Source organism: Erithacus rubecula, assembly GCF_903797595.1.
Source record: "Erithacus rubecula genome assembly, chromosome: 10".
Classification (NCBI taxonomy): domain Eukaryota; kingdom Metazoa; phylum Chordata; class Aves; order Passeriformes; family Muscicapidae; genus Erithacus; species Erithacus rubecula.
In genome coordinates this window covers 11,538,589-11,660,484 of record NC_136662.1, presented here as the reverse complement: position 1 = coordinate 11,660,484, position 121,896 = coordinate 11,538,589, and the positions used below count along the sequence as shown (strand labels likewise).

The window sequence follows — 121,896 nt, the reverse complement described above, 5'->3', positions numbered from 1 at the left end:
GCCTGATCCTGGGCACTTAAATCTATTGCATATGTTGCACTTGGACCATCCTGGCATCAGCAAGGCACAAGTGTAGAATCAGCAAGAAATCTGCAGCTCAGACTTCAGGGCAGACTACCACTCGAGTGTAATGAAGTCCCTTCCTCTCTTGCAGAACACAGGTAACCTTCACTACAACTAATGAAAGTTATTAATCTCAATTTTAGAGGAAAACAATGCTCTTTCTTCCTCAAAGAAGGATCAGTAGAACACATTACAAAGTGGCGAGTAACAGTCAAACAATTACATGTTAAAAGTGTCTTTTTATGCTTTTCATTTTGCATAAATTGAAGGTCAAGATAAGGCACTGACACTAAAAAATAGTGACAATTAGTACCCTTCTGTCATTTCCGTATTCTGATACTACTTTGGGACTATCAAATCATAACGTTCATTCAACAGTTTGACACAACTGCACAACTATTTTCAGAGAATAGCAAAATAACAGGCACTACTACATTCCTTGTGCCCTCAAACTCATCTCTTATTTCAAAGACAATTTATGCTAGCTAGAAGATTAGAACCAAATCAATTTCTTTACCTCCTCTATCTACCTATTATAAACTGACAAGAGTTTTTAACTTTATAAACATATATTTATGGATTATATGTTTATGTATGGAAGGAATGCTGTGTTAATTTCCAATTGGTAAAGTGGTTAGGCTGTGTATACCTCGATATGTATCTATGTGCATAAAGTAATCGCCATTAAAGGTGCACACCCATCTATGTTAGTGCACAAGACCATTCTTTGTCTTAATGTTTGTGTGTGCCTGTATTTGGTATATCAGATCAAAAAATCTCTCCTAAAAGAGCTTTGGCCCATACAACAAGAGAGGGAATGTTAGAGTGTGCTCTTTTCCAATTACCAAAGCAATGAGTATTAGAACAAAAATACCTGGAACAAACCTGAAGCTGCAAACACAACAGGAAAGCAAATGAGATGCTGTAGCTGTAAGCTGAACAAAACAAAGATTATTCAAAAGAGGCTAAACATAGCTGAATAATAAAATGTTATTTACGAAGGAGATCTGACATTGATGCTTTCTTGCACAGACAAAAAGAAATCCTTTGACCTAAGATCATCTTTGTTCTGCTTATCTTATGTAGTGATAGGACAAGGAGAAATGGCTTTAAACTGAAATAGGGCATGTTTAGAATACACACTAGGAAAAAACTCTTAACTGTGAGGGTGGTGAGGCACTGAACAGGTTGCCCAGAGAAGTTGTGGATATCCCATCTCTAGAAGTATTCTAAGGCACATTGGATGGGGCTTGAGCAACCTGGTCTAGTGGAAGGTGTCCCTGCCTATGGCAGAGGGCTGGAACTAGATGATCTTTAAAGTCCCTTCCAACCCAAACCATTCTGTGATTCTATGACTGAATTCCCTTAATGAATACCTTGTGTCAATGAAAAGGTTCAGGGAAAGGAAAACATCATATAGACAAAGCAGCATTTTTCCAAACTGGCATAGATTTCACATTGAGGGCCCACAGACCCCTAGAACAGGTTGCAGTACTGTAAAAGTAGTAGCTTTGTCACATGTAGCATAACATGCTAACAAGATCCAACAGGTTGTGTTCACCCATGCATTGTGTGCTCATATACACACTCACACACACAGTGGCTTCCCCAAAAGAAAATCAGTCTTTTTTTTTTTTTTTTTTTTTTTTTTTTTTTTCCCTTAGAAAAACCCCTCCTCGCTTTTTTCAGACGCAACCGAAGCGATCCTTTTCAGGCTGACGAGGCGCCGCCGTGGCTCCGGTGGCCGTGCCGCGGTCAGGGGGCGCTGCTGCTGGAGCAGGGGGTGCTCTGCGTGCTGCCGATGCTGTGCGCTGCGCTGCTGTTCTCCGAGCCTGGCGGCGACGTGGGCACCTGCTGCCTTCCCGCTGCTTCCCCTGACGGACAGGCAACGGGAAAAGTGGCGTCAGGAGAAGGGAAATTGAACATGTTGCCACAGAAAACAACAACCCATTTCTGCCCGGTCTTTCTCTTCTGGAGGTCTCTTTCCATGTAATTAATATATTGGGTAACAGACCTTAATTGGAGTATCACTGGAAATGTTACTAGACTTTGGCACCTAAGCATTGCTGTGCACATGGGGAAAATAACAGCACTGTTTCCTTAAGCATTTTACAAGCAGCTAATGGAAACTGCCAAGATCAACACTGTCTATCTTCTGTTGTCAGCTGTCACTCAAATTGGGTCCAATTACACAACTCAGACACTTTATAGCTTTGCTGTTTCCAGGAAAAAGGCCAGGAAATGTAGGCTTTAGTTTTAATGCCAGTTTATAGAACAGCATATTTACTAGAAGTATAGCTCAAGACAGTGTCCTTCAATCAGCTGGATACCACATCCTGAGACACAGCCAGTTTTCTACAGGTAAAAAAACATCACGCTATCCTGAAAACTTTACTTTATTTACTCCTAATACAACATACAGGAAGTTTTCCTACAGCTACCACAGTATGTGCAGCACTTACAACCTGTACTGAGAACGTCTCACCATTTCTTGTTAACTGTTTACTGACAATAAATTAAAACCCCTTCACTATTTAGATTGCCAAATCAAGCACTTGGGGTCTCCTCACATATTTCTGCACCTGTGGCTGGGATTGAAGGAAAAAATCCAGCTGTCAACTGAGCACAAAAATAATAATTATGCCATTTAATGCCTAAAAGATCATAATAAGGCCACATAGGAAATCATAACTGTGGCTTTCTTTTGGAAGTTAAGAGTGCTCAAGTCTGTAACCTTAGCAATATCACCAAACATTCTCTTCAAAACAGATGGCAAGACTTAAGTTTATATAATGTGCACTGTAGCTGCCCCCTCCCTTGAGCTCATCTCCAGGATGTGAACCTGTGATCTCAGAGCAGTAAGTCACACTGCTGCTGCCTGAGCTGCAGACCTGCTGTGGCAGCCAGCACCAGCATGGCTGCTTTCCCAGAGAAGGAGCAAGACGGAAATGATTTGCAGGATCATGGGCAGAGCAATTAGGAAAAATCAGAGGCTAGTACATCCCCTGCCTCATGAGCCTATGGTGACGCAGCTCTCCTGCTCCATGTTATCCTATGTTACCCAAAACCTGATGCCACGGGTCAGGTCTGCACACTCCAATTTTCCTTTCATGTTCAGGATTTGGTAGAGATCCCACTCCCCAGTGACTGCTTCAGCAACAGGCTGGAGGCACAGCCTGCATCCAGAGGCTTACAGAGCAAGGACGAGCCAGCTTCCTCCCACAGGAGCTGCTCTGGCACATCCCCATGCCCTGTGTGCTGCTGCCCAGCTGCCAGAGGCCGAGCTTCTCGGAATGCGCCTGCAGAGGAAATGCGCCTTTAACGCTTTGTGTCTCAGGCCACAGAATATCCTTCTGCAGGCTGCTCAGCACTCAGAGGTCTGCTACAAACAAACAAGGGAGGTCTGAGGATTTCTCACAGCAGAGGTTGCAAGTGCTCTGTGTAATGGAGACCAGCAGATTTGCTGCTAGCTCAAGCCACAGCCACAGCTGAAGTGCACTTAAGGCCCCACAACACACAGCTCTTGCCTTACACCCCACTGCTTTAGGAATGGGGAGGAAAGAAGGGACAGGACAGGACAGAAAAAAACAACAAACTAAACCACTAAACCACACTGCCCAGGAGGCCAAATAAACTTTTAAAAACAGGGTGAGGATCTTGTTTTTAAATTCAGCATTCATTCCAGCATTTTACTCTTGTGAGTAGATTTTCAGTCTGCTTTTCCTAGCGTAAGAAGTAACTGTTGTAGCTCATCCATGAGCCATGGATTTCTGCTCATAGGCAGCAGGTCAGAATCTAGCCCCAGCCATCTGTAAATGAATCAAATTTTAGCTTTAACTTGCTTTGGAAAGGGCTTTGTAACCCCCCAGAATAAACAGTATCAAATCAAAGTACATGTCATCGTGCTGTAGAGGCTTTCATAAGCCTTGTTTGGATGTTTCTTCCCCCCCCCGACTTGCTCCCTTCTCCTCCTGTTGTTTGTGTACATCTTCTTTCCTTTTGTACTACAGGATATATTTATAAAGGCAGCGATAAGCAAACTCCCTTTCATTAAACTAAACAAGTGAACACAAACAGCAGCAAGCAGCGAGGGGGGCTGCAGACCCCAGCCCTGCCGCAGCAGCTCGGGCGGCAGAGGAAGCGCGGCCGCTGGGCTCCCCCGGCGGGGCCCCCGCCTCTCCCTGCAGCTCTGCTGTCACCCATTTTACAAACCACATGGTTACACACAGCTCTGGTCAGCCTGAGCACACCAGTACAATCTGTATGCATTTAAGCATAAATTCATTTATAAGCCAAACACATGTTGTTTTTATTTTATGGCAAAGCGAAAGCGCAGTGCGGCAGTCCCGGCAAGCCCAATGGCTTGCACTCCCCTCCCGGCTCCTCTGGAAAGTATCCTGGGAGGCATCCTCCGTGCTGTTTGGGTTGGAAGACCCCTTCCTTCCACTGTAATGGCCTCTGCAGCACCTCATTTCTAAAGCACATCAGCAGCTCTGATGGACCACAATCACTTCTTGAACAATAACAAATTCTCAATGTTCTCAAGAAAAAAGAAAATCAAATCACAGTAATGTTATGAACACACAGCCTAGCAACTACATCTGGACTGGCTGATTTTTTCTGTATTTTATTTTCTCAACACCTAGCTAAACCATAGCAAAGCTTTCTTTAAAGGAATATTCAAGAAAGCAATGTAAAGAAATGTAAACGATCACTGAAGGCATTCTCCATCTGTCTTTTTCATGTAAACAGCTTCATGTATCTCATGTTACCAAACCAAAACTGCTCAGAATGGACACATCTCATCTATTGACAGTAAACAAGCTTTTAGCCATCTGAACGCGACAACACGCACTTTATTATTCACACTTAGGAAAGCTGCCAGTTGTACTCCCTGTCCAGGAAGTCTGAATGTTTGCTTTTCTATCTCCATTTGCCAAATATAATTGGTTGCTATGTCAGTTTACTTTAAATCAGAACCCATAAAAAAGGGAGAAGTGGGGGAGGAGGGACGCTTTTAACTTCTCCGATTTTGGAACACTTTATCCTCTTAACTTGCAACACCGCCTGAAGAAGGGAAGCGCGCTTCCTAAGAGAGCGCAGGGACGGATGTTTTCTTTAACACACTTTACAAGGTTTAACAGTCTCATTAACTCATCAGGCTTGTGCCTGTCTCTCCTAAACATACCCAATGATCCCTGCTAAGATATATATTACATTGATACATATTTATATGGTTAAATTATGAAGAGTTTCTGCACTCATGCACACTGCAAAACTTTTGCTTCTTAACAAGACCCCTAGACAAATGAGGTTAATTGTGGCAAATGTCTGGTATTTCCCTTAGCTCTTGGGTCCTCTCCAGGCAGCATCAACACCTTTCATGCCCTTTAACTGACTAGAGAAAGGATCAGAAGTACTGAGTCTTTTTGCAGACAAGTAAGCTAAAATTTCTCCTCTGTTGTTCTGATATTAGCTTTCCCTCTCTCTTCCTGCCTGTGTATCATAGGACATCTCTACTCCATGTCGAATTGTTTCAGAAAGTCTAGAATTTTCTAAAGCACAGCTGTGATGCTTTGGCAGAAATTTTGCATTACTGAAATTAGCAAAAGCCCTACATGAGAACACAGCAATCTTGCTCAGTATCTGGAGATTAAATTCTACCTATTTTGTAGTTTCTTTCTGCTATCACTAATGGTCTATCAAGAGGAACAAAAGAGCTCATTCAGGTAACACTTTCTTTGGTAGCAGCAGAGACACTGATAAAAGTGTATCAGCAAATCTTACTACTGGCAAAAAGGTGGTCTTTTGCTGCATTGCACACAGCACTAGCACATGGCAACAAAAATAACTTCCTTCACACATCCCAAGCTGCTATTCTCTACCAGCAGTAGCTTTTATCTGTGCTCTGAGTATCAGCAAAACAGAGTTTTAGCATGAACTCATATTTTCCAACCTTTCGTCTAAGTCACGTGTTGGAAACCCACTTTTACTTACAACAAAAGATGAAATTTCAGAAAAGGATTCAGCAATGCATAAATTCTCTAAAGGCAAGTGACAGCCACTCTGTAGATGAAATTTAGATTATCCTTTTTTTCTTCCTCTCCTCAAGTTAATAAAGGCCTGCAGCAAGCTCTAAAATGTTTCCACTGCAGCTGGATTATCTTGTCTGCCACAGCAGCTGTCCTCTAAGAGACTGTGCCTGCCAGAGCCTTCACTGCACTCTGCTGCAAGTTGTGCTTTGTAGATACAAGACACTATGCACATCACATGCACAGGAACATAGGTGCACTTTCACAATCCTTTCTGTGATTCTCTAATCTGATGAGTTACAATGTCTCCTTTCTTTCTTGTATTAATTTTTTATTTTTTGTCTGCCCTCTTTCTCCACTTATTTTCATTTCTTAAACACAAAGCCAGAGCAGCTGCCCTTTCCACTATTTGCATGTGGTCACCATGACTGATGTACTTCACTAATATAATTCTTTTAATGGGATTGGTCCAAGTTCTACTGTTGCTGAAGGATTTATCATCTTGCCTTCTCAGTGTTCCTTGAGTACTGACACACAATGAGTGCTACAGATGGTTCTGTATGTAAATACATATTGAACCTCCATAAATGCAGGACTAAAGGTATTTTTGTTAATAAAGGTAACCAATATGAGAATTATTTAACTTCCCATTTACTCACGGAAACAGCACTTACCTTACTTCCACTTCAGCACTTATATGAGACAAAATTATACAATTTATATATATTATCACAACTTTTAAATTTTCCATGTTCACTTCAATTCCAAACAAGTTTCATAAACAGCTGATGCACTGAGAAGTATTAAATTGCTTATACAAAATTGTTGAACTGCCAACTGGAAAAAACACCATCGTTTTTATTTCCAAATTAACATAAGCTCCTAGGTCATAATATTTACAGAAGCTCTGACCCAACAGGGCTGGATTCTCATTCCTAAATAGCTTCCATGAAGTTTTAGATGCCAGGAAAGAAAACCCCTGCAGTAGGCTACAGGCAAATTTCAGTGCTCCTGAGTTGCACAGGCTTAGAGTAATTGGCCTCACATTTTCCCCACCTCCCAGATCTTGGTAGGGTCTCGTGAGGCCAAAAGTGGAAGTAGTTGGGAGCCCAGAATACTCCAAGGATCCTGAGATGCCCCATAATCCACAAGCAGCCAAGGTCACATGATGGAAATCAAGGCTTCATCAGTGTCTAGTCCTTGTCTGGGGCACGCAACAGAAAGCTACCCAAATGCCCTCTTCTTTCAATTCAGCATTCCATTTTTACTAATTTAGTTTGGCATGGGAAAAACTTCTAAGGAGACACTGGGAAATTATCCTTGCACAAAGGCTACACCAATTCAGACATATTCCTAAGTATTTGGTTGGACATAATTAAGATTACATGTGACTTCTAGTAATTGAAACCAGTAGTTGAAGAATGATGGAATAAATAATTATAGCAAAAATTCTATGTAATCAAGGCCCAAGAAAAATTTTCAAGTCTAGTTATACTCAGAAAGTGTCTGTTTCAATACAGCATTCTCTTAACCATTTGGCCCACTTTTTGTATATATCAGCCTAACGTAGTAACTGCAAAAAAAAAAAAAATTTTAAAGTAGCTGGGAACCAAAAGGGATCCATTAACTGAAGTATGAACTAAATTTGAAATACAGAGATGTTATTAATGATAATATACAAGCCAGGAGTACTCAGTTTTACTCTTATCCCAAGTGAGTTTTCAAGACTTGTGTTTAAATTATTTAATCAAAATTCAAACCATAACACATAACATGTCCCTTTAGGGAAGGGCAGGTATCTGATACTCTATAGATGCTCATGGGAGGAACTGCTGGAAAACTCGTGAGTAAGAAGAGAGAGGGAGAGAATAAGCAAGCCCAGGAGCAGCAGGGTGTCTGCCGCGGCCGCGCTGTGCCGTACCTGTGCGCGAGTAGATGAACCAGAGCGCGCCCGTCAGCAGGGCGCCGATCACGAACGCCGCAAAGGCGATGCCCACCACGGTCAGCGTGTCCAGCCCGTACAGCACAGCTGCCCAGGGAAACACACAACACAGGCACTCTTATCTTCAGAGGCAGGTATCATTTCACAACAATTCACCCTTACTCTGTCATGGAAGAGCTTTTTAAAATTTCATCCTTAACTAAGCACCACTTTGAGAAACAGGCAGATTTGCATCAAGGAAAAGAAAGCGATGCTTCCAGAGTGGCTTCAGTCCAACCAACTGTTCCACATCACAAAATAAAACTCCAGCTCAGCACACCCAAATCTGGAAAGTGTTGCAAAAATTAAGCATTTTCAGTTGGCTGTTAAAAACTTGCTTTCAATTAAGTATTCATTTATCTTTAAAATATGCTTTTAAAAGGCTGAGATGTTTGGCCAAAATGCTTTTCATTTAAATGGCCTAACATTCAAGCAAACTTTCCCCTACATCTCCTCAAATTCAGTCTGAAATCTAGGTGGAGAACGGAACTGCTGTTAAGAGGGAAGAGATGCCAGCAAAAAGTCAGCGAAAACATAAATAGAAACAATTGTTTTTCACATTTGGCAATGCTTTCAATAACTGAAATTAATTCCAGATCACAAAAATAGAAGCACACACACGTAAATCACTTTCTAGGGGAGAGGCCTTTTTGTGGGACCATTTCAAGGGTAACAGCCATTTGTTTCCTGAATGAGGGCACTCCAGTACTAATCATCCAAACAAAAATGTATGGCCTCTGTGTTTTTCTTTCTGGTAATTGAAAATATTTTAAAAATTAATAATAAGCAATCTTTTGGGGAAATTTCTTCTTTAAAAACTGATTTCTAGTTTTAGTACTTTTAATATCTCCCACTGCAGAAAATCGCTTAGGCCAATGAATAACATTTTACTGACTATTCTGGCTAGGAAATGAGCTGACTGGATCTTAGCAGTCCATCCTTCAGTGGAATTTTCAGTTCCAACACCCTTACTTTACACATCCTGCATCCAGAGGATGTCCCTATGGACATCCCTCATCCTCTTTTGACAAAAGTCTTCTCCAGCAACTCCTGTTGGTAAGGGCCTTCAGAAGCCTTTTCTATGTGCTTGTGACCTAGTCTGCATATACAACACCTGACAGATGGTGTCTTAGGAGGTTTTTCTTTCATTTTTTCTATGAGAATATTTCAGCTTCATTTGGCTACTTCTAGTCATTCAAATGCAAACACAAAAGACTGCACTCAACTGATTTTTCCACCAGGCACCAGACAGGATCCTCTCCTCTTAAGAGGAAGCACAGAGGAAAGAAGAAAGTGGCATAAGTCACAGAAGCATAACTGCTCACTGCTTTTGCTATTTTGAACAAATTTAGTCTTGAAGGCACAGGGACAGGAGAAGAAGAAAAACCTTCTATGCACTTCTTAAAATCTCCCTTTTCTCCATTCACTCTTGCTTTTGACTGCACATAATCTGCACATTCCTGTTTATTTTCTTGTAATGCTGCTTCTCTCCTTTTCTGGGTCATTAATCGACTCTGATTAATTCACTACACCAAGATAAATAAAACCTAAGAAATTAATCCATATGAAGGCAGTCATCTCATCTAAGCATGGCCTGTAAGTGCTGGAGCACCTGGGGCTGTGCTGCAGAAAAAGAGTGAGGCTAAAATAGGACACAGGTAGGGCACAGAAGCTCTGAGGGGGGGCACTGCTGCTCTAACACTGGTGTTGGGAAGCAGTGGCCTCAGCAGAGAGGGGAGATAACACACACACCCACATGAACTTGCTAAGTCTGAGACTCTCAGTGGTGTTTCCCCAAAACTGAGTTTCACATACACAAAAGGTCACAGTCCTCTGAACATTGATAGGAATCTCTCAATCAACAATGCAGTCAGAATTCTGTTCTGCCTCTGAATTAAACATGCACACACTCAGAAAGCTTGAAGAGAATTTTCTTAATTTATCTAATGCTTTGTAAACAAACATTTAAAGATTAAAAGAGATTGTTTCAAGAGTTACTTACGTGGCTGTCTCACGTTTGGCTTTGGAAGGGAAGGATCTAATGTAAAACAAAGAAAATGCACAAAACATTAATCAGATAGAGTTCCTACAAACTATACAGGTTCTGATCTGACAGAAAGACATGCACTGTAATTTTTACAAACCATGAATTTTAGGAAAAGTAGACCAAATTTAACAATCTCACTCATCTCAGAAAATTTCTATTAATGCATTAATTATTCCTCAAGGGACTCTATCTAAAGTATATTTCATGCACTGTATATTTTGCTGGCAAATACACTGCGACCTTTCCCAAGTCAGATGTCATCAGGCATAACCCACAGTAACTCTGATTACCCCTATGTGGATCTCCTAAAGTTCCTAGATTGTGAAGAAACAAAGATTCTGTTAAGATGATTACATTCATCTGTCCACTCACTAATCATAAACATGAGGTATCAGTACACTAAATCACACACACACACACAAAAGCAAACACTCACTAAAGAATAGTGAGTTTTACAGCACAGTACATACTGCTTTGTCCAAATTGCATGAATATGTATTTATTCACCCATTTTCCTAAGTCCTACGTAGTATTCTGTCTTGGAAGTTGTGTGGGGCTTTGGTGGGGAGGGAGGGTTTAAAAAATGTATTATTATACATAAGAATGAAAGACCATAGGAATTGTTCAAAGATCAAAGTTATTATTCTAGGCAAGAATATCAAATATCATCATCCTAGTGATGAAGATATCACCCTGTAACAGAAAGAGACAATTAAACAAATGTTTTCAAATGAAGAATTTCCCCTCCTTTTTCTTAATTGGCCTCTCTTATCTTTCTCCAAGAATGCCACCTCCAGCAGAAGAGCAAGAGCTTCTGGCTTCTACCCAGTGACCTGTTTGGTTAGCTGTAGCTTGATTCTGGATTGCCCAGCAACTCAGGGATTTAATTTATATTCTGGCATATATGAGTGTGATCAGTGTAACAGATGTAAAAGGATTTTATAAGACTGTTTCAATACTTGCTTTTGTATCTTTAGCAACTGGGGAAAAATAATTTAATCAATTTCTATGCAAACATAACAGCCCCAAAATACTGAAAATAAATATATTAATTTATTTAAAGTGTTCTTAAATAAGACTATGCTTCTAACTTCTAAAACTCAGATGGCAGCAACAAACTTCCAGCAATATTCTTTAGACCTGAGACACATGTGCCTACCAAATCCAAAAAAGCATTTTATTCTTAAACTGTGTTATTGTGTCTTGTCACAGATCACTTTTGGCAGATGATAGGAAATAGGTGGAACAGCAGCAGGAAACAGGTGAGGACATAGAGGGGCATGTGGGGTGGTGCATGCACAAATAACCTGGAAAGTTATCAATGCACCTAACAGCAACAGTATAACTGAATGTAAGATCTGCCAGGAGGGCTGAACTGAAACCAAGGAGCACTGAGAAGTACAAACATGGGTAAGGGCACTATCAGATTGTCCAAACACTCCACTGGCATATCCCAACTGCCAAGAAAATGTCTTCAGAGCTGAGGGGAAAATTAATTTTCCATGCTGTTTCTATCACTGGCCTCTCTACAGAGAATATGAAATCAGCTAATGATAAGCTGTATAGCTCATTATCAATTCTCTTCAGTCATCCAGTTCTTACATGTATTTTACTGCAATTTGCTCAGAGCAATTCAGAAGCAGTGAGAATCATTGAGGTCTACAAAAAACATCTAATTTAAAAACAAGTGCAGCCAGCCTTTAGAATTATCATAGTTTTCTATACCTTCAGAGGATAGAGGCCTTTAGACCTTTCTATGACCTGTCTTTTTTTCTGGAGAAATAATAAAGTTTCCACATTTAGCAAGAATCTGAACAATACTGGTAGATTATTTCAACAGAACATGTATTTCCTAGTATATAAATGGCCATCCCTGTGCCTTTCATGGGAGTGGGGGAGAGCATGGGGGAAAGCAGGCATGCAGAGGGAATGTATGTGGCATGGAGTTAGGTTGTAAACACTGCCATTGGGATCTACTGCAAAGCCTCATTTAGATACAGTATTGTGATTTCTAATACAGTCAATGACAGCTTTAAGCTTGTCTGAAGAAAAAAACCAGCTTTGCAATGACTAGTTTGTTCTGACTTTTGAAATGCCAAGCACATGGCTTTCACATGTGGCTTGATGAGGAAAACCAGGGGCAGTAACTTACATAGAGTGGTTTGCAATAGTGAAAGCTGGTTGTGTTCACAGCAAAGAAAATGAAGAACACTACCTCTGCGAGGTAAATTCTGCTGCTTAATAACATGATATAATTTCTTCTCCAAATCTTAGGTTCATGTACTGGCCAACAATAGCATTTGGCTTTAAGAAAGGGGTTTTGATTCACTGCAGAACAACTGCACACCAACAAAGCTACATTGTTAATGTGCCACTTTGTATTATGTCTGAAAGCTGGGATATGCTGGGGAGATTTCCACCAAGAGTCCCACAATTATACTAAAATCACCCACAATGCAACAAAATACTCCATCACACTGTTGTCTTGTAACTAATCTTTATAAATTTAGCTTGTCTTTGCACACTGAGACCTTGTGCATCTGACAAAGACAACATTCTGAGTGGAGCCCAAGATGGGAGCTGCACACAATGCTCCACACATCATAAAGACAAGAGAGCTGAACTGCGAGTCTGTTTATTGAAAGCCACATTTCAGTTGCAGGATTTACTCATTCCCAATAGAAAACCTACTGAAATAATATGAGAGCTGAGCAAAATGAAAGTTCAGAATCAGGCCCAAAGCACAGTTTTAATTGTGACAGCAACAGATCAAATACTTGACTTTAATTCAGAGTGGATTTGATCTGTATTAACAGTTTTGTTAAAAACCCTCCAAACTAAATATGAGCTGACTTGCAGAGTTAGACAGAAGCAGCTGTTGCCTATGTCCCCCTAGCAATGCTGTATTTGAACTTCAAATCATTCAAAGACTAACAGCATGCACTGTAAAACAGAGGTTAAAGGATTTCTGATCCCCATCCTTTTGATGCTCCCTGAAAAGCATTCCAGAGGTCAAACTGCCTTTGGACACCACTGGAAAATTTAGATGTGTATGGGAAGCCACTGAAGCTTCTTATGAAACTTCAATGCAAATACAAAAAGAAAAGATAAATGCATGTATTTTCTTCTAGGACTGCATCAAATTGTGACTGATGGTGCTATCAGAGTGATTAATAAGAAAAACTTTCCAATTAAATGAAACTGTGTGAACAATTCTTACTTACTCACAGGGCATATTCTTAAACTAGAATATGGCATTATCTCATAATGCACTTGAGCCTCTCCAACTCCTTCAACCAGTTACCAACCACGCTTTTTTTTCCAAGAAAGATTATGTAATCAAACAAGTCCCACCAAAGTGGAGCCCCTTTGTGCATATTATCCTTTGCTCTTCATAGTTTATGAATCTAGTGAGTCTCCAGGGGCCACCTCTTTGCCTTACAAATTTATCAGGCTTTAAAGTCCTCAATACTTTGAAATTCCATTGTTATTATTCATAAATTTATATTTACAAGCGCAATAAAAAAAGGACACAGCAGGGAGCAAAACGCTGCCTTTAATCTCTGGGCAGCAAGAAACAGCTCCAAGTACTACTGCTACATTCATACTCCTAAAACCCATGTTATTTTGTACTACTTTGAGTATTCCTCTCTCAGTGCTCAGCAAACCACACATCCAGAGAACAATAAGGTGGTTAAAAAATGGCAACGACTTGGCCTGATGACTGCTGCCAGGGAAATGTTCTAACAAGTAATATCTTGCAGACACAGTACAGACCAGATTACACAATGTCACATACTGTAGCACTCCCTCATTTCAAGTGGCTCTATGTTACACAATATTATACACATATATATAGCATTATTAAACATGTCAAGCTCATTTTTATACCTTCTTGTTTTCCTTCATGTAATATTACAACAAGGGGCTTGGTGAAGGTTTTCTTGTTGTGCATCATGGCCAAGATCATATCCACGTTGAGAGAGGTGCAAGCTTCATCAGGAGGAATGCACTGGAGTGCAAAGAGCAGAGTGTGAGGTCAGAGTCACCCATCTGCCAGGACAGCTGTGCCAGTGACACAGTTACCTCATATCCAGTTTTACCCTACACAATTTACCAAAAAATGAGAACCTCCAAACAACCTTCTATTTTCTAGCAATCAGATTACAATATTATCCAATATGGTGCATGTTGTTGGAAATTAAAACTAATGTTGTTTGTGCTTTGGATATGCATAGAAAAGATAAACTTGAACCACTTGTACAATAAAAAGCAATTTCTATTTGCAGACATCCAATGAAATTTAAACAGCAACTGCAAATTAGGTAGTCAAAATGCACAGTATAATAGCTCTTATCCATTAAAATCCTGAGACTGGAGATATCATATTCATTAGACAATTCCATACAAAACTATTTATTACCTTCAGAGTTCAGACAAAAAAATACATTATTTTCATCTGTATCAGAAGTTTTGATAAACTGAATTAATTACTGACCTTTGGCAGTCCTTGAGTATCTTTGTCTTTATTTGTACACAGAGTCAACTCGCAGTGAAGAAAGAGCAGTGAGATGTTGAACACTGGTTTGAACACAAAGCTAAATCTCTTTCTGTCCTTCTGTGCATGTGGTATTAGAAAGTTCTCTTTCTCAATATTGTAGAATTTAACAGATTCATCTTTAGGACAAATGTTTTCTATAATGGTATAGTCAGACATTCTATCTGGATTTGAAAACGGGGAAACAAAGCATGTTTGAATAGCAAAGCCCAAGGATCTGTCAGCTTTAGTCACAGACACCTGCATTAAAGAAAGAGACAGTAATTACGTTTTTAGTTCACATTTCATTAATATTTTCAACTATTTTTTAAGCAGTTCTCCAGTGCCATTTCCAATATGAAATATTTTGAAGGCTAAATGTTAAGGGTAAACTGTCAAACTGAGAGACAGAAAATCTGGTTTCAAAACCAGCAGCTGCTTAATAGCATAAACATGCATAAATACAGCAATCCCTTATCTTTCTGAAAGCAAATGAACCCCTCCCATAAGACTCACAGTTAATGTCTATGTCTGCCACCTGAGATGGCACTGACTCCCTTAGAAACACAGGCTCTAATAGCTGTATGGAAATCAATCACTGACTCCATGGTTATGTATCTGTTCAAAATTATAATGAAAACAGAAAAAAGAGCAACAGACACAACAGAAAATCCACCCCCAGCCAAGACAGGAATGCAAAGGCAGAGAGGAGGTCATGGTCTGACGTGTGGGTGGCATTCCTGGACTGGAGGGGGTGAGAGAGCCTCCTAAAAAGCTGCAATTTCTTGTGAAAGGATCTTTTTAGCTTATTGTAAGTTTGATATTCATATTCCTTTATGAAAAGTAATTAAGATGGAAAGCTTCCAATGCCCTGATGTTGCTCAGCTGGATTGGAATGCAGACAATAAATGCTACAGAATAATTAGAAAAAAAAAAAATGGAATTTGTAACAAATGAGGCATGTTGCTCTTAATAAACAACAGAAGCATTTATCTAACCATTAACACTGCCCAGTGAAATAGTTCCACAAGAAATCTTCTTAGAAGAAATGTGCCTTATATGCATACTTAATCCATATGTGCTGCATGTATCCTTAAGGAAGAGCCTGCCAAATTATGAGGTCTATGCAGTAATTTCTGGATGCTAGAAGTTTTGCAGTGAATAAAAGCATTTCTCCTTTTTTCTCTCCCTTATGTGAACAGCAACCAAATTAGTGATGAAGGGATGTGCTGAAGCATCTTCCAAAATGAACAGAAATAAAGATGGATGAACAAAAGTCAGCCACAGATACTGACAGGAAACATGCTGATGGTGTAAACTAATTAAAAAAGATTATGGAAAGTAGGACAGGCATACTACAGATAATTAAATAAGAGGATGAATGATATCTCAAGGAAAGAAAAGAACCACAGGAGGAAGGTGGAAGACCAAAATATGGTAAGAAACTGACTGCAGAGAAGAAAGAAATAAAATGCCAGAATCCAAAAGATTCAAACACAAAGAAAAAAAAACAAACAAGGAAAAAGTAGATAATTAATTTTTACTAAATATGTATTTATCAAAACCCCAAAAATTTTTCTTAATAAAAAATGCAAAATAGAAACAAAAAGGAAAAAAAAAATCAGTGTCATCTTAAAAAAATGGAGTCACAGAAGTTCAAAACTGATATGTTTTCCATTGTGCAAGGAAAAAAAAAGCAGAAGAAAAAGACTTTTGCCAGGACAGGTGATGAGGAAATCAGAACATCAGTCTGAATAAACAGCTCCAGCGGGCTTAGAGTCAGGGGGGGTTCATCCCAGAACAAGGAAGGCAGTGGATGGCTTTAAGTGTTTGCTATAAAAATATTCTTTATTATTTCTGAGACTATTTTTTGCTTTTGCTGTCTTAAGTACTTTTCACTGGGTAGAGAACAAAGAAACAACAAAGCACACTGAAATAAAGAAGAAAACTGCATCAAATGGGTCACTGTGCTGACCCTGTGCAACACAGGCTCCCAAAGAGGAACTGACCTGGGCAATAGAAACACAGCACTGCTGGTTTTTTCTGGTCTTACAACCCCAGAGCTCAGAAGTACCTTATGATTCACTTGCCTAGAAACTGGGGATGCTTCTTCATTGCCAAAGCTGCATTTATTAAAGTTTACTACTATTCATAAACCCAAAATTCTGTTCACAGAGCTATCTTTAAAAATACTGACTGTATTGGTGTGAAATTCCAGAGATTTCATAAGCAACTCAGCAACACATGGAAATATCACCATGTGCAAAATGCACCTGAAGTTAAGTGTACCTGGCTGCTGATTTTGTTTTAGTATTATTTATCTAAATCTGCTAGATCCCTTATGTGGTAGCATTCAAAAGGATTGTAAATGATGTTTTAAAGCAAACTGGAGAGAGACCAGAATCTGTATTAACTGTTTAACCTCAGAACACAAGCATTTGAAAGACACAAACATTTGTAATAATCTTTTTGCATGTCTACATCTTTCAGATAAGTTTCAGACATACATCAAAATGAACCCATCAGGAAATGCCAGTTGAGAGGATGAGCTCAGAAATCACGGTAAGGTCAGTATGGAAAAGCAGATTTGGCAAGAATCACAAATTTATCTTGCAAGTTAAATTCATCCATTTTGCAAGAATGCTTTGGGTTTTTTACCCAAAATATTGTCCTAATTATCCCACAGTTTCTGCTCTCCACAGCCACCACAGTGGCACGAACCAACTGCCCAACAAAACTTTTCAACTGACAAGAATAGATTTGGCTCAGTCATAAAACCCTTCTGTTAGTTTGAAACCTTTTTCAGTTTGTTACCTCTACATATACTGGTCCATTCTCTGCAACAGAGAAGAGTCCTTGGGAGGGAGTAAGGAACAAATCAGTTTTGTACAGCTCCATGTTGAAGGTCACATTGGTGATGTGTGGTTCAGGAGGCCAGAAAATGCCTCTGTCCTCAGGCTGGTGCAGTGTGCAATTAAACTAAAATGAGAGGAAAAAAAATTAACATCACAAGTCAGGAGTGGTAGGACAAATCTGTTATATACAATATAGGCCCACCCATGTTACAGCTACTTAGTGCAAATCTTCAACAGGGTCATAAGAAAACAACAGTGAGAAGAAATGTGTTAAAAGACAAATGAATTTCTAGACAATTAATGTAATTTATGTGCAATGCCTATTACAAGAGGCATTTCTTCATTGTCAGGTGTAAACCCCAGGGTAACATACCGCTATTTCAGGCCAGCTTGAGAAAGCCACCTCTCCCTCATCAGCATCCCCTGGAAATCCATTATCACCTGATTCCAGGTCATCATCTTCAAAGCCACTGCCTTCAGCTGGTGCTGACAGCTGAATGACAATCTGCACAGAGAGGGATTGCAAACAAATTAGATTAGGTGATAACTGAGCACTCCCATGGTTATTTATTTTCTGCTCTCTTCAGAACAATGCAAAGGCTACAAGAAGAGCACCAGCTAAGCAAATGGTGAAAGCATGTCTTGAACAGCCTTGTGCTGAGCATGTAGGAGATGTAGCTTATATTTAAAGAATGCCTGAGCTCTTTTCCAGAATTCAGAGCCAGTGAAGAAAGACACCAGTCTGGGTGTTGGTGTCTGAATGAGCAGTCCAGTATTTCCGTTCTATTTCTAGCATTTCTATAGCCAACACTGGAAAAAGAAATGGCTTTCTAAAGTGATACTTTGCTACTTGCAGTTCTCCTTAGTACAAAAAATCACTAAAAATGTTAGTGTCACTAAAGGATTTTCTCTTCTATGGTCAGCAATTTTTTTCAGACATGTACACCCAAACCCATAATATTCCTTCTTCATTTCCCCCCATTTTTTCCACTGAATTTCCCCCTCATTTTTTTCATCTTTTTCACACGTCTTCATTTCTTCACCTGAAAATGTATGGTTTTGTCTTCTGGTGTTTTGCCTTCTGCCTCTTTATGCTTGCAGCTTATCAGCTCATTCCCTCCCTCCCAGGACTACAACTTTGTTTTCTTAGACTTAGAGCAACTAAGCTGAAAGAATCACACACACACACACAATTTGACACTTCACTGCAGGGTGTCTGTTTTTTAGGAGAAATGATCCCAAATTCTGAACAATCCCATACATGATTTGGAGTTCAAGTGTATAGCCAAGACTATTAAAAGACATGCTGGAGAAAGAAGAGGCAATAAATATCCACTTTCCTTTGGGCCATAATAGAATACAGGGACCATGAGAGTATTTAGCTCCAAACACATGCTGTTCTGTTGTTTGCCGAAGATTCTATCTTGGTTTGGGACAGTTTCTAAAGTTAGGTGCTACTGACTCCCCAGCATAGAACAGTTTTAACCAGGCAAGGTCAGATCAGATTGCCTGAGCTGTGTTTGGGTTGGACCACAGGCTTTCCATCATTTGCCAAAGTTACTTCTATGTACTGGAAAGCTCAGCAAGGGAAACATGTCATTACTTTTGAACCCAGAATATCTGCATTGTAGCCTGGCTCATAAGATGAGCCAATCTGGAAGCAGTTGCTTACAACCTAACTGGGCTCCTTTGCATCATCACTCAAATACTAGTACTCAAGAGTCCCTTCATTACATACAGTAACTGCTAAAAAATATCAATTCAAATTCTAAAAGAAAAGCATGCAAAAGTTATGTAATTTCCTCATGTTTTAAAAGCCTTTTTTCACACAAAATTTTTGAAGAAAAAAATTAATTTAATTCAGGATATTAATGAAAAGATATTGCTTTGTGAAATTACAAAACTTCATTCCTACTTCTCTTTGCAGCAATGTATTACTGCTTATGTATGGATGATAAAAGCTTCATAGGGAACACCAGTACAACTTCTTCCAGACTGGTACAGATGATCCCAAAGGGCAACCATGTTGTAAAATGTCTTTAACTCCAACTCTTCCACTTTCCTTTGGGATACTATCTGACCACAGGAGGACACTGAATGTGCAGTCTTCATACCTCCTTAAATACAGGGACAGTGGCTGCAGCTAGGTTTGAGCTAGGCAGGAAAGGATCAGGATGCCTCCTTTTTGCTACGACTACAGCTAACTCCTGTACAGCTAACTAATGGCATCCTCGCACTACTACGGTGTGCAGTACAGAAGGTGGATCCTCTTTGTGAAATACTCACAGAGTTAAAATAAACAATCTTGTTCAAGACATATGCTGTCCGAGTGCCACATTTGTTGAGAGAAGATTGCAGGATGAAGTGGGTGCCGTTCATCCTGGCCTTGCAGGAGTGGTCCAGCAGCGAGAGCTCTGTGCGGGCGTAGCCGCCAGCCTGGAACAAAGGAGCTCTGTCAGGGGCTGCAGCACAACTGTGCTCAGCTCCTGCTCAAGTGCAGTTCAGCCACTGATCCTGACTGCTGACAGCAGAAGTGAAGTTCATTGTACTGACATCCAGGGAAGGTCACCCTCAAAAGGCTGTTATACATGGCAAACAAGGAATAAATGTAACATGGAAAAAAAGGAAACAACAGGTTCATTATTAATCTGCTGATTAATAATGCTGACTCTGTTTGGTCTGAAATGAGCTGAAATGCTGTCTGCTTCAGGCTCTTTTCCACAATACAAATGGACACAAGCAACCTGTCAGCTGGTAGATGGTAAAGACAGATCTTTAGATCTATTTAGATTTCACTCTGCTACCAAAAGCAGTTTCATTGTGCTTTGGAAATTAAAAACTCAGACTGATGGCTGAGTACAGTTATTTTTTGACAGAACCAATTGTGCACACCTTCAATCCCTCTTAAAACCAGCAGGTTGTTAAGAAGAGAAAATACAATTCTTAGTTATGGCAAAGAACATCTACAGTACAGTTCCCTCATCAAATTGTTTTTTTGGGGGGTGTGGTGATGGCTATAGGACTTCGAATGTTAATTCTTTTCAATCAAATGCAAATAAAATGGTCTGCCCAAAATAGCCTCCCCAGTTTTGAGAATAAGATATCACACCAACCTGGAGAGAATCTTTTTCTATAGCTACTGTCATAACTTTGTCATCACACTTTATTGACAGGGCCATACCAGCACTGCCCTGAACTTCTTCAGGTTCTTTATGTTTTGAAAGGGAATGTCCAAAGTCATGATTTATTAATGTATCTACTGAATGTCTGGATGGGAAGATTTCTTCTCCCACTGTGTCATGTCTTCCTCTGTTAATGTGAAATGGAAAAGTCAGGCCATCGGTATTCTTTGGAGCTGGCAGTGGGTTAGCACCCAGCAATTCTGTCAGCTCTGGAGGAAGGGAATGGTCTTCTTCATCATTCATCTCTTCTGAAAAAAAAAATCCAAAACCAACAACAAAGTCACATTAGGTCATTAGATATTTTTCATAAAAAGTATCCAGAACCAATAATTTTCACACACCAAAAAAATATTATCCATAAAGGGAGCTCCTGAAGGACAATTAAAAGCATCATCTTTGTACTTTTCAGGTAAGTAGCCACAGCTCCTACAACTGTTCAGTTGTTACTGAGGCATCTAATCTTGGTACACTGAGTCCCTGTCAGAAATCTCTCTCACCACAGGCTGAAAATAAACTTCTGATGAGTGGACCTATTACATATAAAAGATCCACAGAGGTAAGAGAAACATCACATTTATCAAATATACTATTTTGGTACTACTGAAAGAACCTAAGTGCAAATCATTAGGGGAAATTCTTCCACTACCTGACTCATCAGAAATTCAGTCACTACTGTTGTGAAACTACTTATTTAACCAGAATGAAGCTAAGTAAGAGTTAACTTCATAGTGAGTAAATGAGAAAATTTCTCTTGGCTGATACACGTGACTGCTGAGAACAGAAATTCCTCAGCATGAGAGAGCAGTTGATCAAATTAATGTGAGCATAAGCTTTATCAAAACTGGAAAACACTACTTTTAGTGGTTGAAACTCAGAATTAGTTAAAAAAACAGATGCAACACTGCTAGCTTCAATGGACCCAGATAGCTTTACATCAACAATTACTTTTGCCAAATATCCAATTTTTTTCAATAGTTGTATTTATTCTGTTTGCTCAGACTTTTTTGGTAAGCCACTCATGTGTGTAAACAGGCTCAATGTTTATTTAATCATCTCAAGGAAACACTATGCTCATACTTTTGGAAAAAACACACAAAAAAAAAATCAAAGCTGGATTTATTAAATAACAGGATATCCAGTTGCTGACATCTATTCTAGTGAACACTGGATACCATCAACTATGAAGTCTTGTGCATTGGATAAACATTTAATTCCACCAAATTTCAGAAAATAACACAAATTTGTCTGGACTTTTCTAATCAAAAAGCAATAGATTATCATTTGTAACCATCATTCAAAGATATCACCAACATTCGTGATGACAAGCAGTAAAATAATTGCAACAGCCAAAACCCAAGCTTCAAAACCGAGAAAAGACCTTTCAAGTAATTGTATTCCTAGAAATACAAGATATATTTTTTCTACATGCTCAAAGTCCATCTTCAAACTTACCTGTATCTTCAAGTTGCAGATGAAATCTGTTAGCAACGGGTGCTTTTGTGTAGGAAATCACTGGACTATAATGATGCTCATACGCCCACTTGATCAAACTCTCATGCGATGAGGGAAGGTCAGGTATTACTGATTTACTCATAGTCATGGATCGTTCTGTTTCTTTTCCAAAACCAATACTATTTGAGGTCTGGAAATAAACAAAAACTTAGTTTGTGATTTACCACTTAAGGATACTTATGATAGAATAGTGGCACTGATTGAACCCTGTTTTTTATTCTGTTTTAGTCTACTAAATAACAGCAAACTGAGGACACCTGGGAAATAAACCAAACCCTGCCACCTTAGGGACATAACTGCTGCACAGAAGGAAAAGAACCCCCTGCTTCCTCTCAGCCTCTGCCTGGACTACAATAAATCAAGGCAATCAGAAACTGTTAATCCCTAAACAAGAAAAGACATATTTACAGCCTTTTGTATAATGTCATACTTTCTTCAAAACTGCGCTGAAATTACTCCTGAAGTGAGCTCAAGATGACAAATGAATTTTCAAACATCCCCTAACTTCTTGGATTAGAGCACTACTTAAGCTGGATAAAGGAAAACCTTTGTTCAATGAGCATTACTGAAAAAGGCAAAAAGCATGCTTATGAAGTAGAGCTGATAGCAGCTAATGCTGTAAGTCAGCTGGCACCAAGGACAGGCTGTGTCTGAATGAGCTTCACCCTAGAAATGCTGTGTGCCTCCTCCAAAGTGTTGAGTTTCTAAACAGGATTGAACTAAACACTTAATAGAGCAGTAAGTGAGAGCATGCACACTTATGCATGGCCAGACTACTTAAAAAAAACAACATATTCTTTCTGCTCATGAAAAGATTTTAACATTAATTAACAGTACAAGTTCTACACAAATGCATTTATACAGCAAACTCATAGATGCATATGCTGAATGATATTAAACAAATGAGTCACATTTCACTTTCCTGTAAAGGTTTTGTAAAATTTGAAGTTTTCTTGCCCTAATGGGAAGTCAAAGGAACATAAGTATCTATCACTGTCAGAGGGCATTTTGAAAATATGCACTGGTATCATGCAAATTTGCATTCAGCAGCTTGGCATCTTTAACATGTATTCATACACACCAAACTTAAGTACATATATATTTATTCTTACAGTCACAAAATTACTATTATCACTATAACAATCACATCAATGGCTACAGAACAAGCTGAACGAAGATGCTGCAGGAAAGGCACAGTGATCTACTTTTCAATGATTTCTGCAATGTGATTGGAAATGCTCTAATGCAGCTGATACCATGGAATGTTCCACAAACACTTTCATTCCCATGCTCGATTACCTTCTCCATCACAGGCTGCATCTTCTTTTCATGCCCACTGGTTTTTCCTCAATGTGAACAAATCTTAAATCTTTCACTCTAGAACACCAGAAGACTGACTAGAGAGATCTCTCTTAATGCTCATATGGACATGCTACACAGAGAGCTCAGCTGCACTCCTCTACCTGACATGAGAATGAGTTTTTGAACAAATAAGTGAATAATGCGTGTAGAGAGTCCTGATGGAATGGCATAGTGTACCTTTAGCTCCCTCCCTCATTTCTGCCTAAAGATCCAGTTCTGCAGCCTTTAAACACCTGGAGTTTCACAACTGAAGTTCAAGATAAGTACAGAGTGCCTGGTTTGAGGATACTGTTACCAGAACAGTTATCAATGTTCAGCAAAGGCCACTGAAGATAAGCAACAAAAATGGAGCAATAGGTATCCTAATTTTAGTGCCTTCCTACTCTTTGGAGTCAATTAATCTTTGATCTTCAACACATGCAGATCTAGACACAACTGATGATGCATTTCCATATTACCACACAGCTTTGACTGCTAGGAGTTTTTATGCTCCCCCAACTTTGCTGCATCTCTTTACTTTTCTGTCATGAGGAGACAGCTGAACAAATATTATCTCAGAACTTCACTGTCCTAGCTGGCACCCAAGCAATTCCAGGGCATTTTCACCCCCCTACTCCACACTGAGCCTGTAAATGTTCAATCTTGCATTGCCTCACTGAAACAAAAGCAAGAATGAGGGCTTGCAGGAATAGACCTTCCTCTACTTGCCTGCCCTGCCAACACTTTCACACACAGGGATTGAAACCAGGCAATCTGAGCCTCCACCAACCTCCTCAGAACAGACACCATTTCAGAAAGTGGTGGGCAGCTGTTCTCAGGTAAACAACTATCCCTCCAAGCTTCTGAAACCCTCAAAGGTTTGTTTTGTGCATTGCACCTCTCTCACTCCTTGCCCTCAACAAACTTATTTTGTTTCTGGAACTTCACTGCACAGTTCCCAGCTTTGCAGATGGACAGCAGCTGCAAAGGAAGCAATGTGAACAGCAGTGTACAAGCACAGAACCAGACAAGCACTGCATGTAAGGACTGAACACAGGAGTGAAACACAGCCTGGGAGCAAAGCACTGCACATACATCATGTGCAATTAATTTACCTCACCAACTCCCATTTTACTTGGGTTTGTGTCCATCCTCTTGCAGAGTTTGAAAAAACACAGCAAGATGGGAGATGAGCTATATGACCTGAAACATCCTTTTCATTTTTGGTTTGTGAACTTAGACCTCAGTAACTTACAGTCCTGGATTTGAGGCAGCTTAGCACTAACCTTTCCCTCTCAGCTTGCCAATCCCCTCAAGACAATTTTAATTTGTAGTGAGGGCAAGAAGTTAGGAAAATTGAAGTGCATGGAACTGCTTCAACTAATAAAAAGAACATTGTGAAACATTACCTAATTGCTTAGTAATGTTTTTATGCATTGTCTAAATTTGGGCTTGGAAAGGCATTTAGCTTAATAAAGATATGAAAAGATTCTAAATGCTGGATATGCAGGCTTTTTAATGACATGGGGGAGTTTAGTTCCCTCCCTTACCCCCTTAAATAAAGGCAAATCGACATTTATTTAGAAACTGAAGCATCTATATAAATGAAGTAGTGAAATAAATAGTTACTCACAAATCCTAACATGAATACAGTCTTTTAAATACTGTCATTTCTGTGTATATTTAATGTATTACTTTATCTTTTTGTTAATCTAAAGAAATTGTTATTTTCTGCCACCCATTACAGAAACTATTTTTAGTTACATGTTTTACTTATCTTCTGAATAATTAATAAAGAAGAACTTTATTTCTGAAGTTTCTAAAGTGGTCTTTCTTTTCTGTATTCAAGTGCAGCATTTTAGAGATTTAAAAAACTGTAGAAAACATCTTGTGAAAACTGATCATCCATAAAGTGGATCCATGGTTCCATGGACATGAAATACACTACTTGAGCTATCCCCCAGAATGATGTGAACTCTATCCTGTGAGAGTAGATCCATATATGCCCAAATATACAGTGGTGAATTTTATGTAATAACCCAGAATGAAACTTTGTAGTCAAGCATTGTTTTTCATCCTTCTGCTTACAAGAGTGGTAATCCTCAGCAACCAACCTTGACCTTTCTCTTTAAGGACTGATTGTTTCGGACCTACAGAAATGACCAGAACATCCTTTCCTGTCAGTAAGATAAATACATGTCAGGGATCAAGAGTGAACTTCATCATCCACCCTAGATAATTTTTCCATTCAGTTTTCTGAGCAACACCCAAATTAGCTTTCTTTTATCTCCTTTCACTCTCAAAAACCACCATTAAATCTTGCTTACCAATCTATTTTCTTAGGACATTTAGATCAATTAGCCTTTGCATTCTGCCAGAATTTCCTCTACGCAGATTACAAGCAGAAAGCAACTAAGCAAAGTAAAATTCCTATAAATACCAAGAACTGGAGTTTGAAAATGTAACTGAATTGCAGGAAAACTGCTCATCATGAAGCTACTGGCTGGTCCTGAGCAAGCATTCAGCTCAACTGTACAATATGCTCTTAACTGATCACTTAAGACAGAAATAGGCCACAAATTTATAGGCTGCAAGATCAGTTCAATGGTATTTATTTATTTCAGAGCAAGGGAACACACACTTTCTTAGTAGAAATGGTGTTAAGCCACAAAGCCTGTACCAAAAATCAACATGAATCAGCATCTCCAGCAATTTTAGAAGTTTAGAGAGCCTGGTTTTTACTTGAAAAAAAAAGATTTTTTGCTGTCTGAGGAGAGATGAGATCAATTTGACCAAGCACTTACTGAAGACAGAAGTACTGGCAGGGAAGAAGGATAGATAATACTACAACCACAAGCAGAAGTAAAAGTTTCCACTTCTAAAAGGAAGTGTGGTGGGTGCTGCATATCTAGTATTATCTATTCTGCACTTGAAGGCATTATTCCAACTTCTGACAATGAACCTGTTGATCCATTCACCAAAGTAACAGCAAAAACAGAGATGAACATACAGCTCTATGTTTAGGGTGCTTCAGCAGATATCAAAAAGACACAAATTAAATCCTTTTCTAACTACCTGGCTTCTGCAATGTGTTGGTCAGTTTTATAGCCCATATATAGTCCAGCACTATATCACATTTAAATGGATTCTATACTTTACACTATTATAGCTATTAAAAAAAAAAAAAAAAAAAGGTGCCTTAACTTACAATCACTTCCAGCTTTCCATGGACATCATGAGACTTGATAACCCAATTGACAGACTTTCTACACTTGAGGATAAGTACCACATCTCTGACAAGCCTGGCGCCTGGCTGCGATGGTTTAATGTCAACGATGATATCCACCTGGAGAGCACTGTATGTGGAAAATAGAAAGTTAGAACAGAATGCCAGAAATTTTCAGCTATCAACCTTCTTCCAATCCATCATGTTTCCACTGTCTGGCCAGCTGATTAAAATGCTGGATATTATCCCAGGCAACACAGCATGTGCAAAATAGATTGTTATTCCACATACACTTAAGTGATTTTGCATAACAATAGAAACAAGTAGTTTTTAGAAAAAAAAAATCTGTCTCTTATTAACAAGAAGTGTGATACTTAATTAACCTGTTATTTAGTGCAGGTAAGTTATAAGACAACTAGGTTGCTTTCTAAAGTAAACATAATTTTCTTATTTCACTGACAGTGCCTAAATGTAACTATTTCAGTTTCCTCTGGCAATAACTGTAGTAAAACTTAAAATAATACCTTAAAAAAAGTAAAGAAGACAAGCAGGTTAACACAGATGGATAAAAAACCCAACCCAAACCACAAGTACTATACTGGGGGGTGTCTCTGCCTAAACAGTTAAATTGTGGAATGACTTTTCTTAAGATCTTGCGTGCTTTGAGGAATTAAGCAGCGTATTCAGTTTCCACTACTTCTGGATATACACTTACTTTAAAAACAAAAAAACCCCAGATGTCCAGCCTACTGCTTGCTGGAAAATAGATGAAAACTATCCAGATTTTCAAGATCACAGTAAAATAAGTAGAGCAAATGGGTTCTTACCCATCAATAACATCTCATCATGCAAAAAACTAAATCAGTAGAAAAACCTACACTTCCAGACCATCTTACAGGGCCATACATTACAAGAACCTGCTTATCCCCAAGTAATAGGTTTCAACTAATATTCTACACGGAGGCTTAGTGTATCTTGGGACCTTTGATCCATCTCTGGCAGTTTTACAAATGCCCAGCTCAGCTTCTGTATGTTTCTTTGGGGATTTAAACTTTGAAGGATAGCTCTGGATAACACATAAAACTAAGAACAAAGTAACCTACTGCTTTTTTTAAAAACTTTTAATACCAAAATATTTGAACTTTTTGCAGTGTTATCATCTCAAAAACAAATTCCTATTGTACAATCATCCAAAGTCAAAAGCTTGGAACCAGGGCTGTCATTGTGTAGCACTACCAGGGACTCAGAATGATGTTTAGTATCAGCTCTCTTCAGGATGGAGTGGCATCATCATTTGGGGTTATCTATTCCAATTCCACTACACCTCAACACTTTCTTACTCTCCCCAGGTTACTATGCAAGAAAATTATCAGGTTCTGGGTTCAACATCTTGAAATGAGAATAATCCTTTTCACAAAATCACCTCCTCCTACCTCCATCTCCCTGGATGATTTTCTCATTAGGGATAGGATGCATTCACGTGCAGCTGCACGAGGAGCAGAATCAGACAATGTCAGATACCCAGTGAATGCAGTAAGCAGACAGGATTTTAATTCTACCTTGTCTCTGATGAAATTGTAACCATCTAAGTTTCATAGCAAATTGCTGTTCTAGCAATCATACTTGGCACTTAGGAAGAGGTTTCACAAATATGACTATCTGAAGCAAACCCTATTCATGTTCTGCCACTAAGATCTAGGAAAGACCAGCAAAGAATGAGTATTTTAAATGTCTTACCTCCCAAAGGTACCTTTGACAGTTTAGAAAATCCTCATAACATGTACAGAGAGTTACTTTTCCTAACCAGTAGTTAAAAAGTTTTTAGATCAGCACACCACTGTCGACCCTTAACATTTCTCATAATCATCAAACTATCCCTTAAACTAGAAACATGACTGAAAATACTGTTGTGAATTAATAGAGCAACTATGGAACACTTAACTATAGACCACAGATCATCTGCAGCCTCTGAAGACTGCTTGGGGGCCACTGTCCTAGACCTTGTTGCCAGTCATCCCTGCCTGTGACAGGTCAAGATTACTTTCAGCCTCTGTCTCACCTCCTCATACAGTGGTCTAACCTTAAAACCTCTCAGATTACTTACTGATATTCCCTTATTCACATTATCCTTGGAAATATGTGATTGATTGAGCAAGAAGGGGAGCACCACATAGTCCATAAAAGCTGTGCTTTGCAGTCTTGTCCAGAAAAATCCTGTGATTATGAAGCAGAATTCAAAACCTTCACATACTGAAGAACCAATTCCGATTTAAGGCAGAGTACTAAAGCCCAAATTTTGTTCAAAGGATGAAATGGCTACTTTCAGTTGATTTTTATCAGATAAGTGAAGTTTTTAGCAATTATTTCAAACAATTTTAGTCTATTTAGATGATACTTTACCTGTTAGGATTGGAATTTGGAGTGCTTAGTTCAATGATATGAACTTCTCTTTCTTGGATTAAGTGAGACATAAGGCACCCCTCTGCAGGTTTTGGTTGTAGGTATCCCGCAAGGTAATTTAAAGAGAGAAAATTCTTTTTTATGTTGCATGAGGGAGGAAAAACTTGATCTGGAGGGGGAAAAAAAAAAAGAAAGCATATGGAACCTTAAACATAGATGTCAGCTTAGATGCATACATGTACCACATAAACTTCAGTGTGCACAGTATTTATCCACCATCTACTAAAAAAACATATGACACATCATCATATTGAAAGGGAGATTACTCCACAAATATATAACTTTCTAATATAAAATATATACTTCTAAACTTCTAAAACTCTAGGCTACTATTTATGGATTTAAACATTTAATGAAAAAAAAATCCCTGCAAAGAGAAATTTGAAAGCAATTCTGAAGGAAAATATGTGAAAACTTTTCAAAATGAATAAATGACATTTAATTTGTTCCTTGCATCTTTAGAAGAGATTTCTTTCTATTGCAATTTACTCAGAGATAACTTTTGGAATCAACTCCTTCTCCCTGTGGAAAATGTTTTATTCTTGTTACTATAAACTTACAATTTAAAAAATACTACAGAAAGTACTTTCCATTTCCTTCCTCAATATATTTCCTATATATTGTGTAGTCAGAGTCAGTACTGTCTAGAAAACAACAACTATTGCATTTCTCTTACACATGGAAAATCAAAACCATAGAGAAAATTATGGAACCAGTTGCTGATATTAAGAAAGTCTGATCACAATATGCACAGCTGAAATGTTCAAATTCTAGCATAGCTATTCAATCTCTCTTTCGGTTTTAACCAAAAGGCTGAACACGAGCATTACAGAATCACAGAATGTGCTGAGTTGGAAGAGACCCACAAGGGTCATTGAGTCCAACTCCTGGCCCTGCACAGCTTCATCCCCAAGAGTCACACCCTGTGCCTGAGAGCATTGTCCAAACACTTCTTGCACTCTGTCAGGCTGGTGCTGTGATCACTGCCCTGGGGAGCTGTTCCAGTGCCCAAACACCCTTAGGTTAAGAGCTACCAGTCTCCCTAAAATGCAAACCATAAAAAATAGTCACTTCACATTAAATTCTCATGCACAGCTTACATTACTGTACCCCAAGAAACAGTATTTCCACTGAAGATCAGGAGCACTTTGCACTTTTAAGATAGCTTGACATACAAATTATCATAACAGATAGAAGGACTAAGTACCATGTTCAAATACTTGAAGTCCTGTAAGAATACAATTCCACATAGCTGGGTCTTTGACCACTGCCTTACAAGAAAGAGTTTTCCTATTAAGGTCAGCAGCAAAATATAAAAAAACCCTCCCCAAAAACAAATCAATCAACTAGCATGCACTGTGAACACAAAACTTTGAAGAAACTCTTAGGAGCTGTGCTGAGGCCATGCAGTCTCTAAATGAGAACTGAAATGTCACCTCTAAAGTGCATTTGTGTGTGCTACCCAACTTTGCAAGAAGACCAGAGACTCTTGTGACCCTGGTCTCTGCAGAAACAATCAGAGGAGTTTCTTCTCCTGATCTTATACAAAGCAGCCTTTGAATATTAACCCTGTTGTGTCCCCTCCAGAAGCTACTAAAGCTGTATAAGGCTGTAAGTATTCATACAGCCCAAGCACAGCACTTTTCTAACATCTGGTATGTGCCCTGCCAGATTAGCCTTGAATGCAGCTGCAGTTCTGCCAGCTCCTCCCACAACAGCACAGAATGGAAAATGATCCCAAATGGTCTATGCTGAGCTTGAATTTTTAAATACACACACACACACACACACACACACACACACACAGACTAGGTATTTGCTTCTTAACTGCTGCACAACATGATTCAGGCCATAAAATAACAATTCTGGAGTAGTTTGTGGTAATTACCACACGTGCTATCATTTGCCATTGCAAAGAACTCAGTTCTTGCTCCTGGCACTTCCATCAGGCATCTCTGGAGCTCTCCAGAAGTGCTGGTCTTGCAGCCAGAAACACAGAGATTCCCCAGCCTGGGCCTCCACTTGATAGCCTGCTTTTCCTCTGCAGCAAATTTTAACTCTATCACGGGCTACTTGACATTCATACCAGAATGTATTTACCCTCACCCCCACCAGTTACCAAAATTGGGCTGGAGCAGAACAGAAAAGGGAAACCATTTCATCTTTCTTTGCTCACTACACATCTCCTCTTTGTTAGTTTCAGGGCTGTCTACTTACTTTGGAAAGGGACTGCAGGTGTCTGCAATCAATTAAAAACACTACTAAACCAGCCAACAAACAGTCAGTTTATGGATTCTGTGCCTCTCTAATCTCCCCAGGCTCCCAATAAAGAATCAGGCATGAGGTTTGCAGGCAACACCCCGAGCAGAGGGTCTCTGGCCAGCAGGCTGGGGTGCAGAGGGGCCCTGCTGGCCAGAAAGCAGCAGAGCTGTGAGCAGTGGCCAGCAGCTCCTCCTCCTTTGGTGAGTGCCAGGCTGCCTGGATGGAGATGAGGACTGCACACCAGGATCTGTAGTTTGTGTGCAGCACTTTTATTTTACTGATGAGGACAGACACTGTGTGCTCTATTCTGCACAAATTAGGTGTCATCCACAGGTTCTTAGCTAACAGTTGAGTATCCAAGCTTAACATGATCCTGAGGAGGTTTTTGTGCAAATGAGCACTGTTAATCAAATGTCACTCTCCAAGACAGGCACCCTGGGCAGCAGCAATTGAATTCAGCAATAAAAATCCCATCCAAGCAGAGCTTGCCTTTCAACATCTGAGCTGGGCATAAGCAGTATGTTTGGAATTTTCTTTGGGCACTCTGATAGTAGGGCTTATTCATGTGTATTTCAAGTTTTCTAGCCCTTAGCACAGCAGAGATCAGAACCTTGGCTGGCATATAATGGCAGGATAGAAATGGGATCAGGGAAGGGCCTACAGGGGTCTCAGGAGGGAGGATTCAAACTCTAGGCAGTGCTCATCCTGCAGCAGGACACACAGCTAAGCCAGACACAATGTGACCATGTGCAAGCTTTAAACCAAGCAAGCACGGCATGCAGGGTATGAGCACTGAAGTGTACTGGCTATAAATTCAGACAGGACTGGTACTTCAGCTTCTGCCAGGACAGAAGCACAATGTTACTGTCTGTAAACAGACTGTACATTTTCCAGTTTAGCTACTGTTAAAGCTATTTTTTTTCTTATTCAGTTAAGAAATGTGTTGAAATTAAGGTCCCTCCAGGCCAGCACATTTGCCCTGGATTTACTGGTGATACTGGATGCATTAGGTAACATTTAGTTAACTGATAAGACTTCCTGACTTGTTCAATCATGTCTTACTGAACCATGAGGAATTAAACTGACTTCTGCTGAAAAACATATACCAAGACCACTTTCACCATGAACAGTCCTGCTTTCTAGAATCTATAGTGACTATCACAGCAGTCACTCTTCCATCTCCTTCATTAAACAAACTGAGGCAAGAACAAGAACCCCACTTCATGTGTCCCCCTTCTTCCATACCCCCATTCTGGCCTCTTAAAATTCTTGCTGTGATCCCCATCCTGGCAGCATTTGATCAGACACTCTTTAGAATCAACAGGATTCAGATGCATTTGGCCCTAATCCAGTTTGCTAGTGCTTTCAGCTGCCTTTCATTTGCAGTTTCAAGAGTGACTTCAGAGACCCACAGCATCAGAAGCAGCTTTATTCTATGAAAGATCAGCCTTCTTCAGATCTTTCTGTCCTTTGGCTTGCATTTTCTGTTTGCTGTATTCAGCTACAGCCTACACTTCTAAATTGTTACATCTTCCAGTTTCAGATTTGTCTATCTTGAGTGAAGCTGAAATGTAGACAATTATAGGGATACAGCCATCAAATTCTGTCTCAGTCTCACAGCAAGGAACTGATTTGAATGACCACCTATAGATGATTAGCAATACTAGCAGTGATTCACAGACTGTCAGCTGAGGGGACCTTACTAAGTTGCATGAGGAGTGGAATTTTTGTATGAAAAATCTAAACTGTGCATAACTGAATGCTTTGGTTTGTGAAATCCAGTGATTCTATTGTTCACTCTGCAGAGCAGCAGACCAGGACCACATCCCACGTGGTTTTCACAGAACTCCTCACAGGAATGCTGCAGTTCAAGAACTGACCCTGTCCCCACCCCTGAACACATGCACAACCCCCTCACATACACACATATTCACTCCTCTGCCAAGAATTTAAAGCAAAATCAATATGGTTACAGCTGAGCTAGTTTGTAGGAGCCTTCTCAGAAACTGTCTATTTTGGTTGCTTGCCAAGTTCCATTTTGTGTACTTACTCCTAATTTAAATTGTGTTTTAGTGCATTCTGAAGATGATGCAAAACTCTCCTGGTTTGACTGGGGATGTGCAAATCAACAAACAAAATCTCATCTGTTTTTTTTTTCAATGTACCTAATTAAATATTTGTCTCCACAATGCAGAGACCACTACTCCCATGTATGTTTCAAGAGCACTTTAATAAGCTGATAAATATATTACTGAATGATTTTCTGGCATTAGAATCCAAGACTGGTGCCAAGTAGAACACAAAAAAATACCAAACAACCACACAGGGGATTCCTCTACAAATTTGGCAGGATTTGGATAAAACTAACTCAGGCATGTTCTGATTTTGGGGGACAATCCTCATATGTCAGGAAATCAAATGATCAGATACATGTGGTTAGGAAAGAATGCTTTCTCCACAGAAGGCTTTTGGTTGATTTTTTTCCTTTCTGTAACCAACTAGTTCAGCTCTTTGGGGGTCTCTGTAGAGATATTCCTGCAGAGGATCATATAGTTACGTTGTGCCAACACTGCTCAGCTATGGAGCTACAGCCTGAACCCCATCCCAATATGAAACTGTGAAGTTCCCAAGGAGCTGGAGCCCTCTCCCACCTGCACTAGGCCACCTGAAGAATCTGGCACATGGCTCACAGGACAGGAAGTCTCTCTCCCCGGGATGAAAATACACAAGGACAGACTGAAGTAACTTAGTTTGGTGAGGAAAGCAATGTTTCTTTGCCCAGAGAAGCCTGGGTCCTTATACAAGCAAATACTGAAAAAAATAAAAGTAACTCAGGTTTTTCTAGACATTTTTCCCTACTTCAAGGTCTCCAGTTCTTCAGATGAATGCACCCAAACAATCACCATGAGTAGTAGATTCTGTTTAAAAAGGCAAAGTTTGACTTGTAAGATTCTGAGCAATTGCATCCACATTTATGAGCATTAAGTTATTGCACCAGAATCCATTAAAAGTTGCCTAAAAGTTGCCTACATCCAAGGTCTTTAGGCTTGCTTTTATTTCTCTGCCTTTCCCTTTCATATCATATCTCCTGGAAAATTAGAGGTATGTTTAAAAATTAAAGTAAGTGAAATAGAAGCAATACTTATTCCCAGTATTTGACAGTGTCTATGAATTCAGTTGGTTTTGCTTTGGTTTACCTTCTCCTACTTTAATATAGATGTTTCTTGATATTTTAAGTTCAGTGAAAGATGTTACTGCTCCATATTCCTTCTGGGCCCACTGTAGCAGATGTTCATTTTTCTCAGGAAAAAACTTTTCTTCCGTTTCTGCTGACAAGGAGAAGTTTCCCTTCTCAAAGTGAACAACAGATCCTAAAGACACCTGATGGGAATAAAAACATATTTTAATATGGTATGTTTATCCACACTGACATGTAGCATGTTTAAACAATGAAATCTGTCACACCCAAATGCAGTGACTCTAGGTGATTTCCAAAAATATCCAAATGGCACACGTTTTAACATCTGCATAATGATTCATTTTTCAGAGACTTAAAAAAATTAAGTGCCCATCAGCTAAGGTGGGGTGCACAGGGCAGCTGAATAACAGAGGGTTCTGAGCCACTCTCCAAAATTTTACTGCTGCAGAAGTGGAACCACAGTGCCACCATTCCATCTTCTGTTGTCCTCTGAGCATCCCAGGAGGAAATCTGAGTCACCCTGTTGTTTTCCTCCCCCTTAACTTTTCACGACTTTTTACTAACCCAGACTTCTTTGGTGAAACAATCTATTTTTTTTTACCCAATTGAGAAGCCAAAACTACTGATAACTCAAAGAGGGAAAAACAAGTCTTAAAAACACATCAGAATAATTTCTGTCCAGAGCATTATTTACACATAAGTATCTCTCAACCTGATTATTTTAAACAGATTATCTGAAGCCAGGTTCCAATTATCCAAATTGACTAATGGTAACAAACGATTACCTTCCCTGAAGCTATTGCTGCCAGCACTATTTCAGGGTGATACATATCAAATTGTTTGGCACTTGCAAATATTTGTCACAGTAGATACATAAATTACATCCTTTGGCACATGAAAAGAAATCGCAAATTCTTCCCTGTGCCTCCAGCTGTAATGCTAGGATTTATTATGCAAATATCACATATTCTTCTATAAGAGAAGGCACAGGTAATTCAGGGTTCAGTTTGACCAGATCTGTCACAAAAAACACCTTAGGAATCCTTTTGCCAGAGTAATTTTCAAAGTTTATAGTAGTGTCTGTTTATATTCTGAATAACCTTTCTTATTTGTTTTCAACTGACCACCATAAAATGCTTCCATTGAATGAAAAAAAGTCTTTATTATTCAGTGTAACACAAACCACACCACATTCTCTCAATACTCTCATAGCTCTCAAATAAGGAAGCAAAGTCTGCCATTAGAGTTAATCTGGCTCTAGGAAAAGAGAGCACCCAGTTTCCTATAATGTATTTAGCAAAAAGCATTCACTTTGCATTTTCACCACCTAGAAGCAGCTATGCCATGGACTGATTTCATGGAGCACTTTGACAATGCTCCAAACAGCATGGTCAGCATCAGGGTAAAGCAGCACCAGTGTGTCTTTTTAAACATTTGAGGACAGCATGACAGAAAATATTATTCTTTCTAAATAACAACCACATTCATTTATTACATTGCAGTAATACATTTTTGCTGTATTTTTCATTTGAGATAGTTAAATATATGCTAACTCAACAGCTATCTTCTTCAGAATACAGTTGGTTTTACATTTATTACTAATTAAAACTTGAAAACCCTTTTCATCATCCTGCAGCATGACAAATATATTCCTGAGGGACAGATCCTATCAAAGTTACCAAGTGCTACAAGGGAGGAACCAACAGACAGAAAGCAACTAACAAGGCTGGCACAAGCACCCTCACTAAGAGATCATACAGTAAACATCTTTAAATAAACATGAAGCTTATAATATTTATGTTTTTCAATCACATACTCAAGTCCATTTGAAATGCTGGTTCCACTGCCCAGGTTTTAGAAAGGACTGTGGAGTTCTGCTTTGCTTGCCAACATTGGGATTTTTACTACACAGACCTAAGGCAAGGTTAAGTGAGCCAAGCACGTTATTTGTTCTGGAAAGAATTCAACAGACCCTTCCAAAAAAGGCAACCATCACTGTTTCAACACCTGCCTTGAACATTAACTACTTGCTCTTCAGAACAAATCAAAAGCAAATCTAACATGCTTAGGCTAATGCAAAGTATTAAAGTCAAATAATGTTTTAAATGTTTGGGAATTAACCAATTTTTATCTGAACAGTAATAACACATTGATTGAGTGATTAAGAGACACTTTTATCTCCTCCCTTCAACTCCTTTAGTGGTTATTTTCTGAGGTTGCAGAATGGAAAAAGTGCCCCTGCTCTATTTCTTCCAGTTGTTGTGAGGACACGTAAAGGAACTGCACTGGAAACATCCTCTGCTGCCGAGTAAACCTACATGTCCTGTCACTTTTCTGAGGCTAAATGAAGAAGCTGGACATGGCAAATCCATTCACAAGACCAAAAGATATTGGCCATGGCCACTAACCACAGCAAGCACCACAGTTCAAAGGGCTCTCCTCAGAGGAAATGAGGATCAAGTACAGTACAGCAAAAATCTGCTACCAAAACCTGAGCATGCCATCAAAGAACAAAACGTATTTAGGAACATATTTTGGTTGCACACACTACTACCCTGATGGCCATTGGGAAAAATAGGGCCTGAACTATACCAACTATACCAAGGCATGGAAACATACAACCCACATGCTGGGGGAAACAAAACAAAAATAATCTTCATATATCCCTTAAGAAAAGTTTCCAGTCTGAACAAAACTTCCCTTGCAAGAGCGCCGTGGTAGTTCCGGACATCATTTACCTGGCAGAATTGCCACGTCATAAGTTACTATTTCCCAGAGGAACAACTCTCAGAACCAAACTTGAGTCATCTCAAATATATACAGTGGTGAGCGTGAAAACTGCACACACAAAATAGCACATTCTGTTTTTTATTTTACCTATTTCCTTCTCTCCTTTTAAACATTTATTGCCTTTTTTCCCTTTGAATCTGATCCAGGGGGATATTTACTTTGCCTTATAACATTTTAAGTATTTAACATAGTTAAATTCAGAACTCCCAAGTAGGAAGCAAGTTCATAATTTAGCCTTGAGAGAGAGGTAGGCACCTCTGGGACATAACTCAGAATACAAAGTTAAGTGTCCACAGCCCACAGTATGAACCAATCCTTCCCCTCACAACAGCTACACCACTACCCATTGAGGGCCTGCCAGCTCAAGTGATCACCTAATCCACCCCTAAAGCCATGATTTAGGCAAATATAGTAGGGGGAAAAAACCAGCATCCTTCACATTTTTGTCTGAGCTGTACAGTATCAGACCTGTGGTGGAACATGTAGGAGAGCAGTGTATCTGCTCAGAATAAAATTAAAAGACTTGAATCAACTATTGGAGCAGCCTACAGGGGGATCAGTCAGCTGGTGTTTTTTGGTATTGTGCTTCAATGGAATTTCATTCTCTTAGAGAGGAAAGATAAAGCCATGGATGGAGAAATATCGGGTATTCCAAAACTCAAAAATCTATCTTTTGTTATTCATAAACCCATATACAACATACTTTAATCATCAAGAGAACAATTCCCTTCAACAAGTGAGTAGGAAACATGCTGCTTTTGAAATTACATGCCACATTTGGGAATCATCTATCAAATTTTCATAGTCCTTACAGCCACAGAGGTGTGATGTTTCCAGGCAATGACAAAATTTTTCATTTTAGTGTACTCAAGACCACATGCAGTCACTATAAAATTCCACTTCCAGTTCTCACACATAAGAAACATTCTCTTAATTACATTTTAGATTTTAATTTAGCTTCCTAGGAGATATTCAGTGTAGCAGCTACCAAAGATCCTCATACAATTAAGGCTGCTCAATGTTTTCTCAGGGTGAAAGCACAGAGATACTCCTGCACATCTTTATCTATCTAGACAAAAGATCCTGGTATTTTCCATCAAAGCTGAATCTGAGTCAAATCAAGTGCAACTTTCAAAAGCCCTAAGGAACAGTTACTAGAATGATAAAGAAACAAACAAGAAAATCTGTGTAAAGGGGAAATCTGTCCCCAAAGTTTAAGTCTCATCAGGAGTTTATTAATTGCACATAGGCAATTGTCCACTCATCTCACATTAATTTAACAACACCTTAATAGACTCAATGTAACACTTGTTTGATACAAGCAAAATAAGATAGCAGAAACTTTTCCAGAGATTTTGTTTCAAGCTAGAGGCAATTTAGTGGAAGAAGTGAGGGAGAATTAAAGCCTATCTATGCAACTGCAGCTATAGTTTCCACTGGAATCAGTGATTCAGTAACACAACCTGTTGTGATTTATTATCTCCACGTCACTAACACCACTGGTCCGCCAAAATCCACTGCCTGCTTCTGTAAACTTCCACTGGCTAAGCCCCCTGTTTACTGAAGCAAGCAAAGAAAGGAAGGAGCCATGACCATAAAGAAGAGAAAAGACACAGGTACCTGTTCCAGGTCCTTCAGCCTCCTGCAAGATTAATTTGGGAATACACCTCAGCCACTAAATGCCTGAACAGTCTTTGTTTCCTCATTCTTGCAGGCTGGATTACCTTGAAGTCCACATCTTCATGACTACCAGCTGTCTTGTTCTTGGGCTCCTAGAGGGCCCAGGAGAAGGAGGAATGCTTAGGATCAGACAGAGGCAGCAATGAGAAAGACCAGCAGGAGATACAAGAGGCAGCATCATCCAGATCTGGCCTATTCACACTCCTAACACAAGTTCTGTTTGGAGCAATGACCCACAAAGACAGTCCACTCTCAAAGCTGAAACAAACATCACACAACAAAGCTTAAGTTCTGAAAGATGTTTTAAATCACATGGGATCTAGTATGAACTCCATGACACTCTTAGCAAACCAGGCTGCCAAAAAATTGCAGCCCTTTGAAGCCCCATGAAGGAAGAAACCAAGGCACAAGGACCTGCCTAGTTTCCTGTGAAATTTACTGGCAAGTTGGTATTCTTGAAATATTTCTGCCCAAACCAAAGTGATTACAGTGAAAGCAGAGGACAGCTACACATCATAAAATCTCTCTATTTTGGGACATTACACATACAGATTTTTTTTACCATACTCTGAATATTCATTTCATGTGCTATGTCTTGCTTCATAAAACAGAAATAGCACTTGACTTCTGCAATGCCCTCCTGAAGCAAGCTTTGAATGGGAAAAAACCCCTCAACCGCCTAGATATTTAAAGATGCCTTACTAGGGTTATTGTACTCTTTAACCCCTTTTACATAAATTTCAAGCTTGTATTTACTACCCTGTCATTTTCTGCTACTCCTACTACTGATAAAATCTTTCTACTCTTTTGCCAAGAGCATAGGAATCACCACCATATGTAGCCTGAGGTCCCCCATAATACTTCTGGGAGTAACCCATTTATACAGACTTTTAGAAAATTTAGTATTTTGAGAGGGTTGAATCATGCCAGGAGACAAAGTCTACAGGGAAATTTACCATTGTGCAAAGCACAGTAAGAGTTACTGTTTAGTAAACATTGCTTTTAATTTGACATAAAATGTTAATTTTCACATTTTTTCAAAAGGCAAGGAAATGGTGTGGAGAGGGGAAGGGAGAATATGAACTTTTCCAAGTGGAAAAGGGCAACTACAGGATTATTTCCATCTCCTGAGTAGAAGAACGATGAAGATTTACAAAAAAAAAAGCAAACTCAGGATTCTACAGTAACATAAATGTCCTTTTAAATTCCTCTTTACACTGCTACACAACGCTGAAAATCTACTGCTTTTACTTTCAATAGTGAAAGGTCACTATTTATACCAAATTTATCACTGGTCATGCATTTGCTATCCTTCCTCACTCTTCTGCTAGCAGAGCACTCTGTTCACATCTGGGTCTGTTTAACCAGTGATTGGGAATTCAGCCTCCTGATTTCCCGTTAAATACTAGGCACAGGAAAACAAATAGCACTTGTTTTTCAGTGAGTTTTGTCAGTCATCCAAATGCAGTGCAAACCATAGAACAGCCTGTGGTTTGGTGGCAGTGACCCAAAATATGTGAACCATATTTTCATGAAGTGAGAGGAATAAACCAGCAATTGGCTAAAGTAATAAGAACATGGCTTTTTTCTTCTTAGAAATACAGAAATGACTAATAATTAAACTCTTCATTCTGTCACTTCATCTTCTTTAAAGCTTTTATTTTATCTTTTTAAATCTCAAACCAAGAGCAAGTGATCTGTATTTATCATTGCTGCTCTTACTTCCTTCATTTCACTACCTTAACTCACATTCACTCCCAGCTCTTGCAAGTAAGGTTATTTGTTTGTATAAGTGTTTTCTTATCCATAACTCTTATTAATTCAATTGCCTGAATAACTGAAAGAAAAAACTGAAGCATCACTTCTTAAATCATTTATTATATAAAATCACATATATAGATATTTAAGGGGGTTTGGATCTATTCTAACAGTGATTTCTAACAGGAAATCACAAAGAATTGAGATATTTTTTTACATTTATTTAATTCTCACTACTTGCTGAGTAAAGACATTCCTAGGCTACAAAAGCAATGAAAAAAGCTACCAAATATAAAGAAAAAAAATTACTTACTGAGTAGCACCTATAAAACCCTCTTTCTGTGCAGTTCCATAAAACTTCTGGTTTTCTGCCAAGACATGTTCGCAATAAACTAGTTTTAGGGAAGGAGAGAAATGACGACTTGATGGGAAGGAAGGAAACTATTTTGCTGTATGAAAACTTAAAAGAGGGGTGGTGGAAGAGGTCTGCTAATGTTTTTCTGCAATACTGACTTGCACCAAAATCACAGGTAAAAGCAGTTTCTACAGTAGTAGTCTTACATAAAACTGTGATGTCTCATAATCTAACCAGTCTAATCACCAGTGAAGATGTCCTTCAATTTCCTCTCCCACTCCCCTTAATAATGTAATTTTGGCATTTATTCCCTGCAGAAGAAAAAATTAAAACATATATGCCAAGCACTCCCCTTGCTGAACTGAACAGAGCTACCCACCCATGTAATACTCTCCAGAGTGATGAGCCCACCAACACTTCAACAGAAAGTGCCCAATTCCCAAATTGTTGTACTTTTGTGACATGTGCAAATATACATTCAGACTAATATGACTACAGGCACCACTAACTAAAGTGATGATTTACAATTACTTAGGTCAGGCAGTCCATGCACTAACCCATTTCAGGTATTTTTGGATTGAAATGCCATGATACTAAGGTACATTTATTTTTAACACAATGAAAATAAACTCAAGACTTATTTTACTAAAATTATAATAATTTCACCACATCACCTACTTCAGCAACTCATGCAGAGTCTGAAAATAACCCTGTCCATGCTAAATGTATTGTTAACACCACACTAGACAGACACCACACATCCTTTTCTCTTTCTTATGCAGAGAAAGAATCTTTGTCAGGTTTATATCAAGATATCCAAATTTTCTCTTAAGACTACTCACTAGTGTCCTTTCTAATTTATAGTTGGGAAAGCACTCCAAGAAGCAAAATGACAACAGAGACAACAGTTTAGTGAAGCACAATTCCCCCCTTAGCAGCCATGCCCTGTCACAATGACTTTCCCCAAAGTACTGTCACTCTGAGAATCACTTTGATTCAGTGCCACTTTGGAAAAAATCTCTTCAAAACTTGACATTAAAAAAAAAAATCCTGATGCTAATCCAACACAAACTTTGGTTTGTTTGGTGCATGCTACTTAATTTTAATGATAATTTATTCCCCTGTGAGGTTTAGCCATCAGCAGACATTTTGTGAAAACGAAACCATGAGATGTTTCCATGAAGATAAAGCACATGACAAGTCACTGAGTCAAGTCATGTGTGTTACATTATAAAAATAAGTGCAAAATCACGTGTATACACCATGTCCATACTGAAAAAATATCTACCAAGAAGGCAATTTGTGTTTCTCTATATTATAACCAAGCACCCAAAGCCTGGATTTTCTCCCACATTCATTTTAAGCTTCTTAACTGACCGAGGACCAGGCCAAAGGCACAAATCCATGCTTGAACTACGTGATAAGAAGTTAAACTCCAGCCCTATTCAGTAGTACTGCATTTTCCCAGTCTTTTGGATGTGCACTGATACAAGCTTTAAATCTTTCCATCCTTCCCTGGGGCAGCTTAGCTTTAATGGAAACTCCAACCATAAATTCACAGAATGAAGGAAACAGACTACTTTTCTAATGAGGACACTGGGAACACTCAGCCCCAACTCTACTTTCTTCTCCAGTACAATCACCATTCAAGCTCAGTGTGCCTTGGGCTTCTCCACCTGTACAATGCTACTAATAGCACTTGTGCTCCAATTCATCATCTACTTATATCCTGGAGATACTTCAGTTAGAAATAACCTTGAAACTTATAATACAATTAAATTTTAATTTTTATTTATTTACTTACTCAAAGCACACACTCGTGTAACAGTTTGAGAACTTTATGATGATACTTTACAAGGAGAAAATACCTAATATTAAAAAGAAATAAAGAGCTAGGACTTTACTAATGGTTACATGATCCTTTCACTACAAACTTTGACCTGGCTCTAGCAATGTGGTCTTTATCAGCAAATCCCAGAAGCTGTCACTTAAATCTCTTTACACTACTTACCATTCCAACTAGGAGTCAATCAATGAAAGTCATTGCAATTCACACTTTGCATACAATATATTAATAAAAATGTGAATGAATGTATTGTTTGGAAACTCTGAAGGAAAAGCTGAAAAGTCAATGAATATCTTGCCTGAGGCTTCCATAGAGACAGACACAATAGTTATGACACTCCTCTGGTATGTGTGCCACGGATTTCTGTTTTGAGCATAGAATTCATGGGCACAAGAAGTTTTTTTTTCAAATTCAAAATATTTTATGACTCAAAATACTAGATTTTCTGTTTTGGCTATACATTTAAAGAGACTGAACAAGTCAGAGCTACAGTGCTAAGTATTTTTAAACAAGGGCTCAGGAAGCACGCTCTGCACTCTGCAGCCCTTGGAGCTGCTATTTACAGTCCTAGGGTCAGCTGTCTGGAACTCACTGAAGGCTCTTGCACAGAGGCAGGGAACCTCTCAGCAGCTAGGGCAGAAGCAGCATGTCCCTTTGCCCCACAGCTCACCTAAAACAAGAACCCCTGATCCTGGAAAGGGACAACCTTTCCTAGGACAGAGACTGTCACAGGGGTTGCAAACGAGCACAGCTCAACACAGGCAAACAGCTCTAGGCAAAACTAGAGCCCCTTGATCTCTATTTGGCATACTGCACTTGCCTACAGGTGCTGCTAGGACTTCCTCCACATTTTGCATGTCTTCTGTGCCACATTATTCTGTGCTGTTTTTTCAGAAAGCATTTGGGAAAACAATGTATTTGTCCCTGTGAACAGAGTGGAATTGTGGAAGAGCAACAGATGATGACCACATTTAAATCTGTTCAGCCCACATCCCGAGATGCCGTACCTACTGAAAAACTAGGCCATAAAAAGTGGGAAGGCTGATGAATTCATGATAAGAGACTGAAATAAGCTTATGTTTACAGCAAAAACATCACCTTAGGGAAAAAATAAAGTGAACTTAAAGAGTGAGAGGGATGACAAAGACTAAACTGGGAGAGGTAATGGTGGATCAGTACCTGCAATCTTGTTCTTTGAGCTTTTCGTAGGAAAGAAAAACAGAAACCTTAACATGGGCAGCAGCCTTATCCCAGCACCAGAGGCTGGCAGGATGGCACAAGGCACAACATTCAGCCCTTACTGTGACCAGCAGAGATAAGAGAGAGGGTTTTGAGAGGAGGTATTTGATTTGAGTCCTCCCAACACAGCAGCAAATCTGTAGTGCCTGCCAGGTACTCCTGCCCCACCTGAGAAACAGTCCCCTCCTCCCTGCAGCACCAGTGGCCAAGTTTACAGTGGCAGTTCTTGAGGTCAGGCAACATCTTGATTGGCAAGAATCATTACTCCTGCTACTCACCTCTTCAAGCCTGAGTTTGTAACCAGAAGCACCTGAAACAGTTTTCTGCAGCAAACACTTATCTAATGGTACAGTTTTGGCAGTCAGAGCCTTAAGCACATTGCTGCTGTTCCTATACCTCAATGCAGGCTGCTGAAACCCCACTGAGACAAACCAAGCAAGCTCAGCAGATCACCATCTGAACTCCAGCACAATCAGCTGGGCTGAAATGGATGGGTCTCAACAGACCATCTTTCTACTCCCAGAGCAAGGTAAGGGGAGAGGGAAAAACATAGGTGCAGAGGAAGAACACAAAGTAGCTGAACAAAATCCAGTTGATAGGAAATGGGAGTCATGATGCATTGTAGGAGAAGACCAAAATTAAACTGAAAATAGATCTAAGGCTTTACTATCTGATGAAAGATCCTGCTTCTTTTGTCCATGAGAGGAATGAGGACTGCTCACACTGTTGTTCTACATGTGCCTCAGCCATTTTCTGAGCAAATCAGAACTGTACTGGTTGCATTAAGGACACATAACAGGAACAAGAAGATAACAGTCATGAGTCCCCAAAACACCAATAAAAAGCCTATGACTGTGAATACCTCAGAATAAAAACAAGTCCATATTCTTTGCACCAATCAGTAATGCACTGGAAACAGGACTGAGTCCTTCAAAGTTCAAGATATCAAGGCTATTCCTACTCTTATACCTAGATGACAGGAAAAAGAGAAACAATTCCAGAAAGCTTGCAGTGTCCAGCAAGTGACAAAACTCTCGGTGTACTTAACCATGTCACCACCACACCAGGTCAACTGAGAGAGCAGTGTCCCCTCCCAGTGCTTTAATGCTGCACCACTGTGCCTCTGCCTGTCCTGGTGATGCACAGCACAAAACTAAGTTCCCACTGTGTGCTGCAGAAACAATCTTGCCTACCACTGTCAGCTGTGCTGGAGGAGCAAAATTAAGCCCTATAAGGATACCACTAAAAATAATCAAGTTTAGATCTGCAATTAGAGTGTAATATAGTGAAAGCTGCAGCTTTCATAAGGACGACTCATGATTAGACATGATGTCACACATTAAAAATTTAATCCAAACAACTTGTCTGTTTCACTACAAATAGAAAGCTTGAAGGCCCTGGCAAACTGTAAGGACATGATTTACAAATACTAGGTAATATTTGGATCTTGCATTATAAGCAGTGCTCCAGTCTTTCTGAGAAACAAAAATGACTTCATTCTGGGCTTAGCTTGGTCATTTCAATAGATGAAAGCTTCACCAGAGAAAAACCATAACTGGACATACTGAGCTCAATACATACAAATTTATATTTTGGTCACAGACCACACAATTAGCATCCCCTCTTAATATTTCCAATTGCTCTGAGGCTTTTTGCTTTATGGTACTGTTAGACTTCCAACCAGGACTGGCAATCTCATATAACCTCACAGCTTTTTGAAATCTAATGACTGTTAGTATTAATAATTCTATGATGTGCAGATTCTGAAAAGCAGCTTTGCTTTCCTTTCCTTAAATTCACATAACAAGTAATTGGCCACTTTTTCCAAACCGCTTTGCCCTACCACCTAACTGTTCCCCAGAGCCCTACAATGAAACTTGACCCCCTCTTAACTTTTTTTTTTAATCCAAGTTTGAAAAATTTCCAAATGAATGCCATTAACTCCATGCCATATGCCACAAGCAGCTAGGATATAGAGCAGGCCAGAGGACTGTGCATACTTACAAAGAAAACTCTTCGGATTCCAGGTGCCAGTCTTTCTGTTTTTAGCTTCCAGACCAAAGGCAAAGGAGAGTTGAGAAGAAACACCAGAGGCTTCTGGTGAATATGCACTGATGAAATTGGATTCAAATGTAATGTGACCTACAGAAAAACACAGAAATATGTGAATACTTCCTGGAATTTGAACAATGAATCAAAGGTAATTTTTATATATATTATGACTTTTAGCATTCACACCTCTTGACTTAAGATTATACATTAATCTACTTCCACAAAATTCAGTCAACAGAGCACAGAGAAGAAAAAATATGAAATAGTTAACAGTTGTGCTCGATGCTTGCAAAGCATTGCTAAAAAGAAAACCTTGGCAAATGCTGATGAAAAATAGCTTATGCAAAAGGTCAAACCACTAAGCTGAGAGTTGGAGAACAAGGAGATAAAAAGAATTGCAAAGCAAACTCTTATTTCTGGTTTCTAGATGGTAGTCTACAAAGCTGGCTTACACTATAAAACCTCATCTGCTGATTCTGTTAAGGGCATAAATCTAGCCTGTAAAACAAATAAAAGTAAACAAACAAAAACTAGGTGGAACAAATCCAGAAACACAAGTGAGCACTACATTACTTTATGGAAGGAATTTCAAAAGAAACTTTAACATACACTAGGGAAAGAAAATGCCTGTGTTCAGAGACTAAAAAGATACACAGGGTAAATGATCTGAGCAAAGTGGACATCATGGAAGTGAGGCAACCTGTTACAGGTGGCGTTGAAACAACCAGTTTGCAGGTGCTGGAAGCTCCTCCTGCCCAACTCCTCCTATCCCAGTACTGCCCTTCTAGAAAGGGTTCACTGTAGGACAAAAGCATAACCAAACACACAACAGAACAACCTGACATTTTTTAGCATATTCAGACTTGCAATTGATATTGCAGTGATTTTGTGGAACCTAAAAAACCTTTTCTAAAAAAAGTATAGAGGAAGCAAACATGAACACAACCACCAGTTTGAGTGGTGGCAAACAGAGATGAGTACAAAGATCATTCAGAATTCTGTATCCTGCTATAGAATTTTAAAGGATGTTTGAGATAGAGAAGAGCCACTATGTATAGTTCCTTGCATGATTCTTATATAGGGGCAAACAACCATTAGTTTACCAGTAAAGAAAATGGAGATTCATCCACTAAACTAACTAGATGAAAACCAGAGACCAAATTGAAAACTAGGTACCTATTACTGCTGAAAATACTTTCCAAAATAGAAAGTAGGATGATTTTTTATTTGTTTTTTGGTTCTGGTTTTGTGCTTGCTTTGGGGCTTTTGGTTTGGTTGGTAGGTATTTTTGCAAATATTTTTATTTTATTTTATTTATTTCACCTTGAAAAGTTCACCATCACTATAAAGTCAAAGCCAGGCCCTGGTCTCATGTCAGACACACCCAAAGAACAGCAGAAAGACCATTTTTCACTACTTAAGAGTTTGCAAAAAAGCTGGACAACAGCTGGCTGTGCTCTCACACTAACTGGCAGCAGTTTCTTACAAGTAGAATACACCAGATTCTGCAATGCCACTGACCAAACGTGTCTCCACAGTGACAGACTCTCACAGGCACACCTCTGGGAGCACTGAGGATATCCCTGTCCTCCTCTTGGTTAAGCTTGACTAAATCTTGTTGGAAAACTGAGTAAATCCATATTTTACTAAACCTAAGCTGCTTTACAGAACGAGCTCCTCTCCTGGCCAGCAGCTGGGCCGTGCCAGGCCTGGCAGTGCCATCTTCTGCTCTCTGCAGCCACCTCTGGCACCACCTGGCCTCTCCAGCAGAAGACAAAGTTTTTTTTTTCCATTTAGAAAAACCACCAAGTCCCACAGACTACCAAGAAACACATTTCTCTCCATTTTCTGCCTCTAAAGAATAAAATACCTAATTTTAGCCAACTGCAGGGCAGTAATGCTCTCAATTCTAATGGGAGGACAGAGACCTGAAAAGCCAAACAGTCACATTCTCAGCTACAGAAACTGCTTTGCTCAATCAGCTACAGAGCCAAAGTAGTTCTGTTAACTGCAAATAAGAGAGAAATTATTCATTTTACAAGACTTCTGTTCATTCTGTCTAGAAATGGAAAGGTGAAAGCAAAAAGAAAAAGCTGTTTAGAACCACTATTAAATTCACAACAATTAAAAAGCTTTCGTTAATTCTTGTGGCTTTCCAGCTATAGTCACTGCTAATGAATAATAAGCTGTTTAAAATATTAAACGTAATTACCTTGTTCTGGGCTTATGTTTTCTTACAACACAATAAAAATACTGTAATCTCACTTTAGTAAAGCAGTCCAGTTAAATATTTTGAAGTCCTGGTCTTGCAAATGTGAGTTCAAGAATTATGCTGATTTTTTTCAGCTTCAAATGGCATAAAATGCATCCAAGATACTTCCATGCCCAATAATAACTGATTTCATTTGATCCTAGATATTAATGAAATTACTACAATATAGGTGGTGTGCTTAAAAAAACAAGAATAAAAAGCCATTAACAATCCTCTTGCACAGGCCAACAGGAACACTCACCTTAGGCTTGCACCCTGACTGTGCTTTTGTCAGGCTAAGTCAATGTAAAAGATATGGCTCTTATTAGAAAAAAAATTTGCTATTCAAAACCTCCATTATTTATTAAAAGCAAGAATGATACAATACATATAACACACTCAGAAAACTTCATCTCAGAAGCAGCTAGGCCAAGTCCTTTGCGTAATAAGAAAATTGAGAAGCACCTCTTTTTCAACTGATCTCAGACAAATTTGTTCAAAGCCAACATCCATCAGACAAGACAGATGTTTTAGACTTCATGAAGAATTCTTCCTGTTGTTTTAGTCACATGAAAGTGCACAGAGCAATCATACTATCTTAGTGAGAAAATCAGAGACTCTTTGCAACTAGATCTACTGTAAGATTTTGTAGTTATTCCCTTAACTTTGAAAATTAAAGATGTATATAATACACACATACATTAGTATTTTCATACATGCAAATAAAAATAAATATCAACAAATAATCAAAGTTTGAGCTGTATGCAGAAGTGGTGATGTATCTGTCCATGCCTTTGGCTGAAACTGTAGGGTAAGTTATACCACGTAATGGAATTTTTCTACATTTCTCCCTGAAAAGTGGAGACCCTTGGGAAAAGCTACAGGACTTCAACACAAAAATTAACTTTTTTCATAACTAAATTAACTACTTCTGTGAAAATTTTCCAAATAAAGGTAATTTTCATTACTGCACTCTTCAGTGATGCTCATGACTAAGCAACAAAACACAACACAAAATTCATATGCTTAGTCCTAAACTTGAGAAAGAATATAGTTTATGTGACTGTGCTTCTGCAGCAGTCTTCATCACTATATTCCTTAGCATATGTATTCCCTGTCACTACACTTGTTTGCATTGCAGAGTACTCAGAAAAAATCTGAATCTTGAGCAAAAAACCAACTTTGTTTTACAGACTGGAAAAAAACAAACCCCAGAGTTCCATGAAAACTGCTCAGGACCATCTTAGTTATCACCTTTTTCATAACCAGTTTCTGCTTCACAGCTAGCACTGCTAAGGAACCTACCTGCTGGGTAGTCAAGTCTGAATGTGACTGTTCCCACTGAGAATTTTTACAAAATTAACATACTCCCCATAAAGTAACTATTTCCCCCTTTGTATTTACAGTTGCTCCAAAATCACTGTCAGGACTTGATACACAGCAGTGGCATCTATTATGAGAGACTTTTTTCTAGTTCTTGGAAAGTTTTTCAAGCAAACTGCTGAGGAGTTACCAGCACTCAAGATCTTGATGCCAAACCCTGCTGCCAAGCATTTGGGTTTTTTCTGTTGCATAACTACAGTCAGTGGGTATCACATGGAAATTTCAGCCCAAGTATGGTAGGCACGGTCAGAACAGCTCACCAGAGAGGTGTTTATGTGAGGTGGTTTGAACTGCAGAGCCCAACTGAAAGCCTGGACTTTGATTATGCACCAGAGGCACTCCAATGCCTCTTTCCACTCCTGCTTCAGAGATTGAAAGGTTTAATAGGACTCCAAGGCACTAAAAATTACAATATCAACACAAGCACAAGTTCAACACTCAGCTGCACCAGCACAACACCAGCCTCTCCTTAGCCCTGCCTTGCAAAGCTCTCTGCTGCCACAGCTGTGCTCCCACTGGTGTGTCCCTCTGCTCATTGCCGGCATGGCTTCCTCCATCCACAGCACCATTCATTCCTACTCTCCCTACAGAATCTCAACAAAAATGTCATTTCTGCTGCAGTGCCCCCACTGTGGCTCTAGTTATGCATACATTAGCTGAATCCCAAGCAATCCTCCTCTCCCAGACTCTGCTCAAGAGTTATTCAAGGCATATCCCTTCTCACATATCTGTGGTTCATAGCACCTTCAAAACACAACACAAACTGATAGAAAGATATTGGATTGCTTTAAACCACCAAAAAAGAAAGTTTCTAATTAATGGCACAAGAGATAATTATAAATTTTCCCTTTCTTTTTGTATTTTCACTGGCAAAATGCATATTACGAAATATTTATGTGAAGCCTTGCCCAGAAACTCCATCAGAAACCAATTCTATGTTTCTTCTGTGCCATAAAGAGTGTCCTGAAGACATAATATGAAACTCTGAACTCACTGAACTCTGTGGTAAAACACCTAACATTTTTCTAAATCCCCCATGTAAGCTTATTAAAAAAAAATAAACCGGGATCCAAAAAGGGACATTGTCCATCCATTCCTAGATTTTCAAAGAAGCTTATAAAATACACACATTTTGTACTTCTCAACTATATACTACCTCAGTAAAAGTCTTCCATATCTCAGGAAGCTTTGTGACCAGTTTGGTCAAGCAATACCAAAAAACAATGAAACCAGAATCATTAAATGGACTTGGGCATTTCTAGGTCACCTAGTCCATTTAAAAAGCAGCTGCTATTGCTTTGCCCATATTATTTTAAAAACATATTAAGAGACAGCATATCATCCAAGCAGACAGCAGCACAACAGTACAGGAAAATAACTCAATGTGGTCCAACACATTCCTCAATCCCAGTGAAGGGCTCATTTGATCACAAAGCTGTTGCACAGCCAGCATTTTCATTGTGCAATCAACAGCTAGGCCAGACCTTCTGGGCATGAGTGTCAGCAATGGTCCTCTCAGCAAGGCTCAACTTCAGCAGCTGTTTGTCAGAGGAAGCTCCTCTTCAGACTCTTGTCTGGCCCCCTTTGGCACACACTCCTCCAAAAAATACATGACTAACTTGTAAGGAATACAACAGTTTGGTCATAGCTGAAAACTATAGACTAAAGCTATTCTGAAAATCTTAAAACAAAACCTACACATTCCTCTTTAAAAAGCATCTAGGGTCAACTGGGATGTGCACCCCAGCTCTGACCTATTTGCTAGAATGCCTTTTTCCATTCCCAGGTGCAATGCCCATCAGAGTGCCTCTGCACAGACCCAGGCTGGTCACTGCTGCCTGCACATTCTGCACACAGTTCCTTTAAGGTCTTCAGCAGCAGAAGGTTAAGGCAGCTACAGAGGCTTCTGTCCCCAGAGATCAGTTTCATGGAAGGCTCAGTATCACCACAGAAACCAACTACAAAAACAGTCTACGGGCTCCTGCCCCGCTACTCTGGTAAAGCAATTTGTACTATGCAAAAGGCAAGGACACAAATGCTGAAAACTGATCAAAGTAAATGCTGCTGTTAAAGTACCATTTTGTTTTGCTGACTTCAAGGCATCAAATCACAGGTTCTGTGTTTTGTTCTAAAAAGATGAAAGTTAGGTGCCAAGGATTTGTAAGGTTGAATTAACTATTCCGGCATGAAGACCTTTAGATAAATTCATAGCACATTTTCCAAAACAGCCATTACAAATCTGTGCTAATCAGCCAGGACAAAATATGCAGTGTTGTATTGAATTACACTGCCTAGGCTTGGACAGCTGTTCTCTAAAAAAGAAGAAAAAAGGAATTTTAACTCTTAGATCACATAAGTACATTTTCTGACTTACAAATGATGCAGTAAAGACAGATTTATGACATCTTACTTCATTACTGCACTGCATAGATTAAATTAACTCATTCAAAGCAGGCAAAATTTAGAGCTTATATCTGAAAACACATACCTATCTCTGTCCTAAGTGTTCTCACTCTTTTTGATAATACAATATTTATAGAATCTAGTTTATTCTGGTATTGCAAGACAAATAAATTAATATGAAGAAACTTATTTTTACAGTTTGCTTGTGTCTATCAATACAGGAGATTTGGAATTTCTACTGAAATTCACTTGAAAAATATAATGTCGGTACATTTGCCATAACAGAATTCAGTCAAGGATTAATCCATTATTCCACCTCAACTGGTGGGATATGGTATTGTGCAACTTTTCACAACTGTTTATCAAACACTTTGGGAAGGATACTTTTCTTCTTAAAATAAAAGTAAAGAAAAAGCATACTCTTTAGACAGGGATTGTGATTCAAAATGGAATACCTTTTTTTTCCTCCCCCCTCATGCTTTTGCTATGCTTACTGAATATTGTATTACAGATTTGATACCAAGCCAGCTATAGTAGATCACAATACCCAGCTTTCCAGAGCCAACAGTTTCTGAGAGAGAGTTTGCTGATTTTTCCAAGAAACTCAAAATATGTTCACATGGTGTTACTGCTAGAATGTAACTTTGCTCACAGGGTTAGATATTTGCATTCTTAAATCAAATGATAAGCACGTTCCTAAGAGCACATAAGATCCTACTGCTTCCCTTCTGGGAAGGTTCTCCAATGCAGATTCGTTGCTCAGAGTAAGCATCAATTTTTGAAAACTTGCCCCAGCAATCAGACAGAAGATCTTCAAAACAGTATCAAAGAAATCTATCACTAACTCCAGGGAAACTGCAACAGCACTAAAAGCAAGAACTCATCCCCACGGTTACTTTTTCTGCCACAGAACAACATTGTGCAACACAGTGCCACCTTCACAGCCCTTGCCAGGGACACACCATGCCACCTTCTCTCTGCCACCCCAGCCCTCATGGATGCTGCTGGGGCAGGGAGCTGCCCCTTTGGGAGAGAGCAGGGGGAGAGCTGTGATGCATGAGGCACAAGGGAAGGAAATGCCTTTTATTACTTCCAGGATGGGGCACAACTCAGTCCTTAGGGAAGGGATCTGAGTCCCAGGTAGCATCTACCCAGGTGCATGGGGGACTGAAGTTTGTTTCCAAGGCTCATGCAACACTCTAATAAATTAACCGTTTATTTATTTCACCCAAAATACTGGATTGCAAATAGATTGGCATTGCCTGGACCTTCTCACCCACACAGTACTAGAGAATCAGATTGACTAAACAGCAGTTATAGCTCAGCTTTAAAAATCATGGGAAAGATTCACCCCTGGCATAATTCCACTGAAGCTACTGGCATTAAACCAGAGACTGATGTGGTCCCATACATTACTTCATAAGAGAGAATATTATTGCACAATCTCTTGACTGTTATAATCTACCACCCAGACTGGAAAACTAGGCTCCATTAAAAAAAAAGAAGAGAAGAAAACAGAAAAATGGATAAAGACTGCCCAGTTATGACCTGTGGTCCACTGCACTCTCTTCATTAAGAAGTACTCTTAAAAACCTTTGACCAAAAGGTGTTTGAAAACTCCTTTTCCCTTCACCCCTGCCTGTCCAGCAATAGGGGCTAAAGGTCAGGGTGTGCTATGCTAGACACAAAGAGCTTAAAAATCAAGTCCTGCAGCACATGAACATGCCAACATCCACTAACAAACTATTTTGAATTATGCATGATGTTCCCATTATTAATGATTCAGAGAATCACAAAACAAGCTGAGTTGGAAGGGACCCTCAACGATCATTGAATGCAATTCCTGGCCCTGTTCAGCACCATCCCCAAGAGTCACACCATGTGCCTGAGAGCATTGTCCAAGCTCTTCTTGACCTCTGTCAGACTTAGGGCTGTGACCACTGCCCTGGGGAGCTGTTCCAGAGCCCAGCCACTCTCTGGGTGAAGAACCTTTTCCTAATATTCAACCCATGACCCTCTGACACAATTTTATGCTGTTATCTTGGGTTCTGTCACTGGTCACCAGAGTAGAGATCAGTGCCTGTCCCTCCTCTTCCCCTCATAAGGAAGCTGTAGAATGTGGTGAGGTCTCCCCTCAGTCTCCTCTTCCCTAGGCTGAACAGACCAGCTGACCTCAGCCACTAAATGGCAACCCCAAAACATGTGTTCAAGACAAGAACTAAACAATGCTCCCTTCACCTTCAGTAGGGATGAGGCATCACCCTTGAGTTTGGCACCTGTTCCACGCAGAGCAACACATTGTTTTAAATGAAGATCTGAGGTTTTAGAACCAACTAGAAAACTGACATGCCCCTACAAAGACTTTGTAGTGGTTTCCAACAGCTGGATGAGAGAGTGCCCTTTAGAACAAAAGGCCTAAGGGTTTGCAGTGTACTCAAAAACTATCTGCAATTCTGCCTTCAGTGTAAGCTCCAGTACATTTTTTACTCCAATATTAAATGACCCAGCTGAGGGCCTGTGTAATAGGATTGAATTGCAGCACATTTAGATCTCCTCATGTGGATTTGCAATTCAGCTGCTCCACACAACAGACTAAAAAAAGCAAATTACAAGTAAAATTTAGTACTGTAACATTATCAAAGACATCATGTGCCAGATAAGTACAATGGTATGCTGTATGATATTAAACATACTGCTCTGTTCCTGGCAGCAGAGTTGCATGTGTCTGGTTCATAACTGGTGGGTTCCTGCACCAGTGATACTTTCTCCTCAAAAGTATAAGAGTAGGCAACCATGCTGATAAGGTTTCACTGGGAATGCAGTGCCTGCTCAGAAGGCACCACAGCTCAAACAGCATCAGAAAATTCTGACACAAGGAGACATTACAACACAATGCTTCTAACTTCATGAAAATGTTGGACTATTTCTGCCCCCAGCTTAGCCACATAATTTATTTTTTGGCAACAACATAGAAAATTAAGTTCTAGTGTTTCTACATTGTTATTCTAAGCTGGAGAAGCCAAATGCTAATAATATATGCAAATACCTAGGTAATAAAAGCTATTCCTGATACAAAACATTTTGCAAATATGCAGGACAGTTATTGAAGTCTTATTTGCAATAGAAGGGTACTACTTGTACTACTTTTACAATACAAGAATAATAAGAATAAAAAATCTTGAGGGTTTGCATAAGGACAGAACACAAAGGGTAATAACCTGTATTACCATAAATCATACTGAGACAGTTCTGTGACAATTACCTTGAAAGTATATCCCAAAGAGTTTACTGATAAATTTATATAGATATCATACACACACTGCCTATGTTAACTTCTTTTACCCGAATTATACAAAATTGAGCTTTCCTTGTGCATATATATTTCAATTCAACGTTCACTGAATATGTTCTGCATTACATAGCTTTGAGAACAAGAATTCTCCTGAAAAAGAAGATTTTTCCAAAAATTCTGTCTGCAGCAAAGAGAGCAGTCTCTGTACAAGCAATTCTGTTCAGCTTTGCCAGTCAAATGTAACTTTCACATGATAATCCCCATTTTGGTCACCTGCAAAGCTAGAGCTGCCCACAGTGACCATGGTTTGGTCAATGGAAAACTGATGTCCACCAGTGCAAAGCTGCCCATTCTGTCTGTGACCTGAATTAGATGCTTAGGCTCCCAAAGATTAAGTGAAACCATTTGTGCCATCTGCCCTTCTGCAGATCAGCCAGGCTTCCCAGCACTCGAGTCCTAAAAACACAACACTCCACTCAGCTTTGCATAAATCAGGGGATGTCAATACCATTCACATGGCATGTAATGAATCCTGAGGGGACAGTCTTCCTTTTATACATTTTGTGGGAAAATTCCTTGTTGGCTTTAGATCTGTTTAAGGGAAGAAGATCTGTCCCAGTACACCACAAGTACATCATCTCCCTTACTAGTGGCCTATTAAAAAAAAAAAAAAAAATGGTATCCCCACTCTAAGTTTTACTTTAATAATTAAGGTAGAAGATTCATGCAGAAATAAAACAAATTTCCAGATAATTTTCTGTTCCACACTGTGTGCATATATTGCAGATCTAAGTTTTTCTTTTCGCCTGACCTGCCAATTTTAATTTGTCTTTCTTTCTCCCACCCCTAAACTATTACCAGGTAATTGTGTAACAGGGTACCCAAAGCCCTGAAATGAAAAAGTGGGTGTGGAAGGGGTTAACTCTGTAGAGGATATATGAGTACATATTGAAAAGCAGTTCCTGCCCCAAAGGAAAAGCTTCTTAAACTGAGAGATGAAGGACATATGACAAATTTCTGCCAGGACCATTTTCCTTAAATGCATCTGGGGCCTTCTAAACTAATCTACAAAGGCTATTTCAAGTAAACACATTTCTACTGCCTGTATTTCCAGCAAGTTGGAGAGGTGCTAGCCACCCAGCAGAAGTGTCAGAGCTGTACCAGTGTATCACTAAGGTATCAATACATCTTGCCTCTCAACAGGTCAGGTTAGTCCAGGCTCAGTATGATGCTAATACTGAATGCTGTGTGTACTCAGAGACAGTATTAGCACTGTCTCATCTCTACCAGGTGTGAGGGGAGGGCTAACACAGCAGGTGGGTAAGTTCACCTCAACTGCAAAATACCATGCAGACGTAATATAGTACACAGTGTCTAAAGAACACCAAGGCAAACCTGCAATATGAATACAGCATTTCCAAATCTCAGGGTAAGTCCTTAATGGTTTAACATCATACTTTCCACTGTTTCACAAGCTGCAGGTGGAAAAGGAGAGGAGGCTGAGATAATAGGACTTCAGAAAGCAAGTAAATACTACAAAGCAACATGAATAAGATGACAAAGACTGCAGGGTAAAGGGTTATGAAATTGGAAAGCCTCCACATGGAAAAAAAGTTTGGTCCTCAGGGATTGCAGCTAGACCACACATAGATCCAGATGACTGGAAAAAAGAAGCATCATTCTGCAGGTGTCTCTTAAAGAGGCACTGTCACAGAGAAAGAGCAAAATGCAGAGTTCACTTCTTTATTGGACAGGCAAAACAAAATTCTTGCTTTCCAAGCCAGGGTAAGGAACAGCATGTGTGCATGACTCATAAAAAACAGAAAACCCAGCAGCAGCTCCAGATTTAGGAAACAGTTTTGTTTACTTTACTGTCAGTAACTCACCAGCCCAAGTACTGGTACAAATATGTGTCTGTACTACATATGCTCACAAACAGTATTAGAAATTAAATACAAAGAAAACTGCTTTCAGAAGAGTAAAAGTAATTTTTACCAATGTATTGTCTCTCTACTCCTCTGGGTTGGGTCTTCAATCTTCCCAATTTTTTTCTTATTTTCAAACTTTAAAAAATTCAGAACTTTTAATCTCTGTACAAACAAAGCAGTATTTGGGGAATATTTCAAATAATGATTTTATGATACTAACTACACAGGAAAAAAACCCCACCAAAACTCCTAAGGAGCTAGATTTTTTATTTAATCAGGCCTAGCCATATAAGTAAGACTACTCATATCTACATAATTGCAGAATCAATACCATAAAATCTGACAGAAACCTCCAGAAGAAATTTGTGATGTGATCAATATTTTCTTTTCAGGCACATCATAGCTGCACTGTCTTGCTGATTCCTGCTTGAAAGATTTACTGAAGAAAATACTGGCTTGCTTTCCAGGTAAGTAAGAAAGAACTAACTGCTGCTCCTTGCATGCAGTATTTTCCATGTAACTTCCAGGTGCATTTTCAGTGTTCAATTTACTTCATTGCAGGCATCACTTTAAACCCAATCAGCAGAGGAAAGAAGGTATGTTCCAATGACATGCACTGACAATACACCTACAAAACAGGGGCCATTGCATTTCCCTGCAAAGCCATTGTCATACAGAGCCACCTTTCCCAAGAGGCCTCAGAGCCCCACGTATTCACACACTAGCCCACCATGTCTGGGCTTTCTTGAGAGATGATGGAAGAGTGAGCCAGACCTCAAACAGTCTTCAGGGTAAGAGAGTGTTGGTTATCTCCAGAATGGTGACAGTTCTCATTAATTTTCCCTCCCTGATGGCATCAATAAATACTGCCTCTCATCTGGACACACTAACTACTGCCACCAGAATGTTTATTATATATGACATGATATCCAATCATAATAAAAACATTTCTTTATTATAAATTGCCACAGCAATTGTTAAAGAAACAGTATCGGCTATGAATCATATTTCCTTCAAACTTTTTCAAGTAATTTAAGTTTCAGATATTTGTACCTCATGGTGGTGCTATTTTTTTGGACCTTCTCATTTAAAGAGTAAGTTTTCCTACTGTATAAGTACTCTGCTTATGTTTCACAGGGAAAATAAGAAACTCTTCTAGAGAAATGTAAACTTGAATGTTATCAAAGTATTAGCAAAGGCAAGATTGACATAAAAATCTAAACAATTAAAACTTTTTTTTTTTTTCTTCTATCTTGCCACAGCATGGTTTTACTTTTTCAGCTGATACAGGAGCATGGCTGTCAGGCATGGCAAGCTCCACACAATTTATATTGGAAATTTTCCCCTGCACTGGGAGGCTAAAGAAGAACGACTTCATTAATTCAAGCTTTTGTTTCAAACAGACACTCTAGAGAACAACATAAATATGGCTACTCATGATAAATGTTCCTCCAACATGGCACACACACATGCATGAGCCCAAAGTAGACTGCAACCTGACCATGGGATTTGTGATACAAATGGACTCCTGGAAATATCATCAACTCCTTTAACTATCTTTTCTTGGAGAAAATAATTACAGGCAAAGTAGTAATTTATAAAGAAGATATGTCAGAAGCTTTGAGGAAACTGGAGACTATGAACACAAATCACAGTCTATGATCAAAAATCAACACACATCTACCTGAAAGAAACATGTGAGTCCGTGTGCACTGTGTGCTTACACACACAAGCCATGGAGAGACAGGAGTCCATCCAGTCAACTGCAGCAGCCCTCTTGCCCTCTACAACCCTGCAAGAGCACAGCAGTACCTGCAGCATCTTGCAGGAGAGCAAAACAAGAGTCCAGCTTACAGCTTCCAACGCAACATTTTAAGCAGCAGTCAGCAGAACCAAAAACTGTGATCAGTCAGAAAAGTCATGCTGACGTTTTTGCTCCAGAACCCCTCAGCATCTGTGGGAGGCCTTGGCATGGCCTCAGACAGCGCTGCACACAGCTCTCTCAGCTGAGCAGGGCTCACTTTGCACACAGCAAACAGCCCGTTTCTAAAAGCGGAAAATACCGAGGGTTTGCACAGCACTTTCCAAGTCATGAGATGTCACTGCTGCCTCTGTAAGGGCAGCCACGCGCCCAGCCACGCTCCTGCAGGACATCAGGCCCTGTACAAACAGGCTCCTCTGGCCAACACAGGACTTCCTCTGGCAGTTCTGGTGGGCAGAACTTGAAAGGACTGCCAAGTCCAATGACCAGCAAAGCCTGAGCTGGCTGAAAACAACACACAAAGACTGCAGTCCGGACAAACAAGATGAAAAAACCGCATTAAAAATGGTGGTATTTTATGCAAGCACAGATGCCTCAAAGTGCTAACAAAGAGAAGAGGGGAAAGAGCATTGTAAGGGTTTTCAAACAACAAGCAAATGCCACTTCTTAAAGACCTGGCACTGCCATGTTCATCATGCATAAGGCAATTAAGACATCAATGTCATTTTTATGTATCAGCTGCATGGGAGTTGCAGCTTTCAGCAGACATGGAGTTATCTGAGACAGATACTAAATGATTAGGATTTCAGTGGCGCATGCAGCTGTTATTTTTAAGGCTTTATAAGGTCTATCACATACTTTTTTTTAAATTCAGCCCAGTACTCCAGCTGGGCTCTTGGGTATGGCTGTGTGTAAAGGGAACAACAGCAGCCTGCAAAATCACCCTGGTGAGCCAGTGGAGCCACCACAAGCTGCTTTGGAAATTACCCAGGATCAAAGATGCATGTGGTGAGGAACTCCTGCTTTCCAAGCAACAAATAGAGGGTGTTCCTAGAGTACATTTGCCACAGTGTCACTCACAGCTTGACTCTGAGACCTCACTGGCACAGAGCACTGGTGGAAGTAGTAATTTATCTGGACTTCCCATTTTCAATCTTCTTATGAGGAAAGGCACCCTTCTCTCACAAAACATCATGCAAAATGATTACAAAAAAAAGCAGCAGTCAACCTCAAATTTGACAGAGAGGATTGCAGGTGGCCAAACTCATTTTTCATTGTTATTATGTATAGCCAGTATGACTGATTATGTTTCCTCTGTACAACTTCACAAACCACACATCACCAAGGAACAAGAAGTAATGGGTAGAGTGATTGAGTTCACCTTGGTGAGCTCAGCTAAACAGGAGAGCTGGCCAGCTGAAAAGGCTGAAGGTTCAAAACCCCTAAACATATTTGCATTGACATGTGCAGGGCTGCTGCTATAGCTAGAGATCCACGACTGCTGCCAAGCTAAGGTGGTAAAAAAGTGAAGAGGCAAGAAAAGGAAAATATCCTTGCAAAGTTCTGATTTGCTCTGTACCTTGGCAGAGGCATAGTGCTTTGTTTTATCTCTCAAACCTTCTTCTCTTCTAAAGCAGCAACTATTTTTCTTCAAAGCAAAGGCCTTTGACCTACCAGAAGTACTAAATATACCCACGTGCAGCACTGTATATCTATTCAAACAAATGAATAGGTAACAAAATCCTCACTAACTCCAGCTGTCAAGTAAGAAACCTTGAATTCCCTTCCTGCCTGCTGCCAGCACATGACCTCCAGGCCCCCTCTGACCATGACTCTGGTGCTGCAGGTCAGCATGCTTCAAATCTGCCCAAAAAGTGGCCCCTTTATCTGAGCTGAATCTCAAGGCTGTTCCTGGATCTCTGGATGCCTGAGCATGAAACAAGCATTTTTTCCCTGACATAGCCTTGGGTAAGGCTGTTGTAGTATTAAACTTCTAAAAACAGTTAAAACAAACACACTGGGAAATACAGTAAATATGCAGCATAACAGGCAAAATGAACTAGGTTTTTACCACCTTCATCACCCAGATCTTCACAGTCCTAAAAACCAAAAACACCATGACACAGAAAAATCATCCTGAACTAAGGATCAGACTATTAAAATTAGCTGATTCCAGGAGCTAACAGCCATTTTACTATCATGTTTACTCTCAAAGGAAATTTTTAAAGTTGCTATTATTAACTTTTTGCCAAATAGCAGTGATTAAACAGTGGGGGGAAAGGTCTGTCAAATTATTACAGACTCCGTGGCATTACTCAAAATTATAATAATAAAGACAAGTCCTTAGTTTTCCTGCCTTCATTTCATATAACACATGTTAAACATCTGTATCAGGCATAACATCTTAAAGTTTTTGAGGATGAGGATGTCAATGAAAACAATAGTGAATCCATTGCCAGGAACTCTGATTCCATGTATTCATATGTATTCAATCTTAAGTATTCACATGAGATTAATTTTATATGCCACTCCTCTCTCCTTTTAACTATTTCAATTGTGACTGTGTGGTCAAAGCAGCTCAGGGAAATTAAACAAACAGGCATAAGAAAAGAATCCTCCATTGCTTTAGGACTTGATAATATACCTAAAAAGTAACTTGCATCTTTAAATAATTTTTCTATACACATTCTTCTGGTGCAAATTTCTAGAGTTTCCAAGCAACTCTGCAAACAGTAACTCATCCTCAGAGCAAACAGCTCCATGAGGAAGCAACTATCTCCTTTCTAAAAACTGAGAAACTGAAGCAGTGAAGATACCCAAAGCCAAAGAGAAAGTTATTGTAAGAGTTCAGTAGTTCCTGGCATTCAGCTGAGACCCAGATCAGTACAGAAATGCACACACGCACTCACTTCCCCAGGAATATTTGATCAAATAAAACAAACAAAAAAGGCTTGCATTTCTCTTGCCAAGTTCAATATAAACACTTGAGGCTATTACATGCACCCGTATTCTATTTCCTATGATAAAGCATGGCCAAATATGAATTGTGATAAAAGACATTTCTAAGAAATACTTGAAAAAGATTGGAACTTTGGGGGTTCTTACTTGAAGAAAGAAGACTTGAAGAAAGATTCCCAGTCTCAACAAACAAGATCTCACCCCAATGGGATTAATGAAGTAAAATACAAACAAATTCCTTATGTGATAACAGCATTTCATTATATGATCTTATATTTACCAGATTTCTGCCTTAACACAGAAGTGGTAAACTACTGATTCACAAAGACTGTTCAGAATACATAATCCTATACATTCCCAGTCTGTCTTTTGTCTTCTGTTTTCTGGTTTATAGGAAAGGAAAAGCACCCAAATCTTATTAACCCTTACTGAAAAGCCTGCCTGTGTTACAGGAGGAACATGTACCCCTGCCATACCCTCCCCTTCATCAGCCATCCCTCCTATGTTTAAATTTGCAAATGTTTGTTGTCTGCATATTCCACACGAGTGTCAAAATGAGTTACATTAACATATGTTGCATATTTATGAGAAACATAACTGCACAAATATGTTTAATGCATGAACCCTCCAAGGAATTTGCTAGGGGAAGTTTACACTCCTCCCAGCAAATAAGGAATGTGTAATTTAGCAGCATTCTAGCACAGTGCAGGTTAAAAACAAAACAACCCAACCTCCTCCCCCAAAGCAAACCTTCACTTAAAGATTTTCAGATCTTGCATTCCATATTATCAGAACTTCAGCCAACCTCTGAACAAATACATGATTTATTTTAAACATGCTTTCAATGTTGCTAAATCTAAGTAATGTGCTGTCAAACAAAACCACTGGTTTTATTCTGGAGTCTCCTGGAAATACTACATGACAAATAGATCTCTACCTTTGCTATCAGCATTTGCAGGCAACAGGAAATACCTCAGCTGGTAAATCAAGCTCACAGTAACTTAAGGTGATGGGTACATTCTACTTTTAGACAAAAGGCCACTTAGAGATGGTTTCTACAATAATGGAAAAGATAACATTTGCTCTGCTTTGTTCTCAGAGTCTGATCCTATAAGTAAAATCTGATCTTTCCAACTTGTTTACACTCTTTTGCTCAACACTGTTGCCAGCAAACCTTGCTCCAGCTTCCTGTGCATTTTTAGAGCAGCCATCTCCAAGGGCTGTGACTGGAAATTGCTCAGGAAATGGGAGAAGGAGGCTAAGGGTTCCAAATGCTGAAATCTACTCAGTGCCCTACACTTCAGTATACCCCCAAAGCACACAGACAAGACAGCTTAGGGCAAACCGCTTTCTTAACACAAGCACATTAGACGAGGCACAAGTAGCCTCTTTCTGCTAGACAATGAGCATTTTTACTCAGAGCCCACTATTAATTCTGTCATTGTGTCACACTGATGAGGCAGTGGGGGCACAGCCTGCCTCCTTGCACACAGCTGCACAAAGCACCATGAAGTTATGCAGGCAGTGCCAGAGGCACGGGCAGCAGCCCAGAGGGAAATTTGGGCTCATGCAAATGTGCACTCAGCACCTGAGCAATGCTGTTCTCTCTGGAGGTACCAGCTCCAGCTGCAGCCTGGTTCATCCCTGGGCACCCTTTAGGAAGCAACAAGTTACAAGTTCCCCCAGTACCATGTCCCCACAGTGCAGGCATTCTTCTTTCTTTCAGTAAAAATTGGGATTGCCTTGCGAGACCTACTCATACCAAATTTGCCTATGACTTAGCAATGGATTTTAAGCTTTCTGGGAGATGTGAGAAGCACTGAAAAATCTATAGCCAAATCACATGCAGGTGTTTAGTTCTCAATGGAAAAACTATGTCCAAAAAATCCAACCCATCCCACCCCCAACAAGAAAACAACCCACAACACCCAGAGCAAACAAAAAAACCCTACAATTTGGTCTTCATGTCCAGAGAACTGATTGTACCTACACTTGTTTCAGTCAGTCATTCACAGTGACCTTCTCAGGCTGATAACCCAATGCCTGGTATACTAAGAAAGACTTAAAAAAACTACAAAACAAAACAAAATCCCAAAACAAACCCCCATAACACCACCCCCCTAAATAAAAAAATATCTGTTCCTCATTCACAGTCTTACCAAAAAAGTATAATTTTTCTATTCATCTCATGACAGTAGAAGATCTGACAATTTCGATTAATGGAAGTAAATGACATATTTACTGAAAAAACTGTAAATAATTTTTCCTATCATAATCTAGACATTTAAGACTGTATATATATTGAAAATGAACACAACAGCTGAAGTTTCATGGATGCATACAATACACATTGACCTGGAGTCCCCATAAACCCAACAAGGCTGATACTGAAGTCAGTGGAAAGACTGATTCTGGCCAAAAGAATCTTCCTTTATTTCAATCACTCTAAAAGACTCCAGTTGAAAGTTCTTTCAGCACAGATTTAGACCCTCTTTTCCTAAACTTTTCCCTCTGTTAGATCATCTTTGTTCTCTCATTACAAATTCTCTAATTGTGTTCAGTCACGTTTTCTCTCACAGCACACAGTACTAAGGATTTGTGTGTGCAATACTATAAGAACATGAACTAAAAGGCTCAGCTGTCATGGCATGCAATGTTTTCTTTGCACTTGGAACTCTGTTTTGGTGTGTTTTGAGAGTATACAACAATGTGGCACAATGGCACATCAAAAATTTTATTCTGCTGTTGCTTTCAGAACAGTTGAAGTTTTTGCTAGTCCCTCCAAGTGCAGCACACACAAATAAGTAATTGGAATATTACAGTCAGCAACACTTGCTTTCTGTACAGCAATCCCCCCTCAGTGAAGTATTAAGGCTGTATGGCAAAAGAATCTGAACTTCAGTATTTGTTTATAGTGGTCATGGCACAGATCCAAAGGTATTCATGTTAATTTACAACACATTTAGGTAAACGATCTGCTTTTGAAGACAGCCAATTCTGCAAAGGCCTGTTGGAGATCTAAATCTGTTTCTTATTTCCTTTGCCCACCCCCTACCTTTTGTAAGTACACTTGGTGGTTGTGAAAGATAATGAAGAGGATGGCTGGGTATGGAAGTAGTTTATTCACATGACATGCAGAGCGTAGGTGGACAGTCTCCATGCAAATTGTTCATGGCTCTCTGTGGTACTTTGGTGACAATTCAGTAATAACTTTATGCAGCAAATTAACATATAGTAATCCCATTTGCAGACATGCTTATCACCAGGGATCTGGAGAAAAAGTAATTTCCCCTTTACCTCTCTTTCATGATGGCCAAGACCCTCCTTGGGGTTTCTGAGATTGAGGACGTGCACCTCTTGGGGCAGGCTGGTCGTGCCCCGGCTTGCACAGCCAGATAGGACTGTAAAGCTTTCCAATAAGGCGTGGACTGGGTGAGAATTGTTCACAGGCAATAAGACACATTCCCTCTGAGGCACAGGACCTGCAGGGAAAGACAGACACACATCATTGGGAGGAAAAAAAAGCAATGCATCGTTTATACTTGTCAAATAATCATCATCCCTTTGTTCAGAAAATCCACAGGAACACAAGCAGAAGCTTTGTGTTCATTCTCCACAAAATTAAGACTTTTATTCCCACTGCCCTTCTAAGTTATGGTCCATTTCTCTCTGAAAGTCTAAAGTTTCAAGTATAAATTCCAAAACTGAAGGTATCTTTTTCTTTACCAGGGAGGAAAACAAAGAGAAGGAAAAAGTAAAAAAAAAAAAAAAAATTAAAAAAAAAAACAAAACCAAACAAAACAACCAAAAAAACACCTCATCCAAAACCAACCAAGTACCCAAAAAAGAAAAAAAAAAAAAAAAAAAAAAAACCCAACAAACAAAAAAACAAAAACCAAAAAACCAAAAAAACCCACCACCAGGGATATTGGTCAGGGGAATTGGTTTGTCTTAGATGTTGATGTCAAACACTTATCTGCAAACACTGTAAATACATTCGTGTATATAACAATGAAAAGTTAATATCTACCAGAAAGGTAATTATTCCAGGAAGGATTTGGGCGAGTTGGATTTGTTGCTTTAGAAGCAGTGCTGATTTATAGTGAACATCATTGAAATGCATTGTACAAAACAGCAGGCATCTGTCACATGATAAAATGAAATGTTTGTTTACCGAGTCTATTTTGCGTCTGACAGCAATTATCTGCACTGATAGCAGTTATCTCATCCAAACCAGAGTGTACGCCCTTTCAAATAATCACCACAGCATGATGTAGTGCCAGACTCCTATATGGTACATGAGACCGTGTGATGGGACAGAGCAAGACAGCACAAAAGCTGAAGCCTACAGAGCAGCGTACATTTAAACTATATCCCAGGAAACTAAAGCAAGACAAATATTTATGAAAAGTAGCCCTGCTTTTCCAAAACAGATCAAGCCCACCCCTGACAGTAACAGACAGATGTATGTTTTTGATTCAGAAGGTCACAGGAGAACGTAATTGATTTAACCCCTAATTTGCACCAAAGTCACTCAGATAAGAATTAGACTCACGTGAACCAGTCAGTTCAGAGCCTACCAGGCATGAAAGAGAAATACAAGGTAGAAGCACAGTGCTTTTTTCTGGATCCTGCACATGTGCAATCGAAGTAAAATGCTTCCTTTGAAAGAAGTTCAAAACAAAGAACTTTTATTTGAGGATTTCCCTTCAACTGATTAAATGGAAGAGATCTGGTCTTGTCAAGTCTAAAGCCAGCTGTTATAGAGCTAGAGACCATCTGACACTGCTGTACTTATATTTAATTATATTAGCACTGACCTACAATTTGCTGGTTAAAACCACAGTTCTTTCAAAATACAGTTTGCAGTTGGCCATTTACTTTACAAGTCAGAGTCTGTCTTAAACCAGATTATCTGGAAAAAGCAAAGCCATTGAGCACAGGGAGATTTCTGCAGTGCCTTGGGCCACAGAAGGGCCGTTCCTGAAACCCACCAGTGCATAGTGCATATCCTATGAGCTCCCACAGAGCAGGAATATTTGCAAAGGCAATGCTCAAGGCATAAATTACGCAAGCATGTGCTTGGGGTACAGAGGATAAACAAACTTTCTTCTCCCTCAGTGAGGACCTTGGCAGCTTGGAGATTGACCATCAGCTTGGAGGATTTGAGGTTTTCTGGTTTTTATTTACCTCCTTTTAAAGAATAAATACACAAAATGTGACTGGTTGAAGCAATGATACTTAGTTTAAGAAAAATGTTCATTAAAAAGTTGCCCTTTGTAATGGCTGAAGAAATATTTAGAATTTGTAACAGTAACAAAACCAGTAGAGAGGCTGCATTTTCCTGATGTCCAAGAGCAGATCAAAGAACCTACTGATCAATTAGCCCAGCCACTGCTGTAAAAGTCTTAGAGCACACCATGTTATACAATCTGCACAAAACACTTCTCTAAATTTTACAAGCACTTCTTGGGCTAGGAAGGAAAGGAGCACTTGTTCATTGAATTGTTTCTTGTCAGCCAGAATGGAGTTGAAGGTTAAGATGTTTCAGTCATAACACACACTTACCCACAAAGAAAAAGGTGCAAGACCTAACAAAAGCAGAAATGAAGTTGCTGACAAAAATGTGCACTTTACTTAGCAAAGGTTCAGGAGCAAATACCTCCCCTGTGATTTCCTTGTGAACACCTATTGCCATGCAGGATATCTACCAATCCTCCCTTCCAGCCTTCATCTGGTATTTACTCTGAACAAATTTAATACATTAGAGTAGAAGACATCTGGCTTTTCCCCTCACATCTGGCAGGTGGAAGATGATTGTGACCGTTTCATTCAGGCTGGAACTGCCTCCTTTGCTGGCACCTCAAAAGCACATTAAGAAATCGCTCTGTTCTGCTCAACGTGCAAGATGGAAACAGCCCCGGAGGGAGCAGAAGTTCACATCCTGGATAACTGTGTGCAGCTGAGCTTATCTGCACAGGGACGGGCAGAATGAGGCATGCCTGCTCCGCCTGCACTCCACCCTGGCTGGCTGGGGGCCAGATCCCCGGCAGAAATCCTGTCACCCTGCTGGCAGCCAGCCCTCGTGCTGTGCCACTCCTGAGCAGGGCTTACTGGTGTGGGTCAGCTCTGCCAGCAGTGCAGCTGCACAGCATCTGCCTGCCCCCCCTGGCAGCTCTGTTTGGAGGGAACGGGTGCATAGAGCTGCTCTAAGCTGCTCAGTCCAAGAAACCAGTGTTTTGGGGGAATTACTGCATTTGATAGAACTGCTTACAGACCAGCCTCGTAAGAGAATATATATATATATATGTATATAAAAAAAATATATATATATGTAGCCCCAGAAATCCAAACCATCGACTGGAATATCTGCTCCACTGCAATCAGATCACATGTGCTGTGAGACTGCCCATGTACAAGGCATACTGTGGAGGTAAATAACTGAGAGGTTACTCCAGTTGTCACATTCTTGCCAAGTTGCACACAGGCGCCCTGAGTGGTCCTGGGCACACACTGCCCTTCTCAGGTATTCAAGACTCTCACAATCACTGTTTCTGTTATCCTGGCAATATCAAACCACAATCTTCGTGCACTGACATTGGCATATCTGCCCAACCACTAACCTGGGTGTAGTGCCATGCCCATGTACACTGGCATACCTGGAGGTAGCACCAAGTGAAATGAAAACTTATTTCTAAATCACAAAGTCCACCGAATGCTCAGTCTGTACGTGCCATAGGCAGCTCCTTCTACCACCTCCTCTGCATTTATGCTGTCTATTCTTACACTGTGTGCACCACAGCAATGCTGGGCCTATTTGCTCAACACTCATTAAATGCATTTCTTCCCAGCCCTTCCTACTGCACCTGCAGATCTGGTGGTGGTTGTTGCTACAAGGCACCGTCACTCCAGAGGAAGGGTCCTACAGCTCTCCTCTATCCAAATTTGCAACTTTTGGCTCCCTCCACAGATTCTTCATCTTCCTTCCTAACTGCAACTTGTCTCTGACTAGAAAGCCAGCTCTATGCAGTTTAAATCCTACAAAATTAATATTTGCCACTCTGGAAAAAGAACAAAGTCCTTCCTAGGACACTACTAATGTGATTATTTATCGTCCCCACACAACTTTTATATTTGAAAGCCAACATGAAACCACAGCCACGCTCTACCTGGGCTTTCCTGTTGCTCTGCCCTCCACAAAGCCCAAGATGAAGCTTTGCCAGTTTCCCACTCCAGTCTCACACCCCGTTCCTGCCAACCTCATCTGCATCAGCAACACCTGCCAAAATTAATTACTGTCAACATCCCATTAACACATCAAGATTGCCTTACCAGCTCTAAATACGCACAGATATTCTTCTGCATCTCCATCCTCATAAAAGCACTTAAAGGGTCAAAGATAACTTCTAGTTTATCCATCAGTGTGGTCACAAGCCTTTAGTGCCTTCTCTGCTGAGAACAGAATTGCACACACACAGCCATCCTTGGGCTTTTGTTTAACTTTGGTGCATGTAACTACTTAATCTTGTTAGCAAATCCTGGCTCCTACCCCAATCAAGTTTTAGATGCTTAATGCCTTTCGAGGTAGGAAAGGAGGTTAGGCAGTTTTATAAGAACCAATTATTAGGTATATATTTTACAATATAATGTTTATTGCAAATGTTTAGTGAATTCAGAATTCTAGAGAATTATTGAGTATTGAATTATTTTTCACTTCCAATTAATATTTTAAAGGAAATCAGAGCAGACCCAATCTTGTTTGATACTTTGTAGCTGTGTTCATCTGGAACATATCCAATACAACTTCAACATTCTTGTTTCCCATATCATCCATGCTACTAATGAGTAACACATGTTTTGCTGTAAGAAGGTAGAAGAAATGGGAGTAAGACTAGGACTAAGGGGGATAACGCAGCAACACAAGACCAACTCACAACTTTGATTGATTTTATTCAAATTGTAAAGGGTAATGTACTTTCTGTTGCATTTCCATGGTGATTTCTACAGTGCCGTCAGCTGAAAAGCGTGAGCAGCTCCCAAACTGTGTGAATCTGTGCTGGGGGCTCTACAGCACATCAGCATGGTTCCCACATGCCATAGCAGAGGGTACAAGCCACACCAATGGGATAGAACACTCCTCAGAAGAAGGACAGATTTATTGTAATTGATTTTTGAATGAGGGAATGACACTAATCTAGTCATTATGGACAAAAAAAAAAATAGAAAATCAGAATTCAGACTTGAGGAACACAAGGGATGTCTATGCTGTCAGGTACAAAGTAATATAAATTATTGCACATCTTGCTAGAATTCATCATTGTATGCTGAAAGTCACATTAAGATGTGGAGGAGGCTAATTAAAGCAGAGATTTCAGTATGCCCAAATGACAGACTTTCACAGAAGTTCTTTTAAAGAAGGTTAATTTATGGGTATTCTCTTAAATCTCTTAGTGACAACGATAGCTGAAACAAACCTACTTTTGAATGACAAAAGGGAAGGGAAATAATTTTCTTTTGAACTAAAAAGCTTCACAGAGTACTTGATCAAGACTCAGCAATAACTTCTTCCCATCATCTTCACACCACTCATTTCTAAAGATACAAGTGCATGAGCAAAGGGCCACTGTTCTACATGGAGCAATTGTTACCACTTCTTACACAACCTTCTCATAAAGGGCTTCTCACTGAGAGATGCACTTACACCAAAAAATATATACAAGAGTTGAGGCAAATAGGAATTTACAGAGAGAAGTGACACCTATCACTCTCAGACAAAATGTTATAGTCATTACTACTTATTCAGTATGGATAGCTCTCTAGCAGTAAATACCATATTCCTTCCTGCACACTCTTCACAGTAAACCCCCTGGAAAGCCAAATTCCTAGTAATTTGAATGCAGAGGATAATGGACAACCTCCACTATTAATAGGAAGAGCAGCTTTTAAACAAAAAATTGTAGGGAAAAGATTCACAAACACTAATTTTGGCTATTTTGAAAAAACAAATCAATCCAACCAACCAAAACACCCAAGATACCAGATTCCACAGTTACCTTTTTGAATTGAATGAGCTATAAAACTTCTACTGAGAAGAGAAAAAATATATCCTGAAGAAATATCCAGTACAGGTGGCAAGATTTGGTTGCAGGAGTTAAAACATACAAGCTGTACTAACTAAAAACATCTGCTTTCGCAAAAATTCGGCAGAGATTTCCCATTCCAGTGCACCAAGCTCACTAACCTCCAGCAACTCCACAACACCATCCCTGCACTCTTCTCCTTTCTTCAAGGAAGAAAAAAAAAATGCAATCGTGAACTCCACATTAACCTATATTCTCTACATTCACAATGACATCTGGTGCTAATGCTACATGCAGTAAGACCCTTGCTCCATGTGCTATCCCAAAGTTTTATCCCCCAATTAATCCCCATTCCACTATTATCAACTCTGCCCAGACTCATTCCATTTATGGACCAAACTATTAGATGTTTCAACACATTCAATTACACTTGATCTGCCATGTCTTTTATTCTTTATTTTCTGCAGTTTTTCTAGACATTTCTGTTATACATAGTAAAGTCTAACATCATCTGCCTGCCCACTGGGAATCATGACATGCCCCACATCTTTTTAAGCTGCTGTTATGCTTGGTAAAAACTCCTGATGCTGGCTTCTCCTTCTAAGCAAAATAATTTTTTATGCCTCTCTGGTAAATGTGTTGCAAAACATCCACTCCCATGGGTCCCAGCCACTGGTAAATGCACAAGGTTTATCCTTGTTTAGCAGGGATGATCTAATTTCAAGTGTTACCTGCATGGATCTCAGTTTTTTCCACATAAGAAGAAATTCAAATTACATTTTTAAAGCAGAAATGCTTTCTTTCACTTTGTGAAAAATAAGCTTCTATTATCTTTTTGTTTTTCTCAGGACATAAAACTGAAGCAAGTTTAATTGGAAAGGTTAACTATCAAATAAAACTAATCTGTTGTAGTAATGTACTGCTACTTAGAAATTATTAATGAAATCTGAACTATCCACTTCATGAAAAATTGCAAATTATAAAGTCACATTCATTTGTTACACATCAAAACTCTATTTCAATACCTAAGCAAGAAAGGCAAAGATAAGCAATGTCAGTCAGTTAAGTATCTTGTTTAACAAAAGAAACTCCAGGTGTCTTGTTTATGCACATATTAAGCTAATTAAACAGAAAAAGCAATGAATGAAAAACCTGTTTGGTTTAATATCCGCTGAGCACAAGCTCAAGATGTTTCTACCCAAGAGACATAATCTTAGAAAACAAATATCTGCACCTGGAAAACAAAGAAGTCTTTCAAAAGCAGATGTACTCTACCACAGAGTTACATTTTATGTAACCTCTGCTGTACTTCTTTCTGACCAGAAGTGCTCTACCTTCTCTTGAGGTTTGCAGCAAAACACTGCTTACAGGAACTCTTCTCTAGTATTTTTCCATGCTTGAATGTGCAAACTCATCCACATATGCTCTTACTCTCTCTTCCCATTCCTTCTTCCAAGCCAGTATTTGAAAACATTTCCACTAAAATAAGAGCATCATTTTAATACTCATAAACAGAACAGCATGTATGCATTGACTTTCATTTAAACACATCCAGAAAGCACAATTTCTGGCTTCCATGTCAAAGAACTGAAAACAAAGTGGTCTACCAATGTTACAAAAAGGGTTGTTGACTTTTTCCCTTTGTTATCCTCAAATACTAGAAAAAAAACCCAGGTTTCAAGCCATTAGTATAAAAATCAAATGCAGATGATTCTCTTGCACAAATCTTCTGTCCCATGAAGCACCCATTAATTTTTAAACAGTGGTCAATGTTAGACTGAGGGCATCCCTGCCCCCCAGACATGGCTGTATTTCAGAAATCCCTGACTTGAATCAAACACTTTTATCAAAACTGCAAAAGATAAAAATTTATTTCTGATAACAAGCAGTACCTGTAGTGCAAAGAAACATAGTGCCTTAACAGAAGAAGCAAATTTAGCACCCAATTTTCATCACTGTTAACGGATGAAATTGTCTTCAGCAAACTGATTATGCAAAGAGGAAGAAATGAACAAACACAAACTATTTCTAACATTCCTTGTTCATTATTCCCAAAAACATTCAAACTTCATGTTGCAGAAGTCTATTTTCCCTAGAGGTAGCCTATAAATTGTCTCAGATTTACCCCTCTTTACCACAGAAAGATAGGAAATTGCATGGAAACAATGAATGGAAGTGCACTTTTTATCAGAAAACAACAGGAAGCATTCTGCTTGGTTTACAAGAGAGCTCTGTATTGAGGCCAAAAGGGAAAAAACTGCATCAAAATTTAATGCCTGCTTAGAGCAAAAAACTCTAAAAAATGTTTCAAAACCATTGTATTTTTAATAAATCAGTATTGGAACTCATCAAACCACCCTACCCACACTACTGCTTTTATTATATTCTTAAAATTGGGTAAATTAAAGATGACAGAAAAAGAAACCTGGAAAGATTTCATAAAATCAGTTTCAGGAGGCAAAGAGAAAGAACCATACTTACTTTCATGATCAGCCATACAAGAATTCATCAAAGAGCATGAACAAAAACACACATGTAAACTTCAGCAATCTGTGCTTATCTAAGGAAACAAGCCTTCTGAGTCTCTCTCAGCAAAATGTTACCTATTTAAATTGCAAATATATACTTCAGTTCTTTGCATACTCATGGGTATTCTTGAAAGTGCTGATACAAGTTCTAATTATTTTCAAGCCAACACAGGAAGTGTTGGAATCCCATCTCAGGTAGTATCAATAGTATACATGAAGGTACCAAAATATACATTGACAGTACAACTACAGAATGCACATACTGGACTGGGGGGGCAGGGGTAAGATGTCTGGCATAGGTGGATTGTGTTGTTTGCTTTTCTTGGTTTCTTCACCCTTTTTTAATCATGATGATTACAAATATCCCATGGCAATTTTTCAGGATTGCAAGTAGCTGTCACATGCTTGGTCCCTACTGACCTTCATTTGGAACTACATATGCAGCCATCTTTTGCCCCAAAATACACAGTGTTATATCAGTTGTGCAAGTGGCACTACCATGCAGTGAAAAGAGTTTATATCTTATCTGGTGACTGATGAGGGCAGCCTCAATGAGATCAGGAAAGATTTAGAGGTGTCTTATGTTTATTCATTCAGGGGGCATTCCAACTACAGAGTTGATAGCTGCTCTTGCAATTTAGAAAATTTTCCAATTGCTCTTACTGAATCTATTAGACACTTCACAAACATTCCTAAACAATTACAGTATCACACAATTATACAAACCATTAACAGATTTTCCTTTAATTCATAACATTAGCATTATTTTTGATAGGTTATCCAAGCTTCAAACCAAAAGCATAGCCACAGTTTTTATTTTATTTCATTTCTCTTATCTGGCCCCAGCAGCTTCCTTTTCTTCACATAGACACATTGAACTTACAGTAGTTCTGTTCGTAGTTTTTTTTACCACCTCTCTGAGCTCCTTTACATCTTGATAGCTGGTTTTCTTTCTCATTCACCCCCCATTATTCCATTTAACTATTCCTACCTAGTCCCCTAAGCTTCACCAACACCAGCATTCACCACACCTGAATACACAGGGCTCTTTTTTCAATAAGATGTCTTGCTTTTATCTGTCAATTCAATTATCAGCAAGACATATTTTGGTCTTCAGAGAGGGAACAATGAATTCTGGATGGTGATGCATATGCATTCATGCACATCTGGAGAGTTAAAGAGAGATGATTTCCTTTCAAAAATATCTTCTTGACAGCCACAGAAATGCAGAGTACCAGATGGTACAGATGTCAGCTCAACAGCAACTTCCTGTAATCATCTTCTGCTTTAACTTTGTCACTGGGTCCAGGACTGCATGGGAGTCTTTACCATTTGTGACTAGCCCATCAGAAGAACAGGCCCAGAAGAACAGAGGCAGTTCCTGCCTCTAATCCTTGGCCAGTATTGAAGCCCATGGATTCTGCTTGCAACACCAGGCTCTCAGTGAAAAGCAGCTGGAGAGAGCTTTTTGGTTTAGGGTTTGGTTTTTCCTCCCCTTAGTTCTGCCTGTCAGAAACAGACATATAGGTGCTTCACTGAAGCATAAAACTTTATAAGCCTTCCCCTTCCTAATCTCAGCTGGCACATCAGAAACATTACTCCATACTAAAAAAGGGAACATCTGCTCAGTGCTGTGTGTCAGAGGATCTGATAAACACCGCTGCTGGACGCAGTGCTGGAATGAGAGCAGCAGCATCTCAACACGTGACCCACATGCTGCCAGCCAGACCAGGACATGCTGGGGTTGCTTTTCTCAACTCCTCAGCTGCAAAGGGATTGAAAATCCTCATCAGTGGACATGACTCTTGGTAAAATAAAGAAACGTGGCTTTGTTACTCAGGCTTACACAGCTGTATCAGTCCCATCCAATACAGTGGGGATCTCAGAAGCAGCAAAAGCCTAAGGAAGTAGAAAAACTTGGGGAAAGATGGCTTCATAACTGAAAGCATACCAGCTTTCTCCTAATTAAAAATAACAAGATTACAAGTTCAATTGAAGGCTGAATTCCTGTAACTGACCCTTTAAGGATGAGTTCACTATCACTCAATGTCTCACTGAACAAACCTTGAAAACCGATCCTTATCACGTGCTCAAGGCAAGACAAAACATCTCTCCACAAAACACTTAAAATCTTCTGTCTCTTGAAAAATATGAAAAGAGATACTTAAAAAACAAAGAAAGAAAAAAAAGGCAAAAACTACTGTACTGTTCCACAGCCCCCACTCAGTTAAGCAACTGCTTCTCACCCCCTGCTGTAAAACCAGCAAGGAAATCAATCCTGAAATATGTCCTGCTACAGGTTCTCCCCTCAGACTTATGAATATTTATCTAGTTTGGTTTTAACTAGGAAAGACTCTGTGCTCAAAATTTCAGGGTTCTCAAGAAGACTAGGAAACACCATGTTGGCCCCAGTGCTGAGGAATGCTCCAAGCCAAGGCAGTTGTGGGCAGCATGACTTTATGCCTGGGTATTATTTGAAGCTTGCTCAGAAGCACCAGCCCAGCTGCAGGACAGGCCCCCAGGCCCTGGTGGCTGTTTGGCAGGTGACAAATGCTGTGCCTGGCACTCAGGACACAGCTCTCAGCTTCATGTAGACAGGGGCCACATCATCTGGATGGAGATGGATCCAGGTGACCAAGGCTGTGGGATGGCAGGTTTGACAGAGCTGGGCATACACAGCTATTTCTACAGGTAACAAAGAAACAATAAAACCTAACATGGCAGGTTTATGAGACAGGATGAATCATCCAACATCTAACCACAGCCAAATTCAGGGTGCTTCATTCTCTCCACCAACACTTTCCAGCTACCATTTGCCTCTTTTGATGCTGATCAAACCTGTCTTGCCCAGGAACTGATTCAACTCACTAACATGACAGGAAAGTAACCCAGCAATAAAGAGACTAATCAGATTTCTGTTGGTCTTTGGTGCATTTGAGAGCAGGAAGGAAAGTTTGGGGAGTACCTAGGCTGGCTGTCACCAAGGGCACTGGAATAACCTGCACCCCTATCCTTACTATGGGAAGCAGGGAGCCTTCAGACTTGTGAAATCTCACTGAATTTGAAAAGATCTTCCTAGAAAGAAACAATATTGTTGATTTTAGAAAACAAACTGAGTGTGCAGATGCAGTTTCCTTTAAGTCCAGGAAGCACAACAGTGACAGAAACTACCACTTTCAAAATCTTCTCATGCATTTTCACTTTGACTAAATATTTCCATGGTGGAAAGCACAAATACTCACAGCTTAACAACTGCTCTAATTACCAAAAAGACTTAATGCAACACCTCATTATGTTCCATTTATGTACATATGTGTATGTGTAAATATTTATGTATATACATATGTGATTTCCATAGCTATCTCATCTAGATGCTGACAAAGCATTCAGTAGAAGTGAGATCAATCACACTTTATTCATATAAAGGTATTTGTTCCACTTTTGAAGAGTATGCAAGAGACTGTTTTTTATCATAAAAGCTTTTCCTGAAGGAATTTAATTTAATTTCCCTCAGCACTACTAAGCTCACCATTTGCAATGCCAGAACATTGCAATCATGACACATGGTCTCTTAAAATTGCTTTCCTAATCAGTGTTCCTGTAAGCCTACTCTTAACACTTCATATGGAATGCAAAACTGGAGCTACCCCCTTTTTAACTGGTAACCACATTGCACTTCTGCACTCCTCTTGCCTTCTCATCTGCACTTCCTGTGTTAAACTCCTGAAAACTGCATATACAGCTGCACTGAGAAGAATCACCTTAGATGGAGCAGATAAGACATGATGTGGGAGAAGGCTGAACTGGTTTAATAATTTATTAAGTGCATACAATGTCACTTCAATTCATTTACATATTTAAGACCTCGTAACAGAGTCGTTTGAATACCATGAAGTTATTTACTACTGTTGAATTAACATAATGCTTTTTATTCAGACAATCATTTTTCAAGGAGACTGAAGGAGCCATACAACGTTTTTATCAGCTCAGCTCTCAGTCCAAGTTAGACTTGCTTCTAGCTTTCAGGGTGGGCTAGAAATACCATTGGGGGGGGGGGGAACTAAAAAAAAAAAAAAAAGCTAAAAAAGAGGATCAAGAAGTTTTGTATACTGTCCTGATCAAACAGATTCTGAGTAAATCCTGTTACTGCTATAGCATCTCCTTATGGGACAAGCCATATGTATACAAAATGCTACAGATTTGAAAACTGCTGCAGAAAACTTCTCTATGCATTCACCTTGCAAGATCATTGCTCTATTCAAAGACTGGATATAACTTACCCCACTACACAGAGCCTCACCTACATAGCTGATGAAACAGGGCCATTTGCTAAAACATTACAGTATATCCAGAGAGAAATTTACCAGTTATGTGGGTCATTATTAAAACATTTTTTATTATATAAAAAAAGAAAAAACTATTAACTATTAACGACCTGAAAATCATGATCTGAAATGTCGAGTCCCTTCCTTCAAAAGCAGCAGTATTTTCATTATAACGCAGCGATGTAGCACCTGCATCTACACAGCACACGGACGTGTGTTCTGGATTTCCAAACACCTGTAAAACTACCTAAGATCAGCAACAGCAGCTTCAAGCTCATGGATCCCAGAAAGTCCTGAACAACCAACCAAGTTCCTGTTATTCTGTCCAGAAGAAGCTTCCAGACATAAAAAGAAGACATGGTGCAAAAGAGCAGACAAAGTCAAGAGGCCTTCTATATTTACAGAGGCTGAATATTAAATATAGATGAAAGCCCAAGAGTTCATAAGTAAATCATAGTAGGATTAAAGCATGTTGTTTCTGCATGTATTTCAATGTCAGCATCCATTCTACCCAACTGACTGTTGGGGTCATGTCAAAATGTTCACCTGCTGCCAGGTACCTGTACTAAAGACACCAGCCTCTCCAGTACACAGAGATGATCAATCACATCCATCACATCCAGAGCAGGGACCAGGAAGTCTGAATCATCAGCACAGAATTTGAGTGAATAAAAAAAGAATCCAAATCCCTTGCCATGACTGAGTTTTATTATGCACAATGACTTCATATGCATTTTGTTGCCTCAAAGGAAGAGAAAGTTTTCTACAGGAGCAAAAACACCTCTGACTCAGACCAGCTCTAAAACCATCTATAATGGCTTATAAATACATCCATACCATATATCTCTGGTTTTTAACCATAAAAAGGCTTAAGAAATAAATGAAAAGAAATATCTTCTCATCATTGTCTAGAGGTTTGTTTGCTGGGCATAACATCTGTCCACATCAAGTACATGTTTTTTCTCATCTTTTGCTGCCAATTCCATAAAACTGTCAATATTCAGACAAGTAAATAAAGAGATCTTCTGTTCAAGTCAACCGCTTTCGGCCCATAGCTATGAAAAGCAGAAACCATCTTTGTTTTTTCCTCCCCAAACTGGAAGAAATTGATCTTTGCCCTCTCAAGGTTGACTCAACAGGATGAGTGGAATACAACCACAGAGATCAAGTAGCCTCAGAAATCTCTGTTTTGATCATTTATACAAAAAGACTGACCAGAAGCAACAAAAACAATACCTGAATTTTAACAGGTTCAGTGCTTACACCACACTCTAAACAGAACTTGTTTTCAAAGTGTGATGTTACATATTAAACTCAGCTGTTACTCTGATACTGACATGAAAAACAACCAACCTGCCCTCCACTGGCCCACAGGCCATTATTATAGCACAGCTCAGTGTTGCCATCATCACAGTGAAGTTCTCAAGGTAAGATTACTTAAACCAGAAATTCCAGGTTCATAAACCTAGACAAATATTTTTCAGAGTATTTTCAAGAAGTTGAGGATCTGAGACTTTTGTACTTACTCCAGGCTGCTCAAAGCCCCATCCAATCTGGCCTTGAAAACTGCCAGGGATAGAGCATCCACAACTTCCCTGGGCAACCTGTTCCAGTATCTCATCACCCTCAAGCAAACAATCTCTTCCATACGTCCAACCTAAATTTCTCTTTCAGTTTGAACCCATTACTCCTTGTTCTGTCACTACACTTCCTGAATGAAGAATCCCTTTCTGACTTTCTTGTAGGCCCTCTTCAGATACTCTCAGGCCTCTATACAAGCTCCTCTTCTCCAGGCTCAATAGCTCCAACTTTCTCAGCTTTTCTTCAGAGGGAAGGTGTTCTAATCTCCTTATCAACTGGACTAGCTGACATCTCCAGCCTGTCAGTGTCCCTCTGGATGGCATCCTTTCCCTCCAGTGTGCTGGCCACACACACAGCTCAGTGCTGTCAGTGAAGGGCTGAGGGCTCTCTTCTCCAGGCACTGCATCCTACCAATCCTTTCCAAACAGGCAGGGAGACTTCCCCAGCCAAAGCCAGCCAAAGGCATTTACAGGTAAGGAGGAAGTCCTTATATCTCTTTGTTCCTGCCCTCTCCTATGTACCTGAGATAACCATGAATTACAAACCATGATAACCAGAAACTATGTGATTTCCTTCCTTTCCTTTACAGCCTTTACCTTCTACTCTCTCTTCACAGCTTCTCATTTCTTTTCTCAGTCAAACCCCATCTTCCTTCTTTTAGCCTCTACAGAAAAAGTGACCACAGACCTACTGGCTCACATCACTATCTTGAATACGCATCAGAGTGTACAAGAACACTTCTACTAGTCTTTGTTTCATATCTTTTTTCAGTATAACCTCTTTGGGTCTACATCACTTGGGCTTTTGCAATCTGTTCTGCTGAAATGACAAAGCATTCAAGCTCGACTTGTCTGTATAAACACTGTGTGTCACTAGGTCATCACAGCAGAAGTCCATGCTGCAGGAAGATAAAACACATCATGCTTATAAACACACAAGTGTTATCTGTTTGACCAGATACTACCAAGTGTATAGTCACAGTGACACTCAAACCTGTGAGTTTTGTACGGAGCCAATTATAGGTGTGGGAAAAACTGTAGTACATAACCAAAAAACTTTAAAAAACAGGAGTTCTGGTCTTGAAAGAGCATTACCACCAGAAAACTACCTAGATTTTTAGGTGACTTTTTTTTTTTTAATCTTGTTTTATACTACCTATGTTTGTGGTGAGCTTTTCAATAAAAAAGGTACTTTCTTGGTAGGCATCCTGTAACTGTGCTGTAGCCTTCAAATCAAGAAACTTGTTCTTTTAGGGGCTGTTTTTCCAATGTAAAATTTAATTTCAAGCCCTTTCTTGTGCCTAAGTGCAACAGTATTCCAAAAGAAACCTATAAGCAGTAATACAACATTAAAGAACACCTTTTTCTTATCTAAGGAATAATTTGCAAGTTAAAATGCATTTTATTAAAAACATACCCAGTTTTTAATTAAAAGAAAATTCGGGGATTATGTGATGATTTCAATATTTCTTTCTCCCTTCTAAACTGGGAGTTTATAAGTGAATCTTTTTTTTAATTTTTACACCTTAGGTTTGGGTAGTCTGCTCTATTAAAATAAAGGCAGTCTAAAGAGCATTACCCTTACAAAGAGCTGAAGGTCACTATCCAACTGTGCTCATTATCTCATTACATGGTCTAATTCAGTAATGTGTTTTCTTCCTGGATGTGATAATTAGCTTTATGTTTCTTTGTTTCTAACAAAAATGTAGAGATACTGGAATCTTTTAAGGAAACAGTGAATCATTTTGGAAGGCTGTGTGCAGTAAGGGTCAAAGTTATGACCCTTCCTAGTTCTTACAATTCCATGGCCTCCACTTCCCAAAGCAATCTGCTCTTGGATCCCTGCTTTCAGGAAAACAGCTCCTAAAAAAAGTACGAGCACCAATAAACTGAAATTTTCTGGTGAGAAACATCTCAATGTACACATTCAGAAAATGAAATTTCATTCTAAATAAGCCACAAAATCCACAGAGAGAGTATGTGTTTCCCTTTCCATAGGGGATTGAAATCATAGCAATATACTCACAGCTTAATCAAGTTAGGGCCAGTATGCACACTGTAACACAGCCAAATCCTGAAATCATTACCTTAAACCCAGCATACATGCTGAAGACTTTAGCAGCACACACTGCCTTCAACCCCCACTGAAATCTGTAGATTCTTGCAGGGATGTTGGGGTTTTATTATCTCACAGGGTCAAGCTCTCAGTCCTTAATCAGGCAGGAGTCCAGATGAGGTCCATGGGAGATTTGCCAAGGAAAGGACTAAATGGAGAGTGAGAAAGGATGACTCTAAACAAGTTGGGAGCAGATCTTTACACAGAGGAGAGCTTGCATGTTGTATGCCTGATTCATAGGCAGTAATTTAGCTCACGCAGATGGCAGCCACATGTAAGAAGATTTGGCCATATATATCCTATACTTGCACCTCATCCCACTGAAAGGAAAAACACCCATCGGCAGACAGGCATTAATTCGATTATTTATATTGTAAATTTTGACAGAATAAGTCCACTAACAAGATTTTCAAAACTGTTAAAATAACACAAAGGAATATATATTTAATTGTAAAATAAAAGACTTACTAACCTAGTATTCTTGAGGTTCTTTTCTGCCCCCAGAAATAAAACCCCACACCAAATCAAAATCATTCTAAATGAAAAAGTAAAATTGGTCACTTAGAAAAGGTCTCTCAAAAGGCCATCTGCAACATCAGAGCTCTGAAATGAATCACTCACTAATGTATCTCTTTCCGTTCCCCCCAAGGCAAAATTCTGTTTAAGGAGTTTCTTACTAAATGCCACCACTCACTCATCTCCTGGCTATTTGGGCAACAACTGACACTTTTCTCACTACAGTCCTTCTTCCCTGCCAAAACACCAAAAGATTTTCTCTTCCTTGACTTCCTTTTGCTCAATTCTTCCCTTATTAAGCATGTGCCTGCTGTGTTATCCTACAGGATTTCTCCCCGTACAGTTCTACAAGGGCATCTGAAGCAACACAGAGACATGGTTCTACAAGAGTTAACTGATTCCACATTTCTTAATGTACTGCCCAGCTGCTTGTTAGCTGCAACCAGAAGGAGCACGCACACTGGCAGTTAACTGCTAAATGCATTTTCAGAACTAATAAGAAGCTGAAAACAATTCAAGCTCTGGACATGAATACAGAGTATGCTCCCAGGCAAGCAGCAGATATAAAAGGAAAACTGAGATGGCCTCCATATGGAATCACAATGGCTTTCCTCCTCAAATAATCTTTTATTAATTTTTTTTTTAAGGGAAGTTGGGGAAAAGAGTTAACTCAGGAAATAAGTTATTTTGCCCAATGCTAATGTAGCCTTTATAAGGCATGCATCTAAGTATCATTGCTGCATGGAAAAAAAGTTTCAGGGAACCTCAAAGCCGATTCAGTTTTCACAAAAATATAAAATGTTAACACACACATCTGAAGTACTTCCCTTTCAGAGACCCCACAGGTGCAGAAATCCATCTCACTGTATGGCAAAGGTTCAACTCTCATTTAAGGGCTTGCACAAAGGAAGCACGAGCCCCCTTGACAGCCAGTGGTGGAGTACAGTTCCTTGTCTTTTCCTGTACAAGAAAACTCCTTTTGCTCCTTCTTCAACAAGCAAACAAATAAGACTTCAGGAATAAAAAAAATGCAGGTACATTGGTAAAAACTAACCACAAAACGCTAACTAAATGTAAAAGTGCTAGATCACAGAAGCTTTTTTGCCCCCCTGACTTAACTGGAAGCAGAGACCTCAGTGAGCAGGATGGCTTTTTGCTGTAAGCAAAAAGCACAACCAACACCCCAGCCCTACATATGGGGTAAGCAGTGAGAAACCTTTCCATAAGACTTTCAAAGTGACTTGGCAACACTTAGAACAGCACTATTTGTTTTCAAGCACAATCACGAAAGGACAGCATTATTCACAAAACAGTCACAATATCCTGGAACTTACTAGATGCAAAATAACTTTGCAGTGCAGTCAGCAGTCTGAGGGGCCTCATACACATTTTGCAAGGTTTCAAACAGTCCCCCAGAAAGGTGGGGGAATGAGTAATCTCTCTTCCTGCTAAACATTCAAAGCACACATAAAACCTATCATTGAGTCAGCACTTGATAGTGGCAATTCATGTGGTTTGCTGGAATTTTTAACAGCCTGAAAGTGGCCACTGCTATGCATCTTACATGCCTTTATTTTTTTTTTAATTACTACTATTATTTTTGTAGAAGAAAATACCATGTTAGCAACCAATTTCAGCACATGTGTAATTAGGAGGTAATATCAGGTTTTGATTGGGGGAAAAAGAAGAGTTAGGGACTGAAAAAATTTACATGTTAAAGAAGAGGCATCTTAATACAAATAAACAAACAAGAAAAGAAACTAATGCAGGGCCCAGTTAAACTACATGGTTGGGTAGAGTTTAAGAAGGTCAAATGTTTTAGGCTTTCACTTGCTTACTTCGTAGCATAACACACTGATTGTGAAAGGTTCCAGCTCAGAGTCCAGAGGACTGCTGCCTCTCATTTATTCAACAGTCTTCATAGGAAAAGCATAGAAGATTCAGCATTGCATTGTAGAGTGGCACATTTCCTTTCTGTAAAGTATTGCATATCACTGTGGGAAAATACTGGCAAACCCTTGTTATGGGTAGAGTTACATGAACAAAAAAAAAAAGTGCTTCTGTCAGCTTTTTCATGTACTTTTGGGCAAGGATGTATAGCTGTGCCAGTAAATCAAATCATTTTGTTGCCATATATTCCAACTCTGACAGGCTGTTTTACTTTGTGGTTATGTCTGACTGTGCCACCAGGTGAACCACAGATCAAGTTACTCAAAATACTTGAACAATACTTCGATACTCTACTTCTGTATGAGGAAATTAATTTTTGACCTAGTACAAACATGAGCTGCTGCAAAAAAGGGAGGTTCCACTATCCCTGCCACACACTTTCAAGGGTTCCTTATTTGCTCTAGCAATCATGATGGTTCAGAGAAACCCAGCCACTTCTACGACTTCAAAAGCTCTCATGTAAGCACACAGGAGCCCTGCTCAAACTTATTCTTCCCATCAGTGGACCAGTAGTTTAAATTCATTGAATGGAATGCAAGTTAACACCTATATTCACTAATACCTCATGAGATCTGAGATAATTTACTGGCCATACAATGCAGAGGCAGGCTCAACATTACACTGCAAAGCAAGTTACTTGGTGAAGCATAAGCCTGAGTGTATCCTGCTTTAGGAAAGCCACCACCCCCTACAGACCAACTGAAGCACGGTATCAACATTTTCTAATGGGATACAAATGTCTGAACAACAAACACTCCCATTCCCTGCCCCGAGGAGAGCACAGACCTGACTCATGATCAGAGAGAGTCCAGGCAGAACAGTTCCACAGTCCCACTACCCACAGCCCTACCACCAGTGCCACAAATTTGGCTGGAAAAGAACCAAGTTATTGCTGAGGACAAGCCACCTTTTCTCTGGCTAACAAGGCCACAGTAACAAATTGAATACATGCAGAAATACAGCCCAGAAGTGTACTCTCATCTACCGACTTTTTAGTTGTGCTTACTATTAACCATTAACAGTTCAGTTAATTCACTTGGACAATTTACTGCAGTTTTCAATCATTGTAAATGCAGACAGACCCCACATCACCCACTACACACTGTTCAGCCATTGTATGAAAAAAATGTTTATCTTTAAATCTTCCAATGTAACTGCACTGTTGTATTTAAATGTTCTTTGAGATCATCCAGGATATTACGAAGATGCTTGTTTAAAAAGTCTCTTCCAGCTGTTCTATGTGTATATTAGGAGCATTACAAAGGCATCAAATACTCATTAGAGATGAGATCATCCTAACTAAAAAAAAAAAACAAAAACCAAAAAAAAACCATACTAATACACATCTTGGATACAAACAATTACAGTGAGATATAGAACATAGGAGGAAGAAAACAGCCCCAAGAAAAGAGGGGAGCAGAGAGCATCACACTCATTGCAGGGTACCACAAAGTGAGAAATAGCATGATTTCCCTTTACTGGCACATCAGCCCTTGCACAGCAGGTTCTCAGTAAATCTCTCTTCAGCTCCACCAGCCATGGCCTAGTTAACAAAATAGCACAGATGACCTAACAAGAAGCAGCTTTGAAGAAAAAGCAAACAAACCTATGTGTCACCAATGGAGAAGGAAGGCCAAAAGACTTCAGACTAGAACACGAGTTTTGTTATCACTTCAGGACATGAATCCTTGGATTAAATCCATTAAGAAAGAGGACCTGTGCTACACCATCTTCAAATTTCTGCCATTAAATCCTCCTAGACATAATGCTATACAACTGTATCAGGATCAGACACCTACTGACTGGTTTAGAATAGGATTAAAGGGAAGAGAACACTACAGAAAGTTATGCTCTCAACATGAACCATTCTTTCTGCAGCACTTGCCCACCAAGCAGCAAACTGAACCCTCAAAAAAGCATTCCAGCAAGAGATGCCACCAGGGAGCACAGGGACACCAGTATGCAGGCTAGTTCCTTCCAAAAATTTAAGGAAAGCAACTAGAGCAAGATGACAACACAGGTATTAGAACTGAATCAGATCAGTCAGTAATTAGATCAGTCAGCTAGTACCAAAAATGTTGATTGCTTCAATTAAATTACTTCAGTCCATTAGGTCAAAACAGCACTGATTCATTGCTCAAAAATCCTCCTGGGTAAATCCTGATTTCACTCCACTTTTTCCTTGAGCAATCTTGTCAAATCATAGACAGTTACATGAATGCTTGACCTATAAAACCATCTGAAGTGCATTATTAGTTGTCTGGAGAAATAAGCAAAATATATTCTAGGACTCTTCAAGGCAGGGAAAAAAGAAAGCAACCAGTTCTTTGTTAGCAACTTTTACTTGAAATGTTTTAGACAGTATTTTTGGTTAATTCTTTACATAGTGATGGTGCAATGCTGAGACAAACAGAAGAATAAGTTGGTTTGGTTTTCATGTACAAGAAGATTTTACACCACCATTAAGCAGTTCAATACTCAGAACTATTTAATTAGAAGTCTTTTCTCCTGAATCATATCAATAAAGTTAAATCCAGTCTACTATTTATAAGAGCTGACTTAGGGTGTTATTGCTACAAACACATTTTTAAGATCCAATAAATGTAGAGATCTAGAATTAGGGAACTTTATTTTATTAAACAGTTTTATTCAAAAACAACCATCACAGAGTCTTAAACATTATTTTATCTTGGGCATGAAATTGCTGAAAAAACCCCTAGCTTTGCTAATTTCAAAATAGAAAAAAAAATTCAAGAGAACACAAGTAACACAACCAGATCTATTTCATGGTAGCTTTTATTTTTCTGTTACTGACATGAAGCATTCCTTACTCTAACATTTCAATTAGGTTTTTTTTCCTTGGTAAAGAAACCACTACTAAAGTCAGATAACTGGCCTTTTAACAGGAGGCACTATAGAAGCATTTGTCAAGTATTACAATTACAATTCTAATCTTCAGGAAAACCTCAGAGACCTTCCTATGATGCATACTTGAGCTCTCTTACATCCATCTGTGATAGTAAATGTGATCACAGAGATCAACCACTAGCATTGGGAGAATGAAAATGAATGCATTGAACAATATGGCCATGAGCACTATTTTAGCAAGAAAAATAACTACTACTGGCCTAGTTCCAAAAAGCAACTGAGACAAGTAATTTCCAAACTAATCTTTGAACAGTTTTCTTGCCAATTTACTCAAATACCTATTACTTTTTTAGCTTGAAGGTGAAAATATCAGAAAAATTAATTACTGCTTTGAACTTATTAGCACTAGAAAAGAAGATTTTGCCAGACTGACCTAACATTTCAAAGCAGAAGATTCAGAAATCTGGCAACTTTTACAAATTATATAGTTTTTAAAAAATCATCTCCAAAGCCCAAGTCTACCCTAATGCAGGAAACTGAACTCATACATTAACTTGTATCATGTTGCTCAAACCATGCATGGGATTTAATGCAGTTCTACATGCTGGTGTAAGTTGTCTCCCAATGATGCAAGAAAAGATTCACATTTCAACTGAAAATGATTTTCGGTATAGTCACAGATTTCCCACTCCCTTGCCTTGGTATGACTGATTCTACTTCCTGCAAATATAGTGATTTTTTTTCTTTCTTTTTTTTTTTTTTTTTAATAAGGATGGCAGGTAGAGTAAAAGAACTAACTCCAAGAGTTAAGACACTTCTCAAAGCATAACTTATCTATGACTAGCCAAAACATCAACCCTGTTTCTTATCAGAGATCATAACAAGCCTCTGCAGTTCAGCATCCATGAGTCTAAAAACAAGCAAAACAGGCAAAAAGTCTGACAGTCCCTTGAATAAAACCTTTGCCATTTTCATACCTCCAAAAAGGGCAGGAGGAGGTTTCCAAGATACAAGCAGTTGGCAACATTGGTTCTTTAAATAGTCCTGCATGGAAGATGCCAGGGTTGAACACATCCATTTTACATAGCAAGTGACCAAGATTGAGATGAAATAACTCCTGGGGAGATCAAAGAGAAAGTCACAGATCCAGATACAAGCATTTCATGTTTCAGTCAAAAGCAGAGACTCATAGACTAGCCCTATGCATTTAGCACAGTTATGGCCATCAGACATGACACTCCACAAGGAGAACAGGTCCAGCTGCTGGTCCAGCATCCCTATGCTTTCCTTCAGGAGCTGCTGCTCATGGCTGAGGCACAGCTGGAAGGAACTGCTCTGACAGCCTGTAACTCACTCCACCCTCTGCCAAAGGCCCTTCAGACACAGCATTTACATTTATTCAATCACCAGAGGATGAACACACACACACACACACACACAGGGCTGCTGTGCCTTGGCTGTATAAAGAGTGCACACCAATCATGCCACAGGCTGGAGAAGGATCCCCCATGGTTCTCAGACACAGCAGCACATGTCCAGCCATGCCCTGAGGCACAGCAGAGTAACCAAATTGCCCATTTGGACTAAACATAGACATGCACCAATATATAAAATGTGTGACCATTGCTTTTAAAGTCCTCAATCTTCTACAGATTTCCTTAAAGCAACTCCAAATTTGCAAACTGAACTATGCTAAGCTGCTTCAGCAATAGCTACATTTTCAAATAACCTGTTCACCTTTATCCACTTACATGCAATTCCTGAAGCCTAAAGAAGTACCAAGGCGTTGTGAGACTAAGTGTCCAGTCACTCCTTCCTGATTTTTACACATTAATGAAAGGCACACATTCTTGTGAAGGAAAAAATTAATTTTTACATATTAACTAGAATCAAAATAACTTGAGGAGCATCTCTAGTAGGACATACATATCACTGCCCGTTCAAACTAAAAGTAATAACAAATAGATTGCATCCATTATCCTTTCCAGACAAGGCAAATTTGGTGATCTAGGAAATGAAGAAAAAAAGAGGAAAATGAGGGAAAATAACCATAGAAATAAATTCTTCACTCAGTCTTGACTCCAAGTATTAAGAAATCAAATTAATTTAAAATTCAAAAAGAAAACAACAGAAAAACCCACAACCAAAACACCAAACCTGCTTCAGACAAAAGCAAACTTTTTGCTGAGGAGATAAAACAGCAACAAACCTTACATATGTTTCCATCACCCAGCCCCAAATTCCTTTACTTGTTACCTCTTCACTGAACTACTTTAATAACGAGAGTAATGACATTTTCAGTTTAGTTATTTCCATCCCTGACAGGTAAAATCCCTTTTTTATTAAATGCCTATTAGTAAGTCTCACAGTGTGGAAGCTGCCAAAAGAAGGAACAATAGCTCCATCTTTTATAGAGTGCACTCATAAAGAAAAGTACATTGTGCTTAAAGCAGTTGCACTTCATGGTATTACTAAAAACCTTTGCTTTCGTCACCTGGGGTCAAAATTTATCTTGGGTGAAATTCCATTGACTTAAAACAAGTTTACACTGAAGAGGAATCCAACTCAAAGCCTTCAGGTAATGAAGCATGGCACAGCCCTTGTGCTAAATATATTTTTTTTCACTCCAAATTCATCTCTCCTATGACTTACAGCCTAAGGGACTTCAGTTCTTTTTGTCATTGGCTACAGAGGATGAAATTATTTCTCTCCCTTAAAAAGATGAGAAATATATGTCCCTATATTTCCTCTACACTATAATATCACGAGTAGTAAAATAATGACATTGAATCATTCAAGCATATTTCAGTGGGAGGAGCTTATAAAAGAAAGATTTGCAGAAATTGGATGCAATTTTCATGTGAAAATAGCAATTATTTTTCTAATAGCAGATACTTCATTTCTTGTTGAGACACTCTGGCATCCCTTTTGGGAATGCTGGGTGTGGAGTGAAGTCTAAGGCATGTTCTTTAGTTAATTAAATATGCCCTTTTCACATTTTTATTAATTAAAGGGATCAAGAGTTCATGGAATTTATAAGACAAATGACAGATGGAAAAGCTAAGAAAGAGTTAACAAGGGCCTGCAATACAGAAAGGATATTAAAAGATCTACAAGCAAAACCTCAAGTCCCAATTCCCTTCAGAAAACAAAAGGATTATTTTTAGCAAAGTATTTATAAAATAATTATGCGAAGCTTAGAACTTGTTAAAGACAAGTTTTTCCTCAAAAAACAACAAAAAAACCCCCAAAAAAAAAAACCAACTTGAATAAATTCCCTTACAAAGACAAGGATTAATGCCATTCCCCATTCTGCACTGCAAAATTTTCCTCAAAACTCTTTTTCATCAGTTGAGTACATCCCTCCAGAGACCCTCACCAATGCTGCCATTCTCCTGCATCTACACAATTCCAGTACTGCATTATGGGCTTCACATTTCTTAGGATTCCTTTGGCATCACCCAGAGTCAGTTTTAATCCATGAACCAGATTTCATGTTTAGTGATAAATGCTCAGGTTCAGCAAACACTTCAATAGACACTCAGCTATTCTGCTGAATCAGGACCCACAATCCCACACCCTACTGCTCCACATGGGAGCAGAATTGGGCAGAATTGTGCTGAAATTCAACTGCTTTTAGCTTGAGAGCCTTGCTGATACACAAAAAATCAAGTCTGCTCAGTTCAAACCATTCCAAGTCTGTGACACAATTACCTCTTTGAAAATACATAGCCCTTCTCTGTATCCTGACTCTCTAAATTCTTCAGAATTTTTGTGTGGGTTTGGAAGATAAAAAAACCTACTATTAATGCATAAAAGCACATAGAAATGGCACAGGATTTGACTCAATTCAGTTGCTGAAAGATGATCAGATTAAAAATGCAATTTACAAGGGAATAGATCATCACACAGCACACAAATGGTGAAAACTTAAGCTAGGGGACACAGATTTAGTCTAGCTTCTCAGTTTTAATCAGTCTTTGTATGTAAAGTGCTCACTTAAACAATTTACTGCTTGAAAGTTATTATGTTTTGTGTGAAATGAAAATTAACTCTTTTTATGTATATTTTGGCATCTCAAAGTTATGTCACAAAGCTCATTGACACAAAGTTAAGAATTCATTTGATTCCCTATCAGATAAACATATGGTATTAAGATGTTTCAAATTACTATCAGGGTGCTGAAGGAATGAAAAAAAAATAACCAGAACAATTTCAATTTCCACTTTTAATAGCCAGTCCCTGGTTTCTCAATAGCATTTCTCAGAACTGAGAGCATGCTAGCCTCCCCTGAAGAGTATGGGCATTCTCTTGCAGCCCCTGCAGGAGGGCTTGCAGCCTTTCCAACATGGCACAGCACATGAACCAGCCCTCTGCTCCTCTAATCTGAGACTGCAAATCTTCAAATGTTCTGAGTGCTGTTTAATCTCATCCTCAAAAGTCTGAACATCTGGACCATAAACAGATAGGAATAGGTGATTTTGCACAGCAGGCAGAAGTCAGCTGATTATGAGAAAGACATGAAGAGAAAAGGAGGTAGAGAGTGAAATCCTCATCCAGTCAAAAAGCTGAAACCAGCCTGTGCTTTGCTTCAGTCCTAAGAATTCGAGATCCAACCTCTGTCCCTTGGCTCTCAACCTCACAATTTAAACACAATTTAAACAAACCAATTCCACATCTCTGGCAACAAACACTTTGGAGAAAAAAAATTACAGTCTAATTACATCTGGGAAATACCCAGAAAACACTGTTTAAAATAGAAGGAAATTTGTGTGAGTAACTCCCAGTACTAATTTCTATTTTTTAAATTTTTTTTTCAGATCACATCCTTCACCTTCCACTGGAAGGTTTTCCTACTACGCTTTGAATAATCATATATTGCTTTTGCAAACACAATGTTCAAGGTCAGGGGAAGTTCATCTTTTAAAAAAAAGAGAAAGTAGATGCCACGACAAGGCCTGTTTCTTCCTGTTGTTCTGCTTATTAACATGGCACACATCACCACTATATCTGGGGGGCACAGATCCAGAAGATACATGAGCTTGCAAGTGAACAGTCTGATTGAAAATGAAGCACACACGCTCTGAACAGTGTAAGATGACTTATAAGAACAATGTAAAAAGGAAGAAAAAACAGCTAGGATTGCAATAGAGTGGAGAACCAAGAAGTAAAGAGCTGTTGGAAGAAAACCATAAAGATGGACCTAACAAGCAGATAAACCAATAAACTCAGTATTACAGAAAATAGGTAAATTAATCAATATATCTAATTCTTACAGGGTCTTCACATGATCACAACCATAAAACTCTGTAGTAAGGACAGAGGTGTCTACAAGTCAAGCAGAGGCAATGCTAAATATCAGGGGGGTCAAAGGAAAGTGAACATAGCTCCATGGGCAAATGTGGTTGGTATTGGATGCCACAGCTCCACTGCTTTCTCAGCAGCTGGAATGATTTGTACCAACAGAGATCTACCCCAGAGGCTGGAATGAGAACCTTTGGCCAGTGTAGATCCATAGGATGTATCACCCTTTTGTCTTCTTTCTAGCTGAATAGCAATGCAGGAAAAAAAAAAAAAAGGCAAAACAGAAGTTAAAAAATGCTCCAATTCCTTCACGGAAGGACCTGTCTTGTTGAAGGTTTGGACCTCAAGGTCTGGAGCAGGTAAAAATTTCACTTGTACTCCAAGACATTTTATTAAGACATGCATCATACACCTAACTGCACTAATTTGCCAGCAAGTAAAATAAATATGTTCCAGCCTTTGATTTAAGCCACATTAGGACAGAATATTTTTGCTCCATGATTACAAAGCCAGACTAATTTAAGAGGTTATCCAAGGCCTGGATAAATGTGTGCAGTTCTGAGTGTTTGTGTGGAGTTCCTACTTCAGGTTGCCAGACCTTAATTTAATCCCACTTCAAAAACTTAATTCCTTCAGTCAGGCAGATAGCTTGCCAGCAGTTTTTCTCCCCATCCTGCCTTGGACTTTTCATGAAGTAGAAAAATCTCAGAGTAATCAAGGTTTTCTTTGCAGTCTTCTTCTGTCCAATTAAAGCTGTATAAATAAAAGCTTACAAGAAATCCATATACAAGACGAAAGCTAATCAGATTCAGCATTTAGCTACATACATCCAGGCAGTATTATGAGATAGAAAAACAGGCAAATACTCTTTGAGTATTTATGTAGACCATTAACTAATGCAGCTAGTAAGGTGTAATCTTTAAGCTATTAGCCTGAAAAACATGCAAGTCTGAGACTCATCTCTGACTATCCATTTCTGTACATCAGGTTGTGCAACTCCAGGGTTTTTTGATATATTTAACACACTAGTACCTTAAAGAGCAAAAAGCAAACAAAACAAAACACAGATTCTGTCTAGAAGTTAGCTCACACTTGAAAATACAAGAATGTTGAAGCTATTATTGTGTCAGCAAATCCTACCCTCCCCACCCCTCCAAACCAGTAGCAGCACTTTCAGTGTAAGACTGGCAAACAAAAGCAAAGTGTGCTCTGCTGCAGCAGCCTCACTTTTTAGAAACAAAGAGCAGGCTGGAAAAAGGCTCAAATGTATAAAAGTCAATACCCTAGGGAGGTGGCATGCTGCCCCCTGCCTCCCCCAGGCTCCACCACAAGCAAGGGATTTTATTTATACTTTTTAACTTTATTTAGATTTCTAGTTTTATTTACACTAGTACATTAGTGGTTCAGGACTGAAAAAGCCTGGGTTCTGCATGTTGGCAATTAGGAGCCAAGCCTGCAGTGTCCTGGCCATCCCACTGACCAGAGCTCAGGGGCCTCTGCCAGCTTTCCACACACTGGAATGCATTGTTTGCTCCCACCTGCTCTTCACCTACAGACACAAACTCCCTGCATTTAAACTATAATCATTTGCATTAAAGGAACTCAAGATCAGGTTGCAAAAGCTCTATCTAAATAACCTTCAGAGACCCATCCTTCCCCAGTTTTAATTCTATCTGCCTAACATCTTTCCACTTCATCATCGTCCATCGGTTATAGCTCTTATCTCACTGTACTCATTATACTCTGTAAAGAACATTATCTAGCTGTTCTCATGAAGAATTTATTGAAAAAAATAAAATGCATGGTAGAAAACCAAAATATACAGGCAGGTACAGCCAGAAACCACAAAGACAGTGCTTCCTCACCTTCCCCTAACAAACCATGACCCTTCCTACTCCACCTAATTTCTTCCCATGCAGACAGAGGGAAAAAAATCAGTCTCCAAGAAAGAAAGAATTTGAAACTAACCCTTCTCCAAGCAGGGTGCTGGACTAGACTTGCAGAGGTCCCTTCCAGCCAAAATAATTCTGTGACTCTACTTACAAATAAGCATCTGATTGAATCCAAAGCTTTTTGAGAGTTTGTTTCAAGAATGTTTGCCAGAGGAAAACACAGAATTGGGGAGTAAAAACCAAAAAAACCACAATGAATTTCAAGAAAGACATATCATGTTTTCTGAACACTGAATAACTTTCTAACAGTAATGCTGTTTAATAGCACTTTTAAATCAGTGGGTTTTAATTAAAGGTGGTGTAAAGAGGCAAGCTGATCTGATAGGCAAGCATTCTCCTCAGCAGTAAAACAGAATTATGGTTGTGATCAATTAAAAAAGCTTTTCTTTTCCGCACTGGCACTTCCTTTAAAAGTAGATTTTTACACATCTAGAATGATACAGATTTGCTTCAAGTAATGGCTCTTCTCAGCCAAGAGCAGCACTGATGTCCTCAGCTCAGGCTGCAGACACACTCAGACACACCCTGCACTGCTCAAAGTCTGTCTGTAATGGAGCTATTGCAAAATGTCAGCATCACGTACTATTAAACAATCGAAATTACTAATGTTGGATGGATGCCTTCAAGGAGGTCAAACCCAGAGAAAGTCCCACAAGGCTTGAGGGCTTGAAATAACATAATTTTCCATGCTGAAGATGAAATGAAGCCAAATTGTAACACATTTAATTGCTCAGCCCTGTCTCTTCCAAAGCTGGTCATCTTTTCCACAGTGAGGACTTCTCAGATTTAAGCAAGCCATCTGTCCACTGTCCACTTTTCCCACTGTCTCATTTTGACTGACTGCATATCCACTTGGCCTCTTCTCCAAAGACCCACACTGTATACAAGCTGGACACATAAGAGGCTTCCCCTTGCAACCACAGAAAGAACATTGACAAACAAACATATTGAGTACAATCACTTCAGTGCTTGAAGAAACTACAGAATAAACTGGGTACTTGAACTCCACAGATCTTTCCTTTCTCTGTCACAAGTTATTGCAACATACTGCTTTAAAAATCCCCAGCTAGGCCAAAATGTGGGACAGGAACAACCCCCTCAAATGGTGATGTATGTTCCCAAGCTACAAGGACTCCATTAACACTGACAACTGTTACTAAAAGGTTTTTGCCATCACCACTAATGGCTTACTATAAATCAGGTTATACAACTGCCAGGAGTGACCTAGGTGAGTTTTATCCCAATAAGGCAGGAAAGATGGACAAACTCAGTGATCTATTATGAACCATTCTGGGGTTTTATCAGACACACTTTTTAATCAAGTCAAATAACTAGGGCTTAATTTCAGAAAATAGGTCTTCCAGGCAGCATGGAGCTGAGCTGGTACACCCTGTCAGCCCAGCTCTATAGAGCCTCTCTAGCAGCCTCAGCTCCACCAGCCCAACCCTGCGCCTGGGGAATTAAATCCAGCCTCTTGGCAGAGTCAATAGTTCATCATGCTGGCAGAGCTACCATGATTCCACTCCCAAAAGCTTCCATATCAAGCCTCCCCCTTTATAATATGTGTGCACCATGCAATTATTAAAAATAAATAGGCAAATAACCTAAATAATTTACATTACTACTGCAGTTCTTAAATTATTTTAAGAGTGAGCATAGATGCAAGAAAGTATTCTTATAGGAATGCCATTGTTTCTCACATCATATATGATGCAATCACTATCATAATTTTATAGAAAACACAGACATAAACAAACTTGAAGTGACCTACTTTTTTCAACATGAAAAGTATTTCTGATCAACAATTCTAAATATGCACAATCAGTTACACTGAATGCATGATTTGCATAATACCACCTACCTGCAGCTGCAAAGCACAAAACCATCAAAGCAAATACTGAAGTCACACAACTTGACGACATTTTTATAAATGCTATGTCTTCTCAAATCAACTTGCTTTGTGGCTCTTCATGTAGATTTACTTTCTTTGGAATTTGTGGTGTTGCTTGGAAATCAAATCTTCTGGACCTTTAAGCGCCTACAGAAAGAAGTAAAAATAAATATTAATACAAATACAACTTGCAAAAATGTTATTAGATATTTAAAATTATCTCTCTTGTAAGAAGAGAAACAGAACTCTTTCTTGAAGGACTAGTAGTAGAGTGCATTTTATATTGCCAGATACCCTAGGTACCAATAACCTAGTACTCTTCCCCCTGTGTTTCAGTACTTCTTGGCAGATGCTGCTCCCTTACACTATATACATCGTGCAAGTTAGGATCTGCTTGGAAGAGAGGCCCCAGATTCCTTTCTGTCAGCTAATACTGAAGTCCCACTGAAGACTGCCAACTGTCCTCACACCCTCAGACATGTTTATTTTAAGTATTCAGACTTTCTCCGGGACATATAAACATTTGTTTGTTTGGTTATCTGCTGCTACCTTTATTATTGCATGGAGAAATGCTTCACATGTGCTCTATCTGGTTGACGGGTAAATTGATACATTTAACTCATCATTTCTCAGTATGAGAAATCCCGAAAACTTTTCAATGCCACTTGACACTAAATATAAACATAAAACTGCTCAGTATCTTTATTTTAAGAGATTTGAAAACATCAGATACCAGGCCAGTTAAACAACTCTCATGTGCTAACTAATAAATGACAATACAGCTGACACCTGCAAGCCTTGCAAACATCAAAAAATTATGACCCCAGAATTTCCCACAGATTTTGGAGGAGAAACACTTTAGCAGAGCCACAATATTCTCTCTTCCACATTTTTTTTACTCTATCCTCAGTTATCTAGAAGTCTAGAATAGGATTATAGACCAAGGAGGTAAAGAACCAGAATGCTCCATGGACAATTTCCAAGGTATAATTCAGAGCTGCCAGTATATGATTGAAAAGCCCTGAATTTCTACCCTGATTCTACCAGTTCATGAAGGGTGAATATCAAAGATTTAAAATTTGGAAGAGCTTTCTGAAGAGTGACCTCACTTGCTTGAAGATATGTACTCGCAAACTTAAAAAGGAGGGCAAATAAAATATCTAACAACATGAAAAGGTGAGAAACTGACAGCGAGCTTCATGAATTTAGGATGAATGATACCCAAACTGTCAGCTCCAAAGCTGAAATTTAAGTCAAAAGAGACAAAACCACTACCAATAACTCATTTAAGATTAAACCTAAAAGCAGGCAATATGTCAACATTTTGCAAAATCTGATCACATGTGACAGGAATCAACTAAAAAGCTGCTATTAAGTGACTGCCAGACAGTACCAGAGAAACAAACCAATAACAACCAAAAAAAAGTGAGAAAATTAAGCTGTGGTACAAAATCTGCCAGATTTTGCTTCCGTATGAGACCTGCTGTCACTAGGAAAAAAAGTGAAATCTGCAAACTAGGAAAAGTAGGAAAAGCCAGTCCACAAAATAGGAAGATATTTCCCTTGAAATAAGAGAAGAAAGCTGTGCAAAGGGATAAGGAGTCTAAACAATTAACCCAAGAAGTAAACACAACTGTTAGTCAACTTGACATTCAAAAGAAATTTCCAAGAGAATCATGTTTTCCTTTGGGGTATATCTGGATGGCTATTTTTGTAAATGAGATCATGAAAGGACATATTAAAAGGATAACCAAAAAATCCCAATGTGGAAGAGAAAGAAGAAGCCTTGAGAGTTCTGGGTTTATTAAACGTTTTCATGTCAGTGCTTTGTACTACAACAAGCTGCAAAGAAGGCTGGCAAAAGAGAGCATCTGAATCAAAACCATTTAAGACTATGAGGTCATTTTCATTAAAATCTGCTGTTGTAAAGGCCACCAGTCCTGGTAAAAGTGAGGGTCTAAAAAGCACAAAGACCATGTTTCCTTGAGAAACATTTATTTGCAGATACAATCGGGAATATGTGCTGCTGGGAACATCAGGAAGAACCTGACTACTAGTAGCTTTTATGAGGTTTGAAAGAAGACTGGAGAAATGGAAGGCATGGAAACACAGTTTGAAGTACATAAGGACAAGCAGAGGAGAAAGCATGAGGTTTTCATCTGGTTTCAGGAGCCTCTGATGTCCATGAGAATTTTGATGCATAAAGTTTAGCTAGAACCCAGTGAATAGCATGGTGCTTCTGAAAGAAACCAAAGTGCTGACTTGAAGGACAGATCTCATAGCTATGCTAAGCTAGAGGACAACAAATGCTCCTTAATTCAGTGGCATCTGAAGCAATCTACATTTGTTAGAGCCAGCAGCAGGCAAAACACAAATCACTTGAGTGCACTACTGTTTTCAGTCTGCCTTTCACCAATATATTCAGAATTATTCAGAAATAATTTTTTGTAAAAATCTGCTACTCATCTTCCTCAGAATGTCAGTCTACAGATTTTTTAAAGCTAGCCTTTGAACTAAAAGGTCACCTTTAGTACTACAAGATGGGAGAATTCACAGGTTGGAAGCATGATTCTTACTTTTAAAAAAAACATCTTTCCCTACAGATTTTCCAGTTATCGACAGGCACTCCCAGACCATAAGGCTCTGTGGTCTATGGATGGCTTGTCACTAACAAATTACATTCTGCACTGTTCTGCCACTAGTAGAAATGTATCCACTCCCACTCCAGCCTAATGCTCTCCAGAAAGTGGATGGGACTCTGCTCTAAAGTGCTTGAAGAACTATAAATGAAAATAAACAAGTGTACACCCTGGGATTAGGCTCAGGCTTCAGGACATTTGACCACCTTTCTACTCAGCCCAATTCTGTACTTCTAGCCAAGTATCTATTATGTAGCACTCTTCTTGAAATCAGCAATCTCCTTAGCTTTAACTTTTACACACTTTTCTTCTATTGGTAAATTCATTTCTGCTTACTTCTTCAAAGCTTCTCTGCCCATTCCAACCTGCAGGTGGCCAGAGTCACAGATTCTGGGATATTTCTGTTTCCTATTAAAGGCTTCTCTAGCATAGGAATTTGCCACATTTCTTGCTGAGTTGGGATCTTATTGTTTAATTTACTCCTTTTATTTCTGTTTCCTTAAACCCTTTCCCCAACAGCCACCATCTGTTTCATTAATCAGCACCTACCCTTCCCATACAAGCTCCTCCCCTGCCTTAACTCTATCCTTCTTGTTGTCTAAACTTTTCCTTTACTGCCTGAAGAATAACTTCCACTTCCTCTCCTCCTTATCAGCACGGACTCTGGTAGTTCCCTTCTCTTTCCACATGTGATGCCAGAGGTTGCCCAGCTCTCTACAACACTGCTAACAAACACTTCTCTACCAAAGCAAGCCAAAAATCCTCCTCCTCCTCTAAGTCACATCACAAGTACCAACAAAGTGAGCGGAGATACTTGAGCAAAGCCAGCAGGATCTGTCCCTTTGTGTTGTTTTGCCATAGCAACGTGAACCCAAGTTTCTGGGGCATCCAAGGCCACCTCCACAGCCAAAGCTTTTTCACTTTTTGTTTGCTTGTTTTATTCATGGCAACCATTTCACTTATCCAGCTGGTTTTTCTTCCATTTGTCCAAGTTGCTTCCCTATGTAAATGCAACGAATACATGCATGCCATGTAAAAAAAGCAACCATTTGTAATCAAGTACACCCAAACTCAAGCTAAATAAAAAAAAAAAATAAAAAAAAAACCCAAAAAAAACCCCAATAAACCACCAATTGTTAATTATATGAGTAGTTATATAAACTTAGGAATAGTGAAAGAGTTTATTTATAATCTTACTCCTATTAAAAATGCGTTTTTGAAGACTTCTTTTTTATTAGCTGACATTTATCATGTCAATTCTGCATGATTTGTGCACATACAAGTTGGAAAGTTGATTAATAGGATTAGCATATGTTCATGTGGAATTGAAAACTTGTACATATTTTTAAATGCCTGTGTCCGAGGCATATACACAAAGTCCCACCATTCAGAACTCAAAATAGCAACTTATTCATAAACTATAAGGGGACAGATTCTGGCTTAGAAACAAAGTGGTTTCATTTTCAGGGAATATATGAATAGCAATAAAACTAAAAATCCTGACATATCAAAAAGCCCAGGGAAAAAGTAACTCTGATGTCCTGCAGTTCACATGCTGCTGTGCTTGCAATGGGACATTTCAACAAGTCACAGTTAAAGGCTATGGGAACTGGAAGAGTGCCAAAGGAAGATGTTTTATGCCATTTAGTAATTGTGCCCCACTATTCCATGTGACTTTGTTTTAGTATTTTGTTTATTTATTTTCTTGTTAATTATTACAATGTGGCCTGCCAAATTATAGGAACGAAAATATATACAAATAAGTCCAATAAAAATGTGAAACCATTCCACCTATTTAGTAACAGTATACTGTAGAGGGAATTTGCTACCTGGTACATATTTTGCCTACAGCTGGAATGAAACTCCAGTTTGGATGGGGGGGGGTCTACTCTCAGTATAATTTCATAATTAATTTTCCCTTCAGCTTCACAACTTTTTTTTAATCACCTGATTTTATTGCTGTGAGTTTAGATGGCACCAGGCACTGCAAGTTTCAGCTGAAGAATCATTGCATAATAGAGCACAAAAGTAAGAAACAGTTTACAGAAACAGGACAAAAATTATTCTGTTATATATTTCCAGGACTTCCCTTCCCCCAAACACAGGGAGGTATGCAGCTAAAACTTCCTAGGCTGAGGGCAAGGTTTTGCTTACTAAGTGTAAACCAGAGAACAGTCTTACAGGATCAGGATGCAGGAGGGTTTCAATACGTGGAAGGGAAGGAAGTGCATTCGGACATCTTCTAGTGGAAAGAGTATACAAGACTTCCACAAGGAGTAGACTGGAACAGATTGCTTTTGGACTACAGGAGAAATTCCTAGAGGTTACTGAACCTCTACAGGAGGAAGCACAGATGGCACAGCAGACAGAGTTCAACAAGCCCAACACCCCACACATAATCTGAGTACTCAATTAGATTTTTTTTACTTTATCATAGAGCCCTCAGGACATATCTAAAGGGAGTGGAGAAAAGAAGAGGCTGGGATGCTGCACAGCTCTTACACTGTAATGACCCAAGCAATCTGCAATCTCATAGCAGCTTCAACCATATATTTTCAGTTCAACTCTCAGCTACTCTGTTATTTCACAGGGAAAAAAGTAATAACAGGACCTTGGCCCTCACAACAGCACCCCCTCAACACCTGCCCAGAAAAACAACACTACTTTAGGCATTCTGCTTCCTGCTTCTAATTAGAAGATGGACAAGCAATCTTACTGATCTTACCAGGGAATACCAGCAGCAAAATTATATGCCATCTTTCTGATACACATTGAAGCAGAGAGAAGAAAAAAAAAGCAGAGATTACTAGAAACATACACGTATAAAACCAGAGTAACCCAAGAAATCTCAAATGTACATTTAAATAAAACTCAAGCTCCCAATTAACCAGTAATACCTCACACAACTGACAGGAACCAAGCTCATGTTTTTCAAATGAAACTTGCTGCTTCTGAAAAGTTTACTCTTAAATAAAAACAATAGAAAAAGGAATCTTCACACTGAGCGCGATCATCATAACTTGTATGAAAAAGCATCTCGACAAGCTTTCCATCTCATATTTAAATTTCTTTGGACTAATTACTAACTTTTTTATTGTTTCTAATTGGAAACAGAATAGGCTTCTTGGCACCGGACTATCTTATGCTTCAAAAGCACAGTAGCAGCCAACAACTTCACACAAATTTAATTTATCTAAAGTTTTACTTGGCTGAGTTTCTAATTGCACACCTAAACTAAACAGATAACAGCTCTAATGTACCTATCAAGACAGATATAACCCTAGGGAAGGCATCTCTGAGGAATTGAAGCCACAGCAGGATGGAAAGTTACCAAAAATTCATCAAGGCTTCTTCCACTTAGGGTAAGAGATTTCAGCAAATTGCTGTTAATGAATGCTTGGCACTGTTACTTTTTTCAAGACTGAGCTGCAAAACCTTAGGACTGCATCTAGAAATTCTACCTCGAACCTTCCTATCAGGAAAACTAACTAAATCAGTTACTGGTGGATTTTAAATCTTGAAATGACCTCTACACATTTAGAAAAGTAGTTTTGAAACCATGTCCTATAAATAACTGAAACTGTATGGATTAATTGTGAGAAACCCACAAAGAGTATGATGAAAAGGAAGACTACAGCATTAAACAAATTCACAAGGATGCAATTGTCTTCGAGAAGGGTAAAACAAACAAAAAAGATAGTAAATAAGTGAACAGGATTGAAAATCAGCAGTTCCCATTACAGGGGAATTGGATGAGGTGATAGAAACCAGCCCTCTTCACTGCCATGAGCTATTAGATACTACAAGAAGTAAATTAGCAAGCTGAAATATTAATTACTAAGTATTTTAAAGTTAACTGCATGCATCATCAAACCCACATTTTGGAAGAAAACCAAACAAAACAGAACAACAAAAGAAGTCTGCCTCTTGATCTCTAGAATAAGGCAAACTCTAATAGGCAGGCAGATTAATAGATTATTTCTTCAGGATGCTAAACAAGAATGCAAGATAAATGCATTTACCAAAAGTTAACTGTTAGCCACTAAACTTTCAGCAGCACATCTTACAGACAGGAATACAGATACAAATAGGAAAGTCCTAAAAGTGACACACAGTTAAAAGAATGAGTCAAAAGGAAGTTTCTCTTTGTGTAGGGGTATCTACCCTTTCCCTGTCTGTCAAATAAATGGTATAATTCCATTTGTTCAGCAGAAAAACACATTCAGGTTGGAGCAAACTTTTTTCATAAAATTTTTATTTATAAGCAGTCCATTGGGAATTTGCTTCAGTCAAGGTATGAATCACTAGCATGTTCCACTCAGAATGAAGATACACTCCCATAAAATCTTCACCATTCAGAATCTCCTTTAATAATTTTACATTAAATGTATAAATGACAACTGTAAAAAAGTCTTGGGCATAGGTATGGGAGAAGAAACAAATTCCTGTAGTCATATAAATAGTTTGTGCATCTTTCTGCCAGAAGGAAATTGCTACCCCTCTCACTGGAGTAAACCAAATCACCAGATCTACAAGTATTTAGAAACAATGGTGATTTTAACTGGAGGGAGGAACTAATCTATCACAGAACACAATACTGGAGGAGTGACTTGGTTCATTAATGCAACAGCTTTATTACAAGAAAAGGCTCACCTTTTCAAATACCACAACTGCTGCTTTGTAAAGCAGAACAGAATTTTGTTCCACTCAAATAATCGTCAAAACAACGTATCACATGTGTGATAAAACATTACCCTAGCTCTTAATCACACCGTGTCAAATGCAGCTACAGTCTAACAACTTACTTCTCAATCTAAGGCAAAAGAACACATAATGGTCTGCAATTCACCTCCAGCTTCTTGGCAAAGAAATACATGAATTCAGCAAATTTATACTACACAGTAAGCTCACTGGATACTGTGGGATTTTTTATTGTCCCTGACTCATACAACTCACCAATTTCCAACAGAAAATGCCTATGCTTACAAAGGAGAATTAGAAAGTAGGTGAATTGCCATTATTCTTTAGAATCACTAACAACACCTTATGCATCACAGCCCCCATTCCATTCTGTGCAGAAAAACAACCTCTACACTGTAGCTCTATAATTAACCTGTTTCAGACCCAAGACCTCTAGATAAGCTGTTCTCCTGCAATCTAAACAGGTCTCTTGCAAGGTCACAACTGAAATCATCTAAAAGAGAGGGAGGCCCTGCTTTTCAGCTGACTTGAAAAATCTGACAGTATCTTGCAACAGGAAAGAAAAGAAAAAAAAATCTGAATTTGGCCAACTAGTATACTGAAATTAAATAGATAATTACAAAGAAGTGCTAAATATAATATAATTAAAATTGTTAATAATAAGCAGGTGTAGCTCATTTTGAAGTACTATTCACAGGACAAAGATGAAATTATTATTTCCACATTTTCCTCAAAAACACCATTCATTTCATTATAGAAACATCAGAAAGTAGCATACTTTCCAAGACATAATTATTTGTAAGCAGTACAAATCAAGAGTTATTACACTTAAAATGCAATATATGAAATAGTCTCTCCTGAACTTGACAAATATGACTACTAAAATAATGAAGATCATAAAGTGAGTTCCTCTTTGAAGAGATCTATTTTGTGATACTTGAAATAAAAAATATGGAATATAAAGTAAGTGGCAGCTTTAAAGTCCCTCTTTCCACGATTTCCAGAGATGTGTAAATCTTTCATTTTGGCTACCACAGAGTTAATTGTTGCTGCAATAGCACAAGAAATGCTGCTCTATTGGATGACTGCCAGCACAAAAAAATGCGAATCCACTGTGATGGATAAAGCAATTCCAATTACTCTACTTTTTGCTAGTACATTTTTATGGCAAAACATGCTTCTATTGGAAGTGGCTAGAAACTAGCATACCACTGCAAATCACCACAAATATTACTGCTATAGAAGTAATGCTTATTTATAATACACAAATACTTTGTGGAACTAGATCAAAAGCTATGTGACTGCAAAGACATTCACAATCTATATCCCGGAGAGCATTTTCTGAGATTCACATATATGACCCAAGACTTGGTAATCCATGTCTTAAATGTTAACACAATATTATTGGAGGTATCAGAGAAAATAATTGTAAGATAAATTAGGCAAAGATTTATCGCTATTTTCAAATCACATTGAAGGAAAAATTTGTTTGGCTTCACAAATTACATACTTCAGGATTTCAGAGAACCATCTGGAGAGACAGTTTTGGGATTCCATGAAAACAACATAAGATGAAGGCTGCCAATGGACTTTAACATACACCTTTTTGTACCTTCAGCAGCAGGCAACATCATGTAATGCTCTTGGAGAACTATGCCTGGTCACTGAAATATGCATATACTTTATATACATATAAATATACATACATATATACATATATTTTATACCTCACTATGCAGTTAGTGCCATTCCAGAACCAGAGCTACATAGTTGCTTTAAACCTGACCTGGGACTGTTAATTCCAATTGAATGCTATGGTGTCTGTACTTGCTGTTACATTTATTGCTGGTAGAAGATACAATTGACAAGCAGCAAATTGGCTACTCCACTGCAAATGCACCTTGGTATGTTTTTATCCCACCATCAGTGAAGGTGATTTAACCCCAAGTAGAAGCAGCAAGAGTCCCACATTTACTGTGGGTAAGAGTCTGTTTCCCAGCCCTTACTGGGGAAGAGCTGCAAATTCCCATTCTTCACTTTGCATTCAGCCATCTGCTTGTACATCCATACCTTCAGTATTTGGCAGCAAAGACTTCACAGACCAGAAAGCAATATGGATTGGTACAAGCCATCCACATAATCTTCTTTGGCAACAGCCTTGATATTCAATATTCCTGGTACAAAAGACCTACTCACCATGCCAACATAAATCAAAAAGGAAAACCATTATTGCTCTGTGCTGGGACTGTCAGTTGACCTCTAGAGGAATAAGCTAGTAATGACTTCTTAAAACCTAAAAGAATATCTAAAAATATTTTCTCTTATGGAAATTCTAAATACTAGAAATAGTTTCTTGTGAGAATGCAACTGCTTTGCAAGTCAACTTGAACTCTCAAGATGTCTATATACAATCACAAATATGACATAGTAAGAGATCCACTGTGAAAATATTTTGTTTAGCTCATTATCTGAAACTTTGCAGGATTACTCAAAATATAATTTCTTGGGTTTAATTCACTTCAAACATCTTCAAAGAGAAATTTCACTAAAGCAAACCTCTAATGTTTTTACAAGTCATTAACGGCTAATATGACAAAAATTGCATTCAGAAGAATGGGAGATATGCCTACTAGAGAAAATTTATAAATAAGTATTTGAAAACAATGTGTTTATTTTGATGTACGTGGGTGTTCCAAGTAAATTAATATTCACCTTCTAAAAAAATACTACCAAAAGTATAGGCCCAAAGTTTTCATAAATTACAACTGTGATAGTAGGAAAGACTCCATAGACAAAGTTTTGTGTTCCCCCTGCTGGTTTAACAATTGACTTCCAAACGCTGTTCCTGTGATAGGCATCAAGATGCTGGGGTATGAAAATCAGTTTTGCATGCAACAACTGAAAGTCACTTTTTAAAACCATTCACATCCTTGGTGGATATCACACGCTTTGACTAGATGAGGCTCTGGATGCACAAAACACGCATCAAAATCAACAACAAAAAAAGATCTCCCCAGAGACAGAAAGCATGTCAAGAGAGAAAAATCTGAAGTGTCACTTTAAACTTTAAAAAGTTGGACTGCAGCAAACAATTGGGGGAAGCAAGTTTCAGAGTAAAGGACTCTTCATTGAAGGAAGCCAATGACCTGCCCCCCTCCAAACACGCATCCCTCCCTTCCTCCCCAGGTCTGCATTCGAAGAGCAGCTCCTCCTCAGCTCCAACTCAAGCCCTGTAAGCTTTCATGGGGTAAACTGGAGCTCTTCAAATGAACAAGCATCTTCCACTAACATTTTACTAACACTCTTGTTGGGAATCCTTTGACAGGACACCTGTGCAGTGCTAATTAAAACTCAGCTACCAACTCATGCTGTGGCAGGCACTCATGGAAAAAAGCATGGACTGTAAGGCAAATAAAGTAATCTTTGTAAATAGCAATAAACAAACATTTTGTCTTGAGAAGACATTTCATTTACAAATGTAAAGTCTTCCACATATGAGACTACAACAGTATCAGTTCTCTGGGTCACCATGAGACAAACCTAATTGATGTCACAGTTAGTGAGAAGGCGGCTCTCTCACTTTGGGTTTTCTCCCCACTGGGGGTCTTAATATCAGCCTGTTTAACCTCACCAAACAAAAAGTAGATAAACTTAGATTAGTTTAAATACAGACCCAACCAGAAAAACTTTTTCTTAGAACAAAATCATGGTATTTGTACATCCAAGTGTCTCTCTAATAACTTACAATCAGAAATACTCTGTAAAAAATGAACTGTGCTAATGATCATACATTAGACAAGAAAATAATAAATGACAGCAAATCAATTTTAACACCTACAGCTTAATAGAAATGAGATAAAACGATTTATATCTGGCTAAATCCACAGCAAGTGGAAAAGGCATAACTGCACATGCACACTACATCTGAAGAAGTCTTTTTTTTTTGAAAGGGACAAGAAGTATCACATCCTGCTCCGTCTGACACCAATGACACTGACTTTGGAATTACAAGTGCACTTGAAACTGGGGAAAGCTCGTGTTTAAAAAGTTACTTAATTTACATCTAATACTGAAGCCACATTCTTGTTATTGCTAGGAGAGCTGTACTCAGAAACCTGCAGTGACTTGACTCCAGTACATGTCCTGCAAAATATGCAGCAGTAACTCCCACATGTCAACAACTCTTCAGTGGAATAGCACTAAGGGACATCATACATAAGGAACATCAACACATGTGAGACATCACACTGGCCTTTATATTCTGCTTACTTACACTAAAATGACTCATGCTCGTACACTGCCGAGTTCTCACCTGGCCTCAGAAGGGTGCGAAGACACACGAGCGCACAGCAGAGCGAACCTCTGCGGCGGATTTCGCTCAGAGCCCCTAACTTGCCCAGCACGTACCAGCCAGCCAGATACAGTGACTGTCACTGGGACACCTGTAGCTCCCGCAGCTCCCCTCCCCAGCCGCCCACTTCTCGGCTCCCCCTCAGTTCCCGCAGAGAGCCCGCAGCCCGCACGGTGCCGAGGGACGAGCCGCTGCCGGCGCTGCTCACGCTGCGGCCCCGGCAGCTCCCGCACCCCGCACCGGCCCCCGGGACCCTCCCGCCCACCCGGGCACGGTGACACCTCGAGGGGCGCACACACCGCGGCCGCCCCAGCGGACAGCGCGTTCCTGCGGGACGCCCGGCCCGAAACGCTGCTGTTGGGACGGGGGTCGCGGCCGCCTCACCTACCAGGCGGCAGGTCTGTCCACGCCGGGTCCCGCGGGGCAGGCGCGCAGCAGCGCGGCTACGCCATGGGCACGGCCAGCCGGGACGGGAACGCAACCCTCACCAAGGCCGCCCAGCGCCGGCCACTGCTGCCCGGCCCGCGGCGCGCGGAGGAGGCGGCGCGGAGGCGGAGGCGGAGGAGGCGCGTGTGCGGCCGGCCGGCCCCCGGCCCGGCAGTAACCCCGCGGCGCGCGGGGCGGGGCGGGGCGGGCGGAGCGGGCGGTGCCGCCATTGGGCGCGGGGCGGAGACGGCGCCGTGACGGCCGCGCCCGCCGCCACCGCCCCTCGCGCCCGCGTGCAGCGAGCGCGCCGCAGCCCCTGCCCCGTCCCCTCCCGTGCCGCACCTGATCCCCGCCCGCCCCGCCGGGAGCCGTGAGGGGACCCTGAGGCCGCGCACGGCCCGCCTGTGCTGGCAGCCAGCGGCTCGGAAACCCCGCGCAGCCCGGGCGGGAGGCGCAGACCCCGCTCACGGCAGCCGGGGCAGCAACGGCCTTGAAGTTACCGGCCTCCAAACCGCGTGAGGCCGCCGGGCACCGCGTCCGTAACGGAGCCTGGGCTGCGCTCGGTGTGGGGCCCGGTGTGAGCGGCGGTGTGACGGTGCCCTGCCCTGTGCACCGAGGTACGTCCCTGCAGCCCCCAGCGGGCCCAGCTGCCACCGGCGGCTGGCGCAGAGCGAGGCCCCGGCCGCCCCCTCATGCTGCCACTCCAGCCGAGGGCAGCCTGAAGCCTGCATCAGAACGAGTTTTGGCCAACACCGCAGAGCTGACGTCGTTTACAGCAGAGCAAACTAATCCAGATCACTCGGGGTTCATTACACCAGAAAATAACAGAAAGTGCAGAAGGCACGCTTAAGGTTGTCAAATCCCCCAGCTTCAAGACTATCGAGTTGTGGAGCAAACTGTCATGAGGGGAGCTGCACCGCAGATGAGGCCTTTCCACCCTTAGCTCAGTTCAACCATAACTCTATCATTCAGCAGGATGAACAGAGTTCGTTTCTGACACAGTCCTGCAATGTCAGCTGTGTGCTGCTCTCTGGACCTGTAAAGGTCATGGTAATGAGAGCAGTAGTAAAACTTGCCAAACATAATTACACCAAAACTCCCATCACAAAATTGAGCCCCTCTCTCCTATTATTATCCAAATAAGCAATTGTTCTTGTGTAGGCATTGAGATCATGTGGAAGTATAGAGGAGTAGACACGAGTTTCAGGATGTTTCAGCAAAATTGTACTATTTTAATTGGCTTTCTTACTGAGGGGATTAGGGGTGAGTTGATATTTTTCATAATGCTCTTTGACTTCAGGCCTTTGACCTGAGTTGCAAATGCCAGGTTCTTCCATCTACCCAACAGGCATATTATGAGAGTTCAGACACAATTTGGCCACTCTTGAAATGCCAGTTTGCAACCCAGAATAATCCACTGCCATTTACCTTTGACTTCTTTGTGTTTGGACAAGCCTTACTCACAGTTCTGCTGCATGTACCACACATCATTCAATGGCTGGGTCCCCCAAAGACCAGTCCTCAAAACTTGTACATTATCTGTGTATGAGAGCTCTAGCAAGGAAATCAAAGTAAATCAAATAAAAAGCATTTAGTCTACATTAAATATTTTAGCAAATAGCCTTGCAAAACCTGGAGAAAACCTGCAGAAACAAGTAAAGTACAAGTTCAGACTGCTTGTTGGCAGCCTAAGCTCACTTACACAATTTTTTATTTATTTTTAGCATTTGAAAAGTTGTACATGTTGGAGCATGACATACCTCCTCTCTTATCACTCTCATATGTAAGATGCAAAATTTTTGCAAGAGGGATGTGGAGGTGGGGGAAGTCCCTTCAACAGAGAAGAAAACTAATAATCTACAGCAATATATGTATTTCAAGGCATATTGTGTGTCTACTATATTTCTGCTAGGTAAAATTCCAGACTGCTGATTAAAAATGGGATTGAAACTTAAACAGACACATTATTTTTATTTTAATTACTCATTTAGGCCCCAATCCTGCAAAGATCAAATCAAACAGATCAGGTTCACTCAAATAAGCAGCCAGGAGAGCTGTTCAAGTGTGTGATATCAAATGTATGTGCACAAATCTTTGTAAAATCAAATCATCAGTATGTAGGTCTAACCTTAGCCAAATTATTTTCACCATCACTGTGAAGTTGTTAAGAACAGATTCTTGTCCATTGAGCCAATTCTGTTAGATAGTCAGCATCCTTAACCAAAGTCTAGGATTTACACCACTTGACCTGGTGTTTGAAAAAGTTCAAGACTAAGATGCAAAGAGCACTGATTTTTAGTTATAAAATGTAACTCAGTTGATGTACATGATGCTCAAAGACTGAAGCCATGACAAATTGCCCATTAAAGTACAATTAGGCACATGGATTGGTTCACTCAGGAACATAATGATATATATTAAAAATGCTTAGGCTTTTTTTTTTTTTTTTTTTTTTAACATTTTGTGGTTGAATAAACAGAAAACACATAATTTTCTCTTAAAACCATGGAAAATTCCTGCAATCTTAACTATAGTGTCCAATCTTTGCAGCTGAGGAGCACAATTACATACACAATTTACATTTTTACTTACTTTTTAAATATTTGCTGATCTAGTGATTAACTTCAGTCCCAGGCAGGATTATTTCTCTTAGCAGTCATTGGCTCAATCCAGCAATGTAATGTATTATCCTCACTAAAATGTATGAAAGCTGTGACAGTTCACTTTTGCAGGAGGTTTAGAGGTTTTCATGGTGCTACAGAATTAAGCCTAATTAAATGTAAAATCTTAAAAAATATGCACTGTTAAAACTATTAACATCGCACTTTTTTTTTTTCCTCCTTTCCCAGAAAATACAGTAGGGATACTCCTGTGCATAATAACTACCCATTTACTACTCTCAAAAAGTTCTAGACTAGTTTCAGTTACTAATTTCATTTTATGATTGTAAAACCTTAACCTACACTGAGGACCCAGCTGAGTTCAGGTCACTGACACCAGGAGCAGCATCAGTCTGTTAAAATGGCATCCAACCTGAGCTAAATAATCCTTCCCAGGGAAGGATTATTCATTTGGATATCATTCTACATTCACAGAATAGTTTGGGTTGGAAAAGAGAATTAGGATTCACTTGTTCTTAAAAGTTTAGCACTAAACCTGTCATTGCCTGGGTAATAAGAATCTTTTCCTCCTGTAGCGATGTTAGACTGGGACCTTGGGACTAAACGTGGAGCTGGGGACTGCATGCTGTCTGACAGGGCACTGAATGCACTGCCTGCTAATTAACAGATGCTTATGATCAACCCACTGCCACGAGTCCGAGTGCACTTTAAATAGTTGCTGCATGTAATAGATGCTGGATGTAGGCATCTGATGATCACTGACCTATTTATAGCACTATTTAAACATGCTTCACCCACCAAAATAAATAAAAGGTATAACAGCTCTACAAAATGTTTATTCCCAAAATGACTTGGAGATTCTAACTGAAAACACAGGCTTCTATAAATGAGCAACTTGGTATGTTTTCTTATCATAATGTATTTTAACATCCCAAAAAATATTTTCACACATTAGTAAGGACTAATTCTCACAACACTCTCTTCATACAGTGTCTAGAATCTTTTCAAGGCTAAAAGATTGTCCCAAGCAATAAAGCATTAGAAAGGAAAAAGAAAGTTAGGAAGGACCACACTGTCCTAAGAACTGTTCCTGTTTGCTTTTAAATTTATGGATCATGTTCTACATGAAGTCAATACAGGTTCTATAAGTGGATTCAGAAAACAGGCCAGCAGCCATGTTCTTGAACCACTAAGAACCATCAAAGAACCACTGGTAGTTTTGAAAGTTCAGAGAAGAGTAAGCATTCTAATTCACTACATTTCAAAAACCAAATGGATGAATAGGCATCCTGAAGGGATCTTGTACATAAGGGATCTGTACCTTGTACATAAGATAGGTTTGGAACTGGGATCAAGCACAAGGAGTGTGTTCAGATGAGTACAGTCATTGCCCAGCACATCCATTCTGTCCCTTTCTGAGGTAAAATGTTGTTACTTAAAATTAGCTTTGTGTTTTCGGCTGATTTATTGTGCTGCTGAAAGCAAGGAAAAAAATTATCTAGAAGCACTAACCATAGATTGCTGACTAGATATGGGTTTTTATGCTGCAGTAACTCCATTGTTTTAGTCATATGACTCAACCCAACTACGTTTAATATGAAGGTTCAGTTAATATACTTAAGCCATTAAAAGCTTCTTAGGAAATAACTCATTAATACAAACTAATTAGGTAAAATTCTACATTCTTTACTAAATGATCCAGCATTCCTTGAACACCTAAAACTTTTGCTAAAGGTAAATAAGTTGAACTGCTAGGCTTGTCTACACTTGAAAGTTACTTTGGATTAAGACAGGGAGTGAATTTCAAGTGCAGCAGCAAATCTGGAATAATTCCAAACACAGACAAGTCATGTATAGTGCAATCCTGGAAGATTTTACACTCAAACCTGAGGCTACATATCCAATTCAAATAACATGTTCTTAGAGATTTCAGATTTTAAAAAGGAAAGGAAAAGACCAAAACCCTCCAGCATAACTAACCATGCCTCCTGTTTTCCTCTGCCTTACACAGGTTCCTCTGTATCCAGCACTCTTCTTGACTCCGATATGCCCCTTACTCTCCTTCCAACATTTTTCTGATAAGATGTTTATAGGCTCTCAACCTACCAAATGCAAACACAACAGACCAGAAGAGGGAGGAAAGAAAGAGATTATATGAGAGAAGGAAAAAAATCAACAAAAGATCAAACATGAAAAATGTGAAACTAGCATACCTTCACTGTTCAATCACTTTCTTCTGGCTGATCCCATTCCTCCTTGCATGTTGTCTGTTTAGAGCTCAGTCCAAAATCTAACCAAATAGGCAAAAGTCAGTAGATTACTTAAAACTGTTCAGTTCCAGTTCCAATGCTCTTCATGTTCAATTATAACACACCTAGAACTGAGTCACATAAAAATTATTAATAAGATATACTTTCAGATTCAACATATTAAATAACTGATATTCACCCTGTAATACCCAAAATATGGAACTATACTTCTGGCTAAAACTACAGGTGTGGTTTGCAGGATTCCAAACTGCTGTATTCTGTTTTGAAGTTCATGTTGCATGCTTATGTTTTCAAAACTAAATTATGGGTGAAATTCTTTGTAGCTAAGATGAAAGTATCATGGGTTAAAATTTCTTCATGTCTACAATTTCCTAATTACTTTATTATTTTTTATCTACATAATTCCACAGGGTGCCAAATGTTTTACTGAAAAACATCAAGACAAAGCTGCTGCTTTGGGAGCTAACAACTTCAATTAGCAAAGGTAAGTGACTGAAAGGGATGTGAGAAAATGTAATTATGCACTGAAGTTTGACACACTGTATTAATCATTTGTCTTGGACTTCTAGTCCTTTTGATCTTTAGTTGATCTGTTTTTCTCTTTTTCTTCCCAATCTCATTTAATTGCAAGGACATAATAAAATGGGTTATGATAAAGAAATGGAAGGAGATTTAAGTACAGTATGCTTCACAGATGAAGCAGAGCAAAAAATTTAGCTGCTAGATAGACAGTCATTACCTTTCATAAAGTAAATTTTATCCAGCACAGTAAAAATGCCTGAAATAAGACTGGTTTACCTATATTTCTGTCTCATAATGAATAGGTTGTCTAGATGCTCAGGATCTACTTATATATACCAATGAAATTTCATGTCAAGTAAACAATCAAACCTAAAAAAAAAAAAAAAACCATTAAAAACTCCTCCAAGCCAAAAAACCAGAAGTTGCAATTCCTTATTTTATTAAATAAATCTACTGTTTTATCGGTTTGCAAAGTGGTTTGAGGAGGAGGAGGTCATGAGATGTTTCTAAGTTGATACAGTGTGATATTTTTGAAGCCCAGTATAAGTAATCACATTTTAAAGCAAAGTCATAAAGTCAGCATTTCTTCAGTATACACTGTGTTTCCAAACATGCTCCCTGCAAGAAAAAGTCACCTATTTAAACCTATTAGCTATATGAACTTAAATACCAATATACAGGGAGATGTTAGGATTTGGGAATTACCAAGTAATGCACTGCTCCAAATTATTTCTTGTTTAAATTCCAAAAGTTTGAGGAAGGAACTCTGCACTGCTGCTCTGTGCTTGAGTTTAGCCCTGCTCCTGGAGAACACACTTTTATTTTTCTTTCACAATGGAAATTACCAATACTACTGCAAAACAAATTTGTAAAAGGGGTTAATTCTATACTTTCCTATGGGATTTACAGTTTAGATCCAGCTGGAATTGTGAATCAACATAAAAGTTTTTCCTTCATATACACAGTGCAGCATTAACTCTTTCAGAGAAGATATTCTTTTGTCTTTGTGTATATGAATTTAGAGTCTTTTTGCGAGGATTTGATCTGATTTTATTCCCTCCAAGTGATCTGCAATACATGACATTTCTTATTTTGCTTTAGACTGCTACTGAAAAGTGCCTTATGTTGGATATTGGTTTTTCCCACATTTTATTTCATTGTCCTTGGAATTACACGTGCCAGGGAATGTGACCCATCAGTCTTAACTGTCCTTCATTGAGTCTGGATAGGGATGTAAGGCAAGTGCATGCATATAATATATGAAGGGTTTACACTTTAATCTGACATATAATTTGCTGCTGGAAGGCTTTCATGTCATACATTGATTTATGAAGTATCAATTATTTAGTGCAGATGTGTGTGAATTGCTATCAAAATCCAGTCTTTGTTGCCATTTACACATTAAAAAGTCAAATGCAAGTTTCTTTTCTTTTCAAATATGCACAAAAGATCAGGAGAGAACTTGATTAATGAGACAGAGGAAGAAAAAGCAACACAACCTTCCATCTACTCCTTTACCAAACCTTGAGGGGAAAGATTGGTCTTTCCACTACTTGGGTCTCTTGATTGTACTAGTGAAAATAAGGCTTGTGGAGAATGACAATTTTTCACCATAAAAATTGACACAAATAACTCAAAAGCAGCTGACCAACGCCCCTAATCACAGCACATATTTGAAGACAAAAATGTGAAATACTGGATCATAAGCAGTCCAGGGGATATTCAACTAGCTGTATTTTTATTAATAATCCTCTCTATAGGCCCAAACACAAGCCTTAGGAAATTTTCACAGCTGCTTCTTATAAGCCACCACCATTCCCTCCCTTGCACAACTTGAAAAGAATTTTACGTATTTCTGGATTATTACTTCCACAGAACTGGCAATGACAAATATGAAGGCGATAATGAGCTGAAGGACATCAGCAAACTGAGTACGTCAGAGCCAGTGCCTCCTGTTATCAGGTGGAAATTGCTTAAAAGCAGGGACAGACCAGGCCCTGCTGTATCACAGGGCCAAGAGCCTTTTGCACAAACCAGGTTGCTTACACTTGCCACCTGTAACCTGCTCATCTCTCAAACCATCTGTGTTTAGCAGACAGGCAACAAAGTGCACACTCAGTGCTGCTGAAAACTACCGGCAAAAAGAAACAATGAAAGGAAAGCTATGCCTTTAGCAGAGATTATAAATATATGCATCCAGTATAATTACTATTCAGGCCTTTCAAATTTTACTGTTGCCTGAAGGATTCATTTTCTCTTAAGAACTGGGAGTCTCATTTGCACTTAATTTTTTTTAAGGTTTTTACAGACTGGCATGGTAGGTGGCCACCATAGCAGTATAGATCTGCGGGAGGTTTCAAAACTTTTACTGAAAATCTCATGTTTTTATGAACTAGCCGAAAGGTACCTAAGAGTTTACAATTTCTATAGGGTGTAAGAGACCAAAAGTCTGAAGAAAAAACATTATATACTTGCATTTTTTTTTGATACTTCATTTGTTTAATTAAATTGGTTTTTTGGGGGGTGGAGGGAGGGAAGAAAAAATGGAAAAATCTACAAACCATTTATATTTAATATGGTCTTTTTAGATCATGGGAGGAAAACTTTGCCTACCCTAGCAAAAATACTGATCTATGTAAGTACACAGAGAAAGATAGAAAAATCTATAAACCAGAGTGATTTTTATCTCAGAGATAACACATTTTTTCAGATTACTTAAATTCTAAATACTTAGATGCCAAAATATTTAGATACCAAGAAGAAACAGAAGCAGAATAGTTAACTACATTGAAAACTGTTCCTAATAGTGCAAACCACAAAACTATCACTATAAGGGTAAGAAAGGCCTCATGCTAAAGAACACTGGCTGGCCTCCATCTGTCTCATCCTGTTTCTCACATGAAATAGACCAACCACTTTGTTAATGAACAGTAATTAATTCCAGAAGGAATAGGAGATACATGAGCAGATTCCCACAATCTTTGTTTTTTAATAAGTAAGACCTGTTAATGATAAGGCTGTGGGTATCTCTCCATTAATCACTAGCCACGTAGGATAGGAAGGGGTCTACAGAACAAAATCACATATGTTGATATTCTGGTATCTATACTAGACACAGCTTAAGGGGAGTTATTTCCAATCAGTTCCAGTGTGGACTGCATCACCATTAGTTGCTGGAGCATTTTAGGTCCTGGGTCTCTGTTTAGTTTTACTCAGCAGGTAATCCCATTTGTGTACTCTGACACTGTAAAACACCTTGAAAACTAAAGCCCCAAATGTTTGAATGACCAGGAGATTAATTTCCAAAGCGGCCCCTGATCCAACCTAAAATGCTGAAGGAAGCATATCCCAAATACCTCAAATGACACAATTTTACCCTAATTTCTCTTCAGGGACACACAGGGAAAGAGAAACTGACAGGTAAGATACTGCAGAGCACTGACAGCACTAGCACTTGCTACCTGCCAAATACATGCATCTGATGTTCTGTGACGTTCACATTCCAAGGGAATGTAAGTTCACAAAACATTTTCAGGTCTTTGCTTCTGAGTGCCAAAATCATGCCAATGCAGAGAAATAGGTTTCGTGTACTGCTCTGCCCTTCTTCATTCCTATTTTGACTCCTTGTTGTGTCCAGGATTTGTACTGGCCCTTTGCTCAGGAGAACTTCACTGACTGTCCATGAAGGGATTGTAGAATCCTTCTCCCCAGTCCTCTTTCTTCTCTCAAACAAAACACAAGTGACACTTCCATTAGAATTGGAACCTTACATATCCATACTTGTATGTGTGAGGTAAATGCACCAGAGGAGATACTGTCTTGTATCTTTATTTTGTAAATGGTTTTTCTTCATGGTAAAAATATTCAGCCATTCTGTTTGATCGTATGGAATAGCGTTCAGATCCCTGAAGAGAGAACCATTGAATTCCTTGGTTCAAAAATTTCAATATTAGAAATGTAAAAGGAACCAAATTCTTTTAACTGCAGAAAGGATTACAAAGGTAATTTCTTAACATCTGCATAAGAAATCCCACATACATTAATCATAAAACAGCCTTATTTACTGTTGGTTGAGAAAACTTTTTTACCAAAATGAAGAGTGATTTTCAGATACAACATATTTCTTTTATCTTTTATGTTAAAAATTGCAATGGCAACAAATGAAACCATCCATCCAGCAGAAAGGCAGTTAGCATCTTTTAGGTCAAGTTAGCAGAAGACAAATAAAACATCTGACTGGGCTGCTGTCTTTTCTAATTACAAGACACACAGTTAATATTTAAGAGTAAATCCTATCCTAACTAGTAATACTAAGGCCCCTGTTGACTTTGGCTATTTGTTGAATTTCTGTGGGTAAAAAAAGAGCCCAAACGAACCTATTCAGCAATTTAGTTGCATTTTCTTGTTCTATGTGTAGTTTTTGAAATGTAGACTTGTTGTACTACTCAAAATTTAGACCTGGGCAACGATTAGCATTTTATTAACAACACTAAATGTACATTTTTTACTGTAACTGTATACATCTCTCAGAGGGGGATAATCTGGGGACCATTCATAGCTCATATTTGTTTTCCCCATGCAGCCCCACATGTGGTGAACAGCTGTAGAAGTTGTAAAATTGCCTTTACACATTGCACATGCTGTTGAATATAATATACATACCCTTTATATATGGAGCAAGTCCTGAAGCAAAACAATGTACTGAATATTTCTATTTACTTGTTTTGTAAATATTTGTCTTTATTTAAATAAAGACGAATGTTTCCTTTTAAATTCTATCAACAAAATAATAGCACTTAATTATTCAGAATTGCAGGTTTACCAGTTCTCACCACAAGCAAGCCTTTTAACCACATCCGCTATGGTAAAGAATCAAATGCTGTCAAAAGTGAAACTGCAAAGCAACTGTTACTATGGTATTGTGACCAGCTCCACTGCAATAAAATACAGAAATAAAAATGTAAATTGTTGCTTACATATACATTTTGCTCCAGGGCAGTATAAGCAAAAATGAAAACAGCTGACAGTGAGTCACCCTTCTAGATAATAAATATTTCTAATATGAATCTGATGTGTTGAAGGGTGGGATGAAGCTCCAGAGACCAACACTCCTCTTGTTAATATTCTATACCAAATTGAAAACAAGGTGGGGTGGTTTCCCCATCTCTAGTGAGAGCTTAGTTTTCTGAACACAGTTAAATCAATCCCCACAGAGCTATCTTATCTGCAAGGCTCATGAAAAATATCTGACAAGTAAATGGTTAGCATTTGGAATGGACCACACTGAGTGAAGTAACAGTTATTTCATAAGAGATTTCCCATGGTGTATATTCCCAAACCCAACTAGGAGGCCTTCACTCCCACACCCACCACAAATGATACTATTTGAATCCTGTGCTATACTATTAATACACTCAGGGCCATTTTAAGCAGCAAAGAACATATAGCCAAGCACACTAAAATGATAGCTTATTTCTTGGTTATTATTAAAAAAAAAATGAAAGCAGTTCTGTTTAAATGAGAAACACTTCCCTATGCTCCCATTTTCCATCTGCCAGCAAATGGAGATACTGCACATGGGACATATCACACACCAGAAAGAAAAGTGTTATACAAGCCCACTGTTAAATTAGCTATGTTAATGTGAGCAATCTTTTTTTTTTTAAGTATGCCCCTTTTGCTGCTTTCTCACAGTCTTTGTAACATGTTCAAAAGAAAAATAATTATTCTGAAAATGATTATTATTATTTCAAAATTATTTACAATATTTTGAACAACTATATATTGTAGAAATGTCCTCTTTTGATTTTAAAGATAGCATGTATGAAAAGAGAAGCAATTGCCCATAAAAATTGCCTGCAAGTCTTTCACATTTATCTACTACATTTTCTGCGTACACTAAATCTGATCAGAGTTAACTAAAATATTTTTCTTGTCAATTTATTTTTTTAGAAAAGCAAACATGAATTTAACCTTATTTGTGGATCAGAAAAAAGAGCTTACATTTGCTTGACAGCTGACTTGAGAAAGTTTACAAAACATTTTCATTATAATATCCGATTACAGCACTCTCTCTTTTTCTTGTTAAAAAAAAAAAAGCAAAACAAAAAAACCAACTTTTACAAAATGGTTTTATTTCAGCACTTTTATTATTACCTTATGATTGTTCTTCATGCCAGAACAGCACATGGATTATTGTGGTGCTCTGATATAGGAGATCATCTTACTTGTCTGTGCTAGTGAAATTCTTAGGGAATTTTATCCATAATGCATATCTTCATGGAGCCCCAGTTCTACCACTAGTGATGTATGTACCAATCCATTAATAAGTTTTCCCCCTCAGAGTTAATGAAATTGATCAAGTGTGTAAGTTTTGTTGCCAAGAACTATGATGAGATCATCTGCCTGGAGAGATGCAAGTTGGAACCCTTCACTATTTCAGTTTGCATGAATTCAGATCTCCTAGTGGTACTAGCAAACAAACACAAGCTAAAGACCAAGCCTCAAACAATGATGAGCCTCAGACCAGAATAAGCAAAATAAAAAATACATATATGGTGTAGGGTGCTGCCTTTTCATCTTGTGGGATGCTGCATAACTCAGCCAAGGTTCTCATAGCTCTGCTTGTTGGGAATATTCACACATTGACGCTTGAATCAGGCCACTGCAGATTAAAGAGCTGTGAATTCTAGCATTTAGGCATAAGTTCACCAGACAATATGCTCTGCTGAAAGATTTTTTATTTCTGTTATCGCAGTAATTGTCATGTAGCTGAGCCATTGTTGGTACATAGAAGTGAGACTGGACTACTACCATAAGGATTATCAACGTTCCTACTATAAGAGATCCAGAACCAGTTTCTGCAAACATACAGAGAATGTTTTTTTTCCAGCACAGATCTGGGAGAAGAGGAGGAGGGGGAGTTGGAGAGATCCTTCAACCACGAATGTAACTTCCAATAATCACTTACAGATGGCAGAGTAATGTTCTAGGATCTTCCTATTTGTCCAAAGCTATTATTTGTAACATATGCAGAATGAAAGCCCCTTGCACAAGACTGTAAATAAGCTTCTCAACTGAACTAGTTGTGGCTCAGCCAACTTCAGCCCTTGGGACAGGGAGGTGCAGAGAGGGTAAAAGGGCCTAATTTAGTAGTATTGCACTCAGGTTTTCTTATAATTTTGCCATTACTTTCAAGATGGGATGTCTTTAGCATTTAGATTCTAAATCACCACAAAACTATTGGAAATGCCAGTGATAAAGCAAGTAAAACCACACCCAGCATTATAGGAGAGAGATTTTAATTCAGACATGCAACAGAAATGAGAAAAAAATGAGAGGTTTCATTTCGAAGGCATGAAATTTGCTGCTAAAAAGAGAATGAAAAACTATTCAAGTTGTGTAGCTCATATATATTGAGGAGAGTTTAAGTCTATCCAGTTTTCACAGTAAAGTGTAACATATAATTAATCACATTTCAGCAGTAGATGTTATAATGCTGAACACCTCATTCATTGGAAAGCACTTCCAAGGTTTCAATTTCAGAGAGTCTCATTCAAAGTAGCTGTTTCACAGAAATTATTAGTATAAATTAAAGTTACAGTTGATCTTCATGCTAGTTCTTAATTACCAGATAGAACTCTTAACAGTGTTCTTCATGTAAATCAGGGGCACACTGGAGCTGATGTATTTCCTTTACACATGAAAATAAATTGTTTACAGTGTCTGTCATCACATGTACTTCAGGATCTGAGACAATTTGAGTACATCAATTAGATTTTCATTAGGATACCAATCAGCATTTTTTCCAGCAAAAAGACACCAAAGTGTGAGTGAAAGCATCAGCTGTGTCTGGCACCCAG

General features: G+C 39.1%; 1 protein-coding gene across 2 annotated transcripts; it reads right to left on the bottom strand.

Annotated features, from left to right (window-relative positions):
• Positions 1-1,805: 1,805 nt before the first annotated feature.
• TGFBR3 (transforming growth factor beta receptor 3) lies at positions 1,806-108,787 on the bottom strand. Of its 2 annotated transcripts, none has more exons than XM_079313735.1 (17): positions 108,584-108,787; positions 96,475-96,651; positions 65,692-65,876; positions 46,370-46,507; positions 34,696-34,879; positions 29,177-29,345; positions 26,759-26,906; positions 22,150-22,339; positions 20,629-20,945; positions 19,802-19,951; positions 17,889-18,020; positions 17,475-17,639; positions 14,622-14,921; positions 14,015-14,135; positions 10,079-10,114; positions 8,017-8,124; positions 1,806-1,937 (listed from the first exon to the last, which is right to left on the bottom strand). In XM_079313735.1, exons 2-17 carry the CDS (start codon positions 96,533-96,535, stop codon positions 1,819-1,821), a joined length of 2,523 nt encoding a protein of 840 aa, XP_079169861.1. In that variant the 5' UTR covers positions 96,536-96,651; positions 108,584-108,787; the 3' UTR covers positions 1,806-1,818. The 2 variants fall into 2 exon arrangements, with proteins under 2 accessions (XP_079169861.1, XP_079169862.1); XM_079313736.1 differs by having other exon boundaries at positions 20,629-20,942.
• Positions 108,788-121,896: the final 13,109 nt, after the last annotated feature.

Coding starts and splice junctions, on each gene's coding strand:
- TGFBR3 (XM_079313735.1), bottom strand. CDS start 96,535: ATGTCGTCAAGTTGTGTGACTTCAGTATTTGCTTTGATGGTTTTGTGC. Junction 65,877..96,474: donor TTTGTGCTTTGCAGCTGCAG/GTAGGTGGTATT, acceptor CTTTCCCTGCAG/GTCCTGTGCCTCAGAGGGAA. Junction 34,880..46,369: donor GAATCCGAAGAGTTTTCTTT/GTAAGTATGCAC, acceptor TATTCCCATCAG/GTGTCTTTAGGATCTGTTGT.